The sequence below is a fragment of the Carassius auratus genome, unplaced genomic scaffold, assembly GCF_003368295.1.
Source record: "Carassius auratus strain Wakin unplaced genomic scaffold, ASM336829v1 scaf_tig00001591, whole genome shotgun sequence".
In the NCBI taxonomy this organism is placed as follows: domain Eukaryota; kingdom Metazoa; phylum Chordata; class Actinopteri; order Cypriniformes; family Cyprinidae; genus Carassius; species Carassius auratus.
In genome coordinates this window covers 1,889,347-2,033,525 of record NW_020523372.1, presented here as the reverse complement: position 1 = coordinate 2,033,525, position 144,179 = coordinate 1,889,347, and the positions used below count along the sequence as shown (strand labels likewise).

At 37.6% G+C, this 144,179-nt stretch overlaps 7 protein-coding genes across 11 annotated transcripts; 4 read left to right on the top strand and 3 right to left on the bottom strand.

Annotated features, from left to right (window-relative positions):
- Positions 1–24,567: 24,567 nt before the first annotated feature.
- Positions 24,568–68,761, bottom strand: LOC113069417 (calcium/calmodulin-dependent protein kinase type 1-like). 2 transcript variants are annotated; one of them, XM_026242509.1, is made up of 12 exons: positions 68,610–68,761; positions 59,357–59,467; positions 40,825–40,956; positions 34,880–34,954; positions 32,111–32,249; positions 29,589–29,715; positions 28,649–28,724; positions 28,427–28,539; positions 28,074–28,152; positions 27,517–27,604; positions 27,267–27,408; positions 24,568–26,032 (listed from the first exon to the last, which is right to left on the bottom strand). In XM_026242509.1, exons 2-12 carry the CDS (start codon positions 59,440–59,442, stop codon positions 25,935–25,937), a joined length of 1,155 nt encoding a protein of 384 aa, XP_026098294.1. In that variant the 5' UTR covers positions 59,443–59,467; positions 68,610–68,761; the 3' UTR covers positions 24,568–25,934. The 2 variants fall into 2 exon arrangements, with proteins under 2 accessions (XP_026098294.1, XP_026098293.1); XM_026242508.1 differs by lacking the exon at positions 68,610–68,761 and adding an exon at positions 64,101–64,316.
- Positions 68,762–69,856: 1,095 nt separating this feature from the next.
- On the top strand, positions 69,857–80,303 carry LOC113069412 (serine/threonine-protein kinase Nek4-like). Of its 2 annotated transcripts, XM_026242502.1 has the most exons (16): positions 69,857–70,137; positions 71,419–71,685; positions 71,765–71,962; positions 73,195–73,302; positions 73,419–73,573; positions 73,659–73,794; positions 73,879–74,475; positions 74,999–75,052; positions 75,287–75,442; positions 75,646–75,780; positions 75,912–75,978; positions 76,841–76,950; positions 77,387–77,478; positions 78,649–78,866; positions 78,974–79,107; positions 79,490–80,303. In XM_026242502.1, exons 1-16 carry the CDS (start codon positions 70,051–70,053, stop codon positions 79,586–79,588), a joined length of 2,613 nt encoding a protein of 870 aa, XP_026098287.1. In that variant the 5' UTR covers positions 69,857–70,050; the 3' UTR covers positions 79,589–80,303. The 2 variants fall into 2 exon arrangements, with proteins under 2 accessions (XP_026098287.1, XP_026098288.1); XM_026242503.1 differs by lacking the exon at positions 74,999–75,052.
- Positions 80,304–80,446: 143 nt separating this feature from the next.
- spcs1 (signal peptidase complex subunit 1) lies at positions 80,447–81,640 on the bottom strand. The gene is made up of 4 exons (XM_026242507.1): positions 81,458–81,640; positions 80,929–80,988; positions 80,776–80,862; positions 80,447–80,701 (listed from the first exon to the last, which is right to left on the bottom strand). Exons 1-4 carry the CDS (start codon positions 81,491–81,493, stop codon positions 80,576–80,578), a joined length of 309 nt encoding a protein of 102 aa, XP_026098292.1. The 5' UTR covers positions 81,494–81,640; the 3' UTR covers positions 80,447–80,575.
- A 713-nt stretch (positions 81,641–82,353) lies between these two features.
- Positions 82,354–86,726, top strand: glt8d1 (glycosyltransferase 8 domain containing 1). 2 transcript variants are annotated; one of them, XM_026242506.1, is made up of 10 exons: positions 82,354–82,514; positions 82,743–82,790; positions 83,703–83,801; positions 83,884–84,094; positions 84,176–84,284; positions 84,365–84,449; positions 84,978–85,090; positions 85,446–85,612; positions 85,734–85,846; positions 85,956–86,726. In XM_026242506.1, the coding sequence occupies exons 2-10, from the start codon at positions 82,775–82,777 to the stop codon at positions 86,138–86,140; spliced, it is 1,098 nt and encodes a 365-aa protein (XP_026098291.1). In that variant the 5' UTR covers positions 82,354–82,514; positions 82,743–82,774; the 3' UTR covers positions 86,141–86,726. The 2 variants fall into 2 exon arrangements, with proteins under 2 accessions (XP_026098291.1, XP_026098290.1); XM_026242505.1 differs by having other exon boundaries at positions 83,881–84,094.
- A 3-nt stretch (positions 86,727–86,729) lies between these two features.
- gnl3 (G protein nucleolar 3) lies at positions 86,730–93,701 on the bottom strand. Its single transcript, XM_026242504.1, has 15 exons — positions 93,613–93,701; positions 93,396–93,454; positions 92,097–92,237; positions 91,710–91,829; positions 91,551–91,631; positions 91,306–91,441; positions 91,114–91,217; positions 90,069–90,213; positions 89,848–89,935; positions 89,493–89,670; positions 88,670–88,812; positions 88,462–88,598; positions 88,192–88,349; positions 87,092–87,158; positions 86,730–86,996 (listed from the first exon to the last, which is right to left on the bottom strand). Exons 1-15 carry the CDS (start codon positions 93,623–93,625, stop codon positions 86,893–86,895), a joined length of 1,674 nt encoding a protein of 557 aa, XP_026098289.1. The 5' UTR covers positions 93,626–93,701; the 3' UTR covers positions 86,730–86,892.
- Positions 93,702–93,706: 5 nt separating this feature from the next.
- Positions 93,707–119,816, top strand: pbrm1 (polybromo 1). 2 transcript variants are annotated; one of them, XM_026242500.1, is made up of 30 exons: positions 93,707–93,826; positions 95,883–96,030; positions 96,129–96,226; positions 96,295–96,442; positions 96,782–96,928; positions 97,021–97,131; positions 97,211–97,279; positions 97,376–97,474; positions 97,566–97,651; positions 99,048–99,139; positions 99,232–99,448; positions 99,520–99,661; positions 102,333–102,427; positions 102,518–102,797; positions 102,920–103,025; positions 104,514–105,153; positions 105,256–105,467; positions 106,436–106,621; positions 107,048–107,205; positions 107,313–107,567; positions 107,693–107,838; positions 109,398–109,555; positions 109,709–109,892; positions 110,090–110,294; positions 113,228–113,429; positions 113,567–113,719; positions 115,067–115,216; positions 116,902–116,951; positions 117,124–117,337; positions 119,224–119,816. In XM_026242500.1, exons 2-30 carry the CDS (start codon positions 95,893–95,895, stop codon positions 119,394–119,396), a joined length of 4,914 nt encoding a protein of 1,637 aa, XP_026098285.1. In that variant the 5' UTR covers positions 93,707–93,826; positions 95,883–95,892; the 3' UTR covers positions 119,397–119,816. The 2 variants fall into 2 exon arrangements, with proteins under 2 accessions (XP_026098285.1, XP_026098286.1); XM_026242501.1 differs by lacking the exon at positions 115,067–115,216 and having other exon boundaries at positions 113,567–113,635.
- A 1,660-nt stretch (positions 119,817–121,476) lies between these two features.
- On the top strand, positions 121,477–130,239 carry rpn1 (ribophorin I). The gene is made up of 10 exons (XM_026242499.1): positions 121,477–121,841; positions 122,603–122,667; positions 123,378–123,684; positions 124,666–124,875; positions 125,053–125,245; positions 125,328–125,427; positions 125,526–125,664; positions 127,591–127,710; positions 127,794–128,039; positions 129,375–130,239. Exons 1-10 carry the CDS (start codon positions 121,608–121,610, stop codon positions 129,555–129,557), a joined length of 1,797 nt encoding a protein of 598 aa, XP_026098284.1. The 5' UTR covers positions 121,477–121,607; the 3' UTR covers positions 129,558–130,239.
- The last annotated feature ends 13,940 nt before the right edge of the window (positions 130,240–144,179 follow it).

Genomic DNA, 144,179 nt, shown 5'->3' with positions numbered 1-144,179 from the left:
TTGCCTGGAACGCGGCATCAAACTAGACTGAGGCTACCTTTCCTCGACTTCTCCCCAACGTGACGTCATCACCGAGTTGCGTAAAAAAACTTTAATACCAAAAACTTAAAAAATAGGTATTTAAGACCATTTTTGAGACATTTTAAAAATTATATACATATCTTGAGTGATTTATGTACCCATTAATCGAAAGTGGTGGTTAACCTGAAACATGGCCTTTAAGTGAATTATTGTGACAGAAATGCATTGTGAAGAAGAAATGCACCTGCTATTAGTAGCATTAGAGCTAACGTTAGAATCAGACAATTTATTTAATTATTAGTACACTTTCACATAAAACTGACTTTGAACCCTGATCGAGTGTTTTTAATAACATCCTTTTGCGATCACGGGTGGAATTTGGTCGTTTACTATTGTAAAAATATGCTATTTGTAGCCTTTTTAATCGCTGCACAAGTTAGGATTTCCGATGTACATTTTTTTTTATATTTTATGAAATGCCCCAGATCTCAAGAAAATCTCATACTAAGCTTTTCTATCGTAATCACAGATGTATTATTCGGATATTTCGTGTGTACAGTGGTGTTTCAGTGTTGTTGTGAGCAGATATGAACCAGGAACTGTTCATGAACCATGTGACACGATCTGACACTAGATGTTTCTCAATGTCAAGGAAGGATCCTCGGAAGCCAGTATTTCGAGGATGCTACATCCGTCGAAGGACTGTTCCAATGTCGAGGATCCTCGGAATTTCAACCAAGGACTGAGTCCTTCATTCAAAGAATATCCCATACACAGGAAAGGATGCATATGTGTATCCTTCGCGCTCTCAAATCACCCACAATCCTATGCGCGCAGCTTTGCTATCTAACGTTAGTTCAAAAATTAAAAAATGTTGAACATTAACGTAGTCGGAGCGTTGACGGTTTTTATTTATGTTACCAAACATTTGTTACAATTGTAGTAAATATAAGTAAAGTTTGACGTTTAAATGCCAGTACAAATTACTACCATATTGATATTGTAAATTATACAAATACAAATGGTTAACTGACCTGTCATTTAACATCAGCATTTCTTTTAAAAATAACTAGTAAAGTAAATGGTATTTAAGGATACCATTCACAGCGTTATTCAAACGGACCTTTTCACTGATGTAATGACGCAATTACGTGCTCTTGCTAGCCTGTTCCATTTCCATGTTCTCCGTATGCTAACGAGGAGTCTCACCTAGCCTCTGAAGGAAGTGACTTGGAAGGATCAGTCCTGCCAAGGAAGTATCCTTGACATTGAGAAACGCCTACTGTCCGGTTTTTTGACTTTTAGATTGACAAGCCGAACATCCAATCAGAGTCTGTCTGGGTCACAGCTCGAGTACATGGAAGCAAACACACAGAGACGGCACTGGGAGAGGCTATTTATCATCAGATCGCATAAATCAGTGGAAAATGAATAGGAATGATGATTCTGTCTGAAGAGATATTAAGTAAACATCAGTAAATATATCCGTATATCTCCGCGGATATGCATCTCTGGTCTATAAATCCTTATTGACGCTGTTCAGTGAGTCTATGTGAACACAAATAAACCGCTGCTGACGTGACTGAATATGAATGAGTGGTGAATTTCTATTCAAAATGTGGCATAATACGGATTTATTATTTTGCACTCCTGACATAAATTGCTAAATAACTGTCACTACAACAATGTTTTATCAAAATATTGGTCAAGTATCGAAGCTAGAGTCTTTAAACTTTCAATTGATGCACAATTTGTCCAGATCAAGTAAGAGAGTGATGTTTAACGTGTTGTGAAAGTGAAACAATAATAAACTGGGGCCATCGGCGATGTTTGCAAGTAAAGGGGTTAAACAGTTTAAATTATGTGGTTAAAACACTGCATGGTTATGATAATATGACAAGCACAGAGCATGTCTCTCTCTGGCTCAGTGCCAGCCAAGGCGTGAAACCACATTTTGAATTAGGCAGTTATATGACCTCACCTAAATTTCTAAATCCCATATAGGGGACCATACTCCCAGGGGCATGGAAATAAAAATCCCATATGTGGGACTGTACCACTCAAAAGGTTAATATAATCCACACAAAATAATCCAGCAAATGAGAATTATTGACAAGACACACCTGAACATAATGACACAAACAAGGGGATACATAATCTAGGTCAAGGAACACAAGGGGTGAAATTAAAACAAACTCAAAAGTCCATGAAGTGTGGGAGTTCGCCCCCCCACCCGGAAGGCATGACCTCGCACTGCAGAGAAGGAAGGATTAAGAGACAGTGGCGAGGGATAGTGAAAGGCTGGCACAGAAAGGCAGGAGGAGGTTCAGGAGGTGGATGAATGACCTGGAAGAAGACAGCCAACAGAGTCCAGGGTGGAGATGATGGAGGGAAGATCCAAGGAGAAGACAGAAGGAGCCAGGGTGGATCAGATGGAGGGAGGAGCCAGGGATAAGACACAAGGGACTTGGAACAAGAGGAGCCACGTGGCACCCAGGCTGCAGTCATGAAGGCAACCCATAGTAGTCTTGACGAAGGAAGGAGCCATGGTGGATCAAGTGTTGACAACTCAAGGAGCCAGCTGATGGCAGCAGAGCAGGTGGACGAGTAGCCCGAGGTGGAGATGAAGAGCCGATGACCCAGGGTGATACAGAGGATCCGAAGGGCCAAGCTGGAGCAGATAGCTCCAACAATCGAGCTGGAGGCAAGGATCCAGAACGGCTGCAGGGAAGCCGGAGCAACAGAGGGCCATGGTGGAGCAAGATTGAAGGAGGAGAGTGAAAGAGCTGGAGGGAAAGACGGATGAGACGCTGTCAGATGAATGGGTTCCCGAGGTGGCAGATGGTCAACAACTGATCAAAGTGAAGCATGAGGAATGAGGGAGCCTGGCGGAGCTGATGGTGACGGGCCACAGTGGAAAGGTGGGAGCTAGGAGCCATGGTGAAGCCGCTGGCATAATCCACTATTGCATGGTAAGTTGCTGACTCTCGCACCTTGTCTGGTGTCTCAGGCTCGGGCTCCGGGGTGATCCTTGACTTTGTAGTTCTCTCTGGCAATAGCTCGTCAATCACAGGGGGCTCTTGATTTCCATTAACAGTGGGCTCAGGTTTTTTTATCCACACTGAGGCACGATCGTTAGCTCTGGGTCTGGATTGGGGCTGGTGTGGTCGCCTGCGATGTCCACAGTCAGCGATGATCCACAAAGGTGGCTAAGCTGCCTCGGGGACCATCACAGGACAACTGCTTTCGTGTGGTGTTATTCAGTCCAGGTCAGTAAAACATGCAGGGGCAGTTATCCAGGTAGTGCATTTAGTTGGCCAGGAACACAGAGTCCTCTTTATGGTCCTTGAGAGAGCGGTCCCCATGCTCCAGCATGGATCCAGCAGGATCATTCAAAATGGAATAAAAGAAAAACTTTCCAAAACAAAAAACACACCTGAACATAATGACACAATCAAAGGGAGACAGAAACTAGGTCAAGGAACATGAAGGATGAAATTAAAACAAACTCAAAAGTCCATGAAGTGTGACAGTGTATAAGATAGTCAGTATGTCAGCAAAGTTATTGTAAATAGTACAAATAACAAAACTCCAAGCAAACACCTTTAACAAAAATCAAAAGTCCAGTCTAGGGGAAGATGAAACAAAATGAGAACTTCTTGGGTGTGGCAGTGAACTCCAGAAACCTCTATATCCTGTGAGAGCTCCAGCAGACTCATGTGTAAATGCCAACAAGCAACTGCCTCTCCCTCCATTGAGTCTCTTTTAAAGCATGTTGATTTAGCCTAGGTGCAAAGCCACATCAGCCAATAACCTGTATCGTAGGAACACAGAGAAACACCGGGTGATTCGGAGATGTGACAGAATTTTTAACTAATAAGGGGACAAACACTCTCATAATACTCCACCATACTTAAAAAATTTGCCTCACCTTGCCCAACTTCTTTTCCCAAACATCTTACCGTAGTCTTGGTAAACTCACACTTTGCTAGATTAATTGTAAGATGTGCCTCTGCTAAATGCATTAACAGAGCATGAAGATGTACCAAATGCTGTTCCAAGCTGTCACTGATTACAATCACATCATCCATATACAGTGCACAACCTTCCAGACCAAATACCACTTTATTAATTTACCTCTGGTAACCTATTCTGGCTAGTTAGGAATGGGGAATTGATCCTGAAGTATTGTTACATTGATTCTGATGCGAGTATCAAAAGTATCGATACTAGGGGTGTAACGGTATGCAAAAATCACGGTTCGGTACGTACCTCGTTTTTAAAGTCACGGTTCGGTTAATTTTCGGTACAGTAAGGGACAAAAATGCAAACATTAAACTGCAGGTTGTTTATTACTATAAACTTTTTTTAACAATTTGTTTGTTTTGTTTTATACTTTTTAATAAAGTATATATAAAATAAAAAAGAACAAGAAATAAAAGACTTCTGCAAAGTTCTCCACTAAATAAAAAACTCTCTGTCTCAAACCAATATCATATAATAAAATATAATGAAAAATATAAATAAATAACTATGATTACAGTGCAGCATTACCAATCCCAGCTTGTAGGCCTGCTCATATTTAAAAAAACATATATGACTTTTCCAAAGTGTAAAGTGCAGCATCAACAGTTTCAGTTTTTAGACCTGCTCAGATTTCATTATTTCGTTGGACCGATCTGAATTAAAAGCAAAGGTCGGTTTAAATGCCGACAGGAGCTGCGTTTGAATTACAATAATTTTTTTCCTAGTTGTAGTGATGTTCACACTCGTGTGATGCCTTTTGAAAACCTTAGCAAATTGCACCTGTCAAACATCAAGTCTATTTTGCCGTCTATACTGCTGACAGTTTCCTTTATCAGTAGGCTTTATATTTATGCTCAACATGAAGTATAGATATTGTTGTCGTGAAGACAAGATCCTGGTCTGTCGGCAGTCTCCCTCTATGTCCCCTACATTAGCAGCAGTGCGCCAGCACCGCGTCAGGCACGATTCTGGTGTGTAAAGACACAGAAAACACGAAGCAGCTGTCACGCAACTGACGCCATGCTCACGCCACGCAGCCAGTGTGTCACCGGCCTTAGAATCAGCAGCAGGGCGGGATTTGCGCTGAACTGGAGACTTCCACCACTTAATATGTTCATTTGGAAACACGTAAATGTATATGTTCCGCTCACAAAACATTGCATTCAGTCATTCGGTACACGTGAACCGTACCGAAAGCCCTGTATCGAAATGGTCCAGTATGAATACACGTACCGTTACACCCCTAATCGATACTCAAATAAAAATATTGATACTAAAGTGTTTTTATTTACCAGTGATTTTGTTCATTAACAAAAAATTATTTGTACAATATTCATTAAATTGGATGAATAACCTATGTTAGCAAATAATTGCGTGGGAAGGATTCCTCTTCAGTAACTCAAGCTGCGTCGAGAACGAATGGGGAATGCGTCCAGCGTTATGTCTCTGAATAACGTGTATAATCAGTCCAATGCAAGGACAAGACGTCATAGGCGGGTGACGTCAGAGACCAGGAAGCATAAAAGCATGAGCGGCAAAGCCAATAATCAGCCTTGTGTCTTCAGCAAGCGCTCTGTTTGTGTGTCAGTCACTATCTGTTTGTGAGTCTTATTTAGTGTAATTTGTCCACTGATAAACTCCATTGTCAAAGCTTCAAAAGTTTTGGGCGAGAGCAGACAGCGTTCAGGCTGTGTGTTTTCCCTGCCAAAAAAAAAATGTAGGGACACACGCAGCTCATGTGTTGTCTGTTTGAGATTAAAGCATGCAGTGTCAGCTCTGAAGGGAGTTGACGGCTGCGATGCGAGCCTTTGCTTCACTCTCAGAAGGCTCTCTTTGAGGAGAGAGCTTTCACTGGCGTTTCTCACGGTGCCAGCCCCGCTTTCGCCGAGGGAGAGCGGTTGTTGTGCTCGCAGGATTCTCTTTCGGATCTGCTGGAATTAATGTAAGACGGGCAATATATATATAATATATATATAAAAGACATGCGCACTGCCGAGGCAACACGTGTATTACATTGTTTCATTTTTTTTCTACACCAGACCGTGTTGACTAGTCTGTTTGCTCTCTACATTTAATTCTAAGGAATAAAATGACATATTTATCTGACTATGTGAATTTAGATGTACAGGGGCTCTAGGGATGTGATTTCTTGTGTGAGAACCCATGTGTATCACTCTTCCTCTGAAAAGGTTGACGCGGTCAGGGGCTGCTGGGCAGAGCAGTCCCAACCCTGTTCCAGCCCCTCGTGCTGGGGGTGTTACTTTTGTACTCCGCAGATGCTAGAGTCAAAGTGGCCTCGAAGTCTGTCCTGAGAGGCTGATTCTCTTAGTAGACTATTTTGCAGCGTGAAAACTACTGTCAAATGTGTCTCAGGGGGTCCTGCACACTGTAGTGAGAGGCCACAGAATCCAGTTCTAGTGGGCCCCAAGCAGGCTCTGGTAATGGAATAGAAGTAGACTCTCTCTGAGGACGGAGACCATCGAGGTGGTCCCTCCTTGGGTTGCAGTGTCCGGGGACTGGTGTGTCACAATATATCAAAAGATGCACTTATCTCCATCCTTCTTCATCGGAAGTTCCTGAGGTTTGCCTTTGGGGGCAAAAGCATAACAATACAGATCTTCCACTGGCCTTGCACTCTCACCCCACACTTTCACGACCACATTGACGATTGGTTGATATCAGCTCAATCTGAGCAGATGACGGTTTGGCACCGAGGTGTCATTCTCGCTCACATGAAAGAGCTGGGGTTAAGACTTAACGGCAAGAAAAGTGTGCTTTCTCCAATTTCACTCTTCCTCTGAGGAGGTTGACGCGGTCAGGGGCTGCTGGGCGGAGCAGTCCCAACAGTGTTCCAGCCCCTCGTGCTGGGGGTGTTACTTTTGTACAACGCAGATGCTAGAGTCAAAGTGGCCTCAAAGTCTTCTAGTGGAAAGCAGTTCTAGGGACCATTGTTTTCGCTGGATAGCCTTCATCATAACATACTGACGCCTAGGCCTAGGACGTTTTGAGGGCCAGCTCCCTCTGGGGAAGAGTGGTGTACACCACATTACACGGTGCCCGTCTCTCCTCAGTGCCCTCAGGAGATCGATCTGCAAACCCTGCCGGTGTTCCAGGGTGCAGTGGTCTGGGAGGTTTCCAGAGCAGCTAGTTCAGCCGTCTTCTGCCAGTGCGCCGCTTCAGGACACCGAGCTAATTGCTCTGATGCAACCAGAGATCTGTCCTGAGAGGCTGATTCTCTTAGTAGACTATTTTGCAGCGTGAAAACTACTGTCAAATGTGTCTCAGGGGGTCCTGCACACTGTAGTGAGAGGCCACAGAATCCAGTTCTAGTGGGCCCCAAGCAGGCTCTGGTAATGGAACAGAAGTAGACTCTCTCTGAGGACGGAGACCATCGAGGTGGTCCCTCCTTGGGTTGCAGTGTCCGGGGACTGGTGTGTCACAATATATCAAAAGATGCACTTATCTCCATCCTTCTTCATCGGAAGTTCCTGAGGTTTGCCTTTGGGGGCAAAAGCATAACAATACAGATCTTCCACTGGCCTTGCACTCTCACCCCACACTTTCACGACCACATTGACGATTGGTTGATATCAGCTCAATCTGAGCAGATGACGGTTTGGCACCGAGGTGTCATTCTCGCTCACATGAAAGAGCTGGGGTTAAGACTTAACGGCAAGAAAAGTGTGCTTTCTCCAATTTCACTCTTCCTCTGAGGAGGTTGACGCGGTCAGGGGCTGCTGGGCGGAGCAGTCCCAACAGTGTTCCAGCCCCTCGTGCTGGGGGTGTTACTTTTGTACAACGCAGATGCTAGAGTCAAAGTGGCCTCAAAGTCTTCTAGTGGAAAGCAGTTCTAGGGACCATTGTTTTCGCTGGATAGCCTTCATCATAACATACTGACGCCTAGGCCTAGGACGTTTTGAGGGCCAGCTCCCTCTGGGGAAGAGTGGTGTACACCACATTACACGGTGCCCGTCTCTCCTCAGTGCCCTCAGGAGATCGATCTGCAAACCCTGCCGGTGTTCCAGGGTGCAGTGGTCTGGGAGGTTTCCAGAGCAGCTAGTTCAGCCGTCTTCTGCCAGTGCGCCGCTTCAGGACACCGAGCTAATTGCTCTGATGCAACCAGAGATCTGTCCTGAGAGGCTGATTCTCTTAGTAGACTATTTTGCAGCGTGAAAACTACTGTCAAATGTGTCTCAGGGGGTCCTGCACACTGTAGTGAGAGGCCACAGAATCCAGTTCTAGTGGGCCCCAAGCAGGATCTGGTAATGGAACAGAAGTAGACTCTCTCTGAGGACGGAGACCATCGAGGTGGTCCCTCCTTGGGTTGCAGTGTCCGGGGACTGGTGTGTCACAATATATCAAAAGATGCACTTATCTCCATCCTTCTTCATCGGAAGTTCCTGAGGTTTGCTTTTGGGGGCAAAAGCATAACAATACAGATCTTCCACTGGCCTTGCACTCTCACCCCACACTTTCACGACCACATTGACGATTGGTTGATATCAGCTCAATCTGAGCAGATGACGGTTTGGCACCGAGGTGTCATTCTCGCTCACATGAAAGAGCTGGGGTTAAGACTTAACGGCAAGAAAAGTGTGCTTTCTCCAGTTCAGAGATCCACTTATCTGGGCATGATGTGGGATTTGACCACGATCCAGGCACATATGTCACCTGCTTGGATCGAGTCGAATCCTCACTGCAGTCTTGAGAGTGAGAGAAGGCCGGTCACTCACTGTCAAGCAGTCACAGAGATTGCTGGGTCTGATGGCAGCTGCGTCCAACGTGAATACTATTGGCCTGCTGTACATGAGACCCCTACAGTGGTGGCTCAAGACCAAGGGGTTCTCCCTGAGGGGAAACCCACTTCGCATGCTAGAGGTCACACGGCGCTGCCTACGTGCCTTGGATATGTGGAGGAAGCCTTGGTTCTTGTCCCAGGGCCCGGTGCTGGGAGCTTCTTGTGGCCCCGTGATGCTAGCGACGGACGGGTCCCTCACTGGCTGGGGTGCGGCCATGAGTGGCCACCCTGTCCGTGGTCTGTGAAGTGGTCGCCATCTTACATGGCAGATCAATAGCCTGGAGATGCTGGCCGTGCTTTGTGCACTTCGTTATTTTCTCCCAGACCTAAGAGGTCACCATGTGTGGGTGCGCACCGACAACACATCGTTGGTCTCTTACATCAACCACCAAGGAGATCTGCACTCACACCATTTATACAACTAGCGTACCAGATCCTTGTGTGGGCACAGGACAAATTCCTCTTGCTCAGAGCAGTTCACATTCCTGGGCATCTTAATATGGGAGCAGACATCCTGTTGAGGCAGGGGCCGAGGCCCGGGGAATGGCGGCTTCACACTGAGGTGATGAAGCAGAGTTGGAGATGTTGACCAGACTCGGGTGGATCTGTTTGCGACTCGAGAGACATCACACTGTCCCCTCTGGCTTCCACTGACTCATCCATCTCTACTGGGGCAGGACGCCATGGTACGGACATGGCCGAGGCTTCATCTGTACATTTTTCCCCCGATTGCTCTACTCTAGGGAGTTCTGGAAAGAGTGTGCCGGGACGGAGTACGGCTGCTGTTAGTAGCCCCGTTCTGGATGGGCCGGGTATGGTTCCTGGGCCTGATTTCTCTTTTTGACGGCACTCCATGGGAGATTCCCATCAGGAGAGATCTCCTCTCGCAGGCGGAGGGTGCACCCCCGCATGGAGCTTAGAGGCCATAGGTGTTGCCTCTGAGGAGGCACAACTCTTAGCTTCCGGTCTCTCAATCGATGTTGTAAGACCGTTTTCCAATCCAGAGCTCCCTCAATGAGGAAACGGTATGCCTTGAAGTGGAAGCTTTTCACTTCTTGGTGCGGAGACCGCCAGCTCGACCCATTTAAATGCAAGGCAGAATCAATCAATTAAGCTCTGAGAGAATTAAGTTCTCTCACTTCTGACAGTGCATTTAAACAGAGCTGTGTTTCCCAAAAGCACATTTATTTAAATTTGAACGTTAAAGGTTCATATTGCTCAGGTTGTATTCTGTATTGTTATTAAAAATCATACACTCTCCGAATAAAAAGTGCCTTTTGAAAATTAACCATGGTTTTCCTAAAATGACCATAGTTTAACTATAGTATTTGTAGATTTCCATTGTTACCTCTACAGTAAATATATTTTGACCCTGTAAGTAAATATAACCTAATCTGTTTCAATTACAGCGTATTGAATGTTAAAATGCGTTTCAAATACAGTATTATAAAGTTAAGTGGATAATATTACCCATTGTACTCTTAGTAATTTTAATAATTTAATACATTTCATAATTTAAAAGTTCAGTTTAGAAGTATCGTTTCGGGATTGACATTGACGGTATTGCCATTAAAAGTATCGGTATCGTATTGAGAAAAAAATGGTATTGCCCATCCCTACTGGAAGGTGGCGGGTGCATTTCGCAAACACAAACCCATAACAGTGTACAAATATAATCCTGATGGTGTAATGAATGAAATTATTTATTGTGATTGAGGGGTTAATAAAACTTGCCAGTATCCCTTTTTGAGATCCAATTTGCTTACAAAGTTCACTATACCCACTTGATCTACACACTCCTCTATTCGGGGAAGTGGAAAAGCATAATGGTTAGTAATAGCATTTAGCTTGGGATAATCAGTACAAAATATATAAGCAGAATCTTGTTTCTTCATCAATAAATATGATGAAGACAAACTGGAGAACAAAGGAACAGCTATCCCTTTCTCAAGCATATATTGCACTGCAGACTCTAGTACTTGCTGCTTACTGATAGGAAACCTGTAAAAAAAAAACACTTGAGTAAAACATGGAAAACATGAAAACATTTCCAAACCTGTGTACAGGCTGTAAATTATGCACAAAAAGGAGATCCTGTTGAAGGCAACAAAACCAACACCTGATAACCTGGTGTAAAACTAAATAATTTGGGCTAAATCCCAAACTCTCTTACAGTACATTACCTCTGTAGCTGCAAGCAGCAACAAAGGTAATCGTTCCTCTCAATCAAGTTTCAGCTACATACAATAAGAATCTTATAATGCATTCAACGTTTGGTGGAACTGTTCAAGAGCCCATTTGATTGTCTGTGTTTTATTTTTAAGCACCCTCAAAATATCCACAAACATACATGAAGTGAAATTAGTCGATTTGTCACTCTGAATAGTTTTAGGTATCCCGGAGATAAAGATGAATTGGGTAAAGCTTTTACAAATGCTTTAGTAGTAATCAACAGGATAAGCGGCTGGATACTGAGTTGCTTGACACATCACTAACATGCACACATTACATAATTTAGACATATTTAACAGACCAATACAATTCCTACTCCACCATGTCCAATTTTAATTATTACCTCCCGAAATGGCAACACCACCTGAATTATGGATTCCTCCATCAAACCTTTCTTACAGGATACATATGTAATGCTAATGTAACCTAACCCTAATGTAAGAGTAGCTTATCTTGGACAAAATATCCACTGACAGCACTTCTTACCTCCTCAGCTGAAATAACACCCTCAGGGTTGAAATAACATTCTTATTATTGAGCTTGGCACAGCTCCCCTAACTGTAGGGTTGCCTACATTATGAGCCTGCTGCTCCCATATTAAGCATGTGAGTTACCTCTTCATTTGGGAATTAATTTTTCCACTCTTGGGAATTCCTTTTACAGCCAAGACTGCCCTTATGGCAGCGCTCCCCTCACTGCTTGAGGGTCACCTTTCAGCCTGCTGGTACTGGAAAGAACATGTGAGCTCTCTCGATTCTAGGACTCTGCTCCCAGAGCTTCATGGGGCAGCCATACCAGGTTGTTAGGCCATCTTTTACCACCCTGTTAGGCTGCTCTTATGGTTGAGCATAGCAGTGCTCCCCTCACTCTCAAGGGTCACCTATAGGCATGCCGTTTCCAAGGTTAGCGTCTGAGTTCCCCTCCCATGTCTATGTTTTGAAGTGAAGTTAACGTCAAAGGATTTCCCATGCTAGTAGGGAGCAAAGAACACTGTGTAGGGACTATGTCAATCGAAAACACATTTCATGCATCAAGCTCCCTTCTAAAGAGCTGGTTATCAAAATCTATTGTGTTAAATAAAAGAGGCATGCAAAATATACAGAGAGGTGGTATGTGAGGACTGTAACTGAGAACCAGTGATTTAATATAAAACTGTTGATTTTTATGTGTGATAAACATTTTAAACTGCATTGCACCTGCAACAAAATGGATAAGTACATAACGTAATTTTTACATTTTTACATAAAAAATAAATACAGTACAAAGTGACTGACAGTCTTTGTCATGAAATGCACTTGTTTGAAATATATGTTTTTGATGTTTCCTTTTATTTTCAAGAGCTGGGGTAAATTATCATTTGTTGATTTTAATATGGTTATAAAGGTCACACACAATGATATTTAAACTCACATTAGACCCTTTTTACATTAAAATACAGAATCAGTACATGATATTATTATTGTCATAGCTTACTGTATATGCTGTTGTTCCATCCAAGATGTCACAGAAACAGAAACAAAACAAAAAAAGAACCTTATGTCACTCAAAGTATTTTGTCATGATTGCCATCGAAGCAAGTTAGGACAAAACTCTGATAAACAAACATGGAAAAGATACCTTGCAGCATTGCATTGTGTCTGGTTATAGGACACTTTGTAAGGTTAATCCTAGCTTTTTTACATTTATTCTTGAAAGAGGGTGCCACATTTTCCTTAAACTGCTGTGGGACAGGACTGTCATGTAAATGTGAGGTGTAATTTTCTTTAGCTTACAGCTATAGATTTAAAGTTATTGAAGATTTTCTTTCATGAATCCCGTCCAGAAGCTGATTTTTTTTTTTCTTTTTTTCTCTGCCATGTGTTTCCATAAAACGCACTTCTTAATTTCAGTAGACATTTTGTACCTTAACTACAGATATTGGAATGCTACGCAGAACAATACATTGGTATTCATCAGGGTAATTATTGCTAGCCAGAGGATCAATTTGATGGGGAATAAATATAGTCTTGTAACCTTTGGGCCTGTTTCCTCTCTATCCAAGAGACAACCAAACATTAAGACTGCCAAGAAAAGCAGTGGAACAAGATGCGTTTTCAACCCAGAGCCACAGGCATAACAATGGCTAACACAGCACTCATATAATTAAAGAGTAAATGAAGGCATGGACCTGTGGCCAAGCCATTCTGCTCACTTATAGATGGGAGAAGAGCAAATCTGCTAGATTAGCCTTTTGCACGTTAATAGCAATGTGTATTTATTTATTTATTTATTTTACTTATTCATTTTTTTTGTGGTGTTTGTGTGTGCATTCAAAAGCTGTTCTAAAGACATGCTTCCAAGCATGTTTTATGACCTACAACATCTCAGACAGACAAGAATGCTGGCAACAATACAGTCTCTGAGAGCTGATGTGTTTAACAGTTTTCCCAGCTTCTGATTTAGTATAGAGCAGTTTCTCAGCCCAGCATCTGCCCAAATGATTCAGACAATCATTTAAACAGAAACAAACATAAATTGAACAAATCTATAGATAGAACATGGACATTTTGGGTGTAGACAGTAATAATGAACTAGCATATATTGATTTGTAGTCGATGACTACAACATCATGGAATGTTTTCTCTGCAGAATGCTAATGAGCATTACTCAATCAGTGGGGCTTTTTCAGCTGCTTTACCTGATTTGTTCTAATCCACTGGAGGCTTGGTTTAGGAGTAAAAGACATCCATTGTAGTTAGAAAATTCCCACTGATTAAGAAACATGTAAAAAATATATATATATATATATATATATATATATATATATTGAAGTGTTTGAACAATTAATACCTTTCCTTTCACCATCATGTATATATATATATATATATATATATATATATATATATATATATATATAATATTCCAAGTCTTTCGAGGCAAAACTATTGATTTATTAGAGGAATAGATGGCGATTGTCGTCTCAGTCCGCCGTGAATCTCTTCCTGTGTGCTGTCTCTTTGTGTGAATTCAAAAAATGCCGCCAGAAGAAGCCACTGGATCTTGTGTGTCCCATGCACGAATGCATCATGCTGTTGTGAAATGCCACTGGCATTGGCACTAGTGTCTCGTGATCAACTGCATCATGGTACGGGAGAATCTTTTTGAATGAGAAGTGATGTGAGCGTGTTAATCGAGCGGGATCATTTTAAGCGATTAAAAACTTATGTTTTACTCTCTTCTTCGTATGAAGTTATCGTATGGCTTCAGAAGACTTGGAATGCAACGCAACATGTTTGTAATGCTTTTTATACAACCGAGCCAGATAATGAACGAAATATTGACTTTGACTTTCGGACAGTTCGATTCACCCATTGAAGAAAACATTAGCACAGAATCAGTTCAGAATCAATCACCCAAAAAAACTGTTCGGTTCAGATGCTCTGTGTCTCATTCTGCTTCAAGCTGAATCACACAACACATGCGCAGTATCATCAGCTCCTCGGTTCTCGAATCGGACGCGTCTGACAGAAACAGTTCTTGACTGGAGAACGAGTCAATCGTTCGTTCGTTATCTGGCTCGGCTCGGTGTTCATCTTCAGTTCTCTCTTCACAGCAGTTCAGTCAGTGTACTGTTTGAGTAAATGAATTACTCCGGGATATTGGTTTGTTTTAACTCAGAGGTAGTGTCAGCCACATTAAAAAAGTTAACAGCTTAATTCATTTGTGGATTAATGCGTACTGGAGACACGAACCGTTTCAAACGATTCTGTTTGATTTGATGAACTGGTTCAAGAAGATCCGGTTACATTGAATGATTCATTGGCGAACTGGATATCACTAAACTGCAGTGTTTTGAAATTTCACAACAGACACGGAAGAGTAGACAATGCTGAATAAAGTCATAGTTTTTGCTATTTTTGGACCAAAATGTATTTTCGATGCTTCAAAAAATTCCAACGGACCCTCTGACATCACATGTACTACTTTGATGATTTTTTTCTTACCTTTCTGGACATGGACAGTAGACCGTACACACAGCTTCAATGGAGGGACTGAGAGCTCTCAGACTAAATCTAAAATATCGTAAACTGTATTCTGAAGATGAATGGAGGTCTCACAGGTTTGGAACGACATGAGGGAGTCATTAATGACATAAATTAGATTTTTGGGTGAACAAACCCTTTAAGCTAACTGAGACTTGTAGCACTTGCATATCAGTGCTCTTTTGTTAATTTTGATTGCTTCCATTGTCCTCATTTCTAAGTCACTTTGGAAAAAAAAACATCTGCTAAATGTAAATGTAATTTACTCATGAATTTTTCAGAATTTAAATATAATGCACTATAATAAAATTCAAATCAGTACAAACAGTGCAGTCTGACTGCAAGTACACAGTGAGTTCACGGCCTCACACCAGCGATTCTGTTATGTTTCGTGTCAGTCAACAACTCCTGCTGGAGGGTGATGAAAACTTTTCTGCCTAATTTCTTCAAGTCTAGTCATTCCCTCTTTCCCTGCATGGTGTTGACCCTTAAACACTGCAACCAGTGTTTTCTGACTGGCTCTCAGATCCTGCATAAATGTTTATCTTAATTTTTCACAAAGGCATCTGGGGCCTACATTGTCTGAATGGAGACCACCCTGTAATGGCTGTATTATGTCACATTTTCAAGAACACAGTAACAGACTTTCATCGTCATTATCTTTGTCATATGCTCCTTTATGTAAGTTTTCTTGTTCTGCAGATTTAAAGATCTTCCCTTACTGCAGTGTCTTTTCTTATTATCAGTAAAGCAAGTTATTCTTCAAAACAATCCCTCCCTCTTCTTCTCATTCAGTTACTAAATTAAATTATTTGAAAACTGAATGAAAAAAGGCAGGTCTGGGCCCATTAAAAAGGTCAACTGAACATAACCAAACAAAATAATTAAATCAAATTAACAAATTAGACACAAGAATAAACTTTGACTGACACTCGATGGGAACTTTTAAAGGGTATGCATAATTGACGTCACTTTCCCGCTGGAACATGCCCCCCAGCTGGATTGAGTGGCAAGAGAGCTTGCTGCATGACTGGATTTATATTGTTCCTCACAACTTATCAAAGATCCGGTGGTCCATGGATATTAATATGCTGCCAGGAATCATTTTATTTATGTGTGTCTGATTTTGATGCTGGGGAAATCAAGCAAATTTCCCTGTGAACGCATTTTTTATAACACAAAACAAAAAGATCTAAATCCATGTTATCACTTATATCAGTGACGATATAGTATGTAAGATTTGGGTGCACAATTCAATTTCTTACATTTTCAAACCTTTGCCTCTTTCTTTCAAAACTTTACACACAAAACCAAGAACTGCACATACAAAATGCAATATGCCTCATATATCTTGAAAAAAAACCCACTGCATTCAAAATATCACAAACACATCTCAAAAGCAAACATTTCTTACGTTCCAAACACCTTTGTCATAGTATTATATTTTTTAGATACTGTATGTCATATGTCATCCAAAACCTAAAACCCTTCTTTCATAAACTCCTGTGTACATTTCTGTGCAAGACTGAAAGTAATTGGCTGAGAGATGTTGAAAAATTCAATTGTGAATTGTGAAGCAGGTAACCTAAATGTTGACTTTGGTGATCTTATCATTCAAGGGTTAGAAGAAAGCAGAAAAAAAACTAAAATCAAGCTAAAGTGGAGAAGCGTCACAGAACAATGAAGAAACCTGGAACATCAACACCATATGGATTTCAAATTGAGATCTGTAATCAAATTGATGCGGAAACAGGAAACTTTGAATAAGAGAATAATGAAGTTTATAAAAGAAATGTCTGATTATAATAGGATCACTCTAGAGCTGCAAACGTTAACAGATGACTGCAACTAAAGACTCCAGCTAAAAGAAGATGAAAGTTTCAGCTGTATATTTTTGCTCACATCTATTATACCCCCTTAGCTAAAGGTGATATTTTTGTGGTCTGAAGTTATTATATGCTATGCTGTGCAGAAGATGGAAAAAGGAAGGTGATGCATTTGGCAACTAGGTTGCAAAACGGAACATATACCCAGCTATGCTGTTTTGCTGTATTAGCTTGCTGTTATATAGTTATGCTTGCCAAAGCTATAAATTATTTTTGTATCAGTGATGTGTGGTTGACCCACTGCAATTTTTTCCAACTTGAACTTTTGATACCCTATTTTAGACTATGTCTGTTTAGGAACATATGTGCTTACCAAATAAGGAGTACATTTTATGCAAGAGCTATAAAAGGCCCAAGAGTGTTGAGTTTGAGGCCGTACCCTGGGGTGAAGAATTTCTTGCTGTTATTGTCTATTAGTAAAGTGAAGACATTACAAATGGTGATGCGTTAAAACTTTATTAAATTAAGAGTCTCTGAGTAATTCATTTACATATATGGATAACATATTCATCTGTAACTGAATATACCTACTAAGCCTTAAGAGGCATGGCCCAGCTGAGCAGGTGTGACGTCGGGAAGGAATCCAGGTCCTTTGTTCATTTAACTGAATCTTAAAGGTAAGAGAAATTGTTTTACAACTGCAATGGGGATGTAAGTTAGATACATTAGATGAAATAAGGATTGACCTTGACTAATGAACACAACAACACTGACTCTGAAATCACACAAGATATCACACATTAGACAATACAGTTCCCTTTCAGTCAGTCACTCTCGACGTTACACGTCAGTGACCAATGAATTGGGATCTTGCTTCGAGAGACCAATCTACTTAGAGTGTAAACTAAATGAGCCAATGCACATTTCTATGCTATTATTGCATCCAGCTGCCGCTGATCACAGTGTGAGCATAAAAAGGCTGCAGGTGCATGACATAACAGCTTTTCGCTTCAAGCCGTGAGACGACATGGTTTTGCTCCAACTGCTTGATCTATTGCTCATCCTGGTGGCTGCCAGGCGAGGGCTACTTCCAGCAGTAGCATGGATGGTTTGAGGGTGACAGCAGTGGCAAACCCCTCAGGGGACAATTGATCCTCTACCACTTTGCAACCAGTCGAACCACCAAAGAGTGTATCAGCGGTATCCTTCTGTGTTCCTCCTGACGACCGGATGTCGATCACTGCATCGGAGTGACTATCTGCCCCTCCGGGGGAAAGTAAGGCCTGAATCAGATCAGGAGATGTCGGCTATGCTTTCCTGGGCCCTGTCCTGAGCCTTCAAGGTTTGACGATACATTTATCAGTGTGGTTTAAGCTGGTTCTCAGCCCCCCGCCTAGGTGCCTTTCTTCCTGGAGGTGCATGAGGAGCTTACCAGGTCATGGATGGAACCTTTTGCTGCCGGAAACGAATTTGCTGGTTACCCTTCCATTACCACTCTTGACGGTGGTGCAGCTAATATTGCCTCCACCCGGCAAAGTGAACCGTGCCTCTTCTCCCGGGTCTGTAGGTACAGTTTGTACAGCCTGTGGATAAGCAGCCTTAGCCTTACACGCTATGGCATTACTGCAGGCTCATCAGGCCAAGGCACTGAAGGACCTTTATGAGGCTGGTTACGATCCAAAAGTTCTGAAAGTGCTCCGAACAGCTACTGACCTCGCGCTACGAGCGACGAAGGTCCTCGCAAATTATCTGGGCTGGGAACATCTTTGGCTGTGTCTTGTCGATATGAGGGACACAGACAAACTTTGGTTCCTTAATGCCTCTGGGTCCCAGACCGGCCTCTTCGGCAATGCGGTCAAGAGCTTGGCCCAGCAGCTCTCAGCTGCACAGAAGTAGACTGAGGCGGTTTGTCACACCCTGCCCGTCCACCCGTCCTCCAGCAAAATCGTCCCAGTCTGCTCAGCCCTGGTCAAACCTAGCAGTGAGTGGAAGAGCAAGAGGCCCCAGAATCGGTTACCCAAAAGAGGGAGGAAGCTCCTCTTTGAGGGATGGTGAAGGCATCTCTCCCTCCTCTGGATGAGGGCAGGGTGAAGAATCTTGAAAATCTTGAAGAGGGAGCAGTTTTCTCTGTCCCTGGATCCAGGGAGGGCAGAGAGAATTACAGACAGACCAACATCGCACCACACTCATTGTACTTCATTGTACCCAAGAAAGGCAGTGTGTTACAACCAGTTGTGTCCCTTCGCTGGTTACCGTTCAAGATGTTGCTGCAGTAACGCATTTTTAGGTGCATCCATCCCCAAGATTGATTTGCAGCCATCGACCTGAAGGATGCATACTTTCATGTGTTGATCCTTCCACACCAGAGACCATTTCTATGGTTCTCGTTCAATCGATGTGCGGACGGGTCTCTAACTGCACTGACATGTCATTTGCCTAGAGTTGTTAGCGGTGCACCTTGCTTTGAACCATCTCAAGGTGCACTTGCAAGGTAAGCACGTGCTGGTCCTAATGGACAACATGGCGACCGTTGTGTACATCAACCGAGAAGTTAGTCTACACTCCCAATGCATGTCGCAACTTGCCCGCCACCTCCTCCTTTGGATTCGGAAGGTTCTGAGGTCACTTTGTGCCATTTACATTCCGGATCTGCTCAACTGTATGGTTGATGAGGTGTTACGAGCTATGCTCCCAGGAGAATGGAGACTCCATCCCCAGATGGTCCAGCTGATTTGGAGACATCAGATAGACCTGTTTGCCTCTCCAGAAACCTCTCACTGCCAGTTGTTCTACTCCCTGACAGAGGGGACACTCGGCATGGAAGCAATGGCACATAGCTGGCTGCAGGGCCTGCCGAAGTATGCATTTCTCCCAGTGAGACTTCTCACACAGATGCTGTGTAAGGTCAAGCATGGTACCTGGATGGGAGGCGGAGGTTCTTGGTGACATAACCCAAGAGTTGACACCATCACTTCGATGAGATCACCATCGAGAGACTTACATGCTTACACCTTGATGTGGAACCTGTTCGCCGAGTGATGACCCTCGGAAATGCCTCATCAGGGTCCTTTTTGCAGCAAGGGTTGGAGTGAAGGCAATCTCTCTCCACCCTTAAAGTCTATGTTGCGGTGACTGCTGCTAACCATGACCCCGTGGAAGGGAAGTCGGTAGGGAAGCATAACCTGGTCATCAGGTTCCTTGGGGGGGTGAGAAGGTTAAATCCTTCTTGAAGGTCTTGGGACCTGTCTCTGATGCTCAAAACATTACAGCAGGGCCCATTTGAGCCATTGAAGTCAGTTGAGCTAAAGTTTCTTTCAATGAAAACTCTGCTCCTGCTTGCATCAGCCTCCATCAAGAGGGTAGGGGACCTGCATGCATTTTCGGTTAACTATTCATGCCTAGAGTTTGGGCCAGCTGACTCCCAGGTAATCCTGAGGCCCCGGCCTGATTAGAGCTGTGGGCTGGGTGACCCCAACACCTTCGATAGATTCTATATACCTCTTGTTGAGCCGTTATCCTCCTGTGTTCTCACCTCAAACAGGTAGAGGCACTGAGAGGCCCAGGTTTAGTGTTGGCTTGCTAAGACTGCTCCAGAGTGTCCATACTTTAGTCCATGTCAAGCCCCTCCATCCTCTCAGCATCCAGAAGTGGTAGAACATCCTGCACTAAGCCCTTTCTAGCTAAATACTTGAAAACTGATAGAGAGCGGGGTTCCATATGTAGAGACCTAAGTGGATCTCATATGTGTAAAGTCCATGGTATAACCTCAGAACCCGTGTTTCCCTGGCAGACTTCTGCCATTTCCATGAGGGTTTCAATGACATCTAATCTTTCATATGCACCTAAACGAGATGTTCATATTTGTAAGTGCTTCCAAAACCTCATCCGGGAAGGATGGGGCTTCCGCAACGTTCCTGTTCCAAGTGGAATGGGTAGATTTTCCCAGTGTTATCCAATCTCTCTAAGTGGGTAGTGCTATGACAACAGTAACTGGTCTTCTTTTTGTGGGCCCTAGCCTACTCCAAAAAGGGGCACAGGCAGCTCGCACAGGACACTGGAAGGGGCAGCATCACCCTTAGCTAAATCTTTGCTTTTACATCCAACACTTTGAAGAATTTAAGAGAACTAGTTTATCATTGGTTGATCTACATTCTCTTCATTAGTGAAAATCAAGATTCACCAGCACAAATTCATGGCAAATTTACAAAAAGACTAATAGAAGCGTGTAGAAATCATGCTTGACGGTTTATGACAACTATCATTTTGAATGTAATGACTTATACTAGCGGTTCTCAATTCCGGTCCTCGCACCCCACTGCTCTGCACATTTTGTACGTTTCTCCTAGCACTTCAGACATTTGTTCTATTCGAACGTACCCTGTGTAAGCACCCTGCGAAGTGGGCATCACAGACATCACAGTTGTCCGTGTGTAAAGACCCTGCCCAGCACAAATCAATGAATAAATGTTCCAAAGTGAGGTAAACTTCAACAGATTTCCCCTGCTCAGGGAGTAGGGAACAATGAATAATGGGAACACTGATAACGTAGGAAACAGCAGACAAATGCACATAATCAATTACATGAATGTACCAAAGCAATTGCAACTTAAAAAATGAAAAAAAAGGAGAAACTTATTTTATGATGTGCACAAGTGACTAGATGATGTTGAGGTTGAACAAATACTTTTAAGAATTCCATTAATGATATGAGACATGCACCAAAACGACAGTTTTGAACAGTGGATGCATACAATGTATTTATTTTCTTTCGTACTGTGTAATACTGTATTCACAACCACAAATGCTTACAATAAAAAAAAAAAAAAAGTTTGATTTCAGTCTTGATTTCGTATTTACTGTGAATTTTTCAACATCTCTCTGCCAGTTACTTTCAGTTTTGTACATAAATATACATAGCCGCTCAGGAAGAAGAGCTTTAGGTATTGAATAACTGTGTGTATGTGATATATCCAAAAATATTACATTATATAAATAAAAAAATAGTATTTTATGGCAAAGGTGTCTGCAACGTAAGAAAAATGTCTGCTTTTGAGATGTGTTTTTGATATTTTGAATGCAGTGTTTCATTTTGCAAGAGCCATTTTGTGTGTGCAGTTCTTGGATTTGTGTGTAAAGTTTTGAAAAAGAGAGGTAAAGTTTTGAAAATGTGTGTGATCAGTTGAAATAAAAAATCAGTTGAAAGTGATGTTTATATAACATACACTCTGCACAGGCCAAGAACTCAAAAGAATTTCCACTGTGGTGCAGGGAATACTAACCCCAACCCCAAAACACCAAAAAAATCTCTCTCAAAAAACATGCTTGAGTAGGCCTTTATTACCATAACCTGCAATTATTCACTTCTACCACATCCGTCCACTCATCTCTCACTCTCTCACTCTTTCAACATACTAGATAGCACACAGAAACAGTGCATAGACAAGGAAAGTTTAATCCACTTTACAGTTACAAATGTTTTAAAAATACAAATCATTGGCGTCAATATCAATCACTCCATTATGAAAAAATACAGTAAATACCTATGATGCTCTGCATCCATACAAGTAATGGATCAAAACAGCGTACACATCTTACAAAAAGGCTTTACAGTATGTATATATGCCTATGGTTATACATATTTTACAACATACTGTCATTAGTATTTTAAAATCAAAAGGAACCCTGAAATACAATGTAAATACATTTATTATAAAATGAAATTTGAAGCAAATCTCATTTTGATTTTAAATTTGTCTGTTAGATCGATGTTACATTGAGAAAGAGAAATGAATAAATCTAACTTCAATTTTAAGACCAACAGACTAAAATTGGCAAGACATTCTTTTTAAAGAGTCAAGCCCTTGAAGTTAATTTTGCATATTCACTATTACTAAGGCCGATGATAATAATGTTTGGGTTTGCAAAAAGTAATTTAGGAATGCAAATCCAACATTGTTGCAATCCTGAGTTGTTTCAAGTTGGTACATTTTCATGCTGTGTTCTTTTCCAAGATACTGTCAAAAACATGCTCTGTCCAAAAGAAATAAGCAAATGCAAACCACGACTCCTGCAGAAAGCATTTCGAAGCCAGAGAGGTAGCTATCAACTCATTTGTGTGTCATAAAGAGTAGGGATAATCCTAATGTTCGGAATGGCAAACTATCATACTGTTCTTACTGTTTGCACAGTAGGTTTACTAAGTGCAATAGAATACTCGGGTTAAGCCCTGCCAAAATTGTGTGGTATATAGCAGAGCACACTGCCTACTGTATCCCATGATGCAATGTTCTTGGCAGCCATATTTTGTGGCACTTTTTAAAAATATATTTAATTTTGCCAATTTTTTTAATGTGGTCAAAGAAAACTCATTTTTACATTAAATTAGAAATGCAACATACCAATTACATTTTTATGACAGGCAATATAATGTGCTGTATGAAGTATACATCACACTAGTATTGCACTTGGTTTATAATATTCATGTCCCTGCCTGTATAGTTGGTTCAATGTTGCCATTCAGCCTAGAAAACAACAATGACAACAACCAATTATACAGAACTGTATATAAGAATTTAAGAGGTTTCCATTGATGTAGAATTCAACTCGTAAATGTTTATATGTATATATTTTTTGCACTTTACATTTAACGATAGCATATATTTGCGAGTAACTGTATTTGTGTGTATTTACATACATTTTATGCATGTACATAAATCACCACACCATGCTTGAACACACACAGCAACATATGCACCAATACTTAAACATTCAACCTTATAAAATAGCATAAGTTTAACGTTGCTAACTGTCTTGATGCTCAACCAGACAATATTTTCAGACCCTATATATACATGTGTATATATATATATATATATATATATATATATATATATATAGCAAATCCTCGTTTTCACTGTTGTGACCATGATCACATTTAAACACATTAAAGTACACAACGCCACTTGTGCATCACTGTGCAATCATTTATATATTTTTGAAAACACCAGAGCATGTAAACAGCAACAACAGAATTGATTTCATTAACTCATCATCTCATACTGGCATCTTGATCAATACAGGAAGTCTGCGCAAACAACACTGCAGGCAAAATCACACGACACATTGCCTTTTATTATAAATGTTTTATATTTTTGATTTCATCTGTCTTCACCACATTTGTAAAATAAATTCAGAAAGCATATACAGATATAGAACAAAATCAAACAATTTGTTTAAATCAAATAATTGTTCATTGGAATTCGTAAGTTAAATTTTTTTTTATTAATTTTTTTTTTGTATACCTTAATTTATGCAAGTGTTTTTTCCCCCCCAACCTAACATTTTCTTATGTATTGGTAGACAGACCTCTTAAAGCAGACCTTTGAGAGCCAGTCAGCACCAGAATAAAGAGTTAACTAATGGTTCTACATATGTGATGAAAACCTTCATGATTATAAACATTTTGCAAAGAAAATGACAAAGGGACTATGAAACAGCTGTCACAAATTAAACAGGTCTGGGACTTCAATTATATTTGTATGTACTTTCACAATATCAATGAATCCAAAGCTTTTGGTATTGTTTAGAATTCAGCACTGCAGCATAGACATTTTTTCATCATAATCGCATTTGTTAAAAACAAAACAAAAAACACAGACGTCTTCCAATGGATTACGGAAAACCGCTATCTTCCAACCAACTTGTGGAAAACTTTCTCCGCAAACATCTGGAGATTTCTATTATGTGACTTTTTTTTCGTAAGTTTTTCCATCTAATGTTTTTTTCTTTAACTTCTGGACAGCAGTGAATGGAAACAAACAAAACAATAAAATTGGAGTCAAGTCACACATTCATGTTGTTTAATGGAGGTTACTTTCATACAGGTTCCAACATCGAAAAGAATCCAAATTGTCAAATATATTTATATAATATGGACCACAGCCTTGTAGTGATGTTATCCTATAGTTTTTTCTTGAAAGATGACCATTCAGTATATCACAATTCTCTGATTTCAGTTCCTCCCCTGAGTATTTTTAATGTTGTAATAGAAAGGGGTTTACAAAAGACAACAGCTTTGCAATATTTACAGGATGGCAGCATTAAACATTAGACACTTACAAAGCGTCCACCGACAGTGCATAGCTTAGAATAGCCATATATGCCATGTAGGTGAATTTGATGGTTTAACATGTACAGCTTCCAACATTCCCAACTGAAAAGATCAAAACATATTTAAACAAATAATAATAATAATAAAAAAAGAGTAAAACATTGATACTGAATCCATGAAGGCACCGCAGAAAACATTTGAAGCGAGAAAGACGCTCTTAAACATACTGACTAAATGATCTGTTGTGAGGACTTAGTGTAAAAAAAAAGACGTTAAATATTTCCAAAACAAGCTAAGATGTCATTTACACTAATCAGTGTTTATTTTGGATGTACAATGTAACTGAGATGTGGCAACGCAACTAATATGTAAAATCTAATATGAAATCTGTCCGTACCTTAGTTGAAAAGAAACCGTTTTGTTATCGTTCAAGATGTGCATTTAAATTTTTCAATCTTAGCATAACCTAAGGCCAAAATTCATAATCTCATAAAATGTTATCAAATCTAAAATGAATGTGCATTTAATCAGGCCACATACCAACAGCCACTGTCACATTTTGAATTTAAAGAGAAACAGGCTGAAGGACGTTTAGTTCAGGAAAAGAAAAATTTAAGTAAAAGTGTGAGTTAAAACACTGTCCAATCTCTATCCAGCTCCCACAATAGCATATATTACCCATGAAGTGCCTGTGGCAATCTTGTCTCTTTTCGAACTCTCTTTAAACAGAATCGCTCCATAGTAGTGACCCCATTCCCACCTTGGTTCTTTACATTGCAGCGCCTCCAAGTGGCAGGAAGCTGGAACTACTCAGTATTCCCAGCCGGACTCGGGGTGTGGCAGGACTCCAGTGGAAAAACAGGACAGTCAGTCATTGGTTACTGCAGGATGATTGACACTCAGACCCGACTAGTAGAATGGACATGGTAGGTGCAGTTCTGGATGTCATTTCCATCACTGACACCCTCAGAACAGCCACTGTTTTCCCTCCGCAGGGCTAAGAGAGAGAGAGAGAGAGATTAGTCCTTCTTAAAGGTACAATTTGTAAGATATTTGCAGAAAAATATCCAAAAACCACTAGGCTAGTGTTATATATTTTGTCCAGCTGATCACTAACAAAATCTCTAATGTTTTCAACTACTTGTAAATCATGAGAAAATTCCCATTCTAAACAGTGACACGGGGCAGTGCAGTCGCCTGTCAATGACGTTAGTTACCCTTTATTACCGCCTTTACTGATGTAGAAACCACATGACAACAGTGTCACAAAGGCGGAAGTAGTTTAGTGACAAACTTCAACTAGAAAGAGATGCCGATCTCGCTTGTGTTTTACTCGACAGGTGAGTTGTTTTGATTCGTATCTTTACAGAAAACGTATGCTATTATAACGATCAACAAGATTAGTATTATGGGGCATAGACGCAAAACGCAGGGCATCACGTCTCTAGACCCTCACGAGGACGCGTCTGATCCATAGTCTGATTGCATCTTTGCATTGACTTTGTATGTAATATACTCGCACAAATCGTTGAACTCCATGATTTATCTTTCCATATTCTTTCCGATTGATGGTCGTCTGCGGTTGGGTAGAAGACACCAAATCCCATCATTCAATGCTCCTTCTTAGCGTCATCAAACCACGCGATTGTTATTGTTTTGATAGTGTGCCCTCTAGTGGCAGGTCCTACAACATGTCCCTTTAAGTACCTATTGAGAAATTGTCCTCCTTAAGTAACTAATGACAGTTCAAAAACATGTCATATTTCACTCCACTGTCAATATAAAAATCTGAAATTATGCTATGCATAAAGAAAATGTGGTGCCAGCTTCCCTGTTACCCTACATAGAATATGAAATTAGGAGAATGAATGGATGAATGGAAAAAGAAAGTGAAGTGATTTTAGTTTTTAAAAAAGATTTTTGTGAAAATTAAGAACGCACTCACACACACACACACACACACACACACACACACACAAAGGGAAAATATTGTCAATAAAAAAAAATCTTAATACAAAATGGCAAATGTAATTTTTCTTTTTACATTATGGGCTGAAATATGACCTGGCTTGACTAAAAGCTAGTCTAATACTGTAAATATACAGTAAGTTTTATGACAATATAAATATTTGCAATGTTTTACTATGACTGGCAGTTAACCGTAGTGTCTGTCTGGACGAATGTGTATGCAAAAACTGGTAAATATAAATGTGACATGTTTCGATACTGACAGCTCTCGTCCTCGTCCCCCTCGGGCAGCAGCAGGTGCCCGTGGCAGGGGTTGGGCAGGGTGGACTGCGTTTGGCCCTCCTGACTGGTTCCCAACTGCAGCCTGCGCATGTGACGAACTACTGCTGTGGCATTAAATGCTTGCTGTGTATGACAGTAAGAAAAAGAAGACCATGAAAAATCCATGCTTTTCAATCCTTCATTAACATTCTCAGATGAGGTTCTTTCACTCTCATATAGGCACGGATATACCTTCCACTTGCTTTTGGCAAAGTTCTTCTTAATTTGGGCACTGACAGATTCGTGGATATTCTTATCCAACGCTGTGTCTCCAGCGATCCTGAAGGACAAAGCAGACATTTAAGTTTCCCTTTCATACAAAAACGTTCTACAACATCCATCCCTTTTATTTACTTTCACTGTATGGAAAGAGCAATCTCTTTTTTTTGTTATAAGGGTTTGAAATGACACAACATAAATAAATGATGTTGCTGGAAAGAATTCAGTAGTTGTAGATTATGTGGAACTGGGAAAGATACTCATTGTGTTGTTGGATCCGTTGACAGATGTTTGAAAGGTTAAAATATGACGGTTCATGACAAAGTCTCATTACCTTTTTAAGCAGTAAAGCCACAACATATGGCAACTATAATGTGGTTATGGCAATAAATATGTGTATGTATGTGTGCTATCATTGTTTAAATTGCTGCATGACATACTGCAAAACTCCAAGTATACTGTAAAAGTGCTATAAGTGAGATTTACAGTATCACGGACGATTAGTCTCAGTGTGGCGTCTGAACTCATACCATGGGTGCTGAAGAGCCTGTTCGCACGTGTAACGCTGGCTGGGATCTTTTTCCATTAAATGCACAATAAAATCTTTAGCTGAGAAAAGAGCACAGTGGGAAAGTTCAGAACATGACATAACTGTTTCCGTGATATGTCGCTGAGAAACAAAGCAACTGTCAGAGGAAGATAGAAAGAAACAGGGAGAAAATAACTTGGCCTCAGTTTCTTGAGAGATTCTTTTGTTTGATTTGCCAGACATAATTATTTTCATTGACTACAAATCTATTTGACAACCATAAGTGTTTGGTAAAAGAAAGAAGGAAAACTCAAGTTTTAACTTATGAAAGATCAGGGAAATGTTGTGTTATACCTGAGTCAGAGATATCATCCCAGTACGGTGAATCAAACTCATACTCTGCCTTCAGGATCTGCTCAAAGAGCTTGGCATCATTCTCATCGTAAAATGGTGGATAGCCACATAAACTGAGAGGAGACAAACAGAAGTCCGGTTGAATTATTTCTAATGCAAACCATTATAAGGGAAAAGACGTAAGTATGCACATGTGTAAGCAGCAATAATAGTCAAACTCACAGAATGTAAGCGATGACGCCGATTGACCAGCAGTCCACAGCTTTACTGTACGGCTTCTGCGCCAGAACCTCAGGAGCTGAAGATCAGAATAAATGGGATCAAATATCAGTTTAATTGATCATTTCAGCCCTTTCTTGTAAGTAGGTAGACTAAACAACCCTGACCATAAACCAAGTATTCCAAAATATTCTAAGTTACAAAGCTTAATCTAATGAAATACATTACAAATTATATTTTAAAGCATGCATTTGTTTTTATCTTATAAAATAATACAGTGTTAATTATGAATAAATGACTAATTAAAGATATTTATCGATTGATAAACTATAGTTTTGGCCTGAAACCCAAATCTAAAGGCCACTGACGAAATCTGACAAAAATAAATAGCTTATAATTTTCAGGGGCAAATTCTAATGTGTAAAAACTGGGAGTAGTTGAGGTGATAATACTGGTTCTAGATACACTGTTTGATAAGTTGTTGCTTTCTCTTCTGCTTTCATTCATCCATGTGTAAGTGGCATATATACTCTTACATACGTTTCAGTTTTTCTCTCTTTTTCTATAGAAATAACATGCATCTAATTTTCCCTGACACACATACAGGATATGCTTTAAAATTGGGTGCCTGAGGAAACCAGTTTGAAACATTAATTTCTAAAGCTATGGCTAGTGCTACACATGAACACTTTTTCTAAGAGATAAAGAAAAAGAGATGAGGGCTCATAGGTAAACCTGAAGAATGTTATAAAGTAAGAAAAGACTGATGTTAGGTTGAGTTTACACCTGGATGTGAACTACACTTCTAGACAAAACACTTCCCTGGTATTCTTAGTTGGTTTATGTATTGTATATTACCCTCAAATCTTGTTCAAATCTTAAAGGCCGAGGTTTAATCCAGATATACGCATATCATACTTTTGCACATGGAAGTGTGTCTTACCTACATATCCAGGAGTGCCACACGCTGTGCTCATCACACTCCCTGAACCCTCAATCTTTGACAGACCAAAATCACTGATCATGATTTTGGAGTCTTCATCCATACTGTAGTATAGCAGGTTCTCTGGCTGTGATAGAAGAAAGAGACACAAATAGGTACTTGAACCTTTTGTGTGTGGCATATATATATATATATATATATATATATATATATATATATATATATATATATATATATATATATATATATATATATATATACACAAACCCAATTCCAAAAAAGTTGGGACACAAATCTCATAAACTTATATTTTATTCACAATACAATATAGATAACATATCAAATGTTGAAAGTGAGACATTTTGAAATGTCATGCCAAATATTGGCTCATTTTGGATTTCATGAGAGCTACACATTCCAAAAAAGTTGAGGCAGGAAGCAATAAGAGGCCGGAAAAGTTAAATATACATATAAGGAACAGCTGGAGGACCAGTTTGCAACTTATTAGGTCAATTGGGAACATGATTGGGTATAAAAAGAGCCTCTCAGAGTGGCAGTGTCTCTCAGAAGTCAAGATGGGCAGAGGATCACCAACTCCCCCAATGCTGCAGCGAAAAATAGTGGAGCAATATCAGAAAGGAGTTTCTCAGAGAAAAATTGCAAATAATTTGAAGTTATAATCATCTACAGTGCATAATATCATCCAAAGATTCGAGAATCTGGAACAATCTCTGTGTGTAAGGGTCAAGGCCATACTGGATGCCCGTGATCTTCGGCTCTTAGATGGCACTACATCACATACAGAGGATGCTACTGTCATGGAAATCACAACATGGGTTCAGGAATACTTCCAGAAAACATTGTCGGTGAACACAATCCACTGAGCCATTCGCCATTGCCAGCTAAAACTCTATAGGTCAAAAAATAAGCCATATCTAACATTGATCCAGAAGCGCAGGCGTTTTCTCTGGGCCAAGGCTCATTTAAAATGGACTGTGGCAAAGTGGAAACTGTTCTGTGGTCAGACAATCAAAATTTGAAGTTCTTTTTGGAAAACTGTGACGCCATGTCATGCAGACTAAAGAGGACAAGGACAACCCAAGTTGTTATCAGCGCTCAGGTCAGAAGCCTGCATCTCTGATGGTATGGGGTTGCATGAGTGTGTGTGGCATGGGCAGCTTACACATCTGGAAAGACCCCATCAATGCTGAAAGGTACATCCAAGTTCTAGAACACATATGCTCCGTAGAAGAATGATCCGGGTACTGAAACTTTTTTGAGATGTGTTGATGCCATGAAATTTTAAATCAACTAATTTAAACATTTGAGATGTCATCCATGTTGTGTTCTGAATAAAATATTAAAGTTTCAAACTTCCACATCATTGCATTCTGTTTTTATTCACAATTTGTACAGTGTCCCAACTTTTTTGGAATCGGGTTTGTATATATACAGAACAGACCAAAAGTTTGGACACACCTTCTCATTCAAAGAGTTTTCTTTATTTTCATGACTATGAAAATTGTAGAGTCACACTGGAGGCATCAAGGGCTCTTTGACCAAGAAGGAGAGTGATGGGGTGCTGCGCCAGATGACCTGACCTCCACAGTTACCGGACCTGAACCCAATCCAGATGGTTTAGGGGGGAGCTGGACCGCAGACAGAAGGCAAAAGGGCCAACAAGTGCTAAGCATCTCTCGGGGAACTCCTTCAAGACTGTTGGAAGACCATTTCAGGTGACTAGCTCTTGAAGCTCATCAAGAGAATGCCAAGAGTGTGCAAAGCAGTAATCAAAGCAAAAGAAGAACCTAGAATATGACATATTTTCAGTTGTTTCACAATTTTTTGTTATGTGTATAATTCCTTATATAATTCCACATGTGTTAATTCATAGTTTTGATGCCTTCAGTGTGACTTAACATTGTCACGAAAATAAAGAAAACTCTTTGAATGAGAAGGTGTGTCCAAACTTTTGGTCTGTACTATATATATATATATATATATATATATATATATATATATATATATATATATATATATATATATATATATATATATATATATATATATGGAGTGGAGTTTCTATGTGTTTTCTAGGGTGTTTTAGTAGTTCCCAGATGTACTAAAGAGTTCAACGTGGTTATTTGAAAGGGACATCCCCTAGATTTTGGTGTCTGGTCTTCAAACTCACATCTCCCATTATGTGAAATGGGGCTCAACATGCTCAAGTCAACCACTAGGTCACTGCGCTGACCCAAATGATCATTCTAAAAATGGGACTGGATCCATTGATTGATCCATTTACCTAGAACTACTTTCCTGATCCCTGGAGGCAAAGACCCAACTATTAATATCAAGAGCACCATCAAGGACTCCTGAATGAAACGATTAAGCTCTACGGATGGGAAAAGCAGATTCAAAACTTTCAGAACAGATTTCTAACACTCTGTGGTTAAAAAAAAAACAACTCCTTTAATCTGTTCCATCAGACCTGTTTTCCTCCAGATCGCCTGCTGTCTCACCTTCAGGTCTCTGTGCACGATGCCCATGTCATGCAGGTACTTCACAGCATCCAGGATCTGCTGGATGAGCTTACTGGCATCTTTCTCTGTGTAAAATCCTTTTTCCACAATCCTGTCGAAGAGCTCACCACCAGACACCCTGCCAATGGAAAAACAGAGAGATGCTTGCAAAGCTGTTTTCGGTGTCTGTGTCTCTCACACACACCAACGCACATGCTCACTCCTTTGCAATATTGATTTTTTATATTTTACCCCAGACAGACTGGCGCACAGCAGGATCACAGCAGAACCACATGGTGATGCTGTACTTCATCACAACCACCAGAGGAAGCTGTTTTACTCATTTTATGTTGACTGGGTAGAGTCTCTGTCTTTTACACATATCTCATTGTGTTTAAGTAAACTTCAAAGATGACTCATAGAAGTTCTGCAGCAGGAAGTCAATTTCATTCCTTAGAAGTGGTTACACTACACAATCTATTTTAACAGATCTATGTTTATTTTTAGGCACTAAAACAAACAAGAAAAATTTTATATATATATATATATATATATATATATATATATATATATACACATAGATATATATACATACATATATATATATATATATATATATATATATATATATATATATATATATATATATATATATATATAAATAACATTTTATCTCACAATTATTATTTCTGTAATGCAAAAAAAAAAAAAAAACTTCTCTATGTGGACAAATGATCTTAGATTATATTGTTTTTATTGTATTTTAATAATAAAATTGATTGTTTTAATTACAGTAATGAGAATTTGGGGAAATATGCTTTATTGTAAAAATAAATTTCACAAATGCAGTTAGTCTTATTGGTCCTAAGGACATGTTACTATGTAATTAGTGGGGTAAAACATATCAGCATTTCTCTGTGAGGTTAATCCATCTGCACAAGACATGTTGTCCATTTCCTTCTCAACACAAACAGTGCGGAGGCAGTGAAACTTCATTCAGAAGTGACTGTGTTTTGTCTCTTCACATGTGTAGGATGAAGGGAACGCTGAGGGTGGGATTTCACAGTCTGTGGTATTTGAAGCATCAAGACTGTGGGTGCTGACACACACACACACGCATGTACATGCATGCAGAGCTAATCTCTCACTGAGCTGAAAGCCCAGGCAAGCTTGAAGTCCTGCTGTCTGCATGCGGAGTTGCCATCACCCAGAAAATACGACAATGAACATCTCTCTCGCTTCCCTTTCTGTCATCCTGTCACTCTTGATCTCTCTGTTAACACCGCTGTTGTGGAAAATGACCCTTCGCCGTGTGTCTCTCTCCATTGCTTGCCATCCGTGATATAATCTGTCTCTCTCTTCTCGATACACGCAACTAACTCTCTCTCTCTTACTGACATTTTAGATAGTAGGTGTGAAGACGCAGGTGTGAGCATATTTTCCCAGCTCTGTTCAGTGGGCTTATGCGCCTGTGTGTGTGTGTGTGTGTGTGTGTGTGTGTGGTTGTTTATCCTTTTCCTTGATTTCTCAGTGGAAAAGACAATAGCGAAGCTCTCTGGCACATAAGTAATTAAAGAGGTTGACACTATGAGGGGGCGAGAGAGAGCCGAGGGGGGTGACACACACAGTCATGCAGTACCTGCTTCTCTGTAGCTGTATGGGGCCTATTAGAAAGACACATGATAGCTTCTAGTATTGTTCTGTGTGTCTCCTGTGGGAATCGTCTGGTCTGAAGATGAAATGTCATTTTTTTCATGCTAAAACAGTTTTTTGTTTTTTTGTTTTCAGTTCACATCTAATAAGTAAATCAACTGTAGGAGGCATTTTCAAAATATTTCTCTCTTTGCTTGAAAATCAAGACAAGCGGTGCATTTCGCAAAGGCATAGTTAGCAAACTATGATCTCAAGTTGTTTCATTATCGACTTAGTTCAATGATTCAGCGTTTCCCGAAACCAAAGTTCCAACGAACGTTTGCAAATTTGTGCGAATGGAACTCCAGCTATATATCATGCCGTATGTATACACAACTTTCATTTTGTATCTGTTCGTTTGTAAAGTGAATCAAAACCTGGTTTTTGAAGAACGTGCATGTGTATAAAAATGTAAAAGAATCATTTGACATAAGAGGGAACCTGACATTTCCATCTTGAAGCGATCGAGAAACAGAAGTTATTACTTCACTTTCAATTCTTCGAGCAAATGTTCAAACAGCAGATGTGTGAAAGAAGTTACTGGAGTTTCGGGAAACAGTCATGTTTTATTTTAGTATGTTAGAAAACACATGTAAGTAAGTGTACTTTGTTAAAACATGACATATGCCACGACAGCGCTCCCTTTGGCTGAGATTGCAACACATTCTTGCATTGTGTTATGGATGAATTCAATGAAAGTGTTTATATTCATATACTTATGTAGAGAATGTTTCGGGTCTAAATGTCTATATTTATGTTTGATAGCAATAATATTCATTGGAATAATGCCTTTGCATTTTTATTTGTTGCATACAGATGCTTTAAAGTTGGCTTTTGGCCAACATTGAGATCTTTAGGGATTTGTTTACCATAAAAGCCACACATCATCTGAACCTTGAGAGCTTTTAAGTCACGGAAATAAACGAGTTTGAGATAAGGAGCTAAAAACGGCAACCAGCACATGGCAGCTGCACTAGATAATAGCTGAATTGTTTGGAGGTGGGCTCACATACTCCATGTAGGAAGCATGAAAATATGGGGCGACAGCAAAGGTGAAATTAATGATCAACCACTCACAGTTGCATGACAAGGTAGAGGTGGGATTTGTTCTCAAAGATGTCCTCCAGGGAAACTATGTTGGCATGTTTAATCCTAGGACAGAGAGAGAGAAAAAAAATAGCATGTCAACTCAAGAAAAAGGCAAATATCTAGGCTTAGTACATCTTTACTAGTACTTCAGAAACAAACAATATACTTTCAGAATGCAATGTAGCATGAGAGAAAACAACGCAACAGTCTGCCGTGAAAGTGAGGCACAACTGTTTTGCATGTGATAAGATAAAATCAATCAAAAGCATTTGTATTATATTATAAAAATATCGCAAAACATAATTACTCATCCCTTGTTGTCTTAAAAAAAATAAAAACACTAATCCCTAATTTCCATTATTTATTCTGTAAAAATGGCAAATTATTTGAGCTGTAAAGTTTTTTTTTTTTGCCCATTTATAACCATTTTGGGGTTTTGTTTCATGATGTCATGGTAAAAATGTTGTAAAATTTTCTATAACTTAACACAAAAATTAAAATTAAGCAAATTCATCGCACTTGTACACATATGGTTTCCTACTTGTTGCTACATGGTTGAAACCGCAAGTAGTTTTTATGGTATAGCAACATTTCACAAGTGCTGCCAACTGAGCACAAATTGTTTTGAACCTCAAATATTCCTTTAAGGCACAGGACTGATCCACAGCATGCACATTTGTTTGGGTGGAGCCGAAAGTGTCATAGTGTTATAATTAGTGTTTGTGTTACTGCAGATTCACAGCTCATATTAACAGCTTTAATCAATCTGTCTCCAAGAGAGCTGTTCTGACACCAGATCTCCACTCGTCCAGACGAATCTCTGCCACAATGTTCTAGACTGTTAAACTGACCCAGAGATGCTTCATAAATATTTACCAAGGGGATCCGGAATCAGATTTCCTGTTGCCTATAGCCTGGGATGCCAAACAATTATGAAACCAGGTCTGAGTGCATTGACTGAGAAAGAGAACGAGAGAAAAACCAGACAGAGGAGAAGGGAGACAGCTCTCATTTGGTTCCATCAAATGTCTCATGCCTATTATAAACACAGTGTAAGACATGTTACTAACAACAGCATAATGTGACAGTTCCAGAGCAGCTGGCATGAGCTCTCGTACAGAGATGGCAACGAGCAAAAACATCTCACAAAAGTGAGGAAAAGTGTTTCAGCTTTATTTTAATCCACTGCCTTTAGTGGTCTGTAGGTATTTTCCCAATGCATTTTCTTCTCCACTGGGATTTCAAAACATTCTTCAATTAAAAAGTTCAAAGCAGTTTTGCATATTACCGGCCCGAGACTCGAACCCACAACCTTAGGATTAAGAGTCATACTCTCTAACCAATAGGCCAGGACTTCCCCCCAAAAATCTAAGATTATAAGAATACAAATAAATAAGGCTCAAGGTGCTCAGATTAAAACTAATATTTAGGTAGTTTGAGACTGCAAGAGACTGATAATTTGACTCAATCACATAACTGCATCTTTGCTTCTTTTTTGCACTTTTGTTAAGTTTTGTAATATACACAAACTCCAATAAATGGATATATTGATTTTCAATAATTCAACAGTCCAACGTTAATTATACCTGACATGGCAACTACTGTACATATTGTAAGTTAAATTGCATGTATGTATGTGTGTGTCACGCACACACACACACACACATACACACAAACACCCTACTGATTAAAAGTTTGGGATCAGTAAGACTAGTAATGTTTTTTTAAAGAAGTCTCTTATGCTCATCAAGGCTGCATTTAGTTGATCAGAAATACAGAAAAAAATATTTGTAAAAATTATTATTAGAATTGTCAATGTTGGCAATGTTGTGCTGCCATATTATTATTATTTTTATTTTTGAAACTGCGATACTTTTTTCAGGATTCTTTGATGAATGAAAAGTTAAAAAGAACAGCATTTTAGCATTCAATATATTCAACATATATAAAATATATGACTTCTTAACAATTTAAATTTTATTGCTGAATAAAAGTTTCAATAGCTATAAAAAAGAATACAAACTTTTGAACTGTAGGGTATATTGTTAGAATTTTTTTTTTTTTTTAATAAATGCTCTTATTTTTAACTTTTTATTCATCAAATAATCATTAAAAAAGGTATTACAGGTTCCCAAAACTATTAAGCAGCACAACTGTTGCCAGCACTGATAATAAATCAGTATATTAGAATGATTTCTGAAGGATCATGTGACACTGAAGACTGGAGTAACGATGCTGAAAATTTGGCTTTGCATCACAGGAATAAATAAGTAGTGTACAGTATATTAAAATGGAAAAATTGTATTTAACAATTTCAGTATTATATTGTTCCTGTATTTCTCAGTTTTGATGAACAAAAGAAACTCCTGTAAAAAACATTCAAAATAATTCTGATCCCAAACTTCTGACCCGTACTTTATCCTGACATTTCATCTTGGATGACATTTCAGGGAACTCCAAATGAACAAATTACGTCATGTAAAAAAAAAAAAAATCTTTCAGAAATGGTCTGATCAGAGCAGGGAGCAGTGAACACTGTGTAGGAACGCAGCTTGTGACATATTGAACAGACTGTACTTCCCTCCCACACAGCCTTGTGTTCATTCAAATTAAATATGCCGTCTATTCTGACTAAAGTCTATGAGGGGGTGGATTTTGTATTAATCTAGTGCATAATAGAAAAGAGTTAAAGAAGAATGCATAAACTAATGTCGCACATGTTCCTCCATGACCCCTGAGTCTCAGTCTTCACGGCCCCCACAAAGGTTTACAGCCCAGCTGATTATCATTGACTTACAGAAGGGTTGGATGAGTGTGTGTGTGGCATGTGTGGGCTCTAATTGAGCCGGGAATCCCACACACCTCCCCACTGGCAATACAACACGACAGAAGCACCTGAATGAGTCACCGAGGCTCATTCCTTCTCTCCTGTCTGCTACATGTACGCTCACCCACTCCCCTTCTCTCCTCCTCCCCTTTCAGGCATAGTGGAGGCCTCGTCTTTGACTTCTTCTAAACTACACACCACTCAACCGTGGGCAGTCAGAGATGACACGATTCCAAAGCAAGGTTATTATTGTTAATTAATTTGACTGGCTTACACTTAATTTTCAGGTGTCTGTGTCACAGCGTAATGACACATGAAAGTACTGTGTAGTATTTCTGTAATATCAAAGGAACAGTTCACCCATAGAATAGAGCACACGAAAACTGAAAAATTTTAGAAAATGGACTCACCGTCAGGTCATCCAAGATGCAGATGAGTTTTTCTTTCTTCATCGAAACAGATTTGGAGAAATGTAGCCCAAAAATTAGCATTACATCACTTGGTTAGCAATGGATCCTCTGCAGTGAATGGGTGCCAGCAGAATGAGAGCTGATGAAAACATCACACGTAATCCACGTTTTTAACTTCAAACTATTTATGGATATGAAAAGATGACTAAAGTTAAAATGATTGATCACTTGATGGATACATAACAATGGATTTGTTTATTACAAACAAGCTTTTCACCTCACAAGATGTTAATTCATGGACGGGAGTCATGTGGATTACTTAAATTTGTGGATTATTGTGATGTTTTTATCAGCTGTTTGGACTTTCATTCTGAAGGCACCCATTCACTGCAGAGGATCCAGTGGTGAGCAAGTGATGTAATGCCACATTTCACCAAATCTGTTTCGAATTAAGAAACAAATTCATCTGTATCTTCGATGGCGTAAAGGCGAGTACTTTTTAAGGCAATGTTTATTTTTTTTGGTAAACTTTTACTTTAATAAACAACACATAGTTTCTATTTAAAATTTTAATTACAAGTGGGAAACTCGTTGAAATTTCTTCAACTCCCAAGGTCCTGAGTTGGGGGGGTGTCAGTGAGAAAACCTATTTAACGCAATGTAAGGTGCATCTGTATTTATTCTGTATTTTTTTGGTCGATTTGTTAAAATGAATGAAAGGATTCTTTTTTTGCCATTTACAATAAAACTAAGTTGCATATAAAAAAATATGATATAAAAAAGTAGGCCTAACGCTATAATTAATTAGTTATGAAACATAATGCGATTAAAATATTTTAACATAGTTGAATATTTAACTACACGTACATCATCTTACATTTCATTTAGCTGACAGCTGACAAATATGATGCAGGGTGACAACCATCAATGCAGTTATGCCCTAAAATTTAAGATTTTGGGGCAAAAAAAGGCCTGTATGAGGTTTTTCACAAATCGAGTGCTGTTTATGTCCAAGAGTGCAAATGTGATTTTTCTACAACAGTTCAGTAAATATGAAGTCAGTAATGTGCTATATTTTAAACACAATTTTGTTTGCTTTTTGCTCAATTTTGCTAATGAAAATATTACCTATAAAGTCACAGCAGAATTGTTGTGCGTCTGTTTGATAGCAGTGTTTAGTTTCTGAATGAATCTGCGTTTTGAACGAATCATGTGAATCAATGAATCTAAAGGCCATTCATAGATACAGCCATTTTCGTAATTCCTGGATGAATCAGCCATTTGAATGAATTGAACGACCACATGCTGGCAGTTTTAGTTTCTTCTTTAGAATGTTTTTTTTTTTTATTATTAATTCATTGATATCACAGGGATATTAAATCGCTACACCATGTGATTGATAAGAAAAACTAATTTAATTGATTGACAGCCTTAAAAAAAGATATGAATACATAAACAATTCAGTTATCAGAAGCTTTATACATTGAATAAAAACAAAAAAACAAAAACACATGGATGCACATTCTTTACTTATTACTTCGTAGAAGATGAGTTTAAAAATGATGTCGATTTTTTTTTGTCGCCGTCTTGCTCCAACCAAAGTGATATGAAATCACCTGATGCCGTAATTACGACTTGCAAACTAAATATAAACTTTCGAGAAAGACTTGAACGCAACATATTTGACAGTATGGAAGCACAGATATTTCTGTTAAACTGCAATTTTAATAAGCAAAAAAAAAGAGAGATGGCACACAGTTATTTAATTTATAAAAATTCACTACACTTCTTCACAACCTTCTCTATGATGATGTATGCAGGACTTCACCAATAAGTTTGTCTGTATAACTTCCACCCCTTTCTTACAATCAGCTGCAAGCTCGTGTTGAGATTTTCCCTTCATTCGATCAACCACGGAAGTCATTGCCCTACATACTGTATGCCACAGCACAAATGAAAAGATCTTTCACAACTTCCATTAATTTGCAAATTTCATAAGCATTAAATTACACAGCACAATACAATTTTATTAAACTCTTAGCTACAGTACAATGATTGTTTTTTTCACACTTATGATGTAGCAGTACATTGTTTTTTTTGTTTGTTTTTTGGCCAAAATCAGGCACCTTAGAAGGCAACACAATGTTGCAGCCTACTGTACCTCTTAGAACAGTCTTCACATTGAAGCAATGATGCCTTAAATTTGCTGTCTAAGTAGGACAGCACATTAGGTTTTGCACCAGAGTTAAATAAATGAGGATGCAGTTGGTTTTTAAAACCCTAGTTTAAGTCTAAAGCCCTTTCACTGGTGCCAGCAGCGTTGAGAAATGTGACTTTGCAGCAGGCTGTGAGTGCTTCTCTCAAATCTCTCTGCGAAACGCTGTGCCTCTTTGCCTGTGGTAACCCGGGCAACCCAGACACTAAAAATAGCGTCGGCGGCTCCGGCTTCAGTCATTCCCTCAGAGCTTTATGATTCCAGAGGTTTAAACACGAGCTTCTTAACACACAAACAAATCACTTACTGTCCTCTCACCCTGAGATAGCACGGCTGTTACACGTATATGAAGATCTTAATGGACTTCACAACCATGGGCCTCACTGTTCATACAGCTAGTAGGTGGTGATATTTAAAGTGTGTGTTTGTGTGTGTCGTGCACATCCGTAAATGAACTGAAACAGCGGTTTCAGTGACTCACTTGTGGAGCACGGCGATCTCATTTTCAATGCTGTTCTCTTTCCCCTCCAGAGCTTTTTTCGGGATGCATTTTATCGCCACTAGCTTTCTCGTCCTCTTCTCCTCTGCGAGCATCACCTCAGAAAAAGCCCCTCTGTAAGACAAGATCCATATAATCAATCAGTGTCAGTTTTACCAATCAGTATTAACCAATTTTTGCACCGCAGAAGTGAATTATACCTGAAATTAATTTAAATACATTTACACAGACTGTTTCATGCAGCTCAGAGTTGGGATGAATGCATTTACTCTGCATTTACAATTGCATAAAAGATGTTATGAGAATTCAGTAAGAAGGTCCTACATGGACAGATATATAAGCAGTTAGACTATAAATAGCATATACATTTCAAAACATTTCATGATTATTTGAACAAACTTTAACTAAAGATTAACAATTATTATAAATGTATATAACATTAACAAACGAAAAACTAAAATCAGAAATGTTGCATTGGCTCATAACTGAAATATTTTTAATTACTAAAATGACTCAAATTGAAACAAAAATGAATGAAACTACATTAAAAAAAGCACATGACAAAATATTTTAAATATTAATACACACTACAATAGTTTCCTAAATAATATTCAAATAATAAAGGTTCCTGGGCCTGAAAAGGTTGGCAACTGGCTGCACGATATTGGGCAAAAATTATATTGCGATATTTTATTTTTCTGCGATATATATTGCGATATGAAATCTAATCAAATTTTTTACTAAAAAACAAAAATGGGGTGAGCACACTTACATTCTCATTTTAAATGATTTAACCATCAACACCATCGTGTCAATTGATTAATATGCGCGAGTGAGAGAAAGCAAGACAGCGTCCGTGTTGTTTGAAGTCGGTGAGCGTGCGGCCGGGGCTCTCTCTCTCACTCTGTGGAACTCTCTCCCCCCATCACTCCGTTTTGTTAACACTATCTCTGAATTCAAATCCATGCTCAAAACACACCTATTTTCTGAATGTTATAGGTCTTAGTGTGTTTTTTTTATTTTTTACGTTATTTTTTTTCCTCTCTCTCTGCTGGTTGCTGCCCCATCTACACAATTCTCACTTACTGTACCTGCACTCTCATTTGCCTATTGTTGTTCTGTCTGCTCTCTTTGTCAATTGCCTTTATTGTTGTTTGTTTATTGTAACGTGTCCTTGAGCTCTGGAAAGGCGCTATATAAATAAAACTTATTATTATTATTATTATTATTATTACTCTCTCTCTCTCTCTCTCTCACACGCTCTCTCTCTCTCTCTCTCTCGTGCGCGCGTGCGTGCGCTCACTCTCTCTCTCTCTCTCTCTCTCTCGCGCGCTCTCTCTCTCTCTCACTCTCCCTTGCTCTTTCTCTCTCGCACTCTCTCTCTCTCGCGCTCTCTCTCTCGCTCTCTCTCTCTCGTGCTCTCTCTCTCTCTCACTCTCTCTCTCGTGCGCTCTCTCTCTCTCTCTGCCCTGTTAAACTAACAGGACTTAAAAAAACATGCAAATGATAAACTTTCACTCTATGATGGTTAAGCTGTACAATTAATCCGCGAATCACATTCGTTAAGGGCCGGGGAGCAGCTGGTCCCTACAGTTAATGAATAACGGATCAACTACGACAGCCTACATCGCACATCCTGTGATGTGACTATCATGGATTCGTACATCGCGATATCGATGCTTTAACGACACATCTTGCAGCCCTATTGGCAACCCCAAAACATTAAAGGCAGATGCCTATATGCAAGATTCCTGTTGACATAAGTGACATCCTGCTGGGAAAGCTCTTTTGTTATTTTAGTTTTAAGTTTTCTAGTGAAAGACACAGATGGGCTGAATGTTGACTCAGACAGACCTGTCTCGACAAGACCTAACCAGACACAACTTGGTACAATGGCAAGTAATAAAAGCTCTTCCATGTAAATGTGATAAATCAGCTGTGAATGAGACAAGACGATTCAGTTTCTATTTCTGTAGCCCTGTCCACAAAGAAATTTCTCTGGCTCATAGGTCACTCCACCGCTGAACATCAAACACTTTTAACCGTTAGAGCTAGTGGATTGGTTGAAGATGGAGAAAAACAGGAAGCAGATACTAAAAGACTTCCTCTGAAGGGATGACACAGGAGGTGAGTTCTCTAGAAGAGTTCAGGATTCAGATGAAGTATTTAAACGCTGCTTTCTGATTAGATCAAAAACACTGATTCATTCAGGAAATAAACAACATTAGTGTGTTTGGGTCAGAGACACATGATGTTTAACTTTGAGCTGGATCTGAGGAAAAATTTGGTCTGAAATGGAAGTGATATCAAATAGAATTCGAGTTTATTTATTCTCCTGGTTAAACTTGAATGTCTTCAAAATTCAAAGTTTTTTTTTCCCCCTATGTTTACATGAAGCGATATAGACACGTACACAAGGTGATTTCCCGCATATCACATCATTTTATCCAACAATTCAATTCAATTTAATGTTGTGAGCTACACTTTAAACAGTTTTGTCAATATTGTCTGTACTGTTTTTACTTTATTAAATCGCACTGTGCCTTCAATCAACATGCAGTCTTGTTACTAATTGAATTTAAGTTTAGAACGATCGTGAGTCAATAATTCAATGATCCATTTAAAGTCATATGCTTAGTTCCCAAATTATTTAGCCATTTCAGCAAATTGGTTGAATAAATAACTGAATGACTTGCCCATCAAGCCACTGACTTGCTACTATCTAATGGAGGTTTTAGTTTCATATTTAAAGTTGTTTAAATTTATAACAGCATATTTAAAACGTTTATCTAATAACATATTTTATGCAATTGTAAATGCAGAATAAAAGCATTCAGACCACGTCTGAGCTGCAATAAACAATATGTGTTAATAGATCTAAATTCACTTCAGCTAAAGTATCTGCATCACTTCTAGTGCAAAAATAGATTTGGTTAATACTGATTTAATTTGATAAAAAATTTAAGGCGTGTTATTGATATCATTTAATTTATTGATTAAAATGCGGAAATGTGACAAAAGTTGATGCATACAAATTTGAAAAGTTAGAAAAAAAATGTCAATGTGCAAATGCTACTGGAAACCAATTTAAGAAGGGCTAATACAGTCACTTAATATAAAATTAATTAATTTCATCAAAATAAATTTTTAAATTACTTGAATAGTAATTACTAGAACTAATACTGAACAGAATTACTTAAACGTAAACTAAAATGAAAACTGTAAATATAAATATAAATTTTCGAAATATTAATGAATTCTAATAGTATTTAAAAATTAAACAAATTTCACTGGTTCCTCAGTCAGGAAAAAGCAACATTGGCAACATTATAACATTATAGGCAGATTCACACAGTAGTCCTAAAACTCAGATGCAAAAAAGATTTTGTTGATACTGAAAGTGTAGTATTATTCTAGTTGCATTTACTGATTAAATGTGAGAATGTGGCATAAAAGATGATTCACATGTCTAATAGAAAAAAAATCCCCTTAAAGGTACAACTGCCACTGGAAATTAATGTAAGCTTCAGGAGTCAGCCATCAACAACCAGCCAAGGCACCAGCACAAAAACACACTTAGCAAAATACTGTCTAATTATAAGAAAATAACATTTTTGTCAATACTACACACCCCTAGTTTCAAGTGAACAATAATTTACTATGTGTTGATATATCCTCGGTTGATTCAGTTGTTTCTATACCATTACACACAAAGATCCACACAGTCACGAGACCAGAAGATCCGTGATCAGGCCTAAAAGCTCTGATATCATCAGCAAACCACCCAGTCTGTTCAATATTTGAGAATGGAATGAAGATTAAGAGTAAACTCATTATTAAACAGGATGTGATTATAGCTCCTCAGCAGCTCAGATCCGGCCACACAGACTTATCAACGAGAGCTCAGCGCAGCCATGGAGGACAAACACTGATATGATACACAGTTAAGCCTGCATGTGTGTATGTGTGTGCACATGACAGGAGAGGATGAGAGAAGGCTGCGGGCTAAACTGCCAATGCTCAGCATGCGGAGACACATATACTTGCTTGTTTACAGCAATGCCACACTAGTGCTGACACACAACTGAACATGATGGTGCACAGATATCGATGTGACGAGTGTAAAACAGCAGACCCCGCGTACAGTATGTCAAACGTGTTTTGTTTTAGTCATGTAATGTTCAGTGCTGGGACCTCATCAAACTAAATATGGTTCAACACTGGGATCAGTTGCTCTGCTGTGCACACTAACACACACAAACTAGTCAACACTATTCGGACTGCACATGTAGGACTGAAACAGGAAGTCTTAGTGAAGTGAGAAAAAAAAAAGTGTTCTCTAGCTAAAAATATCTGCACAGATGTTACATGAGTTACAACTGAGTAAAATGTATACATACACGTAACAATGCAGTAAATATGGATACAATGATTTCAAATGATACAAAACAGAAATGTAGAATGTTTTAATATTTACAATTTCTGAAGCAATTAAGCTGTTGATTGCTGCAACCAGAGCACTGACAAGTCATAACCAGTCATTCAAGACCAGTTTTGTGAACTGGATTAACCGATCACTAGAAAAGATTTGACTCAAAAACTCAGTTTCATCACTAAGTTATCATATGGGGGAGTGAGTGGTAATGGCATAGACCATAGACTGTATAAAAACATGGACGTGGTGTCCGTGACGTCACCCGTAGACTCCTGAAGAGAGTTTTTGAAGCCTAAAGTGTGAAGAGCGAGCTGTCGCCATCTTGGCAGCGCGTCACTGCGCGACTCTCCCAGACAATCGAAAATTGGCAAAAGGGCGGGAGCTGGTTGCTGAAGCCACGCCCACCTAGCGAGACGGCTGTGACAGCAGTGGCAATTCACCTGTCAATCAAGTGGCCACGCCCTTAATTATGCAGAACTTTAAGGCTTAATATAATTTAAACGGATGAGTTATGAAAAAATTCACCCCCCTCACAGTTGTCATGAAGGGCAAAATTAGCTATATAGACCAAAATAATTTTTTGCACCAGGCTGAAAACATGTTTTTTTCTACTGTAAAGTTGGGAATTTTAACATGGGGAGTCTATGGGATTTTGCAGCCAGTCTCAAGTGGCCAGTCGATGAATTGCAGTTTTAATCAACTCCTTATTGGCTTTACTAGAGAGTGCGGGAGGTTGCCGCTCGGCATTGACACAATTTTCCAGGGTGTTGCAATGTGGTTGTTAATGTACTCTGAATGTTTTTTGGTAGGGGTAGACAATTTATTGGTATTTCAGTACAATATGATTTATCTTAAGACTTAAACTCACTAATAATTTAATATCAGAATTATGAGAGCCACGTTTTGGTCACACAGGGCCTCATTTATCAATCTATCTTTGGACAAATCAAATTATGACAGGGTTCACGTGTGATTCGTGATCAACTCATATGCCGCCAATCACATGGTGAGAATGATCATACATTGATAAATTTTGCGTCTGAAAACAATCGTCATTTAAACGCCACGCCCGGGTTAGAAGCCTTGCCCCTAGAGTTTACGACATGGAGAAACATAACCCAGCGAAAAGGAGGCAATAATCTAATGAAAGAGAACATGATCTCACTCCAAAAACACATGCTAAACTTGTCATTTCAAACTATTTCATTCATTTACGTTTATTATACGTATATTACATATCGGTACATATAATTAAACAAATTATTTAAATTGAATGGTATACATAACAGAACAAGAATGAAAAATAAGTAGCTATAACATTATATAATAAACTATAAAATAAAACACAAATTAGACTATAGCAGCATTCAATGGCATACAAACATTAAGATAAAATGATTTTTATTTTAAGCAAAACTGAAATGGAATTTCACAAGCCTCTCTCATTCGACCATAATCCAGATGTTTCCATTTTGCCATGCAACATTTAGTTGCTAAACTATTATTTGTTAAGATAAAAAGCATTTACTTTCCTCGTGTTCCAATATCCACTTTAAACGTCATCCTTCACATAAGCAAAATGTGTTTGTTTGGGTGCTGCACACTGATTTTAGAGGACCTTTTACATTGACCACTGTAACTTTGGTATTTACTTGTCTGCATTTTCTTTTTAGGATGAATAGCTGAAATGTCAAGTTAGCAATGCTAGGAATGTTGCGTGTATGTGTGTGGGGGGCCAGTGCAATGAGTTGGATTTAATCAAATAGGAGAAAACCTAAAGAAAACATAAATCGCAAGTTTCAGAACAGGAGGCATGGAGGAGCAACAATAATGTACATTATGTGGAAAATAATGTGTTATATTTCATTAAACGTCTTGTCTTCAGAAAGCACTGGGGATTGTGGAATGCTATAGAGCAAAGCAGCACATTCCTCTCCAGTCAGTGACACAAGTGGACGGCCATCTGGTGGAGCCAAGGGACGTGGACTAGATTAAAACACAGGCCTGTCTGTTGTGGCTTCCTGATTATACTTCCTGAATGACACAGAGGACAGAGGAAGGGTCGCTGGGCCAGAGATGGACTCCAAAATATGAACTTTAATTAGTTATGATTTTGGAAAAGCACATTTATTTTCTATGATCTTCTTTGATTTATTTTTCACTGAGATTGTCACAATGCACTCTTCGGCTGAATAATGTTTCTGCCTACTATTTGGAGCAGCCATCGACATCTTTGGGAGAATGTCTATAATACTCTCACATGCGCTCTCATTTATCTTCTCTTTCCCTCCATTAAGCACTCTTTCCCATTAATATACTGTCTATTTCTCTCTCTTTCTTTCTCATGTTCCATTAACAACAGTCTGTCGGGTTTTTGTTATGGCTTCTGCTGGGTTTGACTTCTTTTCAATACATTTTTAAGGAATAGTTCAATTACCTATAGTTGTAGTCCAAACTTTAATCAGTTCAAATCATAAACCAATCATTAAAACCTCTTTGATGAACTGGATCAACCGATTCTTTGAAAAGATTTCGCTCATCACATAATGTTATCAAATGGCTACTTTTATAATACATTTATGGTGCATCCATGTAATTTTGGAAGCTTAAAGCTTTAATTGTTTGTTCTAATAGCATTAAAAACAGTGACCAGTACAATATTAAAGATTTCTTCACACTAAATTAGAGCACTGAGGCAAACAAACTTCATGGGGACGTGACCTTTTTTTTTAGAAAACTAATAATCTAATCTAATTAGATACCACAAACAATTTAATAATTCATCTCTCAGGAGACCGACGCCGCATGACATCTTGCTTCCTGAGGCAGTGCTCAGCCTAAATTCAGTTCAGCGCAGGTCCCACAGACTTGACACAGAACCGTCACTCGTACTTATGTAACCTTCCCCAAAATAAACAAAAAAGCAGGTGCAGCTTTTGTGCTGGAGGCCAGATTGAGACTGAATCGTGTGAATCAAGTCAGATGGCCCAGTGTTTCTGGACGGATGCCATATATCTCTGCTTAGCTCAGGTTCAACTCCAGAGTGTGTGTGAAATCAGCTGATCTGAGAACAGCACTGCTGATTTGACACTTTTAGATCAGAATCTGTATTGGGACAAGGCAGGCTGATTCTGGGTGAACCAATTATTTACATTACGGTACATATGGCATAAGCATGCTACAGTCAGACACAAATGCACACAATGGAGCACACACACACACACACACACACATAATCCATTAAGCATAAAGTGGTTATGAAAATTGTAAATCAGATGACCAGTAAGTAAGTGTGTTTGTCTCGATCCTAAACTCTATGAAAACATAAAACTAAAGGACAGTAGTCTTGACAATCCAAAATAACAATAAAGCAATTATCTTTACTGCTATGATATACTATTCACTATATGCATCTGTCCTATTCCTTTAGTTCATTGTGATAGTGTAGCTGAATGTTTCTGGCACACAGATGATGTGATTCACAGATGTCGTACAGTGCACTTAGAACGCAGTGGCTCAGGGTCGCACACAAACATGCACAAACAGCAGCACTGAATGATCCCTCCGGATATTTTTGTTTCCAAAGCAGGAGTTGCGACCTCACACGGTTGCCGTCGGCCGAGCCCAGAGGTTAGCCCGCAGACACTACCATTAAACATTAACAGACAATATCTGTAATGACTAGACTAGACAAACAGAAAAAAGAAGTGTTTAATGTTATCTGTATAAAGGGAACACTATTTGTATGGGCCCTTCACGGATGTTCACTTCCACATGGCCTTTTATGAAGTGTACATATGACGGTCCGATGAAAGGAAGTAATTTCATTTGTGTTTTACACAAAAAAATACATATAGCACAAATGTGTAATAACATTCAAAGCTATGTTTCAAAAACTAGCAAACTGCCTTGCTTTTCCTTGCCTTGTTTTGAGAGCTGCATTTGCATTTTGTGTCTTTTGCAGCACCTCAGATGTGACATTGTGTTTTAAAAATTTGGTGCTAAAGTAAAAAGTTGTTTAGCTTCTGTGTGAAAAACACGTTTTGTGTGAATAGTCCCGAACTGATTTGCTGAACACTACGCTGCATCTTTACATGCACAAGACACCCAAATTGCTACTGATTTTGGAATTAGCATGTTGCTAAGCTAACACCCCAATAATAAACTGTATAACTGTAACTGTAATCGCACACACAAATTGGGTTATAGTCAAATTAAGTTCAATTTTTTTTTTTTATTAATACTTAACGGTCCTGAATAAAATTTGAGTACATTTGTAACATTTCACCTAATGTTAGCAGTATGAACTTTAGTGTTTTCTTTTTCGGTTAAGGCTGCCGGTTCCTGTTTTTCCTTATATGGTTTTGTTGTTCATGTTCAGTTTAACTCTTGAGTTAATTTGCTCATTAGTCATTATAAGTTAACTCCCATCACCTGTTTACCCTTGTCAGCTGTCCTATTTAAAGTCTCCTTTCTGTTCTGTTTACTGTATGTTATTGTTAAAAGACATTTTGTGGATTATATTGGTCTCCATCGCCTTCCGGAACAGTAACACCTAACTTGTATGTCACTGTGGATAAATTTCAAGTTCAGCATGGATTTTTTTTTTTTTTCCTGTAATATATGCATGTGATTGTAACTTCAATTCTGGACAAAATAAAGCATCTTAAAAGCTACCTGGTCACTTTTGAAATAGCGTTCACATTGGAAGCAGTATAGTAGTAGGTGGGTTGGGAATGGCTGATAATAAAGAATACACTGCGAACCATCACTTGAGGTGAAAAAAACATTTTTCCTGTGAAAGTCTGACTTGATGAGCACCACCTCATGAATGCATCTGCTTGTGCAAGATGGGCACACCTGCTCCAGGAAATGGGGGAGGGGCTGATGATGTAATTATTAATGAAGCAGATTAGTGGGCCGGGGGGATATGGAGAAACAAGCGACAGCAATCAGAAGATTCAACTTTCATTCCTGGGATAATCGCTGCAGAAGACACTCCTCGAGTGCCTCATGACACACTCACTCGTGTGTGTGAATGGATGGAAAACTGTGGCAATGCCCCTGAGACTTGTGTTTGTGGGTGTATATGCGTGCAAATGCGTGTGTGCATAATGATTGGTGATTGAATAATAAATGCACGGGGACACCTCATGGTGTTTACCAGCCTGGTAGAGACACCTGCTCTCTGCTCTTTCACACACACACACACACACACACACACACACACACACACACTTTTGGTTACTGCTCACACCTCTTCTAGCACATAACAAATGATTAAAACCAAGCAGTGCAACCGGTTTTCAAAAAAAAAAAAATAATAATAATAATAATACAAAATATATATATATATATATATATATATATATATATATATATAAAATAATAATAATAAGTTTGCTTGCTCTGTGAGTGTGTGAATTAATAGCATATAGTTTCATCTACTAAACTCAAACGCGTACACACATACATGCATGCATATATATATTTGTGTTTGTGTGTTTGGAAGAGATTCATAATCTTCCTATTTAATTGTGAACAAACAAGACATGTTTACATTCATTCTCACGGTCTTACAAGCATCTTAAAAACATGTCCTTCCCCGATAAACTTTTATACCATACGATAAAGAACAAAATACATATATAATAATATAGAGTATAGTATAGTTGGCCGTATCACCCAGCCCTATAACAGAGTGTTTAATGCTGAATAAATATATGCAATGCACAAACAAAGTGACTTAATTTTCATTTCTTTACAGAGAAAAACAAACATCAAATTGCTGTTAATACCAAATTATGTGGTTTTCACTTTAAATATTTGTGCTACCACCCAAGCTGCTCTGACAACACTTTGGATGACACACTATGTCCATCTTGCTGTGGGTTAAACCAACACTCACAAGAGCCATGACTGCATCCGCTAATAAGCAGCAAATGGAAATCCAACATGCCTTACTGTGCTTCACATCAATGAAAGAGAAAGCATTACATCACTATGGCAACTCCGTGATTGGGTTCAGCTCAGTGCCTATTCTGAGGGATTATGGGTTCTTCATAATCAGATCAAGTACCTGGAGGAATCAAAACTGGATATCCAAGTGCTGAAACATTCTTCTGTTCAACAGGATGTTACACAGCAAAACAAAGCCAAGGCAAGCATCATTTTTACTACTGCACATGGATTTGAATAAACCCAGAACACTAAGCTCATTCCACTATGTTTGTACTACAGACATATAAAATATAGATAATAGATTTAACACTCAAATGAAAACTAGATATGCTGTGTTGGCAACTAACTGAAATGAAATAAACTATGAAATAGACTAACTATGCTAAAATGAAAAAGGAAATAAATACAAAGTTATATGTGACCCTGGACTGCAAAACCAGTTTTTCTGAATTTCTGAAAAATAAGCTTTCTATTGATGTATGGTTTATTAGGATCTGATAATATTTGGCCGAGATACAACTGTTTGAAAATCTGGAATCTGAGGATGCAAAAAAAAAAAAAAAAAAAAAAAATCTAAATACTGTGAAAAACGGCTTTAAATTTGTCCAATGAATTCTTAGCAATACATATTACCAATCAAAAATGAAGTTTTTATAGATTTACAGTAGGACATTTACCAAATATCTTCATGGAACATGATCTTTACTTAATATCCTAATGATTTTTGGCATAAAAGTAAAATCAATAATATTTACCTATTCAATGTTATTTTTTTTATTATTTATTTTTGCTATTGCAAAAACATTAACCCAGCGACTTAAGACAAAATGACAAAAGCACAACAAAATTACTCAATTTTAAAGTACATTTAAAATGAAACCTGAAACCATGAAACTAAATCAAAATATTAATAAAAACTATAGAAGTAATAATATAAAAAGTTACAATGGTCTACATGTTCTACTAGTGTAAACATTTTAAGAGGACTCTTAAAAGTATGAAAAAGCAGACAATTGACTTTTCCTTGTCTGATGTAGTAAACAGACAGCAGGCAAAATAAACAAACAAACAAAAAACCCTAAAATTAAAATACTACAATTAAAAAAAAAATAGTATACTAAACTAAAATTAAAAAGTGAACTGAACCTAATTCAAAATAGAAATTATTATTAAAATACAAAATAATATTACATAAATAATACTACAATATCTGTTGCTCAAACTGTAGAGAATGGCGCTAGCAACAACAGAACAAAAGGAATGTTGACGATCAAAATTATAGAAGTTAGAACATTTAAATATATAATATTGATTCAACTCTTTGACTGAATGATCAGTTTTCACAAGGGATTTCTGACATTGGACAGCAGCTGAATGGACCTCTGTTCACGTCTGTTCACGTCTGTAAGACATCTGACACCTCACCGTGTGCTGTAGACCACCTCCTGCTGTGTCCCGGAGTGACTTCTTAGGGCTGGGAGAACGAGTGTGAGTCATGCTATTGGAAACAGAGCTAGAAGTCTTCTTGAGAAACCCCAAATGCTGACTTGTTTGTCTTAAGGCACCTAAAGCTAAGCAGGTCTGACACAATTATGCTGACCTGACAGAAATTCGTCAAACCGCTGGCTGTCCTACGCTCTCGCCGTCTATCAATCACTGAAATGAAAGTATGAGAGCACAGGGTCAGGAGCAATAGCAGCGTGCAGAGGTGATCCATACTCTGTATTGATTTTAGATTATTCCAGTGCTTCCAAACTTCCCACTCACTGCCAGCCCTGTAAAGCATGATGGGAAGCGCCATAGTTCTCGCAGTGCTACTAAATAAGGCTGGACATGTGATCTGTTGTTGAAAAGAATGACATGCCAGAAAAAAAAATATATATTTATTATAAATTAATTATTATATTACATTAATATTAAGCAACACAGCCATTTTTAGCTGCTATAATAAGTCTTCTTTTTTCATTAGTATTAAATCAGGATATTAAAATGATTTCTGAAAGTTTACTGACATTTATTCAAATAGAAAACAGCCATTTAAAATTATAACAATATTTCACAATCTTACAGTTTTACTGTATTTTTCATCAAATAAATGCAGCCATTGTGAGACGTATTTTAAAATATCTTAGCAAATCTTACAGACCCCCCCCCCCTTAAAATGCAAGCATACCTAATATATTAGACACATACTATTATCAGAAGCCATTTAACAGCTACATAAAACATAAATGTTATAATGTAGTTATTGCTTATTTGCTCCCACCACCAATTTTATTTTAGAGCGTTGTATAAAAATCCATCCTGCACAACATACTTACATAAAAATGCTGTGCTCATAAATATTTTGATTAACTGTACAGAAACTGCCAACCCTGCTCTACTCTATTAACTAAAAATAGCTCTGGCTACCGGCCAGCGGCACTCTCTTAGTTAACGGAAAACTGCTTCAGTCACAGTCCCCCCCCAATTCCACCTTCTATTTTATAACATCGATGTTAAATCTTTATTTAAGGTCTTTAAGGTTTTTCGGATTACTGGAAGGCTTTCATGGTAACAGCGACACAAAAACATGCAGGAAATACAATCGATGCAAGCTCTTTTGTTACTGTGCGGATGCGTGGTCACTACATGATCAAAGTAGGAAATGACCTTCAGACCAGATACCAAGCAGAAGAAAGACCAAAATATACAAAGGGACACTAAACCTTCTAATATGAGTGAATACAAATTGGCCCCATTTACTTACATGTGTTTGTTCTTATTGAAACTAGGCACAACTTCTGAAACAACATTATACAATGTTTTAAATGATGCTTCAGTAAACAACAAAAAAAGAAGAATCTGTGTTATATTAGGATATTCATTATATACAGGGGTGCACATAAGTGGTCCGCAGGTCCGCATGTACGACCAAAATAAAAAATGCGTAATATAAATATGTTCTGAGAGCGCATTTGCGTACCGACATGGTTGACAACTGTTAATGCATAATTACCATTTTAAATCACAAATTGTACTATATAAGTTTTATTTTCAACCTGAAAGCATGAATCTAGGCTATGCCTACCGTTTCAAAGCACAATGCAAAACTGTGACATTCATCCACTGACGCTCTTTAATCAGTAGCAGCGCTAAATCCTGAAGCGCATATACTTACTTCCCAGCAACCCGCCAAAATAAAAGCCTGCTGATTTTAAGTTTGAATATGATGAAAATGCTTTTGTTAATTTATTTTTAGACGCTTTTTTGCAAAGCGACTTAAAATTGGGGAATACATAAAGCGATTCTTCTTAAAGAGGCAAACAAAGTAGTAGTAAATATTAGCAATTTATTTTTAAGTTTATTTACTATAAAATAAATGCATTTGTATTTAATACTAGGGCTGCTTTTTATTTTTAATAATATTATCACACACTATTATTTATTTTATTTACTATTATTTAATTTAAAAAAAACCTCAAGTGCAATAATATTATAACTATTATTAATTAATTTTTTACAGTTGCATTTAATGGGTCACGCTATATGCAGTGTGAGGACCAAACCAAATCTCCAGGTTCTCTTATGAGAACCAGGCTGAAAAAATGATGTGCACCGCTGATAGCATAATATAGTCATTTGCGAACTAAAGTCACATTTGCCTTATGACTTAACCATAGCAACAGAACACTAGTGTTTTTCAATAGAGTCTACAGAAAACACACAAATACTGTCATGATTAGTTAATTAAATAAAGAGAGCTTTAAAACTGATGCTTTAGTGAACGAAAAATAAGAATCTGTAATATTAGTATATTCATTATATTAGTATTATTATTGTGGAATATAGATGCTTGCATCTACAGTCATGTTGACCTAAGGATCTATCCATATAACAAGTGCACACTGCAGTCTTGCTATAGGTTGAGTTTCAGATAGTACATAAGTATTGTCATTATTACTTTATTACACCACGGTCTGTCTGAATGCTCGATTCTGATTGGCTGGCGGGTATGCATTAAAACCATTTAATGCACAGGTCCAAGTCAGATTAATCACCGGTCTATATTATTATACAATTCTGATTAGTAATATGCATTGCTAAGAACTTCATTTGGATAACTTTAAAGCTGATTTTTCTCAATATTTAGATTTTTTTGCACCATTAGATTGCGGATATTCAAATAGTTGTGTCTCAGACAAATCCTGTCATATCCTAACAAACCATACATCAATGGAAGGCGTATTTATTCAGCTTTTAGGTGATGCTGTTTTTAAGTAACCAAATTCACAACTTCATTATTGGCAGAAAGAGATGCACAGACACAGGTAATTCACGAACGCAAATTTCTCCTCCTGATGTAGTAATTCTTTCCACGTTCCACATTGTTTAAATAACAAATGCATTTGCACCCATTTGTGCGTTCATGGGTGTGCTGTTCTGAAAACAAAGTGTGTTCAGGCGCATTGTTGACGCGTTGCTATTTAGAGGCAACTGAAATAGACTGCACCATAGACCAACTAAGACCTGGTCTAAAGTCAGCTTTTTTTTGTTGTTATTTAAAGAGCGTGTTGGTAAAGGCAGGTCCACAGCGCGCGCACACTCTGCTTATTTTAAAGTTGGAAAAACTGTATTTAGAAACTCTGAAAAACACATGCATGCAAGAATTTAAGTCTAATGTACATCTGATAAGCATCGCAGTAATGTGTACTTCCCGAAGATTACACAACCCTCTTAATGATGTCCTCAAAAAACAGTCTGTTTAATCTGAAAGTGTGTCCACAGGAGTCACTTAGTCAAACATTTACTCAAGGAAGTCATTATGGTGTTGATAAACTGAGTTTGTAGAATAACTACATGAGCGCGGGGGCACGAGGGATTGGGTGGGGGTGAAGAAACATGACAGTTTTCAGAGCCGAGTACATCAACAACTGTTAAAACAGAATGGAACAAACAGCGTCCGCCCAAAAGCTAAATACACAGCCTGTATCTCTTGGATACAAACAGAGCCAACAGCAAACAGTGCTTTCACGAGAATCCACATACACCAGGAATACTGTAATATATCTGCAACATACTGAAATATTGCTGTAATGTATTGTTTGATAGCATAAGCATGTAAAACCAATTGCTTAACAGACAAACATCCAAGGCGTAGGGCCATAGAAGAGTCTGGAATCATGTCCTCAAATAAAAGAGATGTGGAGAAACCACCACAAAGACATCAGGACTAGATCTTAGTGCTTTCAGCTGCTAATGTGTTTTGGGTGACTGCTTACTGACCAACTAGTATCTATGAATTATGGCTCAGGTTCCTCCTTCAGTGTTAACACCAGTGACCATAACTACACCTATAACATTTTAACAGTCGTTCTGATTTTACGAGAACAGGGACATCCACACCACAACTCTAACGATAACTGCGCAGAGTAACGATATTAGTGGAATCATTTTTCAGCTAATGAGCAATAAAACAATCAGATTTGAACACTATCGATTTAAAGCAAATGACATCGTGACTGTAGCATGAGCTTGAAGTAAACAAACCGTAATTGGTGCGGACATTGATATAATTATAGTTATCCTTGTTGTTATAATTTTTGATGTAAATGGCCCTTAGGTCCATGGGATTTTCTTTTTGGTTTATGGTCTGCTGAAAAAAAAAAAAAAAAAAATTAAAATGGAGAACCTGCTGTTGAAACTACTTCAACAAACGTTAAAAAGGTTGAAATGCATAAAATTGCAGCAAACATTTTACTGTAGTACTGCATCCATATTATGCTACTGCCGACCTTGGAAAACATCTCGATGAAAACGATGAATGAATAATAGAGCCGCTTCCTGATCCTGGTCATGTATCTACAGAATGACTCAACTGCCTGCCGGAAAATTTATCTTAAGATGATGCTGTCTGTCTTTTAAAGCATTTTAGTGTGTTTCTAGATGGCCTGTGGTCATAAATCCAGCTTAACCACAACTTTGGTTTATTGCTGGTACAAAATGTTCTGGAGACTTGGTACAGATGGTCCTAAGGTGGCTTTTATGACTCCACGCCAAAGGAAATGGCTTTGGTTTTTGCATCAGTTTACATTTCCTAAGCCTCACACTTCAACAGAAGTTCAACAGAAGTTTTAGTGAACCACATTAACAGTTCGACATTATATTGACATCTTCTTCAGTTTATGAATTCGATTTTATGCGTCTGGCTATTTAAAGAGTTTTTTTAACCCTGGATTTGATGAGTAGCTGCACACTGTCCCTCAAAGCGGTCCACTACAACACAAAGTCACGCAGACGAAGCCTGAAGAAGATTCAGCAGACCATCACGACTGGACAAAACACCCCAAAAATCCTTTCCACTAGACTGAACATCGAGGCTCTTGATGCTCACACGTTTACTCACCAGATTATTAATAGAAAATAAAAACTTTGTTTCCATAGCAACAGTTATAGTCCATATGGAAAGTGTCTCCTCTTGTTGCCAAGACAACCAACCCTCGCAGTTGAACGATGTAGAGCTGTTGATCTATTCCCAAACAAGCCTGGACAACATCCAAAACTGACCTCAAGAACAGAGTTTGGCTAATACTGGAATCTTGAGACTTGAGAAAGAAAAACTGATTGGGATTAAGACGTTTCCATTTGTTCGGGGACTCTGGGACTGTTTAAAACATTACATGTCTTTCTGTGTTCTCATGAACCCCACAGCAGAGAACTCTAGACCGACTCTAGTTAAATAAATGAAAGCATCATTTCGGCTTCTCTGTTTTACTCTCGCTGCAGACATGAGCTCACAGAAGATTCCATTAACATTGAATCCAGGCTTGGGATATGGGCCCAGAACATTCCCACTCCTGTCACCGTTTGGGAAGAGGTCAAGGGTCAACTTACACTCCCGAAAACTAAACAAGCCCTAAAAATCAGTCCTTGCAATGCTCCCCAGTCTTGAGTAAAGCATGTGGAAGTGTTTAATGAGTGACTTGGGTTTGGAATCGAGCAATGGTTCCTGTTCAGAACTGGTTCCGAAAAAAAAAAAAAAAAAAAACATTTTTTTGCTGATGTAGATGGAACATTATACTAAAATACTCTGTGACTGTGTTTTGGGAGAAGTGTTGCACTGCTACTGTTTCTACAGTGCCAGAACAAAAATTCCATGCAGATTGAATTAATAAAATGAAACGAAAACAAAAAAAACAGACGACGAGCAACAGACGCGTGAAGTCGGAACAAAGTTCTCATGTGAGCCAGTCCTTTTTATAGGATCAAAAAGTTTAAAACAACTCAGGATTAGTCTCAGTCACTGGTTCTTTGCTCACTGAACCACGATTCATTTCATTAAGTCCAACACAAAATGGGTAAAAAAAAATTGCATGTTAAAATTATTGTTCATGTGTCAATGAGTAGTTCACGATACATATAGAAGATAATATTGCTTTTATTTAAGAGTTAGGACCAAATGTGCAGGATTGTTTTTTTTAGTGCTAAATGAATAATAATAAAAAATTGCTAAAGAAACAAGTGGGATCAGAAACAGAAAAATTGATAACTATTAAATCTTCTTTGTATTAATAAGCACTTTATGTAAAATGGGCTGCACCGTTTCATATCAGATTGACAGAAACACATGAGCAGTTGTGGGAATTTCGTTGCTGCGTGTCACATTGAGGATATCTGGTTTGTTTTAAGAGAGTCTTACTATAGACGTTTATAACTTTTTTCTCTGAAGTAATTTTAGTCAAGGCTTCTTGCACCAAAAATACTCTGAATAAACCAGACCGGTTTTGCTTTTGCTGCTTATACTTTAAGACCTCTATTCATAAATGAGCTCTGTTATGATTGGATAATTTCCTAACGTAATCGGATTCGCAGAGTGGGCTGACTACTAAATACTGAATGTTCCCTATTAAAAGTCCATTAAAAGCTTGCAAATGTTATGATCGTATACTTGGAACAAAAGAGAAGTGCCATGTCCGCATTATGTCAACACAAAAAAAGTCCTCAGCACAAACTTGTAACATAATTCAAATCAGACAAGTTGATTAATATCAGGAAGAAACAACCACCGTCAGCTCAAACGCAAACATCAGCGGTAGCTCTGTAGATGCCGAGCTGGAAGTAAAATGTTCTTATACTTACGTTCCCAAAACTTCTTTAAAGTCATAGATGTCCTTGATGTTCGATGTTTTCTTTTTCCAAGAGTGTCCATCCTCTCCCAATGGCATTTTGCTACGGTCAGTGTTGGATAAACTGAGAGAAGAAGAGGAAACCATTCAATTATTATGCTACGCAACACATCCTACAGATTTTTCAGGTCCAATCTTACATTTAGTGACATGAAATTTCCCAGAAACTAACTCGGCTTCAGCTGAATTTCTAAAAACTTTGACCTGTAGGGCAATTCACTTGGATTTTGACCTCACCATGTGGAAATATTCAGGTTTACATGACTGCAGTATCATTTAGCCTACAAGTGTCACCTTAAGACACATGATGTGTCTTTTAAGCATTACAAACTTTTACTATGTATAAACTGATCAGTATTCGTGTCAAAGCAAGTGCTCCCCATCTGTCTGTTTTCCCTTGAGTATTTCAAAACATGAGTTCTGAGAACTACACACTTCTATAACCCAGGGCTTTCTTATTTAGCTCAGTCTTCAGTGAGACATGACAGTGTAAACTGAGCTCAATCGGCCGCAGCTACTTAAAAAATCTTGCTACAAATTCATTCTTTAATTCTTAGCTGATTAAGCATGGTGGAAATTAATTATTTTCTCTTACTTCAAGACACTAAGAAAAACAAATTTTTCCTGCTACTTACCTGTTCTATACCTGATAAAAAGCATCGACTCGGACGAAAATGGCTAAAGGGCACTACTAGCAGCCATTCATGCAGAAAACGTTTTTGTGTTTAAAAATGCAAATTTATAAAAAAAAAAAAACTGCAATGTTTAGGGACCAGTTTTTTTTTTTCTTTTCTTTTTTTTTGTTTAGTTGTGTAAGTGTTTTATATAACTGTTAATATCAGTACATTTTGGAAACTGTATTAAATACTAAACATTTTAGACATTTAAAACCACTATTAATTTTATAACAAGCTTAAATGTAATCAAAATCAATATGCAATTTTTATGCATTATAATGCTGTGATTGTAAATGTTGCAGAAAAGAAATTGTAGCATTTAGTAGGTTTCTATAATTTGACAATTTTAGAATTTATTTAGCCAAAATAGTATATAATAGATTTTAGTAATTGTACCTACATAATTAGTGGTTTATTGCATTGGTTACAATGTAATAGCTCTGGAATATAACAAGTAGAAATATCGGTTAAGCTTTATGTAATTATCAGGGCTGGGCAAGTTAATGCATTGTTATCACGTTAATGGATTAATTGAATAACGCCGATAATTATTTTTTTCACACGTTAAAGCTGTTTTTTTTTTTATTATTATGGAAGTCTGTTGCTCACTGGCTATGAATACAAATACAGACAAATCATGGATGACAGGAGGGAATGCTCCCGATCAAATTATTTAGGCTAAGCATCAACATTCACTGTCCACTGTTATTTTTAACAGAAAAGAATGCAACGAGCTCATAATCACTTATTAAAATATAGGAAATAAGAAGTTTCCGATAGCTCGTAAACAGAGTGGAGTGAATAGTTTTGTTAACTTTGTGGTTTATTATTTTGAGTTGTATGGGATGCGGTAACACACGTCCCTCTCACAATATATTGCTTTACATATCTATCGCTTTTGCCATTTCAGAAATATTCACGCATTCATGCAGCACGCATCAGAAGATCTGCACTCCGGCGTGGTTAGCGCTCACACTCGCTGATCTATATATAACTTACTGAACCGCACTCTTGCCCACCTCTTCCCACGAGCCAGGGACTGCTAAAGCGATCACACTAGTCAAACGAACCAGGCTTTGGGGGGTTAAGATTGCCTAGTGTGAGCCCACCCTAATTATTCTCCCAAATCCCGCACTCACGAGTCTCTACCCACTTATCAAGTGTTGTCCCACACCGCACTCTGCTGCGATCGTGCTGGTCTCTAATAGAAAGGTGCCTGTTATAATGTTATGATGGAGGCTATGGACTCTGAGCATAACTTGTTTTTCTATAACAAACTATAACATATCTACCTGTCCTGGCAGTGACAAATAGCTTATTTTATATTTAATTGAATTACATTGATGTTAATAAGTTAAATATTTTCCCTGCTACTATGTAAAAGGAGCATCTTATTTGTTTAAAATGTTTGCAAACCATGTTATTGCACTTTTGTTCATATAGCAGTACGTTTAAACGAAAAAAGTGCAAATTAGTTTTGTGCATAACAATGCGATGAATTGTGATTAATCGCAGACAATCATGCGATTAATCGCAAATTTAAAAATAAAACATTCGTTGCCCAGCACTAGTAATTATACATTTAAGTACGGAGTCATATTAATTAATTACATGTACTTACTATATAATTAGGGTTAAAATTTGGCTTAGGGTTACTTCCAATGCAATTATGCACAATCAATTGCATGTAAAATATGAAACCTTCAAATAAAGTGTTGCCTAAATGTCACATGGCTTTCATAACAAAACCTAAAATGTGTGACTTTGTAAATCTGTAAATAGTGTTTTGCCATTTGATTTTCACCAGCACGATTCACGAGTCACCAAACAGCTCAGGAGCCGTGAATGTTACTTTCACTCCACACAGCCGTAGGGATATCCTAAGACCAATGCCGAAATAACATTCACGCAGCTTTGCACATTCGGTCGCCCAGCAGGTCTGCAATCTTCAGCAATCGCTTTCAGAAGAGGCTCATGTCTTGTTGCGTGGGGGGTTGTTGTGTCTGTTTTGTCTATATTCTTCTTGCTAAAAGTTGTCATCATCAACTCATGCCAAACCATTTTACCTACTGTCAATCATAATGGTCTACTGTGTTGTTTTTGGCTATGTCTATTCTAACTTAAAAACAGTTGGTTTTTTACTGTATTCTTTCTTTGTAATGACAATGTTTGGATGGGAACCCGGTGATCCACAGTGCGTCTGGATCCAAATGGCAAGCTAATAGAGCAGCTGCGGTGGGATCTCGGTTGCTTTAGGCGTACAGTTTGGGTAAACACTCTAAACTGTTTAAATATGTGCATTTAAGGAGGGCTGTCTCTCCGGTAAACCTCAGTTAATTGTTTCTTAATCGGAGGCAGTACATTTCCTCTTTCCTAAAACAGAAGTTATGCAATGTTGGGTAGTGTCACAACAATGTTACACTGATAAGACATCGGAGCGTTTTGTTTGCTAGCACCAAAATTTAAGTCATAGCTGAACTAGGCATACATTAAAGATAGTTTGGGGTTTAGGAAGTTAAACTTTAATGACAGCAACTGTGGCATGCTGTAATTGGACAGAAAATAGATCAGACCTAGTTTATGCAAAGCTCATTTGTATCTCGTCCTATTATTTTATGCAAATATGTACATTAAAGATGCTATTCATACACACATTGAACACACTTCTTCTGTAATACACGGTTAGGGTGTGGTGTGATGTGATAATGAAGAAAAAGCTTCTTTAAAATAATTAAATTCTTGCAAAATGTGGTGCGACCAATAAAGCAATGTGACGCAAATAGTGTGCAAAAATATGCAGCAATTAAAAATGTGAAATTATATCAAAGAGAGGACCGGTTAAGACTGCATGGTCAATGAGTCTCTTGAAAAATTAGAAAATTTTACCTATTAATGACATTACAAGTTTAGGTTTTAAATGATCATACCAAACTTAATAAAAATTCACAACAATAATAATGATTTAGATTGACTGTTCAATTTTTTTCTTCAAAATGGTTTAAATGATTTTTGTCCAAAAGCCTCGAAAAAACCAACATGAAAAACACATTTTCTTTATCTTGCATGATTTTTTATTCTTCTTCGGGAAAATTCTGACCCATATCAAACAAACAAAAATTAAATACATTTCCTTGCAATTACCATTTTTAGGATATGAACTGCATGTTATCCCATAGACTTCCATTGTAAGTTGTATTTTAGTTCACTGTGTTAATATGGATTCATCATGATATTTAATGGGTAACATCAGACTTCTCAATAGACCACAGGATGTAGTGTAATAGGAAATACTTGATGTCCCGGCACAGTTAAACTGACCCCACAATTACTGATTTCTCAAAGCGCTACGCTGCATTACCGTAATAACTGAAATCTGATTCATAATTGCTACGATCACACTTTTGGTTTAACATTATACAAACATAATACTGGAAATCGCTCTTAAAAATGGTATACTTCCTTAAAACTTCTGCATTCCATACAGATGACAACCCCACACAGCTTAAGACAAGAGTGCATGAATTAAACGTGATGCCCGGGCTGACATCTAACATGGACACATGCAAAGAAGATGGAAGACATTCAATTCTCTCTATTGACAAACCCATTTTCTAATTGAGAATCACCACCAGAGCATCCAAACACATCCCTGAGTTAGACTAAACTCCATCCAAGCAAAATATGACCACACACCAAAGATTTAAAGGCATCCCAAATCTCAGGCAAGAAGTTTTAAGAATCATATACATAGGCACCATATATCATAACAAAGATATTTGCATCACTGTGCATGCAGGTCCAGAGGTAGAAAGGGTTTTAATTCACCGCTTGTTAGTGTGGAACCAAGTAGAGGTCAAGAAATAGATTATAGAAGAGCTATGAACTAACCCACATTGAAAGGAGAATCAAAAGGCAAGCTTGAAGGATTGAAAACAGACATTCATACACAACGCTACCATCTAGATCACCATGCAGCATTCAAAATGTTGGATTCATCAGACAGACGATGGAGATACTCACTGGTTTCCCATGGCTGCTCAGAAGAGGACAGAAGAGATACAGAGTGACACCTAAACCTTCAGCAGGTCGGAACAATCACACCAGACTCAGAACAATTCATTATTCGTGCTAATAGAGTCTGTCATGGGCGTTTATGACCACAAGCTGCGCTTCCCCTTTTAAGGTGAGCTATCTAACCACAACATAACTCAAACTCAGGAAGTATAGAGCTTACATACAACTTTAGCGAGTCTTCTCTCACCCTAAAAAGGGCCTCCACTTCAGGATGTGCAAAAAACAATCTATATAATGACTTGCTTTATCTGTTGGAAAGGTTTCAAAATCAACACCTGTCAGTGATCATTAGCACTGCGACATCGACACAAACCCCCAAACTGGGGAAGCTCATAACAACTCAATTGTTGGTCTGTTCTTCAAACATAGCATCTCAAGTCAATATAGTGCTTTATCTATGCTTTTTTTTTGCTGCTATTTGTGGAGCTTAATAGACTTTGTAGCTATGATCTGTTACAAAATAGGGCTGGGTCCACAACGGCTACTAATCAATATTAATCGATCATCATTCTGATTATACAATATTTAAAGGGGTCATATGACGTTGCTAAAAAGAACATTATTTGGTGTATTTGGTCTAATGCATTGTGTTTATGTGGATTACGTTTAAAAAAACATATTATTTTCCACATTCTCTACATTATTGTTGCTCCTCTCTGCCCCACCTTTCTTAAACGTGTCGATTTTTACAAAGCTCATTGGTCTGAAAAGCGAGGTGTGCTCTGATTGGCCAGCTATCCAGTGCGTTGTGATTGAACACCACAAGAAATGTTACGCTCCTTAACATACTGTGATGCCATCTCCCAGCGTGACAAGACAAAACGTGGGGACATAATTACTAATTAATTATTCATTTATTAAAGTAGTAAGTAGTAAGTGGTAACTACTAAGTAGTTTCGCTTTCACAATGAAACACACATTGCGCCGGCGGCAACAGCGAGAATAAATGGTTATGTCTTCTTTCTTTGCGTGTACATTTGCCCAGCGTTATGCAAATCTTCTCACATCATGATGTAGACATGTGGGGGTGTGTTTAAATGAGCTGTTTTGGGGTCCCATGACTTCCACAGTGTGAGCAAAGACCACTTTTGTTTTCCACAGAAGAAAGAAAGTCATTCAGGTTTGGAATGACATAAGGGTGATAAAATGATGAGAGAATGTTCATTTTGGTTGCACTGTCTCTTTAAGCATGGATGAGATGCCGTCAGATACACAAATGCCATATGGTTGCTTGCGACAAACAACCCATCAACAAGTGTGTAATCCACATGTTATTTGCACACAGGTACAAAGCTCAGCTTTTAATTATAGCACATGACTTGCTCTATAACAAAATGCAGTATTTTGCTTTTTTTTTTTTTTTTTTATGTGCAAATAGCTCTGTCAAAGTGCAGTGCCCTCGACATGACTCTAAAGGGAAGTGAATGCCGCGGGAAAGCATAGGGAAGTTCAGCTGTTGCTTTGTTACTGTTTTAGAATACTTATAATGCAGTGATAACTGTGACTTTATTTCCTTCTACAGCCTCGTACAGAACTGCACAACTGACTGCACAAACTAAAGCTTTGCAAAGAGGAAGACATGCTGCTTGTAACCAGCCCTAACATGAATGCGTCTATCTGCACATCAATCACATCCTGACTTTCAGAGCAGCCCACAACGACTGATAAAGGCTTGATCTATTCTAGCACAGCAACTGGTCAAATACTAGACTTTAACCAGCTCCATCTGAGGTTATTAATTGCTAAAACCGGCAGGCTGTCTGATCCCGAAGAATGTTCAAATGAGGAAATCAAACAGCCAGAACGCTTTAAATAATGCCAACACTGGCTGTGCCAAAGAGGAGGAAAAATCAAAAGAATGCAGAAAAGAAATGTTAATGGGCTGAAAGAGAAAGGGCACACATGTGACTGGTTAAAAGAAACAGATGATATGTTCAGATAAGATAACTGATTAAACTAAAACATCAAGCATTTTCAGTCAGGCTTTGTCCTTTTACGGTCAAATACAGTGAAGTGTAATTTAATATATTTTAAATAATTTGTTTTCAAGTTATTGACCATTTTAATTTTAATATATATATATATATATATATATATATATATATATATATATATATATATATATATATATATATATATATATATATATATATACACACACTACAGTATATATATTAGAGGTGCTCCGATCACGATCGGCCGATCGTTATGCGTATCTCCTCAGTAAAGCCGGTTTTCTAATCAGCGGTTAATTCCATCAGGTGCGTGATTTCACATAGAGTAGCTGTTAATACACAGAGCCGTTGTTAATAGAGAAGATGCGCAAATCACGTTAATTTTCAGCGTTTATTGGCCCATCTTCTCAGTTAACAACGGCTCTGTGTAGTAACAGCTGCTCTATGTGAAATCACACACCTGATGGAATTAACCGCTGATTAGAAAACCGGCTTTACTGACGAGATGCGCATTAACGATCGGCCGATCGTGATCGGAGCACCCCTAATATATATATATATATATATATATATATATATATATATATATATATATATATATATATATATATATATAGTACAGACCAAAAGTTTGGAAACATTACTATTTTTAATGATTTTGAAATAATTTTCCTTCCGCTCATCAAGCCTGCATTTATTTGATCAAAAATACAGAAAAAAGTAATATTGTGATATATTATTACAATTTAAAATAATTGTTTTTAAATGTATTATACTTGAAATTATCATTCATTTCTGTGATGCAAAGCTGAATTTTTAGGATCATTATCACATGATCCTTTAGAAATCATTCTAATATGATGATTCATTATCAAAGTTGGAAACAGTTCTGCTGCTTAATATTTTTTCAGAACATGTGATACTTTTTTAGGATAAGTTGATGAATAAAAAGAAAAAAAAAGCTATGTTTTTAAAATATCAATATTTTGTAATAACAATATACACTACTGGTCAGACATTTGGGGTCATTAATTTTTTTCTTTCTTCTTTTTAAATAAAATCAATACTTTTATTCAGCAAGGAGGTGTTAAATTGATAAAAAGTGATAGTAAAGAAAATATATTAGAATATATATTATTAGATTTTTTTTATTTTTTTTATAAATGCAGTTCTTTTAACCTTTTATTCATCAAATATATTAGATAGCAGAATGTTTCCAAACTTTTGGTCTGTACTGTGTATATATATATATATATATATATATATATATATATATATATATATATGTGTGTGTGTGTGTGTGTGTGTGTGTGTGTGTGTGTGTGTGTGTGTGTGTGTGTGTGTGTGTATATATATATATATATATATATATATATATATATATATAATTATTGTTATTATTTTATTTTTATTTTTTTAAAGCAGCTGTACATTATAAGTTTGATATAGTTTGAAGTGCTTGCCTTGGGTGCAATGATCCGTTAGTTTTTCTAATAAGGCTCACAAAAATGTAAGTCAAGATTTAGATTTATCTGCTTATGTGTTGGTTAGCAGCTTCCATATTTAAAGAATGGCAAGAAAAAAAAATATGTCTATGCATCCCTATTTATTTATTTATTGTTTTATCATCTCATGACCTTTACAATTAAACAGTCCACTTTTTGCTGCTTTAAGGCTTTCTTTTAATGTTTGTGTAAAATGAAATAAATCACTTTGCTAAGCAATTTTTCTCATGTGGTTTTGCTGTCACGTTTGATAGGTTTTAACAGTGCCACTTTTGAGGATACAGCCTGAATTAAACCTTTTGACAAACTCATAATGACGGTTATGAACTCCATTACAGTAAAGATGTCAACAAGGAATGGCATGACACTGACACATACTGACTGATAAACACAGTTGATAATTTGCTGAAATGTTAACTAGTCTGAAGTTAAAATACTGCAGATGTTCAAAAGAGTCGATTTTGAAATTTAATAGCCTATCTTTAAATGCTGCTGGGATATGTTTTCATTTTAAACTTGCAGAGCTTTCAATACAACCGAGAAATATAGTTAAATATATAAGAAACCGAGAAATTGATGCATCATAATGACAAATATATATATATATATATATATATATATATATATATATATATATATATATATATATATATATATATATATATATATATACACACACACACACACACACATATATAGTTTCTCATCTCCAACCATTGTATACTATCAAACTATCAGCTGTTAAAGTTTCAGCGCATTCAAAGACTATAGGAGAGGTTGACCACATCCTCTAACTGAGCGAGATAACTAACCCATCATAAAGTCATGTGGAGTAGAGACAACCAGCTAACTCAAACTAAAACCTACTGTAAGATCTTGATCTGTGCGACTAGCATGCATTTACATGTGCATGTCATGCAGCAGTTATCGATCACGCACGCCTGTCCTCAACATGTCGTGTTAAACACAGCGTTAAATGCAGTGGATGTGTGTACCTGTGTATCGCAGGGGTGCAGCAGAGGCGCGTCTCCGGCTGTTGTTCTGAACGCGGTGCGCTCGCACTGGTCTCGCGGAGCTCTGGCTGCCGCTTCCTCCGGCTGACCCAGTCTCAGCGGGCCCTGACGTCACAGCGCCTCTACGGCTCTACGCCAATCAGGTGAAAGAGATCGCTGACTCTCAGGTAATTGGGCGGGGCTATGTCTGTCATAATCGGTGTTCCTAGAATTTGATTTTATAGCTGCATTATCTGATATCCTTATTCCTCAGAGCTCAGGGTGTGCTGATGGGAAAATGTACTTAAGAAAATCTCTCTCCCTCCAACTCTTTCCGCTGTTATAAAAGTAAAAACAGTAACAACAGTGATATTGTGTTATGTTATTACAATCTAAAATAGCTTTTAAAATGTAATTTATTCGTGATTCATGCAAAGCTGAATGTTCAGCATCATTACTTCAGTCTTCACATGATCTTTCAGAAATCATTCTGATATGCTGATTTTGTATGTTAAAGTGACAAACTTTTTGTGAATTTGGTGCTCAAGAAACATATATTTCTTTCTTTCTTTCTTTCTTTCTTAATAATAAACTAATTGAAAAGATGAATTAATGAATATATTCAGCAAAGATGCATTAAATGGATTTATGTATTGCTGTTATTAAGCAGCAAAAACTGCTTGCAGCACTGACAATAATTACAGCATTTGTTAATAATCTAGCACTAAATCAGCATATGCTATTAGAATAGCCTATATGATTTACAAAAATATGCGTGTCCAATCTCGTATTTTTCATTTTCATGTAGTTGCCAAGTTATAGGCAGTTGCATAATGTATAAAGTGGAATATAGACATCCAATGTGGTACAATATGTCACGTCAACCAGTTTAAATGCATTTTAAATTTTAAACTGTTAACTTCATTCACAAAAAAAAAAAAAAAAAGAATAATGTTGCTTGTTTAATTATGGCTGATGGTTTTGTTGGTGGTTAATACGTTAATAAAAACATTACGCCACCTACTGGTGAAAACAAATGACTTGGGCTATACTGGTTATTAACACACAACTTTAATCTTTATAAGACTTTCAATACTAAATATCGATTTAAAATATTTGCAGAGATGTTAATTAATTATGATATGAACAACAGTCTCTCTGTTTTTCTTTGTTGTCACGTGTCGCCGCGCCGTAAGACGGCGCTGTTCTCAAAATGCGCGCACACATTAATCCCGAGCGCGCAGCGTTAACGCGCTCAGTTGCCTGGTGACGCTGAAGCTGTGCTCGGCTGTTTCCTGTGCTCCGTGTCACCCAAAACAAGTTTGAAACAGACAAATCACTGTCGGTGCATTGAGAACAGCGCGCGTGCTTGTGTTTTAACTCCTGCGGAAGGGCTTCGCGTCACTCGCTATGTGATACAGATAGCGTCTCTGGACGGAGGATCATGGACAGTTACTCATTCGTGAGAGTTGTGGGGAAGGGGAGCTATGGGGAGGTGAATCTGGTCAGACACAGGTCAGACCGGAAACAGGTAACTGCGCTGCGTGCATCTGAGTTCTGCTGATCACTAACACACTCCTTCATTTGTTTAACGAATTGCCAAACGGAACGAATGCCTTTATTTTTAAGCATTAGTTAATAACAGAGTTTGTTGTTGTTGATACTACAGCTGAGAGTTAGCCTCTTTTATGAACAGGAGTAACTTATTTGCATATTTTAGGAAAAACTTTGGGATTTTTAATTACTTTATGATGCGTTTAATATTCCTTATACATGACACTTTTATAATAACTTCAAATGTAAGAGTCTGTGGGACGCTTCACATCAGAATGAATATGTACGAATATAAATGTGTATGAAAAACAGGAATCAAATCAACCTGTTAGACTGAATAAAGTATGTTTCAGTGTTACTGATGTTTTTGACTTGTTTTATCAAATACTATAAAGGCAGCTGGCATCCTGCATTATGACGTGCTCTGTAATTATTTTGAGAAACATTTTTCTTACTATTTTAAATAAACAATTTAGTTATCATACATGCATTTTTATATATTTTATTTAAGAAATATTTTTGACAAAAAGGCCAGTTTAGTTGTATTGTAGAAGTGATTCAGATTTGGGTAAAATTTTAATAGGTTATCAACACCTAAAATACACTTTTATACAAATACCTACATTTTAAACTTTATATTAAAATGTCTGGTTCATATGTGCTGTGCTGCATAAAAATAAAACATAAAAATAAATAAATAAATAGGCTACATAAATAAGAAAAAATATTGTGTTTCTTCTTACAAAATACTTTGTTTTTTACAGAGCTATGTAACTTGAGTCTTGATTTTTATTCTTTTTTTATTTATATATAATAAAAAAAAAACTAAATTGACTGTGAAACATATTTTATTGGATTGCACTGTTTTTAATGTAAATAGACAATGGTTTTATTCAGAGGTGTGTCTAACTGATTTATTTAAAAGTGTATCACCTGAATGTATTTTAGATCTAGTCTAGTGTACATCTAAAAATGTCTTTTACAACCTTTTTTTAATTGTATACCTTTGTATAATCTATTCAGAGATCGCCAGGAAAATAGCCTGGTGTTAAAAAGTGAATAAATAAATAATTTTCATATTGAACAAAAATAATGGATATGCGATTCGGTACACATGATTACTGATATGATCCTTCTTTGTACAGCAAACATTAGAGCATCTTTTTTTTTTTTTTTATGTGGATATTTTCCGCTAAAATTTCTGTCTTTTGTTTATGTGCAAATATAATATATACAATATATTGTATGGTTTTGGCAGTATGTGATCAAGAAGCTGAACCTGAGAACATCCTCCAGACGTGAGCGGCGGGCCGCCGAGCAGGAAGCACAGCTCCTCTCACAGCTCAAGCATCCCAACATCGTCACCTACCGGGAATCATGGGAAGGCGAGGACTGTCAGCTGTACATCGTGATGGGATTCTGTGAGGGAGGAGATCTTTACCACAGACTCAAACAGCAGAAGGGAGAACTGCTTCCTGAGAGACAGGTTGTGGAGTGGTTTGTTCAGATTGCCATGGCCCTCCAGGTGAGTCTGTGACCATCCATCTGTCCTTCCCGAGTTTTTAGCTTGATAATAAAGCTTTTGCATTTTTGTTGATCTATAGTATTTACACGAGAAGCACATTCTGCATCGAGATCTGAAAACGCAGAATATCTTCTTGACCAAGACCAGCATAATCAAAGTGGGTGATCTGGGCATCGCGCGGGTCCTGGAGAGTCAGAACGACATGGCCAGCACTCTGATCGGCACACCTTACTACATGAGCCCAGAACTGTTCTCCAACAAACCGTACAACTACAAGGTACTGCATGAACACAACTCACTCACAACCATCATAACAGTGTTGTGTCTGTGTTGGTTTAGCTTTAGCTAAATAACTTTTATTACTGTATTTTTTGGACTATAAGTCACACCTGAGTATAAGTCGCATCAGTCCAAAAATCCGTCATGATGAAGGGAAAAACATATAAGTCGCACTGGACTATAAGTCACATTTATTTAGAACCAAGCACCAAGAAAAAACATTACCATCTCCAGCCACGAGAGGGTGCTCTATGTCATCAGTGTAGACTACAGGAGCACTGAGCAGCATAGAGCGCCCTCTCGCGGATGTAGACGGTAATGTTTTCTATTGGTTCATTTCTCTCAGTTAATGTCAAATTAATTTTAATAAATAAGTCACACCTGACTATAAGTCGCAGGACCAGCCAAACTATTAAAAAAAAGTGTGACTTATAGTCCGGAAAATTCGGTAGTTTTGATATTTCATAAAACCTGTCAATTTTTTTTTTTTCAACGCAAAAAAAAGAAAGAAAAACAGGCAGTTATTTTTTGGAATTGTTTTGGAATTTTGTTGTTCAATTTAACACATTTTCTGTACTAATTCCCTTACTTCAATGCAGGTTTATTTAAATTAGAAATATTTTGAAATGAAAACTGTCTTTTAATTATAGAATTCAAAAAAAAAAAAAAATTATATTAATGTCCGCAAAAAAATATTAAGCAGCACAACCGTTTTCAACACTCATTGTAAAAAGAAATGTTTCTTGAACAGCAAATCAGCATATTAGAATTATTTCTGAAGGATCGTGTGACTCTGAAGACTTGAGCAATGATGCTGACAATTCAGCTTTGAAATCACAGAAATAAATTATATTTTAAAATATAGTCCAATAGAAAACATTGATTTTAAATAACAATAATATTTCACAATATTGCAGTTTTTACTGTATTTTTTGCTCCATGCATAAGAGACATTTACTAATATCATAAAAAAAAATTAAAAAAAAACCTTTTGAGTAGTTTTTATGTTGCTTTGATGCTGTGCAATATGCATTTTTATAGTAATGACGAATAACTAAAATTAGAAAAAAAAACTCTCAAACTGAAAATGTCCTTAAATTAAAACCTTAATAGCCCTAAACGTGACTTTATTTTCTGTATGCAAAATTATTTTGAGGTGGCCTGGACTCTCTTTAGCCAGATATTTTGTGTTTTGGATCAATCATTACTGATGTTTGCTTGTGTTTGCAGTCAGATGTGTGGGCCCTGGGATGTTGCGTGTATGAAATGGCAACTCTAAAACATGCTTTCAACGCAAAAGACATGAACTCTCTCGTGTATCGCATCGTAGAAGGGAAGGTACATGAATATATTCATCCGTTTCCCTGAACTGTAAATATTTGCATGCATCAAATCTGAAGAGCTGTTCATTCAAGACATTCTTCTAACATTAGAAATGAATTTGTAATGTTCAGTTGCCCCAGATGCCGAGTAAGTACGACCCCCATTTGGGAGAACTGATCAAGCGGATGCTGTGTAAGAAACCGGAGGACAGGCCAGACGTCAAACACATCCTTCGACAGCCGTACATCAAGCAGCAGATCTCCAGGTTCCTGGAGGCCACCAAAGAGTATGTGCACCTTTTCCTGTCTTTAAAGTTGAAACAAACGTATTGAAATAGTTTCAACTCGTCTGTCCCGTTACTGATCTAACAGAAAAACCGCCAAATCACGGAAGAATGCAGCGAACAGCAAACCTGGCAGTGCTGGATCTGATGCATCAACCAAACCCAATCATGACGCTGTTCAGCCACAATGCCTTAACTCTGAATCAAAGGCCAGAGGAAGAAAGGTATGATGAAATGGGAACCCTAGAAGTCTCCTGTTCTTCTTGTTTTGATCTCGGTATGTCTGTTTTGTTTTCCACATTTCATAGGTTGAAGAAAACCACTTGAACCGACAAAAACCCTGTAATGGTGCTGTGGAAAAAGTGCTTCTGAACCCACACTTGCCCCCTAAATCTCCAAGTCGGGACATTTTTAACTCAACTGGTCCATCTACAGCAACCATCAGCAATATAGACGTTGAAATCCAATCCCAGGAACAAAAACAGAGGAAAGCCAAAAAACCCAGCAGCCATCAGAACCACAAGCCGCTGCCTGTGAGCAAGAGGAGAGAGAAAGAGGAGAAAGAAGATCCTGCTCCGACACAAGCATTAGGTGTCAGCAGAGCGGAGGATAAGATGTCAGCGAATGGACTGATATCTCAAAACTCAACTACACCCAAGCCTGCAGATCGAACTAAGACGCTAAGCAAGAATCAGGCTCTTAATGCAAGTATGGACCTTAAAGACGACACTATGAAGCTTCTGCGGGAGGCAGGGATGGAGGACATCCCATACGATCCTGTGGAACAACATCACAATGCTGAGACAAAGTCAGAGAGCCACAGAAAGACTGTTGATGATAATCTTAGCAATGCATGTTGTGTCCTAAAGGATGTTCCTACTGGAAGTTCAACTGAGGAGAGTGAGGTAAGTTACTGTGATCAAAACCTCTGATATCTTTGCCTAATTTTAAATCTAATCTAATCTTAAAGTTCTCTAACATTGATGGGCATCAAAATTTATTATGGACTAAAGTGTTGAAGTTTCCTCTGAATGTGATTTTTACCTTTACTCAACCTTGTGTCATTCTCTTATGGCTTACTTTCTTCTGTGGAACATGAAAAGAAGATACTTTGAGAAACATAAAGTGGAAGTTAAAATGTCATCAAAACATTGATTCGTTGAAATATCTCCTTTTGCATCCCAAATAAGAGAGAAACTCATATGGGTTTGGAATCACAACATTTAATGTCTGTGCTTTAAACAAGTTAAACATATGCATTTATTCAAAGCAACTTACAGTGCATTCAGGCTAACATTTCTTTGCCTAACATTAGTTCAGTGGGAATTGAACCCACAACCTTTTGCACTGCTAACACAATGCTCTAACACTGAGCCACAGCTTTTCTTTACACTGAAGACAATGTATTTGTTGTCCTTCATATTCCAGGGAAGTTTAGACTCCACAGAAAAACTACTCAAGCCTGTTCCTGACATTTTAATGGTAAAACACGGGTATTATTAATATTTTTTATTGTTTGTTTATTTGTGTTCAACTTACTAGTATATTTAAATTATTATATTATGTTTTTTTATGTATGGTTATTCCAGTGCAAATCAAATAATTATGTTGTAGTGTTTGTTGTTGATTTTAATCTGTATGTTTATTATAAATATATATATAATATTTTAAAGAAAACATAAACCAATTGAAACACTGTTTATAATAACATTTTAGGAGTCCGCTTCAGCTCTCTCAGATCAAAGCAGACCAGTTCTTCAGCCCTCTTCCTCTTCTTCTGAACCGTCCATGTCACGTCAGCGCAGGCAGAAGAAAGACAAGTCCCTCGATGACCAGAACAGCCATCAACCGAGCAGCGTGGACATTGCACAGGTGTTGGATTTTTTTTGCTCTTGTATTTTAGGACTCAGTGATAACTAAAATATAAAAAATAATAATAAAAAAAAAAATATATATATATATATATATATATTTTTTTTTTTTTTTTTTTTTATCAAATACTTAACATGAACCATAATTGAAACAGATATCATTACTGTTGTCTTTCGCTCTCTCTAAAACATTTGTATGTTTAGGTCAAAGCAGTGCCCAGACCTCTGCCGCCTCTTCCAGAAGATGTCCCATCAGTAAACAATGAACAGAAAGGCCACTCAGAGAAAAACAGACCTGCCAATCTCTCGTCTTCTACCAAGAATTGTCCAGAGCAGCAGGTGAAACAATACTGACTGTACAGACTACATTAAACCGCTGCACACAGCATATTCCTGTATAAATGCATGTCAGATACATGCATGCAGTAATCTGCCGCTGCTGGTGTTAACAGAGCTCACTTTACTTATAGTATCGTCCACTGTCAGCCAGAGAAAGGAGAAGACTGAAGCAATCACAGGAGAACGCCAGACAACAAGGTCTGTGGATTTCTCTGAATGTAATTAAATTGTAATTAGAAATGTGTCAAATACAACAGCGTGAACGGAATTGGACCAAAGCAAGATCTGAACACACTTTTAGGGTGAAGAACAATAACCAAGTTAACATGGTCATTACATGGCCATTAAAAAAACATAATAATTATTATTATTATTATAAAATAAATTAAATATAAATATTAGATCAGAAACTAAAGCTACAAGAAAGGTTGCGTTTGCAACTGTCTTAAGTAAGTTTACATTGAAGCACTAAAGAACTAACTGGTTAGTAATAAATGAAAAAATTAACAATAACTAAAGCTGAAACTGAAATAAAAATTAATTAAACATAAACAGTAACCTAAACAATAAAAAGTATTTATAAAAAAAAAAAAAAAACATTTCTAAATTACAATTAAATAAACATGTAATTGTGTTATATAAATAAAAACTACGGTAAAATAACTCTACACAGATTGGAATATTTCTGTATTCATGTAATTGGAATACACATTCTGTATAAATTTAGGCATGCACAATATGACCATGTTCTAATATTGCACTATTCTTTGGCATATTACGCACAGTCAATATCTAGGCTAGATTTGAAACTGTTCACTTTTTAGTCCATTTAAAACGAGGTCTGACTTTCATTCTGTTAAAGCGGCCTCAAGAGCAATAACACCATTAAGAACCATTTTGGTGGATCAAAGCGGGACGCTTGTGCATGTGTCCATTAGAATGCATAAGAGAGCTGCCCACTATGATCAAAGCCCACAGGTGCTGCATACACCAATTCAGATGAAAGGAGGTTTTGTACAGTTTCACTGAATATGATCCCTTATGTTTCTTTTCTTTGAAGCTGTGTCCGCTGTCAAAAGGGTGCCTTGTGATGTCCCCTCATTAGACGGTAAGCAGACAGACCATCCAGACTGCCCAAGACCTGCCAGCACAACTTTGGAAACAAGAAAGGTATGTCTGATCTTTCTCGCTGACTCGACACTATACACTTCTTGCAAGGAAATTCTGTCATCATTTACTCACATGACCTCTTCTTTTCTTTTTATATTTAATCTGTGCAACATAAAGGAAGATATTTTGTCTCAGTTTCTTTGTTTGTCCACACATGGGCTTCCATGGTCAATGGACTCAAATGCTGTTTTTTTTTTTTTTTTTCAAAATATCTTCTTTTGCATTCTGCAGAGTCCCTCAGATTAGGAATCACATGAGGGTGGGTAATTGGTGAGAGAAATTTCATATTAATTGTGATTACATATCACCCAAATATGTAAACCGGACCATCTCAACACAGTCAGCCTTGATATAGGCTCTGTGGAACCATTTGAAGCAGATGCTATCTAACATAACTGACCAAGTAGCTGAGGTTTTCTTTCTCTTTGTTTATCAGGAGAGGAAGTGCTCATGGAGACAGTCTGATGATGAAGATTGTAGTTCCTCCACCAGCTCCACTGAACGTTCAGAGGGCGACTACAGAGAACGGTACTATTATTTGTACTCAAACTGGCCGCATTTATTTACATTTGTTCTTTTAGCAGATGTTTTTATCCAAAGCGACATACAAATGAGGACAGTGGAAGCAATCATAAACAACAAAAAGAGCAATGATATATAAGTGCTATAACAAGTCTCAGTTAACTTAACATAGTACACATGGCAAGGGCTTTTAAATAATATCATAAATAAAAAGATAACTGATAGATTCTGGATTAATTGTAAAGGTTTGATAGAACTGGCTGTAAGACCTGCCAAGAGAGCATTGTAATAGTCCAGCCTGGACAGAACAAGTGCTTTAACAAGGAGTTGTGCAGCATGTTCCAAAAGAAAGGGCTTGATCTTCTTGATGTTGAATAAAGCAAATCTGCAGGATCGGACAGTTTTAGCAATGTGGTCTGAGAAAGTCAGCTGATCATCAATCATAACTCCAAGGCTTCTAGCTGTTTTTGAAGGAGTTATGGTTGATGTGGTGTGATGAAACGATGGGTTAGCTGGAACCACAAGCAGTTCTGTCTTGGCAAGGTTGAGTTGAAGGTGATGGTCCATCATCCAGCAAGAAATGTCTGTAAGACAAGCTGAGATGCAAATAGCTACAGTCGGATCATCAGGATGGAATGAGAGGTAGAGTTGAGTGTCATCAGCATAGCAGTGATATGAAAAGCCATGTTTCTGAATGACAGAACCTAGCGATGCCATGTAGACAGAGAAGAGAAGTGGTCCAAGAACTGAGCCCTGAGGCACCCCAGTAGTTAGATGTTGTGACTTGGACACCTCACCTCTCCAAGATACTTTGAAGGACCTATATGATAGCTAAGACTCAAACCACAGGAGTGTGGTTCCTGAGATGCCCTTTGCCAGTTGGGTTTACAGGAGGATCTGGTGGTTAACCATGTCAAAAGCAGCAGACCGATCAAGCAGGATAAGTACTAAAGATTTGGATTCCGCTCTTGACAGTCTTAGGGCTTCAACAGCTGAGAGCAAGGCAGTCTCAATTGAAAGTTTATGCATGTAAAAAGTCTGATGTGAGCCAGAATTCACTCATATTCTGATTATGCATCTGTCATGTACATCTATTAACCATCTTGCCAATATTCTGTTTTTAGAAATCTGAATAAGACGGCTGGCATTTGTTCCTCAAATGTCTTTTTTTTACAGAAAGTTTGAGACCAATGAGATGCAAGACTTGGTCCAAATGATGACACAAACGTTACACATGGATGCCAGAGGTGTATCATTTGAGCCAGATGGGTCAAGATGCCACTCCACTCCACTGCCTGAGTTCAAGCTAAACAGGAAGTACAGGGACACGCTGATGCTTCATGGGAAATCCAGAGAGGGTCAGGGAGATAACCAAATCAGTGGCTTCCCATTAGGTAATAACTTTTACCCATCTGAAAATAAAACGGTTTAAATATTTGGAGTTAGTGTGAATTTAAGCATGAATTTTTGGTGACCAAATTTGTTCCTAATTTGTTTTTAGATGACAGCACGGGTCCAGCAAAGGTCAGGAGAGTGATCGAGCACTTGCGTACAGATGTGGTTAAAGGACTCGGGGTGAAGCTATTGGACAGAGTCCTGGACATCATGCAGCAAGAGGATGAAGAGAAGAGAGAGGCAAGTTATCTAAAGTCTCTTTGAACACTAGAAATAAACGTAACAGTCTATACTAATAGGCTGTTGATTAGAACCAGTACCAGACAATGGGTCTCGTTCATTAAAAGTGTGTGAAATCTGTGCATGTACAAACTGTCATTCAATAACTTTTGTATTGAAATGTATTCATGAAAAATTTGAGGTTGCAACTTTTTTCTCCTGTGCACATTAATTAAATATTCTCTACTGTTATCAGTACCTGAGACCCATTGATTTTAGAGTATAGTTACATTTAAATGAGATGTATTCGTATTTAAAACACTGTTTTGTATATATATATACATTATTTTAATTGAATAGCAGTTAGGCTCAAATAATAATAATTATTTATTTTTATATCCAGCACCTACTGCAAGAGCTAATGGGGGAGGAAAAATACAAGCAGTATGCAGTGAAAGTGCAACAGCTGAAGTTCTTTGAAGACGTTGCATTCAAGGATTGAGCCAGATGCACACAAGGGATCCTTTATCAAACACTGATATGCCATTACTGCTGGTGGGCAGCAGACTGATTTGTGCTCTTTAACACTTCACTGAAGCCTCTTATCAACAATCACTGTTACTTTCATTAATGCTTTTGTAAATGTGTAGTGATAGAAATATGGAAGCCCGTTTCCACCACTGAACAAAAAATAAAACAAGGTAATTGTGCCTTTTTTTCCTCAGAATTGCGAGTTTATATCTCGTGATTCTGACATTTTTTCTCGAAATTACGAGTTCTTAAGTCAGAATTGCGATATATAAAGTCACAATTCTGAGTTTTTTTCTCGCAATCCTTGTTTTTCTCAAAATTGCAAGTTAAAAAGTCAGAATTACTGAGTTATCAAGTAATTGTTATCAATTCTGAATTGATAACAAGATATAAAGAGATATAAATTCAGAAATGCAAGATATAAAGTCTTAGTTCTGAGAAAAAATGTCAGAATCATGAGATAGAAAGTTTCAATTACCTTTTTATTTTTTATTTAGTGGCAGAAACGGGCTTCCATATAGAAGTGAGTTGAACCTAGATATGCAACAAAAAAAAATGCTGTTATTATGCACCTTTAAATTTCACAAAAGCATTATTTTCAGATATCATCTTTCTTTTAAAAATGTGAAACTATGCTATGTGGATAACAATCTTGAATCACAAAAGACATGTTAAAAATAGTTAACTTTTTTCTATTTTCTGAACTGTATATTTATATTATGACATACATTAATAAGGAATGATTTATAATAAATGACATTTTTAGAAACCCTGTTCTGACTTTTGCTAGCAACCCAAACTCAAACATACCAAAAAGGCCACACAAAAGTACCAAATGCAGTTCTTTATTACATACAGAATGTTTAAACAGTGACAAAAAAAAAATGAATCGGTTTGTTTCTGTTGTATATCTATATGGCTTTGCTGTGCCAAATCCAAACTAAAATACTGCCGTGCATCACTTGTGCTTCTTCTTCTTCTGATTCTCTTGAGGCTTGTCACGGTTTTCTCCAGATGTCTCAGGCAGAGCCGGCTGCCAGTTCAAAGGATTTTTTCTGTACACTGGCCAGGGAGGAAGGGTGAGCTGAAGAACAGGACACAGACAGAGTTACACAACACTTAACTTCAAATGAAACAAAAAGTATTCGTATGACATACCAAACATGAGATCATGAATCCAGCCAACATGATGTACACTGTCCACCCAAACTGCTGAATAGTAAAGCCATATATGAAGCCGATCACCTGCAGGGAAAGCAGACATTACATCATGTTGTGATGGCTGTGAGAGTAAAGTGTTACTGTACTTACCGCCGACACCAGAATGACTCCTTGGAAAATTTGCTCTGCAAGCTTCTGTCCTTTATAGTCCTGCAAATAGTCATTGTAAACATTAATATTCATGTTGCCTTAGGTTGTGTGATCAATTATACAAGTTGATCTAAGACAATTTTATAAACATTACTGAAGTTAGAAACTTTAGAGCTGTAAAGAACATGCATAAGACATGCATTTTTTTTTTTCTCTTGGTGTAGGTCTTGCAAGGAATATTTTATTATACTTGTTACATTCACAATTCTTGTCAACCACTTGACTCCCAAGATCTAAATTAACACTTGGTTCAAACTCTATGGTTCTGATACCAGCACTAGCTATTTGGTGTACCTGTGTTATTTACTGTAGCAAAACATTACTAAAATATGTTATATAGTTAAACAGGTTCGTCGCTCATGCGTTAGCTGCTAACATGTCAGTATGTTAACGCTCGAAACACCACCGAACTCATATTATAAAAGCATGCATGCAGATTAATAATAATTGATCGCAAACATAGGCTTACCATGTGTGTCGGAATGGATTTAAACACCGAAAGCATTTTGAAATGACAAAGTAAGGCTGCTTGATAATGTTATTAAGAAGAGAATGCTGGTTTCCTGTTTGAAAATGTGTAACGTTACGTAGAAATCCGCAGGACCCCTCACAAAAACATCAGCTGGACTGGATGATGCTGGATCTATCCAAATGCTGGATATCTGCGCAGCCCTGTGGAAAATAAGTCTTGTGACTGAAAATTATATCTCTCGGTGCAATTGTGGCTTACATAATAAAATAATACGCACTCAAAGCAGTCTATGTGAGATTATATATTAAAATAAAAGTATGTTTTTAAACAGGCGGTACTCTAGACGCACTCTATGGACATGGCCGCTGAAATGATCAGATCTGTAGCTCATAGGGAACCACTCACACACACAAGCCCGAATGAATCAGGACGGACTCGAGGATTTTGATCCATCTCAGTTATGCGAATCTTTTGTATCATTGTACTCTTTTTCTCTTTGGTTTGTTTCTGCAGGTTACATCGTTACGCTAATAGGACAAGCGAACTTTTTGAGTTACGAGTCAATGAATCATTCACTCTTTTTTTTAATTCATTCCGTCTTTTTCACTGCGTGGTAGAGGCTTTTACACTGACAAAGCATTTGCACACAATAAAGAACAAAAGTTTGATCAAATAATAGCATTGAGAAAGAAAACACTCAGTGAAGCTCCGAGTCACATTCAAGACTCCGAACAAGCGACTCGTTCTGTGAAGGGGCGGTTCGTTTGGTAGGTCAAGCCAATGAAATGCGCCTCCAAAGACCACACTCGAATTCTATTGGCTCTTGCTGCTGTCAGTCTTTAGAAAAACAGACGAGTCAATACATGAAAGTTCACAAGCTATAAAAGATTCAGTCGCTGCTGCTGTGCGCGATGCCGCGATCAGTGTAGTATATGTGTCAGTGAAAGGTCTGTCGGCCGTGGCGTGTTCTCTGCTGGACTGAAGGACTTGTTGATGTTGAGTTGGCGTTTTGGATGATGAGTCGAGGAGAGTCTAGACATTTTAACGAAAAAAGGTCTGTACACTGGTAGTTTTTATACTTTTGTGTTGTTAACAGTTTTGGAGTTGCTTCTTTGACAAAATGCTTGTTTATATATACAGGATTCATTTTTTTCTTTCTTTCTTTTGTGATTTTTTTCAGTCTCAAAATGTTTCTGTTATATTCCACTTAGCCATCTGTTAAATATACATTTAATGTGTTTTTCATGCTGTTTTACTAATGTTACTGTTTGTTTTCATGTAGGATTTAAACTCAAGTGCTGTTGATAGAGTGCCATGACTGTACGCAGAGGTGAATAATTTATATGAGTTAAACACACACACACACACACACACACACACACACACACACACACACACGCCATTCATCATTTACTCACCCTCCACTTGTTCCAAACCTGTGAGTTTCTTACTTCTGCTGAGACAAAAAAGAGGATATATTCTAGAATAAAGTTAACCAAACCAGCACACACACACACACATATATATATATATATATATATATATATATATATATATATATATATATATACTACCAGTCAAAAGTACATTTTTATAAATAATTCTCTTCTGCTCACCAAGCCTGCATTTATTTGATACAAGTTACAACAAAAGCAATAATATTGTGAAATATTTTTACTATTTAAAATGTTTTCTATTTGAATATATTTTAAAATGATTATATAATATATATATTTATTTATTTATTATTATGATGATGTTGAAAATAGCGGAGTATAATTTTTTTCAGATTTCTTTGATGAATAGAAAGTTCAGAGGAACCGTGTTAACTGAAATATAAATATTTTGTAACATTGTAAATGTCTTTATCATCTTTTTTTTATCAATTTGATGCATCCTTGCTGAATAAAAGTATTAATTGCTATAATAAGGCTTTATTATTATAATAATGTTTTTATTATAATAATGTGACGCTGAAGACTGGGGTAATGATGCTGAATATTCAGCTTTGAAATTACAGGAATAAATTACATTTAAAATTTGCGTTCAAATAGAAAACAGTTATTTTAAATAGTAAAAATATTTCACAATATTACAGCTTTTGCTGTACTTGGGATCAAATAAATGCAGGCTTGGTGAGCAGAAGAGACTTCTGACTAGTGGTGTAGTGTAATAGAAGTCAATGGCTTCCGTCAACTGTAGAAACTATAAATTTAAATACTTGTCATCTTCTCTTTTCCAGTGAATGTGGTCATTCTTGTGCTACTTGTCATCGCCTTTTTAATTATATTGCATCGCAACCTGCTGAATCTCAATGATTTCCTCAAGCAAGAGAGCTCCGGTATGAGTATGCTCAAGTTAGTGAAGGTTAGAAGTTTTTTAGCACCATGAAAAATCACACCTCACTGATTGTCCTTCAGCAGACACAGTGCCTGGGATGGTCCTGCCCTTTGAGACGGACTTCCTGTTGGATCATAAGGTCATCAGGACAGGAGATGAGATTCCTGTGGTCATCACCGCTCCAGAGGAGAGACTGGGAGCTGCCGTCACTGCCATGAACAGCATCTACCGCAACAGCAAAGCCAATGTAGTATTCAATATAGTGACACTAAATGAGTCCGTGGTCCATCTCAGGTACACCTTGTATTGCATTACAGTGGTTTATTAAACAATAGGAAGTTACATTACATGCAATATGATTCTTTCTCATTCCAGAACATGGTTGAGTAAGACTGACATGAAACACAGAGTGATCATATTTGATCCGAAGATCCTCACAGGAAAGATTTCCAATGATCCTCAGAAAGTGGAGGCAGTGAAGCCGGTAATGAATTGCAAGTAGCGTTTGGAGTTGTGAAAATGGAAAACGTGTATCATAACTATGTATGCATCTTATTTTTCCAGTTGAACTTTGCCCGATTCTTCTTGCCGGTTTTCTTGCCGGATACAGAGAAAGTTATTTACCTGGATGATGACGTAATTGTACAAGGTGAAGTGCATTATCGTTTGTGTTTTTGATTTGATTATTAATCAATTTTAAATTGGGGCAAAACCAGTTAAACAGTCTCTAAAATAACAAAACCAAATGGATTAAGAGATTTAAAATAATATGGAATAAAAATGAATGAAAGATTTCCAGAAGTTTGGGGCTGGATTGTAATTTTAAGTATCTAGATTCTAATAAAAATATCTGGAAATATCTAGTAGTAAGAAATATCTAGATTTGTAGTGATTTTATTTTATTTGAAAGCGTTTTTGTTCCGTTAAGCCTCCCTCGGAATTTTGGTTGGATTTAAAAATACAGCTATATTATATTAAACAGAGTGGTTATTTGTGGTGTATTATTTAAAACAATTATATAAATTTATATATATGCATTTAGTAGGCCATCCGTATAATTAACGCACGTAGAAAATCTGCTTACGGTGGAAGCTTCGAGAATAGTGTGATACTGTGCAGTTTCCATTAAAAACAGTAAGTAACTGTAGCATTGATTGCAGTCTTTTCTCTGGTTCAGGAGACATTCGAGAGCTTTTCGACACCAGTATTAAGGTGGGACATGCGGCAGCTTTCTCCGAGGACTGTGACTCTGCGTCCTTTAAAGGCATCGCCAGAGGAGCTGGAAATCAGGTATGATTGTTCATGAGTTCATCTGACTGTATTCCAGAATTCACACTGTGTATAGAACTGCATCATAATATTAGGGCTGACGAAGATAAACGGAGAAAAGTTAAAATACAAAATAGGGTGGGTTTTTTTTTTTAGGACTCTTTTATTATTCAAATACAGTCATATGTTTTCTTTTTACATAAACTTCTTTTAACCAATTTATTTTCTATGTTGCGAATTTATACCGTCACTGCGGTATGAAATTATTCATAAGAATTTGGTCGTACCACTCATAGCCCCATTTCAAACAATGTTTTCAGAACATACCCATTTTATACATTTACATGAATTTGCATATTTCTTTTACATGCTGCAGAACAGCTATATTGGTTTTCTGGACTTCAAAAAAGAGGCGATCAAGAAGCTTGGCATGAGAGCGAACACTTGCTCGTTCAATCCTGGAGTCTTTGTGGCCAATTTAACCGAGTGGAAGCAGCAGAATATCACCAGCCAGCTTGAGTTCTGGATGGAGCGCAACGCCAAGTTAGTTTGTGCTACTAAAAACGATAACAATCATTTAAAAAATGTTAAAGATGGCTACTAACGCGCTTTATTCAAATAGTAGGTGTCTTTGAGGGCTGTTTATGGTGTTGTTTTGTTATAGGGAGGATCTTTACAGTAAGACTTTAGCAGACAGCATCACAACGCCGCCTATGCTTATTGTATTCTACAAGCACCACTCGAACATTGATCCAATGTGGCACGTCCGACACCTCGGTAAGACATGATCAAGACTGTGGTTCAGAAATGTAAAACACCTTTGTATATCAAAGCAGAATTTGTAAATAGCAACCAAAATGTTTGATCGATTTGTTTAAATTTCTAGGGGTGACAGGAGCCGGGAATCGGTATTCACCTCAGTTTGTGAAGGCTGCCAAACTTCTCCATTGGAACGGACATTATAAGCCATGGGGAAGAGCCTCCGCTTTTTCTGACATTTGGGACAAATGGTTCATTCCAGATCCCACAGGTAAATTCCACCCAATCCGGAGACTCGCCGTGGAAAAATAAACCCTGGTTTGGGAAACACTGATGCAGATATTTGACTTTGTTTGGGGATGTTAAAAGGATGTCTTGATGCAAAATATGGGTTCTTCATGAAACTTAAGAGTACCCAAGAAACTGGACCAACATTGGAACAGAACAACAGCCAATAGGCAACATCTGACACCAGTGCACTACCTCAACACTCACTGTCTAATTCCTAAGTAATAACACTAAACCATTTATGGTGCAGCTTTTAAAATCTTCATTTTGTATGTTACATCCAAGTGTTTAGAAGGTTTGGTATGTTCTCAAATACTGTTGGGTGAAATTATGGACCCCCTCTTTTTTATTTCAGTATTTTAGATTTTAGGCTTGAGACAAAAACTTGTGACAATGAACATTTCAGAATTATCTGTATTTGACACTACAGGAACCACTTTCCCCTTGTGTTGTTACATTTTTATGGATGCATGTTTATTTTTCCTCTCTCTCACTCTTTCTCCACATATCGGCTGTTACTCACCATTGTCCTCAACTGGAAGGGTAAAATGTCAATGTGTACATAAAGAAAAGTGTTACAACAAATTGAATAAAGCTCAGTATAAGTTTTGTGTGCAATGTAAGAGTATTCAACTTTTATTCAGGCAACTAAATACATTTTATTATGTATTAATACATACAGACATAGAGAACACACATTATGCACTCCCAACTGAGTGCAGTTTCACAATTCGATTCCTCTCAATTCATATAAATCTGTGTAAACTGGTGAAATTTTACACAAAATCTGTGTTGAAGTCATATGCGTCATCATTGCTTTGCTGCACTGAAGTCAGGTCAATGTTGACAGGGACAAACTTCACTTTTTTAGTTGCTTTGGCTACAGAAGATAAAAAGCACAAGAATAGTTTGTCAGAAGATGGTTAGATAAAAAAAAAAAAACAGGAAGTTCATAGGTGTAGATCACAAACAAACCTTTTTTCTTTTCTGTCGATTCTTGAATCGGTGTCACCACCGTTGAAGCCGGAGTTTCAACCTCAGGCTGAAAAACAAAGCGTGCAAATCAATATTCAACAGCCATTTACTGAATACAGATGACTGACAATGTGCTGGGAACAAAACAAGCTCTATGGACAGCAAAACACTCTAGACTTGTCACACAGTATTTTAGTATCAGCAGAATCATTTTATACACAAGTTCTGAATAAGGTTTACACGGGGACGACCTTGAGGGGGAACAAGTGCAAGAACAGAGGGAGTGATGTTTTTCCACATGTGTTAATTTATTTTGAATGCCAGAAGAACACATTATCCGAACATATCTTTTGCCAAGCCATGTTATTTTTAATTTGCTTCAGGAAATAAGAGGACTTGGAACCCTCAACTAGGAGTCATGCAATACAAGGTCTATCAAAACGTCCGGTTCCTTTCAGCGTACTGTGACTCCCTTCTGTATTTGTGACTATGCTTATTTGCACTGCACATGGTACATTGTGTTGTTTGATAACTTTTTACATGTTACGTTCTATAATTTGCACATTGTTAGTAAATCACCCGCAGAAATGTCCACGCACACGCTCTCGTGCTAATTTGCCCTGTTTAGGAAAACTGGCCCCCCAAAAAATGTATTGGAATTTTGCATTTAAAAATTATTACTCAAATAACATTCTAATTATATTCAAATTTAAAAGGGCAATTTCAGTTGGGGGGAAAAAAAGCTTGTGTCTTCTCTAATGAGTGCACAAGAGGGCGCATCAAGCTAAATTTTACTAATGCATGTTTATTAAAGCAATAAAACTGCTTTATTATCTGTGGAAAAAGTGCATGATGTTTCTAAAACATTTGGCCAAAGTCACTTTCTTTTTTCATGACCGATCTTACGTTTCACTGAACATTCAATGAAGTTGGTTTCAGATGCAGTTCATGAATCAGTTTCTGTCAGAGTGAGATCAGAGTTGGATTAGAAGGTCATCAAAGACTTATGTGAAGAACAAACTCATAATTTCTCATCGTCTCTGATGACAGAAGTGTAAAGCCTCATTACCGAATGATTCCTAGCCTCTCATAAGAAGTACCTCCTCTGTGTTGGCGGTCTCATCCATCTTCTCATCTGCTTCTGTTGCTGCTGTGATTGTTATGCTCTCTTTAGGTAGCTCACTCACATTCAGCACACCAGCGGTTGGGCCCCTTGAATTAAAACTTATGCTGCTCGCTAGGTTTGGGAATCGCACACCTGAGGACAGATACATGTTTAATTTCCACAACTTAAAATATCAAAACTGATCCAATTTGGTCAATGAACTGTTAACCATTAGAGGATCAAATCATTCCAATCTGAGACGTACCTTTCTTAACATCTTCATTGCCCTTCCTCACTACATCCATATCCAGATCTGACCTCAGTTCAGTCACGATGGCTTCAGTGAGGTATGAGGGGAGGCCCTGGTGCTCCGGAGCTCTGCTGTGGTAACTCAGTTTTGGCCTAAAACAACAACACAAAGCTTAGGAAGCCAGTAACAGTGTTATTTCAGCATCACATCTTCTGAAACTGACCCGGTCCAGTCGCTGAGGAACGTCATGGCTGCCAGCTCTGTGTTAGGAACACCTCCTTTCTGCAGGAAGCCTCGTTTCTTGGCAAAGGCGGTCAAGAACTCCAAGGAGTTTCTGTAGTCTGGGACATTATACTGTAACATTATCTGAAAGAGACACATGAGAGATCTTATTTATGTGAGATTAAAGGGAAATGAACCCCTTAAAAATACAGTGAACTGAAATACAAAAAGTATTTTCACTAAGTTCTGATACATTCTATGAAATTAGAATTAGTTTTAGAAACAGCCCAATCAATTACAAACCAAACCAGAATACCTTCTTCAGCACCATTGGCTACAATATTAATATTTAATACAAAAATAAATATGAATCATTTCTTAGAATTAGACATGCACATCTGACAGAAGCTTGAGTTAGGATAAAGGTGTCAATTCAAGTTTGTTTTCAAAAACAGTAACATCTGTAAAAAATTGTAGAAACCTAAGGAAGAAATTTAATTATTCTGACTGTTTTATTAAAATTAACCACTGGTCTTCCATAGTAGAATACACTTAGATCGTGATAACCAGTTAAATCCACACACAGCACTGCAAAAACAGGATAAAGATATAACCATGGTCTCTAGTTATTTGTATGGAAAACGGTACTAAATAAAATCAGCGTAAATGCACAAATGCTATAGCTTAATAAAAACTAATATAAAGAATTTCTATTCCACTACTCAATTAATGCATGTCTTCATATGGGTTTGGAATGACATGAGGATGAGTAAATGGGTGAACTGATCTCCAGTTTTGATGTGATGAGCAGCTGTGTTCCTTACATGCTGCTGACTGCACTGTTTGAGCAGAGTCCTGACCGCTTCCAGTGGACTCTCCTCCTTCTCCTCCACCTGCAGGCTCCTGAGGGCCATCGCATCTCCCGGGTTACTGGAGGACGCCACAATCCCTGGACTGTCAATCATCTTCAACCTCTTAGTAATATGCACTTCCTGTTTACATCTGTATTGGGGAAAGAATGTTATTGAGGCTGTACCTCAAAGCCCTGCGGCAGAAATGCATTGTGGGATATGAAGCTCAGTGTTGGATTGATTGAAGACTTCATGCTTTAGTCAGTCCAATACAGTTCATCATGCTTCAAATACACATCTGGGAGAACACCAAATAGTGAAGCTTTACCTGGTCAATCCTCTCTGTACACCAACATGACACACTCGGACTTCCTTCAGACTGTTGATGATGCTGCTCTTTCCCACATTAGGGAAACCTGAAGTTAAGACAACCGCAGATGGTTCAATATTAACATTTTTAATAGAAATGCAAAAGAGTCAAAATTATTTCAGAGTTTAGCAATGCTTCCTCAGGTTACCTTGGTCCATAAAAACAACAAGAAATCTTACCAACAACACCAACTTTAAGCATGGTCTCAGCATCCTTCTTGTTAGCCAAGCCAGTTAGCGTCTGTAGGAGACCGTCTCTCCCCAAACATGAAGCTGCTCTGCTGTGATCCAGAACTGGATTGACTCCTCTCTGCTTCCTCTGTTGCTGTATAACAGAGATTATGAGATGTCAATATCCACCGATCTTTGAATCCATCTTTTGTTGTCATTGTTTTTACCCCTATACTTAAGCTTATTAAAAAGTAAATCTTGGCAGGGCCAATAAAAACTGAATCACGATACTGACATAATTGATGTTGCTGCTTATAAAAGTCAAGAAAAGCAAATGTAGTTGTAGCAAATACCCATATTTATTATTTTTAACAAACATTTTATTGTATATAGGGTCAGTTTTTTTTTTTTAATGAAATGAATACTTTTCTTCAGAAATATGCAAAATGTTCCATATTAAATGCTAAGCAGCACAAGTTTTCAAATGTAAACATTTGAATGTTTTTTTAAGCAGCAAATCATCATATTAGATTAATTTCTGAAGGATCATGCATGTGGCACTGAAGACTTTACAAATAACTGTAATCTATCATTGTGATGGCACTGTCATAGTGCCGTATTTTCTGCACTATAAGGCGCACTCAAAAGCCTTTAATTTTCTCAAAAAAAAAAAAAAAAAAAAACAGTGCGCCTTATAATCCGGAGCACTTATATATGGATCAAGGCGCTGTGAAAATGTTGACATTTCCTTTAGCACAGGTCCATCTAGTGGATGCATAACGTTTGACTGCAGTATCTTCTATTCTATGTGCCTTATAATCCGGTGCGCCTTATAGTGTGGAAAATACGGTATTTAACTTCAGCATTGTTTTGAATTATTTCTGTTCAAATAAATGCAGCACTAGTGAGAAGAGATTCCTTTCAAAAACATATAATCCTACCGACCCGACTTGAATTTTTTAAATAGTAGTATCTAATCGATTCTGGATAGATTAAATACCCACCCAACATTTAATTTGGGAGTGCGCTGCATTATGAAAGCACTGATACTTACCACAGTTCTGTCCTGTATCTGCATTGATGCTTTGAAGAGAAAAGTAGGACACTCCGCTTCCAGATACCGGAGCCATTTCTCTACGTTATCTTTAGGAACAAGATCTAGAGAGCAAAAACAGCCTTTAATAAGCATTTTCCATCTTGATAACTGGATGGCATGAAGTCTAAGGCAATACGAACTGCTCTCTACCGATTTTGTTCAATATGAACAAGAGTTTTTTCTTTCCCTCGTGTTTCAGGACGGTTTCCTCCAGCTGAGGACAGCGGCAGCCCAGAGGATCTCTGGCATCCAAAACCTCCACGATCACGTCAGAATCCTCAATCACCTGCACAAGAGTTCACAACCTGGTCATGCTAGAGATTCATCACAGATTCAGGAGTATATTACTGGCTAGTGCTGGCCACAATATGCTGGATATCTGCTTGTCAACTTGCCTTGTTCAGCTCACAGCATTTGAACGTCTTAGCGCTTTTCTCTTTAATTAGTGCAGCCTTTGCTTCTTTAGCTTTCGCCACCTGCAAATGAACAGAAGTTACAGGTTAGCTACAGCCAGTGGGTCACCTCTATAGTCACCATTTCTTCACCTATCTTACCTTTTTAGCTTTCTTGGCTGCAGGTCCGTCTCCGGCACTATCTGCTTCCTTCTCTTTTTTCCTCTTTTCAGCTCTTTCTTGCTGTTTTGCGATCTTGTTTTGCTCTTTCAGAGTTTCAAGCTTTAAGGACAACACACAATGCATTTAGTGCGACGGCATGCATTTCAGAAATCTCACTGGATTATTAAAATTAATGGCAAAAATAATGTTTGGAAATGTAAAGTGATATTTCCTACTGACACACTACAGCAAAAGATAGAAATAACTGACTTAAAACCATTTTTTGTTGTTGAAAATACTAGTGACCTTAGACTTTTGCACAGTACTAACTACATTAACTGTGAGGTCCGTATGGACAAATGCAGGGTTTTTCAGGGAAGATAATACCTCCTGTTTTCTCTGCTCAGCTTCTCGAAGCACTTCCTCTTTAAAAGGAGCACTGTTCGGTACTCCAATATCTTTCTTGGGTCTTCGGCTTATCCCTTTCTTCTTCGCCTCTTTCTTTACTTTACGGTTATGCTCCCGGACCTTACCGTGGAGAAAGAGAAGTGTGTAATAACAGCCAGAACAACAATACAAATATACGTTTAGATGCCCAAGGTATTTGGGACACGTTTCAGACACGTTAAACGTTAAAGACACACTACCATTAAAGAAGTCGATGATGCTCAAGGATGTTTTTATTTGATCAATAATACTGTAATATTGTGAAATTGTTACAATTGTTGCTTAAGAAACATTTATCATCATCATATTAGTGGAAAAAGAGATGTATTTTTTTCATGGTTTTTTCATAAATATTCAGAAGAGAAGCATTTATTTGAAATATAAATCTTTTGTAGCAATGTAAAAGTCTTGACTTCCACTTTTGAGCATTTTAATGCATCCTTGCTGAAAAAAATAAGTAAAATCATACTGTCCCCAAATTTTGCTTGGTCGAGTACATTAGCATAACATTGTAAGACAGGGATGCACAATATATCAAACCCACATTTGTAAAAAAAAAAAAAAAAAAAAAAAAAGTAATAATAAATGAAGTGATATCATACATTTAATTGAGCATGCATACTTATTTCCAAGTCCTATTTGTACAGTTAAATTACTAACAGTGCATACAGTACAATTCAGTTACAGTAACAATTTACTAACACCTCAATGTAAACTATTAAATCACAAATTACTGTATGTATACAGTACATCATAAAGCTGTAATGATTTTTGTAGAATTTGAAAAAATGAATTTTCCCATTTTATTTTTCATTTATTTGGGCAAAATAATACTACATTTTAATATTTACAATAATATGAAAAACATTTTGCCAATAACACCTCTGACCTATTAATAAACCCATAATTATAATACTGGCACATAACACTACACATAAGGAACTTAAAAAAAAAACAGTAACACATGGAAAATGAAACATGAAAAAATTATCTAATAATACAGTTGGAGAAAATGGTTTTAGCAGTACGAAAAGGGTAATGTATTACATTGGAACTTGGATACACAATACATATCACACACATATATATTAGTTAGGTAACTTATTTGCTAAACCTCATATATAACGTTACACCATTAAAATCCACGGAACAGTTTTCTTAGTGATATTAAGTATAGTTTGCTGTCAACAGCCAGGTCGGAACCAAAGCCTCTATACACTTACAGATAAAAGCTCTTACCTTTTTTTGTATTTTGAAGCGTTTGGCGCATGATATGCGTTTGCTCGCCTTCTTCAACTCTACAAAACAGACACGTGGGTTTTATCAGTGTGTTTTGCTATTTCTGGTCGTCTATTACGTCCTTATAACGAGCAATTGGTAAATATAATGATTTGCGTTGTGTTTGTATCGTCAACGCGTGTAAATAATGATATTTGTTCGAGATTATTATACTCACTCGGTCTCTTCATGTCTGTCGCTGGTCCAGCACGCGCTCCTCTCTCACACAGCGCAGCACGTGTCTCTATTCCTCACTTCCGCTTCCGCTTTCGCGCCTTAAAGGGTTAATTTTTTACCTCATCTCGGTTTTATTGAATAAATCAGTCAGCCTCCGTGTTGAATGTGTGTCAGGCCTCAGAAAGCTCTCAGAGACAGCTGCTCAGACACGGACGGTAAGGCCTGCAGCTGGCGCGCGCTGTGTATTGTCTGCTGCTCATGCTGTAATAAACCGCGAGCATCATCACGCAGTGTTGCATGGCCCAGTGAGTGTGTGTGAGTGACTGTGTGTGTGGGTGTGTGTGTGTGTCTTTGTTTTAATCCGCCTGTGCTGATGCGTGTGTCACACAGCTTGTGTCTGCAGACAAATAACGGTCCCACCTTCATCATCATCATCATCATCATCATCAACGCCCTGCAAACCACTGATTCCTGCAAACACTTGAAGTGCAGTGGTTACCAGTCATCATGAAGATAAATGCAGCTGATCACAGGCTCGCGCTGTGTCTCATACCTGCCCATCACTCATGCACGAGATTTGTACACAAGCGCTGTTTTTTAACGCAGCTTCTTGTGTTGTTTTTTTATTTCTGCACAGTTTCAAAAGTGGATATCTTATATAGTTATACACCACTAATGCTGTTAGTAAGCAGGCATTAACAAGCACGACTGCTAATAACCGTAATTCACTGCTACATCAGTAATGGACCACTGTATAAATATCGTATTTAACGTTACTTGATTTCGAAAATGGTTTCCTGTTGGACCACTAAGCATTTCCTCTAATATGCATAGTTGTAATAAAGAATACTTGAAACATTGCATTTATAAATAAATGAGAAATGTATTTAAATCAGTGAAGGAAGCTTTCAGAATATTTCTAGAATTTGGTTTATTTCATTTAGATGTTTTGTTAGTTTATTTATTTATCTGTGTATGCACAGATGCTATTTAAACTGAACTGAGATGATGACATCACTGAATTCAATGATGAACTGCCTTTAACTGTTATTTTGCATTATTGACACACTGTTTTCCTAATGAATGTTGTTCAGTTGCTTTGACACACTCTTTTTTTGTTTAAAGCGCTATATAAATAAAGGTGACTTGACTTGACTATTTACTGCAAATGTCGTTTGCAAAAAAGTGTAGTTTGTGCATATACCCCTATTTATTATTTATTTCTATTGTATTGAACCATGGTGGTTTTGTTTTGTTTATGTATAATAATTGGAGTATTTTTTCTTTTTAGGGGAATTATGGGTACCATAGCACATTCTTTGTAAATAGGCATAATAATTATGTTGGTAAATAGCCTATAATAAAAAAAGTATTACTGTACTTTAGGACTGGTCTAACAAGCTTACTGTTAATTCATGAAAAAGGCAACAGTAATCCATTAGTTAACGATTATGTTAATAGTTAATCATGTGAAAAAGTGTTTGTATTGGATAAGCATAGTTTCAACCTAAATATCAGTTACTAAAATATTTATTACTATTATGAACTATTTAGAAATCATATTTGATCTTTTCTAACAGTATTTGCTGAGATTACCACAATTGTATCTGTAACTACACTGTATAATAATGATAGAAATGTAAATTGCAAAAGACTGTAGCAATGCTGTAACAAATGTTATTTGATTAACACTTAGGTCCCTTATTGTATACAGTGAAAAACTATAATAGATCCAACCTTACAGTAAAATATTGTTGAGTATACAGTTTGTGGCAGCTCAAATTTGAGTTAAATAATTGTGTTAATAATGTTTTCAGTTATGTTTATATTAGGTTTTTATGTTACAGCGCATGTTGTTTAATTCATGTATCATGCATTGTTTTAGTGCTGTGTGTCACTATGATAGTGTTTAGTATTTGTTTATGACACCGTGCACCTTCTATATTAGTATTTCCCTCAGCGCTTAGAAAACCTACTTGTGATGAACTTTGCCTGTGATGTAGCTTGCTCTATTATGGAGATTGTCAGTATTAAGGGTACAAAACATAGTTTAGTAGCAGGCCATCAGCAGAAATGGATCGTTGCATTTATTTATTTCCGTTAAAATTCAGCACATGAGTGTCTAGCTGCCACAAATACTACATATATTATAGTACTAGTATCACTTTCCAGTCATTTTATGAAATATATTTAATGATCAGTCTGAAAAATAAGCTTGCATTTGAATGAATATTAACTGTTCGAATTCTTATACGTTTATTCTATATGAAGGGCTTTTACAATGGGCTCAAAGCGACGGAGAGCCACTTCTCCTTCCAGCAGTGTGAGCGGAGGAGATTTCGAGGACAGCCAGACCACGTCTATACCTTCAACCAGTCGGAAGAGGAGAAGAACCACAAACATCCCTACTGTTGACCCCGTGAGTTCATTGAGTTCTGTCATGGCTCCCCTGTTCCTGCTCTCACTACAGATGTTACTTGTTGTAGTGTGTCATTCACTCAGTTTTATTCCTCACAGATTGCTGTGTGTCACGAGTTGTACAACACTATCAGAGACTATAAGGACGATCAGGGCAGGATGCTGTGTGAACTCTTCATCAGAGCACCAAAGAGAAGGTCAGTCGCACATAAACCTAATAAACCAAAACTCTGTAATGGATAACCCAGGTCATGCTTCCCGACAGGAACCAGCCGGATTACTATGATGTGGTGTCTCAGCCCATTGACATGATGAAAATCCAGCAGAAGCTGAAGATGGAGGAGTATGATGACGTGGAGCAGCTCACAGCTGATTTTCAGCTCTTATTCAACAATGCCAAGACATACTACAAAGTGTGTATACGTCTTATATTTAAATATATATTTTGTTTTCGTTTCTGCACCAATGAAGTATCATTGAGATACTGGGTAACACTTTAGTATAGGGACCAATTCTCACTATTAGTTGCTTAAAAAGCGCTATATAAATGTAAGGAATTATTAAATTAAATTATTAGCATGCCTATTATTAGCACACATATATATAAATCACATATTCTGCATGACCATATCTAAACTTCTACCTTACTAACTGTTAATAAGCAGCGAATTAGTGTTTATTGAGGCAAAAGTCATAGTTAGTGGTTTGTTAATAGACCTTGAAAGTTGAAATATTTTTTTTATTCCGTGCAGCCAGAGACTCCAGAGTTCAGAGCGGCTTGTAAACTGTGGGATCTGTATATTCGCACCAAAAATGAGTTTGTGCAGCGAGGGGACTACGATGAAGATGATGACGATGACGACTCGCAGGAAAACCCTGGAGGGGTCACTGAGGAGGAGGTCAGAGGTCATTCTGAATGGCCATCAGACACGCTTTGTAACTGTACTAATGTGTTTTAGATGTGTCCAGCTGATTTGTTTGGTTTTTTCAGTCTATCTCGAGCCTTAAGGAAGTGCTGGGGCAGCTTCTGGATGCTGTGTTGACGTGCACAGAACACGGGCGGCTCATTAGTGAACTTTTCCAGAGACTTCCCTCTAAAGTGGTAGTTCTCGCAATTTCATTTTTTAGCACATGCACATGCATATCATATTGTTCTTATCCATTTAAACATTCTTTTACAGCAATATCCAGATTATTATGCTATTATTAAAGAACCAATAGATCTGAAGACCATTGCACAGCGAATACAGGTATCTTGTTATTATGATCGTGTTCTATTACAATACAATATTGCCATTTATTATTTATCATAATTTACACTGAAGCTTGTTTCTTTTTGTCTGTAGGTGGGCTATTATAAAAGTGTAAACCATATGGCTAAAGACATTGACTTGTTAGTCAAAAATGCCAAAACCTACAATGAACCCGGATCGCAAGTATTCAAAGTAATGTGTCACAGACAATCTCATTATTTTAATATATCATTTATATAAATGTTTATATCTTAGACTTAGACTCATTTATATGAATTTCCAGGATGCAAACACCATCAAAAAGATTTTTTCACAAAGAAAACTGGAGCTTGAACATTCCGAACCTATTAAAAGCAGCATCCGGATCAGGTAAATGATGTTATGGATTTCATGTTACTATAACACGTTTTTGTTTAAGCTAGATATTTAAGTGAATGTAAAATATAATTTTATGTTTAGTACCTATAATTAGTGTTTAAATTATTATTTGAATTATATCAAATATGTTTCTAGCATCAGGATAAGTTATGTATAAAATAACTTTTTACCACAATTTGCTAATATAATATAATATAATATAATATAATATAATATAATATAATATAATATAATATAATATAATTTGTGCTGTCAAACCATTAATTGCGACATCCAAATACATTTTTTGTTGCATAATATATGTGTGTATACTGTTTATATTTATTGTGTTTATACAAATATTCACACATACAGTATATAGTTTAGAAAAAATATGATATTTTTATATATTAAATATATTTATAATATAAATTATATGAATATAATTATAGACATGTTAATATTAAATAAATATATATTGTATGTGTGTGCATTTATATATACATAATAAATATACACAGAATACACACATATATTATGGAAAGAAAACTTATTTTGGATGCGATTAATCATTTGTAACCACTAAATATAATATAATACGATTATATTATAAATAATAATACATATAATGTAATGCAAAAAAAGCCCTATATGGTGCAAAAAAAAAAAAAAATATATATATATATATATATATATATATATATATATATATAGTATGTATTGTATTTACATAAGATTATAACTTTTAGTCCTAATGGATTATAAAGACGCATTCCAAACAATAAGTTTTACTTACAACTGTATGTTTTATTTTAACTTGATAAAACTACTCTAAAAGTAGCAAAAAGCAGCATTGTGTTGCCAGCTTTTATAGGCATGTAACATTGTGATACCATGGTATTCTTTGAAGTATTTTTCAGGCTATAAAATATATAACAGTTTATGAACACTGTTCTGGGGGGCCACCACTGTGTGAAAGTGAAAGTGAAACTGAAGTGACATTCAGCCAAGTATGGTGACCCATACTCAGAATTCGTGCTCTGCATTTAACCCATCCGAAGTGCACACACAAAGAGCTGTGAACACACACACACACACACTGTGAGCACACACCCGGAGCAGTGGGCAGCCATTTATGCTGCGGCGCCCGGGGAGCAGTTGGGGGTTCGATGCCTTGCTCAAGGGCACCTAAGTCGTGGTATTGAAGGTGGAGAGAGAGCTGTTCATGCACTACCCCCACCCACAATTCCGTCCGGCCCTAGACTAGAACTCACAACCCTTCGATTGGGAGTCCAACCCTCTAACCATTAGGCCACGACTTCCCCACTTGTTGGGTTTAACATGTTACTTTTTATCAAAAAAAAACAAAAAAACATTTGCATTCTGACACAGTGTTGTATTTGCACAGGAACAGAAGGTTTGGACAGGGAGACCGACTCTCCTCCATCACTACTGCTCTACAGTATGGCTCTGAGAGTGAAGAAGACACCATACTAACTGGTACCCACACTCGGTGGTGTCTGTATAGAGATGTAACATCAATATATTATTGGCTTCTATACGAATTAGATGAGTGTTTCCATGTTCTTAAGGCTCTGTTCATTATGATGAGGGCGAGTCAGAGGCCGAGAGCATCCACTCCAGCATGGATGTGAGCAACCCCATCTTCCAGATGTACGAGGCAGTGCGGGGCTGTAGGAACAACCAGGGACAGCTTTTAGCCGAGCCCTTCTTTCAGCTTCCCTCCAGAAAAGACTACCCTGACTACTTTCAGCAAATCAACCACCCAATCTCCCTCCAGCAGATAAGGTACAGTAAGACAAAATCACTGCGAGTTCTTTGCTGTCAAACATACTATGAAGTATTTTATCTTTCCTCAGGAGCAAGATGAAGAACAGTGAGTATGAAAGTGTGGAACAGATAGACACAGACCTCAATCTGATGTTTGAGAACGCAAAGCGCTACAACGTTCCCAACTCTCAAATCTACAAACGTGTGATGAAGTTGCAGCATATATTGCAGGTAATATAAACCCATTTCAATGAAAGACAGGCTATGAATGACTGTAAATTACAGAGTCTCAGTTGGCAGTGTAGTTAGAATTAATCATGTGACGTTTCTCAAAGACAAAAGAGAGAATTTGGATTGATATGACTGATTGATAATGATACTTGTGTGTGTAACTGTGTATATGCAACCGCGAAAAGTATTTAATAATTTAAGCGACCCTAAAAGGCACACTTGACATTTTTTTTTTTTTTAATTAGGCTCATTTTCCAACTCCTTTAGAGTTAAACCTTTGAGTTTTACCGTTTTTGAATCAATTCAGCGTTCTCCGGGTCTGGCGGTAGCACTTTTAGCTTAGCTTAGCATAGTTCATTGAATCTGATTAGACCGTTAGCATCTCGCTCAAAAATGACCTAAGAGTTTTGAGATTTCTGTAGTTCCATCATGTATTACGACTGACGGAAAATGAAAAGTCGCAATTTTCTAGGCCAAAATGGCTAGAAACTATAATCTCATTCTTGCGTAATAATAAGGAACTTTGGGTGCAGCAGGCACAGTGATATTACACAGTGCCTGAAAATAGTTTTCAGGTGCAGTGTAATATCACTGCTTTTTATTTTTGCAATTTTCATTTTCCGTCGTTCTTAGCACACGATGTAACTACAGATGAGTCAAGTATTAAATAGGAAAAATATCGAAACTCTTTGGTCATTTTTATGCGAGATGCTAATGGTCTAATCAGATTCAATGATCTATGCTAAGCAAAGCTGAAATTGCTACTGCCAGACCCGATTCGAAAACAGTAAAACTCAACTGTTTAACTCTGGGGGAGTTGGAAAATGAGTCTATTTAAAATAAAAGTGGATTGTTCCTTTAAAGGGGTCATATGATTTAAAAATCTTTTTTAAAGATCATTATTTGGTGTTACAAAATATGTTGACATGCTTTAATGTTCAAAAAACACATTATTTTTCAAATATTGTACATTATTGTAGGTCCTCTATAGCCCGCCTCTCTCTAATGCATCGTTTTCTACAAAGTCCCTCCTTCTGACAAGCACAGCCTGCTCTGATTGGTTAACTGACCCAGTGCATTGTGACTGGCAGATCACTGCCCCTTTCCATAATCGTGAGCTTCATCTTTCAAAATAAATGTAAAGACACTCTCTCTCTCTCTCTCGCACACACACACACAACGCACAAAAGTCCGCATTTGAACACTCAATAGCAAATACTTATAATAGAAATACTTTTAATAGCAAATACTTATAATAAAAATACTTTTTTTACTTATAATAAAATACTTCTAGAAGCTGATTCAGATACGCCAGATTGTCGTAGCAAAGCCAGAATTACCTCCTCTCCAAGGTTCACGAAACGCTCATCCATAAAATGCATTGCTGTTCTGTTATAAGTAATTTTAAAGATTCCTAAATGCATCTACTTTCGGAAAGCCAAATAAAGTGCTTTTGCTTTTGTCTAGACACACAGCATCTCCCTGACATGACTGCTTCAACACTAACTGCGGTTACTGAAACCACGCCTTCTCTCTTCGCGTGAACATTTGGGCGACATTACACAAATATTTCCACACGGTGATGTAGACATGTGGGGGTGTTTGGGCTGTTTTAGGGAGGCGTGGCAGAGTCTTAAATTTGATAATGAATATCTCTTTGAATTTCAGACTTTAGTCTTTGCAACTTTACTGATCTTCTTCAATGCACCAAGAGCTTGTAACACTCCAAAGAGAAAGGAAAGATTTTAATTGCATCATATTGCATCAATCTGTATCTTAGGGCTGTGTGTCGGCAAGAATCTGGTGATACGTTACATATCACGGTACAAGGGTTGCGATACGATATATTGCGATACTGTAAGTAAGGCGATATATTGGGATATTTCTTATTTTAGGAGTAGGATATATTTTTAGGAAAGCTGACGTTAAGAACACACCACCATATGCAAACCTTAGCATTAAATTAATAAAAATTGTTTGACCACAACACAATGGCATCTGCATTTGCACTAATCAGTCCCTGTAACATTAAATGTTACTGAACCACCTTTTGTGCAGTACAAATAAAGAGGGAAGTGTTTGCCAGATTCTTTAGTTAATTTATATATATATATTTATTTTATATAAAGACCATATGTATTTTTAGACCCAGCTATAAAGGTTTACAGTTTAGGCTTACAATTGTGACATACAATGTCATACAGCCCACTGTGGCCTGCGCGAAGGCTCTTCACACGGGACACCGCAAGCAGCGAAACCGAGGTGCCACCCACACCGCAGTCCCAGATTTTACCACAAAAGCCCAAAAGATGGCACACTTCAGCTTTGTACACCGAGGCCGGAACTGGAACAATTCTCTCATCCTCCATTTCTGGCAGTGAACTATATTAATGCTAATGATAGTGGCGTGCCTTAATACTAGTATTTCCTGTCACTGTTAAAGTTCAGAGATGAAGACTGCCATCTAGCAGTCCGGATATAAACTCAAAACGAAACAACTGCCATGAATCTTGTATGATTTTTTTAAATTTTTTTAATTTTTTATAAATATCAATATTCAGTTTTTTAGAATTGAAACAGTAAAATACAGCCAAACGAAATATTGCGATACTCACGTGTATCGATATTGTCTTACAACCTTACATATGTGTATATTTGTGAATGTATTCAGATGAAAAGGAAAGAGCTGACAAGGAGAGATGATGAAGATGGCGATAGCATGCTGTCATCTACTCTTTCTGATGGGGGCAGCACCAAGCGCAAGAGGTACATTTACAGTATTAGTATAACTACAGGTTTGGACCTTATTATAGCCTTAAACATTCACGCTGTGCCATAACATAACACCTCTGGCAGCCATAAGAAGAACACAAAGAAGAACCGTATGAAGGCTCTGTACGCTGCTGTGGCAGAGGCTCGGGAGATGGGCACAGGCCGGAGACTCTGCGACCTGTTTATGGTCAAGCCCTCAAAAAAAGACTACCCAGACTACTACAAGATTATTCTGGAACCAGTGGACCTGAGGACCATCGACCACAACATCCGCTCTGACAGATACCCCAGCGAAGACGCCATGATGGAGGACATGAAGCTGATGTTTCGTAATGCACGTCACTACAACGAAGAAGGTTCACGAGTGAGTTTGAGGTTTACTAGTAACTTTGGAAAGACCGTGTTGACTAAATTAGCTTTTTGAATCATTTCATTGTCCTAGGTTTTATAAATACTAACTGCTCTGTTGTGTTGGTTTTACTCTAGGTTTACAATGACGCCAACATTCTGGAGAAGGTATTAAGAGAAAAACGAAGGGAACTCGGACCTCCACCAGATGACGAGGAAATCGTCTCACCCAAGTTGAAAATTAGTATGTTTTGAAAGCAGTATATGTGTATACCTTACTTTGAAGGTTGCTTTTATTTAGGGTTGAATAAGGGCTGGGCGATACGGGCAAAAAAAAATTCACAATTCCTTTTTTCAAATCAGTTGATACTGATAATTATCAAGATACATTTCAAATTTTTATATGGTGCAATTTAATTATTCTGACTGTTTGAGTTTTATTATTAGTAACGTACATATAGGTTATGATGACCACACATATGTACAGCATCTCAATAAAAATATCGTTTTTAGGTATTTGTATTAAGAAACAGTAGTCTAAATATTTTAGGTATGAATGCACAAACGCTATCCATCTTTTTTCTAAACATGGAAGTAAGCCCCTATGGGTGAGACTTCCGTTTCAGTAGCCGCTATAGGTAAATACCGAGGGGAATAACAACGTGCAATGAACGGTAAAACTGTTTGCAGTACAAACCAATGTGTTCTTAATTAAGATAACAGATTAAAATAATATGATAGGACACATCGATTGTCAATATCAAGCAGCAAAACAAACTGTTTTGTACAGCTAAAAATAGCTGGACACAAATGAGACCGGAAGCTAGACCCATAGAATTTACAAATGGCGGCAACCATTTCTACGTCAGGAAAAAGGTCGATAGCTTAATCATGAAAAATACTGTTATTATATTCCTTACTCCTTTAATCCATTTAATTAATATATTTTGGTGCATACACATTATATTGAACATTTATTGATTATTACATTAATAAAATAGATTGCAATAAATAAATCCAATAAGCCCCAAGAAGTCATGGTTTACATTGAATTTGTAACAGATAAGGGATGTTGTTAGGCACGACGCGAAGCGGAATGAAACCCCCTTAGCTGTTATAAATTCACTGTAAACCATAGTTTCACAGGGCTTATTGCGTGTATAAAACAGTTATTCTATATAAGTAGTAAGGTTTCACAAAATAAAACAGAGCAAATAAAGTGTTATGATTTTAATAAAAACAGTATTCCTCACAACGTAAAAGGTATATGTTTTAGAGTAATTTACAACAGCTTCCAACTTGGCTCAACCAATCAGAATCAAGGACTAGAACTATCCGTTTTATGAATCGTTATCATTGTACCGCCCAGTGTTAAGGTTAAACAATCGAATCAAAAAAATATATAGATAAATGCAATATGGCTTAGTGCGATTATTAAATAAAAAGGTTGCAATTGAGTTAAATAAATATATGGGCTTTTTGTTTTAGAGTGAAGCGTAGCACTGTGTTGTTTTGCACATGAGCATCTTATGATTTGGTGTTTTCTGTGTTTCGGAGTGACTGTAAATTCTGCTCCAAGTGAAGTCTGCATGTGCTCAGTTTGGTTTGCTTGATTTGTGCATTTGGGCACAGAACATTCACCAGTTAAATTATTATTTATTTGGATTTTGGAATGTCGTCTCTGGGGTCCTCTCAGGAAGCTTTGACTGACCATGTGCCACTTTCATTCCAGGAAAGAGTGGCATCTCTCCTAAAAAGTCCAAGTACCTGACTCCTCTGCAGCAGAAACTCAGTGAACTCTATGAAGCCGTGAAGAACTACACAGACAAGCGTGGACGGCGTCTCAGCACAATCTTCCTCCGTCTTCCATCCCGCGCCGAGCTTCCAGACTACTATGTGGCCATCAAGAAACCCATAGACATGGAGAAGGTGAAGAGCCACATGCTGGCCAACAAGTACCAGGATGTTGATGCTCTGGTGGAAGACTTAGTGTTGATGTTCAACAATGCGTGCACCTACAACGAACCTGAATCGCTGATCTACAAAGATGCATTGGTGCTTCACAAAGTGCTTTTGGAGACCAGGAGAGACTTGGAGGGAGGCGACGACGCTCATGTCCCAGATGTTGCACGACTCATCCAGGAGCTCATTCGTAATCTTTTCGTCTCAGTTCTTGGTCACCAGGATGACGAGGGACGCTGCTATAGTGACTCACTGGCGGAGATTCCAGCTGTTGATCCCAACAATCCCGATAAGACTCCACTGAACTTTGAAATCATCAGAGCTAATGTGGATAAGGGGCGTTATAGGAGACTAGACGTGTTCCAGGAACATATGTTTGAAGTTTTGGAGAAAGCCAGGCGTCTGCACAGGTGATGATGCTTTTCATTCCCTCATTTTGTCTAGGATTTACGGGCCTGGAGAGGTAAAGTGTTGGTTATTCACAATCCTAAATCTTTCAATTTGTGTCGTAGGACGGATTCTGAGATCTTTGAGGACTCTGTGGAGCTCCAGCAGTTCTTCATCCGGATCAGAGATGAATTGTGTAAGAACGGAGAGATTCTGCTGTCGCCGGCCCTCAGCTACACCACTAAACACCTGCACAGCGACGTGGAGAAAGAGAAGAAAGAGAAGCTGCCCAAAGAATATGAAGAAGATAAACTCAAGAGGGAGGAGGAGAAGAAAGGTACTGTTTTTAACTCGGTTTGTTTATTAAAAACAAACAAACATGCTAAAACTACAACTCATACATAAATTGAAGTAGTTCAGGTAAAGATTTATATATATGCATTCATTTGCATGAGGTGCGACCAACAAAGTCATGTGGTGCAACCACTATGCAGAAACTGTGTCCAGGTCAATAAGGGTTTTTGTTTTTTTATGAAACAAAAATACCCTGGAAAACACACACATATATATACATAGTGCTGTCAAACGATTAATCTTGATTAATCGCATCCAATAATATATATGTGTGTCTATTATGTATATTTATAATGTAGTACATAAACACACACACACAAATTTACATGCATTTATATGTACATATATATTTAGTAGTTTAACAATTTTCTGAAATCTATAAATGCATGTGTGTGAATTTTTATATACATAATAAATATACACAGTACACATACATATATTATGCAAAACCAAATCTTTTATTTTGGATGCAATTAATTGTTTGACGGCACTAATATAATATATATATATATATATATATATATATATATATATATATATATATATATATATATATATATATATATATATATAACATTTAACTTGTACTTTTATCTTTAAAAAAAAGTAAAAACAGTATACCAACACAACAAATACATTTCTAAGAACTTTGTACATATGTTTTACATTTGATTTTAAGGTCACACTTTATTTTGAGGTCAAATTCTTGCTATTAACAAGCAATTGACTACGACTTTTGCCTCAGTAAACTCCTAATCATATGTTATCCTATATCAACTGTCACAGTTCTGGGAATGTCTTCTTCTTTATGTTATAGACAAAGGAAATTCTCTCCTGTGTTTAAAGCAGTTGTCAGTCGCTAAACTAAACTTGGAGTATGCAAGTTGCCAATAATTGTAATGTTTTGTAGTTCAGATGGCTGTTTATTAATCCTTTCACACTGATCTCCAGAGGCTGAGAAGAGTGAGGACACAGCAGGTGGTGGATGGCAGGGAGCTCTACAACGCAACTACAGCCAGGACTGCAGCTTCAAGGACAACAAGTACCACGTGGGAGACTATGTTTATGTAGAGCCCACAGAACCAAACCTGCAGCCACACATCGTCTGCATCGAGCGCCTGTGGCAGGATGATGCAGGTATTGCTTCATAAAACCTTTTATATGGCACATAGGTGAGAATAAACAGTGCCGTATAACATTTTGGGGTCGGTAAGATAAAAAAAAAATCTAAAGTGATTATAAAGACTAAGATTGTTATAGAAAAAAAAATCTGTTTTGAATAAATTCCACTCATTTGAACTTTCTATTCATCAAAGAATATTCAGCATATTAGAATGATTTCTGAAGGATCATGTGACACTGGAGACTGGAGTAATGATGTTGAAAATTTGATGCTTTGCCATATCTATATATAATAAACTAGTTTTCACAATTTACAATATTATTTCACAATATTACCATTCTACTGTATTTTTAATTTAATCTACAAAAACGTTTAAAACTTTTGAACATTAGTGTTGCTGTTAAACTATGTGTATGTATTTATTTGTATTTTTTATTAAGGAGAGAACTGGCTTTATGGCTGCTGGTTCTATAGACCCAACGAAACATTTCATCTCGCTACACGCAAATTTCTTGAGAAAGAAGTTTTCAAAAGTGACTATTACAACAAAATTCCTGTCAGTAAAATACTGGGCAAATGTGTCGTCATGTTTGTGAAGGTAATATCACTCGGCAATGATTCCAAAACATATTTTTGCATTGTTATGCGAGTGTAAAAACTAACTGACAGTAACTAACTGTTCTGATACAAAAATCTTTATTGCAGGAGTATTTCAAGCTTCAGCCTGACAGCTTCAGACCTGAAGATGTTTTTGTTTGTGAATCTCGTTATTCTGCGAAAACCAAGTCCTTCAAAAAGATCAAGATGTGGACGATGCCTCTGAGCTCAGTGAAGTTCGTCCCTCGTGAAGTGCCCTTGCCTGTGGTTCGTGTGGCCTCCATGTTTGCACCCAAACAGGACAGTGAAAAGCCTCCTGAGGTGGCAGAGGATGGCAAAGCTGTGCCATTGATTATAGATAAGGTAAGACATATTCTGGTATATATTGAATATATATATATATATATATATATATATATATATATATATATATATATATATATATATAAAAATGTATATGCTGCCTGACCATCAGTCTGTGTCTTCAGGAGAGAGAGGATGTAACCATGGAGCTCAGTAACGGAGAACCAGGCTGCCAGTACTATGAGCAGCTCTGCTACAACGACATGTGGCTAAAAGTGGGCGACTGTGTCTACATCCGCTCTCATGGGCTCGTACGCAACCGTGTGGGCAGGTAGGGTGCTAGTGATGAGACCAAAGAGTCGCTGTGTTGTTCATATTGTGGATTGTTGAAAAGGTAGTTAGCACTATAAAGGTAGTTAAAGGAACACTAAACTTTTTTTTTTTAATTAGGCTCATTTTCCAACTTCCCTTGAGTTAAACAGTTGAGTTTTACCGTTTTTTTTTTATCCATTCAGCCGATCTCCAGGTCTGGTGGTAGCACTTTTAGCTTAGCTTAGCTTAGATCACTGAATCTGATTAGACCGTTAGCATCTCACTCAAAAATGACCAAAGAGTTTCGATATTTTTCCTATTTAAAACTTGACTCTTCTGTAGTTACATCGTGTACTAAGACCGTCGGAAAAAATGAAAAGTTGTGATTTTCTAGGCCAACATGGCTACTCTTTGGTCATTTTTGAGCAAGATGCTAACAGTCTATAATCAGATTCAGTTATCTATGCTAAGCTAAAAGTGCTACTGGCAGACCTGGAGATAGGCCTGTCACAATAACAGCTTTTAGTTGTGTGATATATTGCCCCAGAAATAATTGCGATAATCTATATTATTGTCATTTTAAAGACCATTTTATGCTACTGAATTTAAAATCATAATGTAACTGCATAAAATGCATGAAGGCCTACACACAAGGAAAACAAACTTTACATTTTTGAGAATATTTAGATCGTGGAAATTAAGTATCCAAATATTTGATACCTTAAAAACAAATAGCAAATAAACTATATTGTTTAGTTTTTACTTTACTAAAACTACACTACGTTATGTAAGAGAAGCTGCATTTTTAAAGGTACATGTTGTAGGACCTGCTACTAGAAGGCACTACCAAAACAATAACAATAGATTAGTTTGATGACGCTAAGAAGGAGCATGGAATGATGGGATTTGGTGTCTTCTATCCAACCGCTAAAGACCATCAATCAGACGGAAAGATAAATCATGGATTTAACGCGAGTTCAACGATTTGCACGAGTAGATTACATACAGAGTCAATGCAAAGACGCGATCAGACTATGGATCAGACGCGTCCTCGCACGGGTTTAAAGATGCGATCCCCCGCGTTTGGCGTCTATGCACCACAATACTAATCTTGTTGATTGTTAATATAATAGCATAAATTTTCTGTAAAGATACAAATCAAAACAACTCACCTGTCGAGTAAAACACAACTGAGATCGGCATCTCTTTTGTCGCTAAGCTACTTCCGCATTTGTCCACGACGCAGTTGTCATGAGGTATATTGCGTGATAAGTCGATTTATTGATTATTGCGACAGGCCTACCCGAAAATTGTCTGAATTTACCAAAAAACTGTAAAACACAACTGTTTAACTCTAGGGGAGTTTGAAAATAAGCCAAAAAAAAAAGTGGAGTGTTCCTTTAAAGGGTAAATTCAACCCCCAAAAAATTACAATTCTGTCATCTACTCAAACTCATGTCAAAAACCATCAAATTTGGTTCCAAAATATGCAGGGACCAACAATGTTTGATGTCACTGATGTTACCAAACTTTGATGACAGTGTCTCTTTATATATGAATGGGTTTGTGTTGTAATAGGATAGAGAAGATGTGGGTGCGAGATGAAGCTGCCTTCTTTTTTGGCCCCATCTTCATCCATCCAGAGGAGACTGAGCATGAACCTACTAAGATGTTCTACAAGAAGGAAGTGTTCCTCAGTAACCTGGAAGAAACCTGCCCTATGACCTGCATCGGAGGTAACAGCATGTTTGGATGGCCTCGAATATGATTTCCTTCGTTTCAACTGTATTGTTCTTTACATTGAGAGCACAATAAGTGAAATAAAGAAGTGATTTGTTCATTTTCACCGTGTCTTTTCCTACATCTGGACCGTATTTGGTTTTCCTCAGGGAAGTGCACAGTGTCTTCTTTCAAAGATTTCCTGTCATGCCGGCCAACTGAAATGCCGGAGGAGAATGTGTTGCTGTGTGAGAGCCGCTACATCGAGAGCGAGAAGCAAATGAAGAAGTTTAAAGGGCTGAAGCGTTTCTCTCTGTCTGCCAAAGTAGTTGAGGATGAAATCTATTACTTCCGGTTAGTTCCTTCATTCTTGTTAACTACTGAAGTAATCCAAATTTTACAAAAAAAAGAAAAACGATGTACATAAGAAACTTTAAGAGCCTTTAGTGTATATCGATGAGAGCTCATGACATCATCAACAGGGATTGCTTGGTTGTTTCTGTCCCAGACTTGGACAGTGGACTCATGCTTTTGGTTATCTCTCATGTCAGAAAGCTCATAGTGCCTCAGAAGGAGCCTTCTCCACTGCTGGATAAGAAGATCGAGGAGTTGGAGGCCAAGTTTGCAGATATGACGGATGAAGAGCTGGAGGATTTGGGTGATGATGATGGAGACGGATCTGATGCTCACTGCATGCGGCAGCTTCAGACTCAGCTGACCAGCGACATGGACATGCTGCATTATGCACCCCCACAGGTCTGGATCATGCTCTTACTGAAAGAAAATCACTTCGTCTTTGTTGATTTCGACTCGGAAGAGTCTGATGGTATTTTGTGATAATTGGTATTCTGGAGGAGCAAGACTATTCTTTAACTGCATAAAGTCATGTCCATTTTGCAGCTTATTATTGTCAAAATCCGCCAACTTGGGACACGTAAACTGGCCAGCTACAGTTTAAGTTTAAGATATTTTGTGGTGGGTTCATTTTTCATATGGCCTTGTAGTGCCACAGTAAAACATGAAAAAAAAAATCAAAGATTTAAAGGGATACTCCACCCCAAAATGAAAATGTTTTCATTAATCACTTACCTCCATGTCATTCCAAACCTGTAAAAGATTGTTCATCTTTGGAACACAACTGAAGATATTTTGGATGAAAACCAGGAGGTTTGTAACCGTACCATTCACTGCCAAGAAGATAACACTGTCAAGGTCCAGAAAAGTATGAAAGACATCGTCAGAATAGTCCATCTGCCATCAGTGGTTCAACCGTAACATTATGAAGCAACGACAGTACTTTTTGTATGCAAATAAAACAAAAATAATGACTTTATTCAGCAATTCGTTTTCTCTGTCTCTCCTCACATCACCGTAGCGCAGGCTGCGTACACTCTTCTGTGTCAGCCGCACCACAAGGATTTTCTACATGTATTTAAGCTTTGATTTGAAATAAAACAGCACATCCGTGTGGTGTGTCTAGCACAGAAGAACGTATGCTGCCTGCGTTCAGCTCATATTCTTCAAAATGGTGCTACGCTGATGTGGAGAGACACAGAGGAGACAAATTGTTGAATAAAGTCACTATTTTTCTTTTCTTCACTTACAAAAAGTATTCTCGTCGCTACATAATGTTACAGTTGAACCACTGATGGCAGTTGGATTATTCTGACGATGTCTTTCATAGTTTTCTGGACCTTGGCAGTGTAATTTACTCGGCAGTCTGTGGGACAGTCACAAGCCTCCCGGTTTTCATCCAAAATATCTTCAATTGTGTTCAGAAGATGAACAAAGCTTTTACAGGTTTGGAACGACATGGAGGTAAGTGATTAATGACAAAATGTTAATTTTGGGGTGGAGTATCCCTTTAAGAAGAGTAAAGCAATGTTTTGGGAAATGTTTCTGCTTAGAGTTGTAACATTGTAAAATTAAAATAGTATTGGCGCCTTAAGTGTTCTCAAAATATTTTCAGTCTTGAAAAGCTGAATCATTTTGCACAATGCCTTCTTTCAAATTATTCTCAAAATATTATAGTGATAGTTATGATAGTAAAGTGATAAAAATAAAAGTCTGTCATTTACTCGCTCATAAAGTGTGGTCACGTTTACTGCCGGTCAATTGAATTTTCACAGGCGGAAATACACTAATGATACAGGACCATTTGCCACAAAGTTTTGCCAAAATTTGACCATAGCTTTTTGTCATTCTTAACATGACTTTCTGCAGAACACAATATTTGTTTTATTGAATAATGTTGGGTACTTTTAATTAATGGACAAGAAAAGGATTCAGTTTGTATTGCTTAAAGGGGGGTTGAAATGCTAGTTTTCACTCAATATCCTGTTAATCTTGAGTACCTATAGAGTAGTACTGCATCCTTCATAACTCCAAAAAGTCTTTAGTTTTTTTATATTCATAAGAGAAAGATAGTCTGCACCGATTTTTCCCGGAAAAACACAACCGACTGGAGGCGTGACGTGTGGGCGGAGCTAAAGAATCACGAGCGTGAATAGGCTTTTGCGTTGAGAGCGTTTGGAAGCTGTGACATTACCTTGAGGGAAAAACCATCATCCAAAACAAACCATGGCTTACAGTCAGATTCAGACGTTTATTTATGATCCAGAATCAGATCCCGAGGCTGAAACTGAACGAGAGCAGCAGCAGCAACGACTCGCTCCGAGCGGGACTCGATCCTGGGTCTCCGATGGGAGGCGGACGCACTAACAAGGAGGCAGAGATATTTTAAGCAGTTTTACTCACCGCCTGCGGTTCCAACACACAATCGTGACCCTTTTTCGTTGGGACTGCATTATCCTTAAGAAATAAATGATGTGCAAATCCGGCGTCAAACTGGGCCTTGTTTGTAAAACAAGCATTTTCGAAATGCAGGGAACAAACACAAACACTTGCACAACTCCGTTGATGCTTTGTAAAAATAAACTCCATCCACTGGTCCCTTAATGCTGTTTTTTCTTTGGTAATCTGTGCAGGGTTGTCTTGCCCTGGCAACCAAAAACACACTCCTTTTGTGACTTTTCGCGACGCTCTCGCTCTGATCAGTGAATGTCTGTTGTGCTCTCAGTGCTCTGCTCTACGGGAGCGCGCGCTCTTCCAGCAGAAGTGCCTTAGGACCCATATAAGGAAATTCCGCTCCATCTAACGTCACACAGAGCCATACTCGAAAAAAACTTTCCGAAACTTGTGACAAACCGGAAGGAGTATTTTTGGAACAGAAATACTCCTTCAAACATACAACTTAATTTTTGAAACTTTGTCCATGTTTAGCATGGGAATCCAACTCTTTAACAGTGTAAAAAACTCAGTATGCATGAAATAGCATTTCACCCCCCCTTTAAAGTCGTACATGTTTGAAACGTCATGAGGGTGAGTGAATGATGACAAAATCCTCATCCATTTAAATCTTCATTTTTGAAATGTTACTAATTTATTCTCAAAATTTCATCTCTTTTTTAATCGATTTTTTTATGTTGCACTAAAACAGCATAACTAGCTCAATAACAGCCAAGTTCTTCTGTGGAAACTTTCTATGAAAAGCTGCCCACACTAATCCTGTCAATCATATTAAAACTAGGTATTTTAAGGGAATTCTAGGATGAGTGGATGCATCGAAAGTACCATTAGCAGCCTTTATGCATATTGCCTAAATGATCAGTATCTCATTGTGTCCACAGTCCACACCAAAGTCGATTAAGGGTCTGTCAAAGAAGGAGGGGGCGAAGAGGAAGATCAACATGAGTGGCTACATCCTCTTCAGCAGTGAAATGAGAGCCGTCATCAAGGCCCAGCACCCTGACTTCTCCTTTGGAGAACTCAGTCGACTGGTGGGCACAGAGTGGAGGAACCTTGAGGCCACTAAGAAAGCTGAGTACGAAGGTGAAGTGTTGAATTTTGCCATTTATCACGAAAGAAATTTGCCTGGAAATCATCTGTGGACACTGCTGCATGGCATACAATGTCTCCAGGTTTTCCATAAAACATCAAATTGTTTTTATCTTTTGTCGTCCATTCAGAGCGGGCAGCAAAGGTAGCGGAGCAGCAGGAGCGAGAACGAGCAGTGCATCAGATCTCTCCAAGAGCAGGTACCCCAGTAGGGGCACTCGTGGGGGTAGTACCTCCCCCGACCCCCATGGGGATGCTTAGCCACAGCATGACGCCTATGGCAGGTAACCCCTCTCAGATGTGGTGGACACACCTTTCTGGTGCCACACAGAGCTGCAATAAGAAGCCTAACTGCTAACACACTCATCCCCAGTGCACTTTCCATCTTCTACCAATCCATTCCTTCTGCTAAACTGCCATGTTTTGGTGTCTATAATCCCAGATTTTCTGAATGTGATTTTGAATGCATGGCCTTTGTCATCCATCAAAGAAATATAGCATGAACTGGAACAATCATGAAACTTTACCACCCCTTTTGCATTGGAATGATGCTCATCCATGGATTCTGTGAAGTTTCAGAATTCCTAAATGTTTCCACTGACTAAAAAGCAAAAACTTGATGGAAGTGATTGTTTATACCCAAAAAATTAATTATGCATCCTTATGCTATCATAAGCTGAATAGAATAGTGTGTAACAAATATGTAAAATAATGTACAACATTTACAATTATTTTTTTTTAAGATACACAGTATATAATTTACTGGCCCATATTAGAGTTCTTTTATTTATTTATTTGTATTTTTTATTTATCAATATAAGTTGGATATTGATTATTTAATTATGCATGCAAATTTTTCCTAGTTTTTAAATTTATATTACCTTTTCTATCATCTAACATATATTATCACATTATATGTGACATCTGAGGCTGAGACTAGGGTACTGTTAACTATTTAACTATTTAAATGTATTTGTGTCACGCACATACAGTATATATATTTTATAATATTTACATGTGTGTATATATATATATATATATATATATATATATATATATATATATATATATATATAAATCTTATATTTTATATTATATGTACATATATAATTAATATATAAACAACATATTTTTCTTAAATATATACATGCATATATTTGTATTTATATATACATAATAAATATACAAAGTTTATACATATATATTATGTAAACAAGAACTTTTATTTTGGATGTGATTAATCGCGATTAATCATTTGACATCACTAGTTAAAATAAATAACTAGAATTACTGAAACTGAAATAAAGCTAAATAGAAATGATTTTCATACTAAAATAACTCTGGAGAAAAACAAAGCAGTAAAATATAGTGTTGGGTGAGGTTCCTGCTTCTATTGCGGTTACCAGCAGCCATTGCAGAGATGACTTTTCAGACCACCTTTCTTCAGTGTGTGTGTGTGTGTGTGTGTGTGTGTGTGTGCTGGGTTTGACCTTTCATTGTGAATGATAAATCAGCTGAAATTCTCTAATTGTAGTTTTCTTTTTACATGTAGTGCATGAATTCATTCTCATAACTGCATGATATACTGATGCATGCATATGTTGTGTCGCCACCTTCCTCTTCCTCCAAAGGCATGATGGGTAGTTACAGGCCACCCATGCAGCCCTTTCAGGGGTCTGTCAATGGCATGATTAACTTGGCCAGCATGCCTCTGCATCCCATGAGGCTGCCTACCTCACCCCTCTACTCCCCGTGGGGTATGCCTAGCATGCCATATCCGGGTAAGAACCACTTCACAGCCACACTTGCAGTTGCTTCCTGTCTGCCTCTCCAAATCTAACCTGAGGGGCTACCTGTACCATAGGCTCAGGGGCTCAACTGAGAAAAATGTGTGCCCTGGCCATGACTAAACCAACTGAAGAGAATTCTTCTGTAGAAGAATAGTTCATGCAAGAATGACAGTTCTGTCAACATTTACTCAGCCTTATGTATGACTTTCTTTCATTCATAGAAGCCAAAATTGGATGTTTTGGTAACACTTTACAATAAGTGTTTATTTGTTACAGGGTTAGTTCACTCAAAATGTTTAATTAGCCCATAAATGACTCACCCTCAAGGCATCCTAGGTGTATATGACTTTCTTCTTTCAGTTGAATCCAGTCAGAGTTAAGTTGCTTTCAAGCTGTTTAATGGCAGTGCATCAGTCCAAAAGAAGTTACGTGAAAAGCTTTTGGCGGCCTTCCATAATAAGCTACATTAAAGTAATTATTACATTTTGAATATAAATATTTGTCTTTAAAAAATGCATTGATTCGCTACAGGAGGACTTTGTTCACCCCCTGTAGCCATGTGATACACCAGGATTATTCAGATCAAACCCACCTACCTGTGATTTTCTAATGATCCCAAAGACATTGATTAACAGGCTCATATGTGTTTGATCAGGGTTGGAGCTAACCTGCAGTGCAATGGCCCTCCAGGGCAAGATTTAAATTACCCTGTGATACACTTTTTATTAAGGACGGGCGCTTTTTTATTCACTTCTTTTGGACTGATGCACTGTAACACCCACTGACTGCACTGATAAAGATTGGAAGATCAAAGACAATGTGTAATATAACTCTGAAAGGAGACAGTCAAATACACCTAGGATGTCTTGAGGGTGAGTAATGTATGGACTCATTTTCATTTTTCAATGAACTATCCCTTTAAGTACATTATTTAACATGTACTTAAATATGAACTATACTTTTACAGTATTTATTAATATTAGTTCTTGTTAGTTTAAACATTTTCTAATACATTTTAACATCAACAGCTATATCTGTTAGCATGAACATGATCTAACATTAACATAGGTTAATCAATAAATTCTGTATTGATCGGTGGTAGTTCATAATGTATTTATTTATGCTAACAAAAAATACTGTTTTGTAAAGCGTTACCAAAATATAAAATGTTGCCAATATTTTGAATAATTTTCAAGCTCTTTTCCATATCACTAAAGTAATAGTGACTTTGGGCATCTGTGTGATGCATTTCTAGTCTTCTAAAGCAGTATGGTACTGTGAGGAACCAATTTTCATTAAATCATTTGGTAATTAAAAAATTGTTGTTTGGCTGATTAGTGCCATTAATGTTAAACCTGACACAAATCATGTGAATAAGAATTTCAGTCTTGTCCAAACACAGTCAGAAGCTCACTTTATTACACTGAAGTCACATGGACTACTTTTAGAGCTTGACAGCTCCTCGTCACTATATGATTTTGTTATATGGAAAAGAGCAGCATTTCTCAATTTCTCTTTTTGCTTGATTAAGGATAAAGATTTCACTTCAGATGTCTACATTTCTGTGGATTTCACCATAAGCTATTACCAGAAGCTAATGATTTCAGCAAAGAACATAAAGACCCTAGGGTCAGTCAGTCTCTTATTCGCAGTGTTTGCTGATTCATCTTTCACAGGTATGAATGGAATGGCCCCAGGGTCTACAGGAAGCACTTATGGGACTCAGGTAATGCTCATTTTGAACGTTTTCTAATTTATCCCCTTGCATTATAATGTTAAATGTTTAATTTTAGGAGATCGGTCAGGTGGCTTTAGCTGCTGGGGCACAAAAGGAAATGAAAGACCAGCTGCTTTTAACTTCGTACTGAGATTTTGTAAATCTTTGTGTTTTTTTCCAGATGGGTGTGATGAACTCAGGCCAGCAGGCCCCGCCACCCTACCCGGGGCAAGGCCAGGTTGGGCAGCCCGCCCTGCAGCAGCCCTCCACCCCCATATTCGTGGCTCCTCCACCCAAACCCCAGCGACTGCTCCATTCAGAGGCTTACCTGAGATACATAGAAGGACTCAGTGCCGAGTCCACTACTGTCAGCAAATGGGACCAAATGCTCACTGGTGAGTTAGATAATGTAATGATTTATGTTATGTTAGTGGTTGATTTACATGTTGTTGTTGTTTTCCATGACCAGTACAGATACTTTGAGATCAGAGCAGCCAGGCGACTCTTGAGAAATGTCAAGATCACATGTCACCCCAAAATCAAAAAACAATAATTATAATTGAATTTTAAATAAAGTTAATTGCAAAAGTGGGTGAGAGTTCTTGCCTGCGTATGTGTGTGTGTGTGTATATATATATATATATATATAGAGTACAGACCAAAAGTTTGGAAACATTACTATTTTTGAAAGAAGTTTCTTCTGCTCATCAAGCCTGCATTTATTTGATCAAAAATACAGAAAAAACGAATATTATAATATTGTGAAATATTATTACAACTTAAAATAATAGTTTTCTATTTGAATATACTTTAAAAAAATTATTCCTGTGATGCAAAGTTTAATTTTCAGCATCATTACTCCAGCCTTCAGTGTCACATGTTACATCCAGTAGATCACATGATCATTTAGAAATCATTCTAATATTCTGATTTATTATGAGTGTTGGAAACAGTTCTGCTATCTAATATATTTGATGAATAAAAGGTTATAAAGAACTGCATTTATTCAGAATAAAATAAGAAAAATTCTAATAATATATATTCGAATTGTATATATTCTCTTTATTATCACTTTTTATCAATTTAACACATCCTTGCTGAATAAAAGTATTGATTTTATTTAAAAAAAGAAAACAAATGTAAAAAACTATTACTGACCCCAAATTCATGACAATTAGTTTATATTGTTATTACAAAATATTTATATTTTAAAAACATAGCTATCCTAAAAAAGTATCACATGTTCTGAAAAAATATTAAGCAGCAGAACTGTTTCCAACTTTGATAATGAATCATCATATTAGAATGATTTCTAAAGGATCATGTGATAATGATCCTAAAAATTCAGCTTTGCATCACAGAAATGAATGATTTTTAGCACTCGTTAACAAAGTTATTATGAAAGTCTGTTACTCGCTGGCTTTGAATACACATACAGACACACCATGGGTCACAGGAGGGTGGGATGTTTAGTGCTGGCTTGGGACGGGTGTCATCACGTGTCTCAACCAATGAGAGCATTTTGGGTGGGCCTAAGACTGCAGCAGCGCTCACATGAAGCACTCACGACTCCATAAGTGGGAAATAGGATGTTTTTCCGATAGCACGTGAAGACAGCACAGAAGCGCTCTCGCTCAACACAGTGGAGGGCATTTTGTAAACTTTGTGGTTTATTTTGAGTCATATGGGACGCAGTAACAGATGGCCCTCTCACAAACTATTGCTTTACAGATCTATCACTTTTGCCATTTCAGAAATGTTCATGACTCATGTCATATAATGGTAGAATACAATAGAATAGAAAAAGAACAGAGAACGCTACTCTTAGAGGGTCAATTTTCTATAATAAAACAACAAATAGACTGAATAGAGAACTGATTTCTATTTTTATTTTTTTATAAATAATACATTATTGTATATTATCATTGTGAAAATTTTACTTACTATTTTTCAAAGATTCTTTGATGAATAAAAAATCTGGAGAACAGCATTTAGCTTATTTGAAATAGAATATAATTATTCTGGTGGTGGATGAGGAGACAATGTAAAGCACTTTTGAGTGCCTAGAAAAGCACTATATAAATGTAAGGAATTATATAATTGTTTTTTACGAGTGATAGTTTGTTACACAGTATTTACTGTATTAATTAAAGCATTGATAATACTGCTAGAAAAATGTGTAATATCCACTAACAAGTCAGTACTTTGAATTTGGAACTGATGCTTGGTTAGCATTAGAGATCATTAAATGGCCAAATGTTGTCCTTGTGTGTCACTTCAGCTCGTAGAAAAGATGTGCGGCTCACAAAGGAGCAGGAGAGCCGCCTGCCCTCTCACTGGCTGAAGAGTAAGGGAGCTCACAAGACCATGGCTGATGCTCTGTGGCGACTACGGGACCTAATGCTACGAGACACACTAAACATTCAACAGACCTATAACATCCAAAACCTCTGAAGCATTCCTCCTCATCCTCCCCGACAAGATGAGCTGTTCTTAGTGTTTTAATGTTGTGATCAAATAACCTTCTGTTTAGGGTTTTGTAATGCTTAATATTGTCTGTTGGCTTGTTAGTGTTGGTGTTTCTTGATAGCACTTTCAATTGGCTGATTTTGTATGTTGGCTATTCAATGTTCTTAGACCATTTTAAACATTTTCATAAAATGAGGAACTTTAAAGAGTTGACCTTAATGTTTGTGCATTGTAATCTGTGAAAGGGTTAAGTTAGGATTGTTTTGAGACAATGGCCGTTTTGGGGTCTCGGTTCAGAAAAAGTTAGTAATGCCTATTTTTCATATCATCCCAATTGTATTAGCTAAAAACATTTTGGAGTGGACATCATCTGTCTGTTGTTTCAATAAACTAACAGTGACAGGACGTTGTTGTTGTTTTTTTATGTCTAGAAAAAGCATGTTTTATTTTATATATATATATATATATATATATATATATATATATATATATACACACACACACACACACACACACACATATATATATATATATATATATATATATATATATATATATATATAAAGTATGATCAGGGCTCATGATAAATAGTGGTCTCATGATAAACTCACAGGAATGATAAATAGTGTATGTGTGTGTGTGTGTGTGTGTGTGTGTGTATATATATATATATATATATATATATATATATATATATATACAGTGGGGCTCGAAAATATGAGTATTTTTCAAAAAATAAGAGAGATCATACTAAATTAATGTTATATTTTATTTAGTACTGTCCTGAGTAAGATATTGTACATAAAAGATATTAACATTTAGTCCACAAGACAAAAAAAATGCTGAAATTATTAAAATAACCCTACTCAAAAGTTTGGGAACCCTTGGTTCTTAGTAATGGGTTCTGTTACCTGATGATCCTCGACTGTCTTTCTGTTTTGTGATGGTTGTGCATGAGTCCCTTGTTTGTTCTGAACAGTTAAACTGAGCAGCGTTCTTCAGAAAAATCTTTAAAGTCCTGTAGATTATTCAGTTTTCCAACATCTTTGAATATTTGAACCCTTTCCAGCAGGGACATTATGAATTTGGGATGCACCTTATCACACGGAGGACATTTGAGGCACTCAAACACAACTATTAAAAAAGATTGAAACATTCACTGATGCTCCAGAAGGAAACAAGATGAATTGAGCTGGGGGGTGAAAACTTTTGGAATTTGAAGATCAAGGTAAATTGTACTTAATTTGTGTACCGGGAAACATACAAGAATCTTCTGTTGCTTACGAAGGGCAGAACTAAATGGAAGAAAATTATATTTCAACGAAATAAGACAAATTTGGCCATCTTCATCGTGTTCTAAAGTTTATATATATATAAACCTTTCCCCGGGCGCGGGGCGCCGCAGCATCCGGGTGTATGTTCACTGCTGTGTGTGTGCACTTCGGATGGGTTAAATGCTATGGTTAAATGCAGAGCACAAATTCTGAGTATGGGTCACCATACTTGGCTGAATGTCACGTCACTAATCACTATATACACACATAAACACACACGCGTGTGTGTGTGTCTTTTTGTGTGTGTAGGTTGGATTTAAGTGAAGTGGGGAAAAACAGCATTTATTTTAATTATGTAATATTTATACATTTCTAATTTCATAAAAAGAAAGAAAAAAATCTTAAAACATAAATACATAAACCAAATAGGAAATAAAACGTCCCAAACTCCTGAAACATTTGTGTCGAATATTTTAAAGCAGTCAAAACAATTTGGGAAAGAAACCAATGTGTGTGGAAAATACTGAGACGCAAACTCATTTGTAATCGTTACCATTTTCTGTAGTAGGTTAACTGTAAGTTAATTTAATTATTGTACTTGTATTATTATTTTTTAATTAAATTACGTAATTCTCTCACGTGTACGTTTCTCCCAAACACTTCTTTCTACAATATTTTGTGTGTATCACAGCAAGAAAAATATCAGACAGTGCTTATTTATTTATTTTTTTTAATTTTTTTTTTTTACTTTGAAAGGTTGGTTCGTTGTCCGCCATGTTGGTGACGTCACTCAGGATGGAATGAATGAAGCGTCATCCTTCAGGAGGAGCAACTTCTGCAGCGCGAGGCCTCACTGCACGCGCGGACACGGACTCATTACATTACTTTTATTCTCCAAATCACAACATATAAGCACTAAAGCATGTGGCGCGCCGGTGCGGTGAGTTTCGCCCTGATCGCGTGTTTTCTCCGCGCGTCGCTGTGTGCGGAGGGGCTCGTGAACGAAGACGTGAAGCGCGCGCTGGACCTGAGCTCGCACCTCGCGAAGATCACGACGGAGATCCAGCTCGCGAACCACGGAGCCGCGCGCGTCAACAGCTTCACGCTCGCGCTGGAGGCCGAGCTCGCGCCGCACCTGGCCTTCATCGGCGCATCTGTGAGTCAATCCACGTCAAATAATAAATACATGCACGAGAAAAGAGCAGGACACTCTTTGAGAGCTGTCAATACTGACTCTATTTTAAATTGTGCTTTAACATATCCCTTGCACAGTTTACTTATTCCGTTTCTTATTTAAAAGAAACGATTTCTTAACTGTATTTTTAGCATTGAAGCAATAGGTTATAATAGACAATAGGTAGTGCAACTTTTCTTATACTCTAGCACGAGCTAATCCTGCTTAATTTGTGCGCTTGCACTTGCTTTGACAAAATAAAACCTTGATTAGCGTAGTTAAGATGTAATGCTCGTTCAAATGAGTACTTTAAATGAATTCTGATATTATGCACTTGAGTTATTTGGGTGTTTTGTGTGGTAGTTAGCATTAGCAGTGGGTGTGCAGCGCACTTCCGCTTTGCTCTGTCAGTGCCAGCGTGACACGTAAGCGTTGGATGCACACGTCACTTCCGTGCTGTATCACTACTGCAGTATTATACAAAAACACGTAGCAGCCTCATTTGGGTTTCTTGCTTTTAATAAAAGCGTTTGTTTCTCGTGTTTAAGTGTTTGACAGGCACTGATGCCACACATCATGCGCTCATTTGCAGGGGACGTTAGTTGTCTTTGACCTGTAGACAAAGGGCTTGTTTTTAAGGCTAAACATAATTTGGTGTTCTGGATCTAACCGTTTTTTCTTACTTTAGACTGCATGTTGTGAAATTGTTCTGGTAATAAAACAATATTTTTTATCTTTACCAGGTAAAGGGGGAGGAAGAGGAAGATGAGAGCCTGGAGCTGAAGGAGACAACGGTCCGAGGTCAAAGGTACACACTGGGAACTGTCCGGATTAGATTCTCCAGTGTGACTAAATAATAAAAATAATTTGAATTAGGGCTGCAATTGCTCGTTTTAAAGTTGGTCTTGTTTCATCAGAAGTATTGCACTTTCACATAAGCGCAAATTAAGAAAACGTAATTATTATATTTATGATATATCAACACACAATCGGTATATTAAACAACTATTTTCTATTTTAATAATAACAAATCCAACAACCACAATTGTAAAGAATATATTTGAGATTCATGTTTGGATTTCTTTTAATTTGCTCACTGATTTAGTTGCAGCGAATTGCACAAGTGGCTTCTACACAGAACCCAAACTGCTATCTTACACCTTAACTGAATATTGAAATGTTGGCTAAACTCCGACACATGTTGGACTATTGTCGTACATCCCCATCAGTGCCAAGGGAGCAAGTGTACGTGGTTGCCAGGTTGAGAAGTTTAAGTAAAAATGTATCCTTTTAAGAGAGAAGCTCTGATTGGGGGGTTTAAAATCTTTGTCTTGCAGCCCTAACTTGAATCCAGTTTTTAAAAGCATATAGATGTGGTCTGTACGCATCAGATTTAGTGTTGTCTCAGTTTAGACTACAAGACACGCTTCTCTTTGTGTATATACCTTGTTTCCTATTCTTGGAGATGTTTGTGTGTATTATTTCCAGCTCAGAGGTTTTTGTTTTGCCTCCCTGCAGTGGTAAATTCTTCGAGGCACAGTTACCGTCGTCTCTTGCTCCGGGGGCTAAGCTGCGGGTGAAGGTTGAGACGGTGTTCAGTCACGTGCTGAAGCCCTACCCCACCCACATCACGCAGGCCGAGCGACAGCTGGTGGTCTTCCAGGGGAACCACTACCTGTTCTCCCCGTACCCCACCCACTCCCAGACCACCCGCGTCCGCCTGGCCTCCAAAACCGTGGAGAGCTACACCAAGCTGGGCAACCCCACCAAGAGCGAGGAGTCCATCGAATATGGACCGTTCAAAGACGTTCCTCCCTTCAGCCAGGTGACCGACCACAATAAGCACTGGTGTTGTACTGTAATACACTTTAAATGTGTGTTCACATGATCAGATTGTCATTAGCTGGTTGTTATGAAATTCTTTTACAGCATTCGCATACAAAAAAGTTTGGTGTCAGTTAGATTTCTCTTCTCGGCTCACCAAGGCTCTTTTATTTGATCAATAATATAGTAAATACAATAATATTGTGAAAGTTTAAATTAAATTAATTAAATTTCCCCACTTCTCACACACACACACACACACACACATATATATATATATATATATATATATATATATATATATATATATATATATATATATATATATATATATATATATACATACACACACACACAAGGTTTTATAAAATGTAAAATACGTACGAAGTGGTCGTGAGATAGCGTTGGGATTTCAGAAGGATCGTGTGACATTAAAGACTTCAAATTAATTCCAAAAAAGTTTAATTTTAAGTCTTTAGTGTCACACGATCCTTCTGAAATCCCAACGCTATCTCACGACCAATTCGTATGTATTTTACGAGGTGGCTTATTCGTACGAATTTGTACGACCTCACTCGTACGTTTTTATACAATTTGTCTAAACCCCATTGACGGTTAGGTTTAGGGGCGGGGTTAGGTGTAGGTCATTCGTACAAATTCATACGAATTGTGCAACTCGTAAAATACGTACGATTTGGCAAAAATCTTATGAATTTGTACGAGTGTGGTCGTACGAATAAGCCACCTTGTGAAAAATGTACGAATTGCTGTGAGATCAGGTTGGAAATATGGACATTTTTTTATGGAGACCATTATAATATTTTTATTATTTAAATTTATATTTTTTGTAACATTATGAATGTATTTCCTGTCACTTTTGACCAATTTAATGTGTGCTTGATAGATAAGTGTTAATTTCTTTCGAAAGACCCCATATTTTTGAATGGTAGTGTTTTACCTTTTGAAAACTGCTGGTTTGTAGGATGCCATGAGGATCCACTATGAGAACAACACACCCTTCCTCACCATCAGCAGCATCACTCGCACTGTCGAGGTCTCTCACTGGGGCAACATCGCCGTGGAGGAAACCATCGACCTGAGACACACCGGTGCTTACCTGAAGGGCCCTTTCTCCCGCTACGACTACCAGAGACAGTCTGACAGCGGCATCTCATCAGTCAAATCTTTCAAGGTAACTTAACTCTCTCAACTCATTAGTATTTAGCAAAATTATATCTGGTCCAGTAGCCTTGCTCGGTTAAACGTGGCATCCCAGTAGCCAACAGTTAATATTATATAAAGCTTGAAACTGGCTTTAAGTAGAGAAAGCGGTTGGTTTTCTTCAACTTCCTTTTATTTCTTCTCACAGACCATCCTCCCAGCCTCTGCTCAAGACGTGTATTACCGTGATGAGATCGGGAACATCTCCACATCCCACCTCCAAGTTCTAGACGATTCTGTAGAAGTTGAAATCCGTCCCCGTTTCCCGCTGTTCGGCGGCTGGAAAACACATTACATCGTTGGTTATAATCTTCCCAGCTATGAGTATCTCTACAATCTGGGTGGGTGTCCCGTATCAGGTTGACAGATGAAAATATTTTCTATTAAAATAAACTCATAATGCCACATCCTCTTGTCCTTTAGGAGATCAGTATGCTCTGAAGATGCGTCTGGTTGATCATGTCTATGATGACCAGGTTATTGACCAGCTGACTGTGAAACTGATCCTTCCTGAAGGAGCCAAGTGAGCATCTGATATACATTAGCATGAGCAAACCTCACCAATAAAATCATAATTAAATTTGATCTGGTGATTTACCGCTATTCTGTTGTTCTCCCCAGAAATATCCACATGGAGACTCCCTACCCGATCAGCCGCAGTCAGGACGAGCTGCATTACACTTACCTGGACACCTTTGGCCGACCTGTGCTGGTGGCCACCAAGAACAATCTGGTGGAGCAGCACATTCAGGACGTTGTGGTAAGATAAGACTTGCAACAGGAGCCTTTTAAAAAGTGTTAAAGCTCTTGGAGGGATCCAGAACCTCTGTAAAAGCATTGTCTTCCTCAGTCTGTCCTGACCTAGTACTCTTTACAGCAGTGCAGAGAAAATATCGACTGAACATTTGAGCTGTTTTGTCTAGTCTAGATCTGTATAGAGAACTCATTTCTAAAATAGAAATTACTAACTTAAAAAAAAAAGTACAATTTGTAAATGCTCTATTCAACTGGAAATGTAAGCAAAATGTTTATATATATATATATATATATTTTATTATATAGTTTATTTTTATAATTAAATTTTAATAATTTTCTTAAACTCAGCTTTCATTTTCTTATCATAAATCATTTTCCTCCTGCATTTATTTTATTTTTTTACCAGATTTAACACAATACAAGATATTCATAAACCACCTTTTTAAATGATGTATTGTTTGGAGACTTTAATTCAGTGTATCGAAGGTAATGGGATTACACTTTAATTTCTGAACAAAAAGCTGAGCAGCTGCAACCTGTTATTTCACAGTACAGAAACATTGGGACTCATTAAGGAAATTTGAGGAGTAATTTCCCCATAAAACACTTTCCCGAAAACTCCTCCAGATAAACAAATACTTTGTAAACATTAGATTTGATAGTTTAACATCAAGGGTATGTAAATCAATTGCAGTCATGTCGTAAATTGGGTGCATGTGCACACGCTTTCACAATTAGTGTAGTCCCCGCCTCTGAATTATACCTTGTGTAAGTAACGCGTTCAGGAATGCTGTGGAATCTTCTGGACTTCCGTATCAGTTTTGGCTCCAGGATACTGCATTAATGCAAAAAAGAGACTAACTGGCCATATGCCTAGCAATAAATATTCAAGTAACGCGCGTCTACCAAAGCGTTTTTAGCCAGCTGAGGAAATGTCAGGTGCTCTTCTGAAAATGCTATGGTCCACAGTAGCAACATATTATAGAAGCCCGTTTCCACCATTGAGTAAAAAAGAAACATTTCTGTCTTGCAATTCTGGACTTTCTTTTTGTCCTCACAACTGCAAGTTTATATATCGCAATTCTGACTTTATAACGCAATTGCGAGTTATAAAGTCAAAATTGCGTGATTGTAAAGTCTGAATTGAGATTGCGAAGTTGCAATTCTGAGGGGTTTTTTTCTTGCAATTGTGAGTTCACATTTCGCTATTCAGACTTTTTTTTTTTTTTTTTTTTTTTTTTTTTTTTTTTTTTTGAAATTGTAAGTTAAGTCAAAATTGTGAGAAATGAACTCGATTCTGAGAAAAAAATTGTGAGAACTGAGAAGTCGTAAATATCTTGTTTTATTTAGTGGCGGAAACGGGTTTCCGTAACGCATTACTAGCATCCGTTTTGACGAATATTACTCGATATAAAAATGCACCAACATTAACTTGTTCAGTTCTTGTACATGTAGGATGGTTTGTGGGTGTAGTATTTGCCCTGCCCATCCCCCACTGATTGGACGGCTAGGTAAAAAGTGACAGTGATGATCACTTTCTTTTTACCCAAAGTTAACAGTTCTCAACTCCTAGTAAATAAAAATACATGGTAAACAAACTTGGAAAATATTATTATATTGCATCAAAAATGCAGTGTCATCAGTTTGCGAAAAAAAACACATACAATTTTACACACATTTACACATGGTGAGGAACAGGTGAACAGCTCTTTCTTACCAACTAACATTTTCATGAATTAGAAAGTTTACAGTTTTACGAACAATTTTTAATCGTTATTCATGCCAGTTCTACTCTGCTTCGACTGTACAGGTGCATTTGCAGAGTAGCTTCAGATTTTTCCAAAGGAATTGAAGTGCATGTAAAGTTCAGCAAAAGTGTGCTTGTTCAAAAACTGAGCCTTGAGTGAGTATTAACTGTGTTTCTCATTAGGTTCACTACACCTTCAATAAGATCCTGATGCTGCAGGAGCCTTTGTTAGTGGTGGGGGCATTCTACATCCTCTTTTTCACTGTCATCATCTACGTGCGCCTGGACTTCTCCATCACCAAGGTGCGTCTGGAGCATGCGCTAATGTTGAAGAGAGTATGAAGGTGTCACATTAACCAAGCTGTCGTTTCCTCATTTCCTCCTAGGATCCAGCAGCAGAGGTGCGCATGAAGGTGGCCTCCATCACCGAGCAGGTCCTGACTCTGGTGAACAAGCGTCTCGGTCTGTACCGCCACATGGATGAGGTTGTGAACCGCTACAAGCAGACCCGTGATACAGGAGCACTGAACAGCGGCCGCAAGACCCTGGAGGCCGAGCACCGCACCCTCACCAATGACATCAGTGCATTACAAGCCCGTCTCAAAGCAGAGGGCTCCGACCTGGCCGAAAAAGTAGAGTCAATGTCTTCTAAAGCCCATCTTTAAACCATATTTAGGATGGCTCAACTAACAATTTAAATTCTGCCTTTAATAACTCAACCTAATGTCATTCTCAGACCTTTTTTCATCTCCGGAAAACACAAATGAAGATATGTTATTGATAAAATCCGAGGGCTTATATATCGCTATAGATGTAACGATGAACCGTGAAGATCAGTTGAGATGCTAAACTAATCGCGAAAACTAATCGCGATACAGTTGGAGTAGGAATTTCTATGACTGTATCTCTGAGGGAAAGTTGCTGTCTTTATAAATGTATACTTTGTATTTATTTTTTAGCAGTAACCCAGGAAACACCGTATCATTGCTGTTCATAAGCGCCACCTGCTGTCAGAAACATGCAACAATAGCCTAATGAACACCTTTTCATTTGCTGTACGAGTTCAGTCTCATTTTGTGAGAAAATTTAATTGTAAGTTGCGTGAATCATAACATCCCTATTTCTGACGCAACTACCACATTTATGGCCCCTAAAGGTAGTACCGTATTTTTGGACTATAAGTCGCACCTGAGTATAAAGTCACATCAGTCCAAAAATACGTCAAGATGAGAAAAAAAACATAAGTAAGTTGCACTGGATTATAAGTCGCATTTATTTAGAACCAAGAACCAAGAGAAAACATTACCGTCTCCAGCCGTGAGAGGGCGCTCTATGTCTTCAGTGTAGACTACAGGAGCACTGAGCAGCACAGAGCGCCCTCTCGTGGCTGGAGACGGTAATGTTTACTCTTGGTTCATTTCTCTTAGTTGATTTCTCTCGGTTCATGTCAAATTAATTTTGATAAATAAGTCGCACCTGACTATAAGTCGCAGGACCAGCCAAACTATGAAAAAAAACTGTGACTTATAGTCCGGAAAATACGGTAATACATTGTTAAAATAGTCCATGTTACATCAGTAGTTCAGCCTTAATTTTACGAGGCTAAGAGAGTACTTTATATGCGAAGAAACAAAAAATAACTTTATTCAACAATTTCTTGTCTTCCGTTTCAGTCTTCAATGTACCACTATGAAGAGAAAGAAATTGTAATTATTATTATTTTTATTTTAGTTTTTATGCACAAAAAGCATTCTCGTAGCTTCATAAAATTAAGGTTGAACCACAGTGTAGTAGCTCCCTTGCTGTCTATGAAGGGTCAGAAAGCTCTTGGAGTTCATCAAAAATATCTTAATTTGTGTTTCGTGAGGTTAAGTAATTTAATGAACCTGTTTTCATTTTTTTTGGGTGAACTGTCCCTTTAAGATAGATTTTTTTTTTTTCTCTGTTTTCCATTTCTCTGTCTGCAGGTTGGGGAGATCCAGAAGTTGGACAACCAGCTGAAGGATCAGGTGTCCCGATCCTGTCAGGAGGCCGAGCGCCTGGTGGCTGGAAAGGTGAAAAAGGACACCTACATCGACTCGGATAAAGCCCTGACAGGCAAGAGGCAGGAGCTGGTCAGCCGCATCGACAGCCTTCTGGATGCCTTGTAAATCAGACACCAGATGTCCAGTCTTCAGCCGGGCCATGTCCTCGCCCTCAGAAGACGTCACCCACACTCAGACTGGACCGACGGATCAATAGTGTACACTCACAAACAATATGCATCATTCTGTGAAACTTCACGCTTGTGCCTTCGTAGGACGTGAAAGTGATTTTTGCAGGATGTGCATGTTGTTTTGTGTGATTTGGAAGAGGGTTTTGTGTGTGTGTGTGTACTTGGATGCAGAATCTTTTTTTTTTTTCTTTTTTAAGTTTCAAGTTTCTGAATGTCAAATGCAGTCTTCATTCACAAGATTCCTTTTAATATTCCTCTGCAGTTTTGGAGTCTGGTTTGAATTTAAATTAGTTCTGCAACCCTCACCTAAAAAACACCTTTGCACTTATTGTTTCCAAAAAAATGAAAGAATAGAGAATGATCTGCTCTGTGTCCTAAAAAAAGAAGTATGTAACCGCAGATCCTGAAACGGTTGCCACTGATATGCTCATGTTTGCAAATTTTCCATTGGGGTTTTATTTCTCATATTTTTGTATGATTTTCATTTTTTTGTAAACGATGCATTTCATATCTACAGTGAATGATACTGATTTTTGTATGCCGAGGGTAAATGTGACAGATGTTGCTTGTAAATCATTTTCATCGGTCCGTGAATAAATAAGGTATGTGAAACCAGACCTATGATGTTATTTTGATTTATGCAACCCCGTTTACAAATTAAAACGTTTTCACATTAAAATGTTTAAGCCATAAGATACCTTTATATCTAATAAAACTAAAAGAAGTTCAGCTTAATTACGAAGTCCAATTTTTCCATGAATATATATATTATTTTTTTTCAAAATAACTATATATTTGAGAAGTGTCTTGTTCATGATGTATAACTATGAGAATCAATTATTGTTTTGGTTGTAAGAAATGTTAACACTTGAATATTTCAAGTATAGATGCACACACACTCACACACACACATAACTGTAAAATTACTGTGTATTAAACCATTTTTTAACAAAAGCCTGACAATAACAAATGAGGTCCTTCTAGAATGTGCATATGCCCAAAAATTAATTCAGTCACACAGCATAAAGTCCAAACGTTCTTGCTTTTAGTGTATATTTAAATATATGTATAGCATATGGTGTGGTCTGCTGGTAAAAAAGAAAAAGAAAAATCAATGCAACCTGGATGAACCTCCCAATAATGAGTTTTGATGTTATGACCACAAGAGGGCACTGTTATTCTGTACACACTGAGAACATACTCGTGCAATCTCAACCTAAATCTAAACCATGGATTATAAGATGTAGTTAATGTTTTAACCCTTCTTTTGGAATAAGTAAAGGATAAAAAAAAATACATCTTTGATCTATTATCAAAAAATAAAATCAATATGTCATTGCACTGCTGTTTGTAGCAATACCTAGGGTTTGATCACTGCATGTATGGGCAGAGATCTAAAACATAATAATGATATAAAAACAGAATCACCAGTTCTCCTCCATTACTGATGTAATCTGTATAGTATGGCCATATTTCTGTGCAGGATTTGTAACCAATTCTCAGCCAAACCCACAAAGCTGGCAGAGGCCAACCTGAGGTCATCACCTTCCCCGTGAGGTCATCAGTGGTCAGCGCAGGGCCGTTTCCTGGGGCAAAATAACAAGAGCCATTCTCGTCTCCATGATAACGCAGACATATTGTATATTATGTACAATAATCATTCTGAAAATACACACTGGAGGGAAACCGAGACAATGTCTGTTAGCACTGATGCCTAGAGCGGCCCGACCCGTACAATGGCACGCACTCTGTGTTTGTGGTCAGGCTTTCGCAGCGGAGGGTGGGAAACCCTGCCAAACGCTCATTCTCACACATACGCAGACAAAATGCTGTCAAGAAGGCTTTTGTGAAAGTCCAGGGCATGTGTGAATGCTGAACAGAACATACAAACAGAAACTTCCCTAGAATGGTTGCATGCTTGTGTTTTTCAGTGCACATCACTCATATGTTTACAGTTACAGAACTTACTAACATCTGTCAGTACATCAGTCTGGGTCATGCTGAAGTGAGAGTATTTGATTACACAGACAATACTGATATAATAGTGCAGGTACTGATTGTTTTACATTTTTTAACTACCATTAAAAAAAGGTAATTATAATAATATTTATTGAGCAGCAAATCAGTATATTAGAATGATTTCTGAAGGATCATGTGACACTGAAGACTGGAGGAATGATGCTGAAAGTTCAGCTTTGTATCACAGGAATCAATTAAAAGGCTTTATATACAGCATAATGCATTATGGAAGTATTTCAATGCATGAATTACACTTTTAGTGCATTGCATGAACTCAGAAATAACTGTATCCACAGTTTTAATACATTATAATAATTTTCTGTTCAGTGTCACGCCTTTAGAAAATAAAATGCATAAAGGCACATGACAAAAACGGTTTCAGACGTTACAAGAAAGCTGAAAATATTACAATGCATTTTAAACTTACACTTATTTATATATAGATATAATGCAATCGATATAATTACAAATGTGCATTGTATATAACTTTACAATGAAATATGCATAAAGGCTTGAAGCATTACTGTTTAGATTTTTAAATATATTTAAGCACAAAACTGTTCTTTTAAACTGCAATAACATTTCACAATATTGATCTACTGATCAAATAAAAGCAGCCTAGCGCAGGCACATTTAAAAACTTAACCATCCTCAGTCCTTTGAACAGTAGCGCAATTATTCAATTGTTTTATGTAATTACTTATTTTAGATATTATGTAACTAAAGGTTTATTTATTTTATAAATTTTTTTATTAAAACTTTTTTTTTATTCAATATTATCAATAAAAACAACAACAAATGTAACACTTTATTTTACATTGTCATTGTTAGGAATATTGCATGCACTTAATTATGATAATAGAAAAAAAAAATATGCATACAGTAATTGCATGCAAGTGACTCTAGACTTAATCCTCATCCTAACCTGAACCATATAGAAAGCACATTTAGTTAATTAATACTCAGTTAATAAAGTGTAACCAAACAAATACGAGCAATACATACAGACCAAAAATGTGACCCTGGACCACAAAGCAAGTCATGAGGGTAATAATAATAATAAAAAAATAACCTTTTAAACATTAATTTATGCATCATCTAAATAAATAAGCTTTCCTTTGATGTATGGTTAGCATAAGACAATATTTAGCTCGAGATACAACTATTTGAAAATCTGGAATCTGAGGGTGCAAAAAATCGATATATAATTTAAAATGATAATTTTGACCCATATGATGTATTGTCAGCTACTGCTACAAATATACCCATGCTACTTATGACTGGTTTTGTGCTCAAAGCATTTTTGGGTTCTTTTGACCTCCTAGACTAGCTCCAGCCTCCCAAACACATAGCAACACCCTGCAAGCCACTTACAACTCAATATAGTGTTGTGGTGAGTTTTGCACTGAATCTGTCTTTAGATGTGAAACTTTAATTTGAGGTTTCGAATCTTTAACATGCAGCTGCTAATTCAGATCCTGGATGCTGATTGGTCAATACAGCGTTCCATCCGTGTTATATTCACAATATAGCACAGCCTCTCACTGCTTATTGCTTAAAGAAACAACTTTTCATCTCACGTCTTGATTTTGAGCCACATGTCAGATATTTGACATAATAAGGCCGTGCATGCAGACACGTTGAGGTTTGTCTTGGTTTCCAGCACGAGCTGATTGGCGAATGAGAAAGGGTCGTTACGGGTGAAGCCCCACCATCAGAGCTTCATCTAGAACATACAGTACAGCTCCTGCCAAAGCTTGCGGTTTAGCTGTTGACCGGACCGGAGCTTAAATTCTGTTTGAAACCGGAATCCAGCAGCAGTACTGTATCCTGATGTGGTGCACAATGAAAGTTGAGACGCAGAGAAAGAGAGGTGGATGTGAGGGTTGGGGGAGGTGGGCACACACCCGCTCCAAGCTGAAGAGTTCAGTGACAGTTTCTCAAAGCCCAGGCTGAAAGCTCAAGAAGCCTCCAGCACCGAACAAAGAGTCCCAACTTGGCCGGTGTTCATTAGCGATAGAGCGCCCACAATAGAGGCGAGTGTGAGGTGGTCCCGGGCCCCGGGACTGTACTGACCCGCCGTTGATTGATTGTGCCGGCCCGGGCTCACCTGCAGCCCCTGCACGCGCACACGTCCTGACAGCCTGCAGAGAGACCCGTCAGTGTCAGAGAACAATATCCTGCACTGTGCAGCTTGCGACTGAGCACGCTCGTAAATCACTACTGTGACACAGACACCGCCCTCACTGTCCGCACTCCATGACACGCACACACACACACACACACACACTCTCTGTCAGAAAACCTCAAGCTGTGCAACTACATGAAAGGGGTGTTTTTGAAAGGTTACATTGTAGCACCTGACTTGGGCCGGCAAAGAGAAATATTCAACTTATTAACCACGTCCTCTCAGAACAACTTTGATATTTGTGTGTAATTATGAAATGGATTTAAAGCATCCTGGTGCTGGGTTCTGACACAACACTCCATTTAGTGACAGAAAACACCTGTTTACTTAAATCATCTATGGTTCTTTCATCAAAAAGTAAACATTTGCCTCTGAAACACTTTCTTTTTCGGTTGAAGCCACCGATCGCATTCGTTTTTTCATCAGATTCAGATTGGACATCAACTGGCAGTTTATGGAACAAAAGTTAACACTGAAATTCAATAATTCACTACACAAAGCACATTACGATCAATACAAAGTGTGTTTAGAATCAATGCAGCTTTATTTGTTATTACTTAGTCTTCTTGCGTAGTTCTGCTTTGTATGTTTTGGAAGATTTCTATCATGTAAAACGATGGATTTGCGACAAAATACTGTAAAGTTAGGAAGGATGGTGTTTGACATCAACAAGATGAAGTTTTGGGATTATCTGCAACATTAATTTTAAGGTGTCCTTACAAGTTTTTACCATAGTAATAATAATAGTAAAATATGCATAATTACAAGCAACCCTAACCCAAAACTGGCAGCACTTTATTGTACAGTCCTGTGTAATTTATGTACTTAACAATTATAGTTACTGCGTAATAACTAAGTATTAACCCTGAACTTACCCCTAAACCTTAACCCATGTAGTTACCTTATAGAATATTCTTGGGTAAGCACACTGTAACATACTGTAAAATAAAGTGCTTAACCCTAATTAATAGCCCTCAGTTCATTTCTGTGCAAATACACTGTAAGGACATCTTAAAATAAAGTCTAAGCAGATTTTTGACTAAGCCTAATTATACACAATTATTTGATTGGCTGCATTTTATCATTTGCATTCATCTTTGTTTTTCCCCAGCTATCTGTGACAGTAGAAGACAGACCACTAATACAAGCCCCTTTTCTATTCCAAACAATTCCCCAAAATCCCCCAGCTAGATTTAAATAAATCCCATTACAGATGTTACATTTCATGTTGTTTGCAACATTTCATGTCTACTTCCAATAACCGAGTCAATGAATTAATCGTTTTCCATTATTTTCTTGCTGCTCAGTTTAATAAAACCTTGCACTGCCTTCATCTTTTTATTAGAAACAAAGACCTCCAATAGTGTAACAGGAAACAGGCACCCCTCCACAGGTGAACATATGACCCCTAAAACATCCCCGTGAAGTGGACACGAGGCCCGCGGCCCGATCCTCCCCTCAGAACAACTTTTATCTCAAATGCACTTTCATCTTTCTTTCATCCCGTGTTTTTCTCTTTAATAAAGAAAGATGAATTCCAGCTGCAGCTTCCTCTATCTCCGTCTCCTTCCTTCTCCTCAACATCCTCTCAAATACACCGTTCCATTATGAGAATAAATTCAATTTCATGTAGTTCTGATGCTAAATTCTGATTAGATGAGCTACGTTTGAATTTTCTACAATGACTGACAGCTGTCAATAGTGCACTGTTAAGATACTGAGAATTTTTCCTTCAGATTACATTGAAATTAAAATCAATGACATATAAATATAATATTAGGATAGATAAAAATCGATAGCCTTAATGCACTGTTAGTCGCTTTGGATAAAAACCTCTGCTAAATGCATAAATTTTTATTTAATTTAAATTTAATATTATAAATATACATTTTTATATTTTTATGTTTTTCAAAGAAGTATCTTCTTAATAAGGCTACATTAATTTGTTAAAAAAATACAGTAAAATAGTAATATTGTAAAATATTATTACAATATAATAATAACTGATATATACTGTATATATATATATATATATATATATATATATATATATATATATATATATATATATATATATATATATATATATATATATATATATATAATTTATTCCCATAAGACAAAGCTGAATTTTTAGCAGCCATTAGTCCAGACTTTAGTGTCACCTGATATTTCAGAAATCATTCTAATATGAAACATTTCTTATTATTATCGATGTTGAAAAAGGTTTGCTGAAGTTATGATATTCTTTTCCAGGATATTTGAAAAGAAAAATGAATTGAAACTTTAAAAGAGAAACAGCTTTTATTTGAAATAGAACGACCTACAATTTCCTAAATTTAGAAGTTTAGTCTTATTTCATGTTATCCTGACAGGAGTAAAAGCGCAGTGTTTAAGCATAATTATATGCATATAAATATAAATATATTTAGCATGGTATAAAACTTAAATTAGATATTTGAAAAAGAACACTGATCAACATTAGAGAACACTTAATTATTCTTAATTAATTATCAGATAACTGACAGCCATTCTTTCCAGGTTTCACTGACTTTGCAAAAGTCTTGACTGAAAGTGACTGAAATCCTCTGACAGCGGCTTGTCCAGATGAAGGCCGATTTGAAGCTCATTCCAAATCGGTGATTTCTGGAATATTGCATCTTTACAATGTCATTAATTCATTCAAGTCCCCTGAAAAGGCTGGTCATCCGCGAAAGACAAATGCACAAGAGGACAAGATAATGCAGAGAATTTGATTGGGCAATCGGTTCAGCACTGCAGCTGGAATTGCTCGTCAGTTCAGTGCTGAACAGGGAAGGATCTGTCACGGCATACGTCTTGAAAGCCCACTCTGCAGTGACCAAACCTCTCATCAGCAGAAAGAATCAAAAGGCTAGACTGACCTTTGCTGAGGAGCATGTTGAGTGGAAAACTGGTTCAAAGTGAGGTTCAAAGATAACTAATAATAATGAACACACAGTATAAGCAATAAAACACTGAAGGCTGTTCAGTACAGTGATTCAGAGGTTAAAAACACTCCTTTCCCATGGTATAATCAGTGTAATGCACAGCTTCAGAGGTCCAGCGGTCATTCCACACTGACAGAGCTTTAGTAAGAGAAAAACAGGAGAGAGCAGGATGAAAGGTGAGCGGTGCCCTGCGCAGGTGGCAGGTGTGATCACGGCGGTAAGAGACGAGGGACGGCAGGAACAGAGGGACACAAAGGAGCGGTCTGTCTCCCGCTCACAGCTGCAGGGGGTGGAGATGAGTCCGGCTGACAGATAGACAGACACGACAGCGGAGGGGAGGGAGACGCAAAGATGGACGGAGAGGTCTGACGGTGATACTTCAAACGCAGGATTGGGTGCTGGGTGCCGAGAGACACATTCTTTCTAAAAAACGGCGGAAGAAAGAGAAAGACTGAAAAGAGTAATGCTGCCTGTGCGCAAGTGTGTGTGGCTGTCTGTAGATGTTCAGAGAAGAATGATCTATAGAGTGGTTTCAAAAACAATATTAAATGTGTCTGAGTGGCAATGCATTCGATAACAAACAAACGATGCCGGAGATTTTTGCAGAACTAGCATCACTTTTCAGAATAACCACAGCTGGTGTAGTTTGTCACATCAACTGTGAACGCAGTCCACTAATGTTTTCACAAATCAGAAATATAAGTATTGGTGTATATAATATTATATATTTAAAAAAATATGGGTCAATGACAAATAAATGCCTTTGATAAAGAAAAGGGCAAAACTGTTTAAAAACCTAGTCTAAAAGTTCCACGTACCAAGTGTTTAAGAAAGTCCGCTTTTCTATTCGTTTTGGTTTTGATAAGCTTTTATAGCCTTTTTACCATTTTCAAGAAGAGTTTCAATTTAATGACTCAAAATGAGTAAAACCAAATTGCACAACAACATTTTACAGTTTGGACTAAGCTTGCCTTGTCATAAAAAAAGTCAGAATATCTGATTCTGATTTTAAAAGTCTACTTTCCTTTGAATATGGAGTGCTATAGATTAATAAAGATCTGTGTGTGTGTGTGTGTGTGAAGGCCAAACTGGAAGTTTTTTGTATATAAGTGTAAACACTTATACATGTTTAGTTTTCTAATAGACTTGTGTTAACCAGTCAAATGCTTCTGCTCTCCTCCTCGCTTGTGTTTCTGTCCGGAGCTCCAGCTAAGACCCCCTGATCTCCGACACATGGCATCCCATCAAAGCATCTCTACCCCAGGTTCTGAGAATGAGTCAGCCCCCTGATTCATCTCGGAGGAAGCATGCCTGTGTCAGATCCCCGTCAAATGTTTTTTCATGAGTCTGTGTGTGTTATTCTTTGCCTCAGCATGACTCCAAATGTAGTTTCAACCCAGCTCCCTGTCAAAATACTGCCCGACCACTTCAGGACACACACACACACAGATATGTCGATACATATCTGATTCCTTCTGAATATCTTCAACCATGACCATCTGTGTGCACACACTAACACACACGTACAGTCACACAAGCTTGGACTGATTGGAAGGGCAAGGTCACTTCCCATTGGCTCTACTCGACTGCTGATAGGAAACTTAGATAAAAAGACTTTTCCTTCTCACCTCCCCAGACACTTGAAAACATCTTTCTCTCTTTATCCTTCTCCACTTCTTCTATCCTGCCCCACAGCATTAACTATTTGCCCTCTACCTGTCCGAGTGGGACGTGAAGGGGAGGCCAGGTGTGCTGCCCACCGGCACGTGATGAAGCCTGAGGTTTGGAGCTGTTTGACAGAGAGGAAGTGACCTCGTGTCCCGCCTGCTTCCTGTATCAACTCTTTATTTACCCCTCCACCAAGTTGTGTGTCGGACCGCCGGTCTTGCTGTCCTCTGAACATCTGAAGTTCACTTCCACCTGCACCAGCCTGAGACCACACAGACCTACAAGCTCAACCTCTATTTTTCAATACCCCAAAATACCATGAAATAAACTATTTTACATGCTTCTTGACCAGCCTATGAAACAACGAGGCAAGAGGCACGCTATTTTTTAGGTGCTTCCCCTAAAGTTGCTGAGGAGAAAGAAAAACAAAATATGAGAAGAATGAGGAGACTAAGAGTAAAGGTATGGTCACATTTTGCCTAATTTCCATGGGGCAACAAATAGTAAATTTTCCATTGTCAGTAGTATAGTGAAGTATGAAGCACTGCTCACAGAGAAGCCGCTTTCAAACCAGCTTGAACATAATCCCACAAAGGACAAATCAGTAGTCCATACACTTAGCCTACTAATATAATAACAATTAACTATGCACAATTACATGCAAGTATCCCTAAACCAAACCCTACTCCTAACCATACAAGTCAAGTCACCGTTATTTATATAGCACTAAACAATAGAGATTGTCTCAAAGCAACTGTGCAGCATTAATTTGAAAACTAGTGTCAATAATGCAAAATGGCAATAGTAAACACTAATTTTTTCAGTTAAAGGCAGTTCATCACTGAGTTCAGTGATGTCATCATCCAGCTCAGTTCAGTTTAAATAGTGTCTGCCAGTTTATCACAATTATAAGTACATTAATCAGTACTTATATATATATATAATTACACTGTAACAAGGACACCTTAAAATGTGTAGCCGAAAAAACCCTTGTGTAAAACTCCCAATCGCATGGTTTCAGACTGAAATGAATGGAATTCACCCAATTTCGCAGAGCAACACACTTTAAGAAAATAAATAACTGTAAAAATTTGATGAGAAAGGTAATACTAGGGCTGCATGATTGACTGAAACAAATCTGAAATTGCCAAATGGCAGTAATTTAATTGAAATAAACACGTAGCCTACTGCTGGTTGCAGAGTGCAGTGCAGCATTGTGTTGTTTTACACACCAGCAGCTCTTGATCCACTGTTTTCTGTGTCTCGGAGAGGCTTGGTTCTGCTCCACACATTATTTTATAGACATATATGCAACCACTAACTTAGGGGTTAAATTATTATTATAACATTATAAACAAGTACAGCAAACATGGAGTTCTGAAAGACAAGAGGTTATTAGGTTATTATCATTTGCTCTTCATTTAATGTCATCAGTCGCAAATTAAAAATAAATGAGTTATTGGGTTTACATGCATTATTTAAAGGTACACATTGACAAAATCAGTGCATTGCTTGTAGCTCTATAAAGAGGTCATTATAAGAGAGAATACGGGCTCGTAACTGAACATAGATCACTGGAAAGGGAATGACGGGAGACTGTAGGGAGTGATTTTGGAAGGATGATGTTTTAGGGCAGGGTGCAGACAGGAACGCTGTGCTGAGAGTGAACTGGACAAGCAGTATGGAGGGTGGACGGTCCGGGAAGGGAAGAAAACCCACGAGCTGGAGCCAGTTAAGAGGAATATCAGGAAACTCCCCCCTCCTCAGTCAGGACCACCCCTCCCAGCGCCCTCTTCCTGCCAAAACTCAGCACACTTCCTCTGCAGCTATTGGGATTCCCACCTGGGACATTCCATCCATGAAATGTGCCTCGCGCTCCCTATCTTTCTCTCTTTTATTTGTGTTTGATTTACAAAGTGTAGGCTACACATGGATTTCCGCTCCTAAGTTTACGTTTCTCATTCGTGGTTAAATTCACTGCCGGTTTTTACAATATTAGTCCATCTACAGAGTGCAAATAATTCTATGAGTTTTGATATATATAGACACACACACACACACCCTCTCAAGCTTTTGTTTTAACCATTCCACCCTAATTACTACACCCCTAGCATCCTGTCCCCTCAGAAGTATTGGGGAGCTGAACACACTGCGCTCTGACCGCTAGAGGTCACTATATCACAAAGCAAAACGGTTCGATGTCTATAATCAGTCATTCCGTTCACTGCGAGCTACTTATTTTTCTCAACACAAAACGGGCGATGTAGACAGGTTTTTCTTACTCAGTTTCCACTCAACTCAAAAAAAAAAAAAAGCCATTATCCTGATGAAATTAACTAAATGTAATGACAGAGGAGCGAATGTAATGCGAATGAATATGCAGGGACCCGCAGAAAGGGCGAAAATACCAGGTTTCATGACTTTGTGTCTGACCTTTTCGGAAAACGAGCTAATCCTGGGGTATAATAGACTCTGGGGCAGATATGGAAAACTGCTGCTCCCTTATCTGCGTCGCCGTGGAGACCATCAGAGAGCGCGCGCCCGTGAAGATGCCGCTTTATTAAAACGGGAGTTTGTATATATTGGGAAAAGGCGCTTTTTGTCATAAGTGTCACTCACGTGCACAGCGTTCCCCTCTCTATGGTAAATGGAAACCTGTCTCTTTTCTCTAAAATAACAAAATTCACTTCGAGCACGTTTAAGCAAAGCAAACCATTCTTGAGCGCAGAATGGGCCTCTCAACAGAGTCCAGCATCTTCTCCAAACTAGAAATGATCACTTCCGCCTCCCATTAATGAAATGCCCAGTTGTTCATTAAATAAAACAATATAGCACAGAGTCTCAAAGCAGAGGTGACCTACTGAATTGGATCTGAATTGGCTTTCAAATTCAACAACAACAATAATATAGGCCTAAATATCCTATGTGATGACAAAGGCAATTAGTAAGACTCACTCTCTCATTAACATGTGTAAAACATATGTTATGTTTATTATAGCAACGTTATAGCAATCAGTGGAACAATGACGCCTGTAAATTTGACGGATTTTCAACTTTTTTAATTTAATACACTTTGGCGCCATTTTCAATTTACTTTGAAAACATCAAGGCAGTGGTTTTAGTCGGTGCAGTTTTGTGTTTGTGTGTCTTTTGTCAGCGTGGAGAAAATTAAAATAAATTTTAACTGGTTTTTATTATTATTATTATTATTTACATGCATGACGTCTACACTTTTCAGGACGAGCGTTTTAATGGAATTAACTTAAGCGTTCATTAGAGATGAAACGAGTTGAGCGCTGCTATAAAGCCTAATGGAAGGGCTGATATCCAGTTACAGCTGTACTCCTGGAGATAACTCTAGATCTACTGATGAGAGGCATTTCCACTGAATCAAAATGATTTCTGACTAAAGGCCTAGAGATATTTTAAAGGGCCAATATTGCTTTTTTAAATTGTCTTTAAAATAAGAGACTCCCATAAAACAAATATATATTTTGACATGCTATTTATATGATTGTATTTATACGTAGCCTATTGTAAATTTAAATCCTCCTCTTATTGCTTTTTCGTAATTGCTAATTTACACAGTAGCTAGGTTATTGCAAAGCGCTGTATCCAGGCCCGAGTGTTTTCAGCTTTCTGTCTTCCAATTTAATTTATAGGACTATTGATTTTATTTCCCATAAGAAAGACGTGCAGAAAAGGTGGGTAACGATACTGCTGATATCCCCCGGATAAAGAAGGCAAAACAAGTGTTTGGATGAAACGAGCTAATTTCCCAACTAATTCAACACGTAACAGATCTAATGACAAGACAGAATAATCACGCAGATACTTATCAACAGTAGCGCTACAATATGAATGATTCTGGCTGCATTGATATGTTAAGCGCGTGTACCTCGGCCCGTCCAATAAACTCGCTCAAACCCCCAGCTAATATTGGCCCGAGCACGTTAAATGTGTAAATATTTCTCCTTCGGGTAGCCTATCTGTCTCTATCACCCCTGCGATCTTCCCCCTCAAATGATGCTTTAGATGCATTGAATGTATTTGTTGTGGCGGTTTGAAAAGGCGGTGATAATCTGGGGGAGAGAGATAAGAAACACCAATTTATTCAGCGCCGTTTTAGACCCTGTTTCCAGCCTCGCTCGGTCCTGACACCTCCAGCGGTAAGCTGATAACGATTAGGCCATTTATTATCTTCACAAAGAACAAAGATTGCCTCGCGCCGATGAAATATTACCCCCGGTAATAATCGGAAGGAGAGGGCCCTGGCATCTGATGCATGCATATATAAATAATAACTTTAGAGCCCTTTAAATAAAAAAAGTAATACAAATTATGATAATAAAAGAAAGAAATGGGGGAAATATTAAAAATAGAAACAAACCATAACAAATAATTTGATAACACAAAAGCAACATGTTTTGTGAAAGTGTGGAATAAATGCGTTATCTAACATAAACATTTCTGGCTTTGCCATTCATTGTTTGGCATTAATGAAAAGGCAGTCGGGGTAAAATGAGTCGGATTCTCGAGCGCACTTTGACGCAGTGACTATGCGCGGCTCCGCTGCGTCTTTGATGGACAGCGTCAAATGGAAATGTCACCGTGTCTGCCACAGTGTGCTGCTGGAAAGGAGCAGGCGCCTTAAGCAGTCGCCTTTATTAGTCTAAAGTAGGATTTTTTTTTATGCGCTGGAGATGCAAGCTCGAGACTGATAAGCGCTTATCTCGCACGCATCATGAGTGAGCATCTTCTTCTGTACAGATTGCACAGCTTCTGTAAACCCTGCACCTACTGCTCTCAACGCTTTAACATGACAAAAGATGCATTAATAAGATCTCTAATAAATCCGCATGTGCTAAATCCGTATTTATTTATAATCAAAAATATTTGTGTTTTGTAATAGCAACAAAAACATGTTAGAAATTATGTTTAGTTAATTGTGACAGTCAGAATACTGCTCTTAATTATATGGTTTTTCTTTGTTTTCGATTTAAATGGTTTAGAAAGGATTTTAAAGGAGCAATATCACACTCGTCCTTTATTTTACTCGGCATTTATGCTACATCTTCAAATTTTTATTAAGAGTTTTACATCTCATGGTGCAATGGACACCTGTTTGTCTAGGCGCAAAAAGTTGCATGAGGCGGACAAAAACTTACATTTTATAATTTTGCAAATTAAACTTAAGGTAGAGCATCTAGAAAGGATTCCTCCAAAATGACGTGATTCGCCGTGACAAATGTAAGAAACAGCCTGTATCAGGAATATTCTCTTGTAATAAGATATGATTAAGTTGGCTATGAAAAGACATGCCAACTCATGTCATGATGACATGATCCTCACAAAATGATAGGATTGATAACCAAATGCACTCAAATAGCAACCGATGAACACAAATACAAAGCGATTCATCCAAGGTGCACTTGCCAGAAAATGCGTAGCCAATGGGCCTACTTGTCTTTTTTTTTTTTAAACAAAATCTGTTATTCCATCTTTACAATATAAGTGCAAGACAAAGGGGAAACCAAGGATTTCGTAGAATTTTGATTTTTATCATCCTAAAGGCCTGCTATGTAGCAGCCAAGAGTGATTTGACTGACTTGAATCGTTCACCGCTCGTGTTCTCTTGAATGAATGCAAAACAATAGCTGGCATTGGACATTGTTATTTTGATCATACTACATAATGCAATTAATTCTGTCAG

What these genes read in the sequence shown, in the direction of transcription:
- gnl3 (XM_026242504.1), bottom strand. An exon ending in AGATACAGGACAGAACTGTG is followed by an intron (nt 90,214 to 91,113) that starts GTAAGTATCAGT and finishes TCTGTTATACAG; the next exon opens with CAACAGAGGAAGCAGAGAGG. An exon ending in CAATGAAGATGTTAAGAAAG is followed by an intron (nt 88,350 to 88,461) that starts GTACGTCTCAGA and finishes ATCTGTCCTCAG; the next exon opens with GTGTGCGATTCCCAAACCTA.
- LOC113069412 (XM_026242502.1), top strand. Translation starts at nt 70,051, where the DNA reads ATGGACAGTTACTCATTCGTGAGAGTTGTGGGGAAGGGGAGCTATGGG. An exon ending in ACAGGTCAGACCGGAAACAG is followed by an intron (nt 70,138 to 71,418) that starts GTAACTGCGCTG and finishes TGGTTTTGGCAG; the next exon opens with TATGTGATCAAGAAGCTGAA. An exon ending in GTTCAACTGAGGAGAGTGAG is followed by an intron (nt 74,476 to 74,998) that starts GTAAGTTACTGT and finishes TTCATATTCCAG; the next exon opens with GGAAGTTTAGACTCCACAGA.
- LOC113069417 (XM_026242508.1), bottom strand. An exon ending in TTTAAAGAAGTTTTGGGAAC is followed by an intron (nt 40,957 to 59,356) that starts GTAAGTATAAGA and finishes CTTGTCTTACAG; the next exon opens with AGGGGCTTTTTCTGAGGTGA. An exon ending in TCGTGCACAGAGACCTGAAG is followed by an intron (nt 29,716 to 32,110) that starts GTGAGACAGCAG and finishes CTTCTATCACAG; the next exon opens with CCAGAGAACCTGCTATACTA.
- rpn1 (XM_026242499.1), top strand. Translation starts at nt 121,608, where the DNA reads ATGTGGCGCGCCGGTGCGGTGAGTTTCGCCCTGATCGCGTGTTTTCTC. An exon ending in ACGTTCCTCCCTTCAGCCAG is followed by an intron (nt 123,685 to 124,665) that starts GTGACCGACCAC and finishes GCTGGTTTGTAG; the next exon opens with GATGCCATGAGGATCCACTA. An exon ending in GCTCCGACCTGGCCGAAAAA is followed by an intron (nt 128,040 to 129,374) that starts GTAGAGTCAATG and finishes CTCTGTCTGCAG; the next exon opens with GTTGGGGAGATCCAGAAGTT.
- glt8d1 (XM_026242505.1), top strand. An exon ending in CCTCAAGCAAGAGAGCTCCG is followed by an intron (nt 83,802 to 83,880) that starts GTATGAGTATGC and finishes ATTGTCCTTCAG; the next exon opens with CAGACACAGTGCCTGGGATG. An exon ending in AAGTGGAGGCAGTGAAGCCG is followed by an intron (nt 84,285 to 84,364) that starts GTAATGAATTGC and finishes TTATTTTTCCAG; the next exon opens with TTGAACTTTGCCCGATTCTT.
- spcs1 (XM_026242507.1), bottom strand. Translation starts at nt 81,493, where the DNA reads ATGCTTTCGGTGTTTAAATCCATTCCGACACACATG. An exon ending in AATCCATTCCGACACACATG is followed by an intron (nt 80,989 to 81,457) that starts GTAAGCCTATGT and finishes GACTATTTGCAG; the next exon opens with GACTATAAAGGACAGAAGCT. An exon ending in GAGTCATTCTGGTGTCGGCG is followed by an intron (nt 80,863 to 80,928) that starts GTAAGTACAGTA and finishes CTTTCCCTGCAG; the next exon opens with GTGATCGGCTTCATATATGG.
- pbrm1 (XM_026242500.1), top strand. Translation starts at nt 95,893, where the DNA reads ATGGGCTCAAAGCGACGGAGAGCCACTTCTCCTTCCAGCAGTGTGAGC. An exon ending in ATGCCAAGACATACTACAAA is followed by an intron (nt 96,443 to 96,781) that starts GTGTGTATACGT and finishes TATTCCGTGCAG; the next exon opens with CCAGAGACTCCAGAGTTCAG. An exon ending in AAAAGCAGCATCCGGATCAG is followed by an intron (nt 97,652 to 99,047) that starts GTAAATGATGTT and finishes GTATTTGCACAG; the next exon opens with GAACAGAAGGTTTGGACAGG.